General features: G+C 38.8%; 1 protein-coding gene across 1 annotated transcript; it reads left to right on the forward strand.

Annotated features, from left to right (window-relative positions):
- The first annotated feature begins 75,086 nt into the window (after positions 1-75,086).
- SYT10 (synaptotagmin 10) lies at positions 75,087-110,374 on the forward strand. The gene is made up of 7 exons (XM_074869463.1): positions 75,087-75,322; positions 88,757-89,114; positions 95,005-95,569; positions 107,474-107,594; positions 107,938-108,109; positions 109,598-109,727; positions 110,303-110,374. Exons 1-7 carry the CDS (start codon positions 75,172-75,174, stop codon positions 110,372-110,374), a joined length of 1,569 nt encoding a protein of 522 aa, XP_074725564.1. The 5' UTR covers positions 75,087-75,171.
- The last annotated feature ends 11,522 nt before the right edge of the window (positions 110,375-121,896 follow it).

A 121,896-nucleotide genomic window follows, 5' to 3' on the forward strand; every position in this document is an offset into this window, starting at 1 on the left:
TTTTTCCCATTACTCAACAGGTTCCTTTCTGTTCATTCTATCAATGACAAGTCTCTCTTCTCCTTTCTTGCAATTTTTCTTCCAGTTTGTCTTGGATAAAAAAGGGTTATGTAAGTGGAATAATGGAGAATAAGAAAGCAGAAAGGTACACCACAAAGCTCAGCAGAATCCAGTAAAATAGAGCTAGAGAGCATGAAGTTTGGATCTGATTGGAATTTATAAGTGAAATGATTGCATAGAAGGAAGTGAACTACAGCATTCATTTGTAGTTCTGGTGTAATTCTGAGCCAGAAAAGTAGAGAGTTTACAATCCTACTATGTTGCCAAAATACTTAAGGGCAACACCAGAATCTTGGGAGACTTTTGAGAAGAAAATTTGTGAATCATAAATGTTAGCTGTCATTTTTTTCTCAGCAGATGCCAAAGTGCCTATGATGTATTAGACAACAGAAACCCAGGAATCTTTTAGGAAAACTGTAAAATAAAAATGTATATATTAATATGAATGGACAGTGAATGTGAAAACCTGGGTACAAAATGCCAGCAGGACATAAAAAAGCCGTGTGCGGCTGACACCTGCAGCAGCAGATCATGAATATCCTAACACCCATCTACCTGCGATTTCTCAGGACAGCCAGATCTGAAACAGAGACAGTGGCTAAATCCTGATCACTCACAGACTCACAGAAGTGGGACAGGATAGAGACATTAATCATACCTGAAGAATATAATGAGATCCATCCAAAACCAGCACACTCCTCAGTGGATTCTTACTCCTAAGACCCCAGGTAGTGTGGAGAGAGGATCAAAAACTGATGTTGCTCAACCTCTGTGTCAGTGTGAGCAACTCTGGACAGGCTGCCTGGGTACAGGTGTCCTAGTGCCCGAGTGGAGGCTGCTTGCATGCATCCTGTCCCCGGGGCTACCAGCACCTGAGCGCAAGAGACCACAATCGCTTGTGTTTTTAACCAAATCTATCCTTCATCTCAGGTGTTGCATTGAGCTACATTGTTGCTACAACGTTCCAACAGTATTTCCTACAGGACAATTTGGCAGTCTTATTTTCAGGCGTTTCTAAAAGGTAAAACCAGCAATTCTAGGCCTGGGTTCATCCCGTCCTAACAGAGAATTCTCAAATAGTTCACACTGGTCATAGCCACTGGAGCGCTGGAAGACGATCAGGGCAGGGAATACTTAGCAAACAGGACATACCCTTTGCCCTGATGGGATGCAACCACGAGTACTGAGGGAGCTGTCTGATGTCGTTGTGAGACCACTCTCAGTCTTTGAAAACTCATGGTGACTGAGAGAGGTGCCTGAGGGCTGGAGAAAGGGAAACGCCACTCATCTTCAAAAGGAGCAAGAAGGAGGACCCAGAGAACAACACACAGGTCACCCTTACCTTGATCCCTGGAAAGGTGATGGAACAACGAATTCTGGACACCATTTCCAGGCACATTAAAGACAAGAAAGACATCAGGAAGTCAGCATGAATTCACCAAGGGGAAGCCATGCTTGACCAACTTGGTAAACATCTGTGAGGAAATTACTGGTTTGGTAGATGAGGGGAGAGCAGTGGATATTGTTTGCAAGGCTTTCAGCAGCATCTCTTGTAAGATATTCATAAAGAAAATCATGAATTATGGGCTGGATGAGCAGACAGTGGACTGAAAACTGGCTGAACAGCCAGGCCCTGAGGGTAGTTGATCAGTTGCACAGTCTAGTTGGAGGCCAGTAGGTAGTGATGAACACTGGGGGTCAGATCTGGTTCTGACCCTGTTTAACATCTTCATTAATGATCTGGATGATGGTGCAGAATGTAGCTTCTGCAAGTTTGCTGATACAAAACTGTGAGGAGTGGTTGATATGCAGAGGGTTGTGCTGCCATCCAGAGGAACCTCAACAGGCTGGAGAAATGGGCTGACATTTCCTCCTGCAAGGAAAGGTTGACTGAGCTGGGACTGTTTAGCCTGGAGAAGAGAAGGCTCAGGTGGGATTTCATTGAAAAGGGTATCTCAAGGAAGGGTGTAAAGAAGATGGAGCCAGGCTCTTTTCAGTGGTGCCCAGTGACAAGAAGCAATGGGCACAAACTCAAACACAGGAGGTTGCCGCTGAACATTAAGAAACATTATTTTTTTTACTGTAAGAGTGACTGAGTACTGGCCAGAGAGGTTGTGGAGTCTCCATGCTTGAAAATATTCAAAAGCTGTCAGGCTGTGGTCCTGGGCAACCTGCTCTAGATGGCCCTGCTTGAGCTGGGGGTTTGGACAAGATGATCTGCAGAGAGCTCTTCCAACCTCAACCATCCTGTGATTCTGTAATCTACTTGACACATGGTAGCTGAAACAAAAGGTGACTCTCTGTCTGAAATGGGAAGAGACTTCCTCTTTGATGTACTTTTGGGTAAATTGAATGGGACAACTGATGAGTCATAGAACAACCTGTAAACATGTGGGGGAAGATGTTTTGAAAAATGACTGAGGTGAAGTCAACAGAACACATGACTGTAGAAGGGGCAGGACTTCCAGGGGCAGTGGGGCGGCTGTTGGCAGGGAGGAGTGTGATTTTCCTGGAAGTTAGGGATTGGGCGTGTGACACTTCCGTTCTTGTATCACAGTTGTCTATAGAAGTATAGTACTCCTCCATTTGACTATAAAGTACATCCATCAGAGAAATATTAGCTATACTAATTATAAACATGGTGTAAATTTTATAGAATAAGAATTTCCCTGCTTTCAGTCACTCTGATCCTAGATTAAAAGATAAGCAGTGTGCTGTAAATTACCCACAGGGGATAAGAGAATGATGCAGATGAGGAAAATGAAGTGACCATGGAACAGTGAATTGGCATCAGGTTGTCAGACAAATTGCAACTCCCTGAAGCAGGCCTCCAAGAAAAAACTGCCTGAGGGAGATAAGGGATGGGGGGGAGCGGAGGCCCTCTGAGCTGAGGAATGTCTCAAACAGTCGCAAGTAGTGAAACTATAGTCACGCGGTGGGTAGTGGGAGTTTGGAGCTGTTAAGGCTGCCTGGACAGCACAGGATGCAGCTGGAGGAGGGAGTCCTGTGAAGGCAGGATGGTTCTGCTCTGGTGCATCTTGTAAAGGGCCATCTGTCCAGTGAATGACCTTTGCTTCATTATCCCCTAAATGCATATTAAAGTGGACACCCCTGAATATGCTAATAAAGATTAATAAGATCATGCTAATTACATCATCCCATGAAGCACCTTACCCCTCCCCGTACATGGGATACATAGGTATGTGGGTCAACCTAGGAGATGGACCCAAGGAAAATGAGGAGTGAAATGGAGAAAGAAAAAAGAAGACATGAAGAAGCGAAGAAGACGGATGCATCCCTGACGAATTTGGACAGGACCAACACAGGAACCCAGACTGGTGATCTCTATTTCTCTATTCTCTCTATCTCCCTCTTTTTATTTTTCCCCTTTTCCCTCACTACCATTAAGTAATGCAAGGCATACTATATTGCTTGCCATAACTCGTTATATACTTAGCCAATTATTGTGTATCCAACTAGTACATTGAGGGGAGTTAATAAATGTCTGGACTTTGAGACTTGTCTCACTGTTGTCCACTCTGTTGGGGATTTATGAATCTAAGTGACTTGTCTCCCTTGTCTGAGTGGGATGTGACACAGGATCAGACTGGCTTATTGCTCTTCTTGATTTCCTGGTACCATCCCTTCTTAGTTCCTCTTTTTATACAGACACAGCACCAGAAAGGCCCTGTAACAACTCCAATTTCTGGCTGATCTGAACATTGTCTTGGAAATCTGGCCCAATGCACATGGCATAGAAAGTACAGAAGAAAGAAACAGGGAAGATGGAAGAGACCCCGAGAGTAGGATGAGGAAAGAAAAGGGCTAAGGGTGAATGGAAAACCAGTGGTGCAAGTGAGCATGAAGCGGATGTAGGTCCCTGAAATAAGGAGGCAAAAATGGGATAAGAGAGAAAATAAACTGATGAAGAAATTAAACTCATAAAGGAATAACCATCATGTGAGAGATCACAAGAGGAAGTCTATTGCACAGCATGTTGAACAGCAAGGCGGGAAGGAAGCAGGTTGAAGAAGAGACAGGCATTGCATAGGCAGCAAGTCCTTTTTGTCAGGCATCATTTCAGTGCTATTTTATGTCTCCTCAGTGGGATGCAGAGAGAGAGGAAGAAGATGCTTCAATCCTGGCTGAGGCTCTTGGGTGCCGTCATCATAATAAAACTTAATAATAGTCAATATAGTTGTTTTTCCATCAAACACTAAGCTTGCTGGGCTTTGGGAGAGTTTGAAAATTCATAATGAAAATGCAAGCTCTGTGTGCTTTAGTTCAACTTTATTTGATTGAAAACTGACATCCTCTACAGGCTCTCAATGTTCTTAAATTATTATGGAAGAAATAAGAGGAAAAAGGCTAACCTCCCTGAATGAACAGGAATGAAAGTTTCACAGGACTCAGGTGGTTTTTCAAGTATTCACTGTGCTACTGGTGCAGCATGTGTCCCTGCAGAGTGATTACTGCTGACTGACCTGCGGCTGTTTTAACAGCCATTTTCCTTTTCCTAAAAGAAATCAGCACTCTATTCACACAGCTCAGCATGCTGCATATTCAGACTGTTTAAGTGTGTCTCACCATGAATAAACAGTGATTTGTACTTGGATAAGGGAATTTAGTAATTGCAACAGGCATGTCTGAGTGTCCTCTGTCTGATAAACAAATGGTGCATGTGACATAAGCTGTCTGTGATGGGTGCCACAGTAAGAAATAACATTTCTTTTATCTATTTCACCTTAAATATTGAAACAAATCCCAGTGCCTTTAAAATATTGAAGTTCAGCAAAGCCAGACTGAGTTCTATACAATGAAGAGGTACTACTTATGAACACTTTGGAGTAAGTCAATATTCTTTCCAAAACCTCCGTGTCAATGAAAGGCTCTTGTCACTAAAAGGTTACAAAAATCCCCTCAAGATCTTCAAGCCAGCAGTCCACAAATGCCAGGCATAAGAAGCACACTTTACAGCTTGCACAAAAGGGAAGAGGTAAAGGCTTTGCCAGACCCAGGAATCTCAAAACTGTCTTTCTTAGACCATGTAAAAAGACTGAGGCTTGTAGCTTCAGAAAAGACAGATTTTTTTCTCAAGGAGGACAACTTTCCTTCTGCCCCTGACACTGACCTGCTCTGTGACTTGGGGAAACTCACTGAACTTTTTGGTACCCCAGTCAGCCTCACTGCAAAATAAAGGCACTTAGAGCATTGCCTTCCTTAGGGTTGTGAGGCTTAATTTAAGGTCTGTAAATATGTCTTAGCTTGACAGAGAAAAGGGTTTTTTATTAATTATGATCTATGTTTGTTGACTAGTGATTTGTATATTTGGTTGGAGACAGTATCAGCTCTCTAATATGAACATGGAAAGGGTAGAGAAAATATGATCTCCCCATCAGATGGGATTCCAAGACACTTATTTTAAGGTCCAGAAGTACTTGACTGGGACTAGGAGAGTGAGACACTGTTGTCCAGTGTCATGTTACAATAAGGCTTCCAGAAAAAGGAGGCAGCCTTGTACTTCTTCTCCAGAGAGTTAAGATAAATATGGAGGGTCCTAAAGAACTCCACAAGCAGAATGGTGACTGAGGAAAGCACAATGACATGCAGAGAGTTACTGGAAGGAGAGATGTCCAGATACTTCACTGAGGGAAGGAAACATTAAAAAGCTTCAATAACCTAAAATGCACTCTAAGTAAATACATACCTATAATGCTCATTGTATACATATCTTGTTTTCCACTTAAATTACTCTTTCCACCTGAGTACCATAAGCACCATTCAACACTGCTTTGCAATTAAAATCATGGAATTTTGTGCCATCATTTACATCTGAGTGTAAATAAATTTTCTACACATCAAACAGATCCAGCACATACCTGCTTTGCACAGGTGGGTAGAAAAAACTGTTAGGTGTAAGCCAGAAGAGAACAGTTCTCTCTCAGAGAATATCTCTGTATGAAAAGGACAAAAGCTTGCACAGTCAGTAAGAGAAATATAAAATTGCATTTTCTATTATAAATATGTGGTTTGCTAACATATTATGCACAGCTGGAGCTGTGGTTGCATAGTCATCAGCAATCCATCAGTGGGCCTGTTTCCAGTGGTTAGTATTTTTCTCAAATCTCAGACCACAACAGTGGGAATTATTAGGAGGCATCTGCCATGCTCTCAGACCATTCAGTGATGCCTTCTGAAATGTTTAACCTCTGTCAGTCCTCCTACTCTACTTCTTAATCATCATCTGGGCCTGCTGAGAAATCATTTAGGGAATTGTTATGTTCTTGTAGGAATAAAAATATAATAAATGCAACCACCTGGAAAAAGGCCCTATGTAGAATGAAGACTGTCACAAAATAAGTGGTACATAATAGATCAGCTTTTAAATCCTAATTTCTAATATTCACTAGTACCATTAGCTGTAGTAGGTATTAAAATTGAAGAGTGCTTCTGCACACAGAACTTGCCTCCAACCTTTTCGATGTTGCATAGCTTCCTTTTATTTATGTTTTCCTCTACTACTCCTTTTACTCCTTTGCTTTTAGAATGGTGTGTCTATACCTCATTAAATGTTCCAGGCTTTCACAGTTCTCAGGATTGGTTTATACATTGTTCATAAATTAATGAAGTTTGTCCTCTCTTTCTGAGATTTTTTTTAACTGTGCAAATTTGAAACACATCTTGTGTTCCTGACTGCTGTATAAGAGTAGGCATAATTTCTTTAAAGAAAAACAAAATATTCATTAACCAGCTACTAAGGCTGTCAACAAAGGCACTATTTTGACCAGCATTGTCTTCTGTCCTTTCAGCAGCACTACCTTGTACACTGGAAACTGGCAAGTCTAGGATATAAGTACCAAAGCAGGTGAATTTTTTTTTTTTCCAGTGAATAGCAAATTCAATAAAGAAAATTTTGTCATCTTGAAACAATTTGTGGATTCTGCCCATATTCACCACGTGACATTTTCCAGCAGGTCAAAAAGAGGTAGAAAGAAATAGCTTTGTCATTTTCCATACCCTGCATGTGTGTACTGCATCTGATGCAACTAGCACTCCTGATGGGCAACTTCCTGGTATGAAGAGATAACCCCCTCCCAACAGAAAGTCTTGCAAGCCCTTTCTGTGGCTGTAAGGAAGATCTGCACTTTGCTGAGCCTTTAGGCTGTCAGCTGTCCGACAAGATGACACGTTCTGCTGAATCTTATACTTGCAAACAAGGAAGAAACTGTGGAGGATGTGAAGCTTTGGCTGCAGTGACCATGATATGGTGGAATTCAGGATCCTGAGAGAAGGGAACAAGGCAAACAGTAGGATCACAGCCCTGGACTTCAGGAGAGCAGACTCTGGCCAGTTCATGGATGTGCTTGGTGGGATTCCATGGGATACCCTCTTGGAGAGAAGAGGGGTCCAAGAGGATGGGTTGATTTTCAATAATACCTTCTTCCAAACTCAAGAATGGTCTATTCCCCACATGCAAGAAATCCTGCTAAGGTGATAGAAGAACCTGCAAAAAAGCATACAAGATGTGAAAGCAGAGACAGGTGACCCAGAAAGAAATATAGAGACACTGTCCAAGTGTGCTGAGATAGGGTTAGGAAAGCCAAAGCCCACCTGGAGCTATATCTGGTATGGGCTGTGAAAGAAGCTAGAAAGGTGTCCACAGGAGCAAAAGAAATATCAGGGGTAAAGTGAGCCTGCTGCTGAATGGGGCAGGGTACCTAGTGACAGGGGACATGGAAAAGAATGAGATATTCAATGCTTTCTTTGCCTCAGTCTTCACTGTTAAGAACTTCCTTCGGGAATCCCAAATTTCTGAGACCGCTGGGAAAATTTGCAGCAAGGAAGACTTACCCTTGGGGCAGGAGGATCTAGTTAGGGAACATTCAAATGGACTAGACATACACAAGGCCATGGGACCAGATGGGATGCACCCACAAGTGTTGAGGGAGTTGGCCAATGTCATTGTGAGGCAATTGTCTATTGTCTTTGAAAGTTTGTGGTGATCATAGGAGGTTTCTGAAGACTGGAAGAAAGTAAATGTCACTCCTGTCTTCAAGAATAGTAAGCAAGAGGATCTGGGGAACTGTAGGCCAGTCACTCATATCTCAGTCTGCGGGAAGGTGATGGAGCAAACAGTCATGGAAACCATTTCCAGGCACATGTAGGACAAGATTGATTCAGGGCAAGATGATGACCAGGAGCATGGATTTATGAAGCATAAAGCTGGACCAACCTGATAGCCTTTGTAATGCAATGACTAGTTTGGGGGATGAGGGGTGAGCAGTACATATTGCTTACCTAGACTTCAGTAAGGTTTTCAACACTTTCTCCAACAACATCCTCATAGACCAGAATATTCCCCCTCAGAATAGCTGAAGGGACAGTGAGGTGTATTAAAAAGTGGATGAAATTTCAGGCTCAAAGGCTTATGGTTACTAACACAAAGTCTGGCTAGAGGTCAGTCCCTAGTGGTGTACCCCACACACCCTCAGCAAGTTTGCAGAGGATCCAAAACTGGGGAGAGTGGTTGAAACATCAAATGATTGTGTTGCCATTCAGAGGGACCTCAGCAAACTGAAGAAATGTGCCATTAGGAGTCTCAGGAAGTTCAGTAAAGGGAAATGTAAAGTCTTGCACCTGGGGAGGAATAACCCCATGCACCAGTGCAGGCTGGAGTTGACCAGATGAAAAGCAGCTTTGGAAAAAGGGACTTTTCATTGTGGACAATGAGTTGACCACAAGGAGACAATGTGCCCTTGCAGAAATGGTAGTCAACAACATTGTCAGCAGTTTGAGGGAGGTGATCCTCCTCTGTTCAGTGCTGGTGTGACCACATCCGGAGTGCTGAGTGCAGTGCTGGGCTCACCAGTACAGGAGGGACACAGGCATGCTGGTGTGAGTCCTGCCAAGGGCCACAAAGGCAATTAAGGGACTGAAACATCTCTCATACAAGGAGAAGCTGAGAGAGCTGGGATATTCGGACTGGAGAAGAGAAACCTCAGGGGGATCTTATCCATGTGTAAAAATACCTGACAGAGGGGAGTAAAGAAGACAGAGCTGGACTTTTCTTATTGGTGCCTAGGAAAAGGACAGGGTTGAGTGGACACAAACTAAAATACAAACTAAAATATCTTTTTTAAACATTAACACTTCTCTTTTTTACTGTGAGGGTGGTTGAACACTGGGACAGGTTGCCCAGAGACTTTGTGAAGTCTCCATTGTTGGAGATTTTCAAAACTCAACTGCACAGTAGGGTAGATGGACTAGAGAACTCCTGGACTAGAGGTACCTTCACACATCAGCAGTTCAGTGGTTCTATGATTCTGTAATCAAGGAAAATCTTTTTTAGGTCTCATAGAGACAGAATAACAAGACTGATACATAAAGAAAACAGATGCTGCAGAAAATCAGCAACATTTTTAAAAAATCATATTCTGTCTGTACTTGATTTGCATTCAGGTGAACTAAGGCATTAAAGAGTTCTCAAAAGAAAATATTCATTAGTAGTTCATTGCAGGAAAACATCAAGAACAAACTTACATACATCTACCTAACAACCTGCTAATCTAAGTTAATTAAACATCAAAACAGCATTTAATGAGCTTGTCTTTTATCTGAATCTCTGGATTTCACCTTGAGAGAAAAAGATTGTTCTACTTGGTGTATTTGTTGACTGCCTGGAATGAGAAAATACAAGAAATCTCTCAAGACATCTTAGTCAAGAGATTGAACCCCTATGTAAGCACATATGAGAGTCTCAGATTCAAGTTTTAGGCTATATCACAAAAGAATTCTTCACTGAGTCAAACCAAGCTCTGTGCTGTGTGCTATGTGTTTTATACTCAATAACATCCTTATCCTAAAATTTGACCAGGCACGGTACACTCTGGTTCCTGCCTAGCACTCCTGTGATTTCAGTGCGACTCTGACCTAATGTAAGCAACCTGACTGAAGGGTACTCTCAGTAGCTATCCAGGTATCAGTAGTCATTCAAGTGTCCCCTGACCCAGAAGTACTCAGGACGTCCCAGTCTCCACAGAGTTTACAGCCATGAGAGTGGGTAGCCAGTTGCAATCTGGCTGTAAATAATTAGGGGCTACCTTTGCCTTGTTCAGTATTGCAGTGGACATGCTCACAGAGGAGGTCCAAATGTCAGCAGAAGCGAAAGAAATAGAAGCACTTGATCAACAAGATGAAGGGCATGGAAAGCCAGAGCCAGGCTGAATGAAGTATGCTTTACCTTCATTTTTGGCTCTGTTTTGTTTTGCATTTTTGAAGGTAGGCTAATCTCATTATTTCTTGAAAAGACAGCATTAATGAATACAGCATTGGCAAGCAGCCCATAGCTTGGAATGGAGACTTGACACTGGGAGGCAGATTAGGTTAGGGTCCCTTAATTTTGTTTAGTCTATTCTTACTGACAAATCTTCCTCCTACAAGGTTTCCACTTTTTTTCTCTGCACGCTTTAATGGATAAACAAGGAAATAGAGAATAGGTAACATTCTCTGCCTGGAGTCTGAGTAATCTTAGAGGGCTCTAGAGAGAATTTAAATATTTGGTGGCTTCCAATATGTCTATACATCTTAATAAATTGGCACTACATAACAAGCTCAAGTACTAAATGCATGGTCAGTGACATTGTGTAATTTTGAGGGCATTCTGAAATTCTTGGGTGGCATCCAATTAGCCTTCTCTAAAATGAAACTTGGAAATCATTTGGGAAGCAACCTGTTCTGGGCCCTGCTAGTAATCAGTTGTATGGATGAGATCACATGAAGTTTGACTTATTTAGCATTCTAGCAGTCCTAGAGCTCTCACATGCACCTTGTCTTCACACCATGTCTGAGAGTACCCTATACATTCTTTATGCATTATGTCATTAAAATTCTGGTTTCAGTGATTGCGGAGAAGTCTCTTCACTATCTGGGGCAAATTAACCTGATGATAATAGCTCAAAGTGGAAATAACTCAAAAATGGGTGCATTCCAGACCTAGGGGGATGGTGAGGGCAGATCTCCTATTTTAAATGTTTGTCAATATCCCAGGAGTCCTGGAAGCAATTTTTCCTGCTCTGTTGCGATGTTTCTGGCAAGTAGTAGTTTACCTGGCCCCATCCTTGAGAGGCTGATTCATGGGCTACAGAAGGTATTAAGGTTATCTGGCATGAATATGACCAACAGGCACAACTGTGGCGAGACCATCAAGACCATCAGTTGCATACAGCTATGGACAGCACAGTGTCATGCTGACTGCTAAAATCCTTCATGAATGCATAGGGTACTTTGTCCCTTCTGTAGTGACTGTGTGTGCAGCCACATACCATGCATGCAGTAAGTAAAAAGGAGGATGTCATGCATGATATGCTAGAGAGGCCCCCCTGCTGAGCAGGCACAAAGACCAGTAGGATGGGCATAAAACCAAGGATCATGTCACATAATGTACAATGGACGCATCCACTCTGAACTGGGGGAAGGGGAGGGGAACTTAGCAATGTGCTGATTAAATGCTCTGTGCTGTCTGTAATGCTAAGGAATATTCTCATATTAACATTAAGCAGTGTTGGCAGAGCCACTGAGGAAGATGGCCTCTGAGGTTCTGTTATTTCTAGGAAGTTGTTAGGAGTTTCCTTCTTTTCAATGGTTTATTTGCCTGTGGGGACAATGACAGCTTTTTTCTGCCTTTGACAAATATGACTCAAGTCAAAGAGTTGTGGTCAACAGCTTGATGTCCAAGTGGAGAGCAGTGACGAAGGGTGTTCCTCAGGGGTTGGTGTTGGGGGCAGTGCTGTTTAACATCTTTGTTGGAGACATGGGCAGTGGGACTGAGTGCACCCTCAGCAAGTTTGCCGATGAGACCAAGCTGTATAGTGCAGCCAGCACACTGGAGGGAAGGGATGCCATCCAGAGGGACCTTGACAGGCTTGAGAGGTGGGCCTGTGCAAACCTCATGAAGTTCAACAAGGCCAAGTGCAAGGTCCTGCACATGGGTCAGGGCAATCCCAAGCACAAATACAGGCTGGGCAATGAGTGGATTGAGAGCAGCCCTGCGGAGAAGGACTTCAGGGTAGTAGTGGATAGAAAACTGACTATGAGGCAGCAATATGAGCTCACAGCCCAGAAAGCAAACCATACCCTAGGCTGCATCAAGAGAAGTGTGGCCAGCATGTCAAGGGAGGTGATTTTCCCCCTCTACTCTGCTCTCATGAGACCCCACCTGTGTCCAGCTCTGGAGCCCCCAGTATAAGAAGGACATAGACCTGCTCAAGCAGTTTCAGAGGAGGGCCACAAAGATGATCAGGGGGCTGGAGCACCTCCCCTATGAGAACAGGCTGAGAGAGTTGGGGTTCTTCAGTCTGAAGAAGAGAAGGCTCCAGGGAGACCTTATAGCAGTCTCCCAGTACTTAAAGGGGGCTACAGGAAAGATGGGGAGGGATCAGGGAGTGTAGGGATAGGACAAGGGTTAACAGTTTTAAACTGAAAAAGGGTAGATTTAGATTAGATATAAGGAAGGAATTCTTTACTGTGAGAGTGGCGTGGCACTGAAACAGGTTGCCCAGAGTAGCTGTGGATGCCCCTTCCCTGGAAGTGTTCAAGGCCAGGTTGGATGGAGCTTTGAGCAACCTAGTCTAGTAGAAGGTGTCCCTGCCCATGGCAGGGGGTTGGAACTAGATGATCTTTAAGGTCCCTTCCAACCCAAACCATTCTATGATTTTATGATTCTATGACTCTTGTTGCTTGCATTACTGGGGTATTTTTATATTTTTCTATACTGTACCGGCTTTTGCTTTTCCTGGGTCTATGAACTCTTTTAGAAGAATGTCAGTCTTCAGGATGGTAAACCCAAATTATATTCCAGGAACATGATGGAAATTAGAAGGTGAAAGTAGTAGCGAACACCTTCAAGAAAGAGAGATGAGAAGACATTGGGAAGCCAGTATACTGACAGACCATCTATAGAGTAGCTAGTGTATGCTGGGCACCTAGGACAGCTTCAGGGAGAGGTTGACAGTGCTCTCTATCCATAAGCAAAAGTCCTGTCCGGAGTGCCTTGAGTCTTATGTAGGGCAAGAGGAAACTACTTAGAGTGAGAAGAAGGTGGGAAAATTACTGAAGAGAGGGTCTGCAAATGGCAAGCGGTTCTGGACATTCAGGTAACTGTTGTTGACAGTCATAGTACCTTAGCAATCAGAGCGTGGAAATTGCCACAGCCCTTTCTCCTTGGGGCCCTGGTGACATTCTTGTCACTGCACAGGAAGAGGATGCCAGCCTGGCCCAGGAGGAATATGCCAAGCAACATGGAGGGATCATGCACATGAATCATCAACAGTGACTCTTGAGCCCAAAAAGATGGAGCGGTGTCTCCTGTGATCCATGTTAACAGAGTCACATTCAGCAGACCCATTAGATGAAAATGTGTATCCAACAAATGTCCTAGTACAGTTGGGTGTGACTTTTTCCAGATGAAACAGCTTGAGAAGGACTTAATAAAGCAGAAGGTAATGGTTACTTTTGGACCATGGGGAGAGACCAGGGACAAGTGAACTCTTTCTCAAAGAATAGTGCCAGTTCATTGCATTAAGCATAGATGTGATCTTATGCATATTAAACATAGCATCTTGTTGGCAGCCCAAATATGGATTTATGTCCCTCTGAACTTTGTTTGCATTTGACTGACATTTAAAATGAGAAGTTCTCCAGGATGATATTTGTCTTTGTACCTCCAGTTTATAATGTACTTGCTTTAATGATGTGTTAATCATAAATGAAGCATCAGGACCCTGACATGCAGATGTTACAAAATAACTCTAATTACTATGATGAAATATTGTAGCTACATATTTGAGTTAAACTAAACACTTCATGCTTGTTTTAGTACACTTTGTGCAATTTGTAGGATTTCTCAAACCTCATTATGTAAACTCATTATTCAGATAATAAAGCAGCAGGGAATTACAGAATATAATGACCTTCTTCCAATTAGTGAGTATTGTTATTTGTTAAAAAAATAGTGTTGGTTTCAGTTATTCTGTGTCTCTGTCCTTTGGCCTTCCACATGAAATAAGAATGTTCAATACATTAAAAAGTATGGACAATTTTGAAACCAACCTACAAGGCTAATGAATGAGAGGACATACTTTAAATACAAATACCGGCTTTAATTACAACTAAGCCTAGACGCATGCATAAGTTCAAACACCAACATAGGCACTCAGCACACAAACGTGTCCTTCACTGGGTTAGCACTGTTGCAGTCTTTTTTTTTTTAGGATGTTGTGTATGTAAGATTTCTGTGTCCAATTATTTGAGACCTTCAGTTCATAAGCCAGTGCCTCCTATCCCTGAACCCATATAAGTTTGACAGATGAGATCAAATTAATAATTATAGTATGTTTTCTGCATTAGCCTGTACTAAGAACATTCTCAAATAGACATATACGTGACTTTTATTACTCTTGTATCATGAAGTAATTGCTGGGATTTGCAGTAAAAGGGAGCGTCTCTCCTCTTGAATAAGGTAAAAAACGTATTAGGTGAACAATACCAATTTACTGCACATTAAACTCCCTTTTTCCGATTGTGCAACACTTAGGAACCTTGACCAGTGTCTCAAATGAAGTGTCTGAAAGCTCTCCCTGTTAACAAAATGTTGAGTCACCACATTTTCCCTGTCTCAGTCTTACTAGCAGTTTCAATGGGGAAAGCTTCCCAGAGCTAGTTAGTTACAGAAATCAAACAAGGTGGGACTTCAGGAATGATCAATAGGTTCAAAAAAGCACTGTGGCTGGCAAAAGGTCACAGTTTTAGTTCAAAAGGGGCTGACAGAAAATTATTTGTGGTGTCAGAAGACAGGAAGCCAGAGTGGAGGGTAGAAAGATGTTGGAAAAGAATTCAAATTCTCAAGGACAGTTGGAAGCCAAGAGGATGGAAGATGAGTCCTTTACAAAGACAGCATACAAGATAATCTAAAGTCATTTTCATGTCGTTGAAGCATAATTTTTTTCACAGTTTCATCAAAATAAACAAATGTAATTGGGTGTGACTAATTGCATGTTATTGCAACTAATATGCCTTAATTCACTGTAGTTCTATCCATCGCAACATCTGCAAAGCCACTGAAGTTTAGGAACACTTGCTACTTAAAATTCTACACTGGCTGCTAAATTAAAGAAATGAAGATGTTTTATAAATTCTTGCTGCTATTATAGAAATTTAATTATTGAAGATTATTACCAAAACAGAGAGAATGTGCTGTATGAGGACTGGAGCACCAGGGGAATTTGCTGAGTATACATAACGTATCACTTTTCTGCTTCAGAATTGCCTCAGAGCAATCAGTGAAATGACTGATTTTTCAATGAACAATGGAATTGAGCAGACCTACTGGGTCCTCTAGTGATGTCCCTTGCTGGTACAGGTAAACATATCAAGTAATATTTTCTCATATATACCAAGTTCTCACTTAAAATCAGTTAGATTTCCACTGTAGGAAGGATATTTCAGAACACCTGTCCTCTGAGTCTTAGACACTGTAAACTGTCAATATAACTGTGTTTGTAGTTACTTAGCTTCTATTTTCTTCAGACTGCTATTTAATTAACATAAACTAGTCTTTTCCCTCTCTCATGTTTAGTCCATGCAGTTTTAGAAATTTACTCACTCAGCTTATTAAAGCTTTCTGTTCCTCAAAATTGTAAAGCAGTCTTTCTTTGAGCTCCATGCCATGAATTCATCTTTTTTATTTCTTTTATTTATTTATTTATTTTATTTGGAGAATAAGAAGACCAAAATCCAATTTGTCAGTGCCTAGTATGTATGGCACTGGTTGGACTAGATGATCTTCAAGGTTCCTTCCAACCTAGATGATTCTGTGATTCTGTGATTCTATGTCAATATTTACATCTTGAATGGATATCTACTGTCAGATTTACACAGAAATACATTATTTTCTCTGTCCCACATCACAGCAGGAGATACAGAGAGATGGCAATTTCAGAGTCATCTTCTGATATACATTCTGATCCACTGATGCCTTCAAGTCTTTCAGCACCTTTGTATTTTCAGACGGGTAACTCCTCAGTTTTCGTTATTAATTCCTCAATGGAGGTGTTTCCATGTTACAGTATGAAATTTCATCCTATTTCTCTAATGACTGTCTTTAAGGCATCTAATTCTTCCTGGCTGTGCTGTATCTTGAAAAAATGCCATCAGTATACTTCTATTCTTTAATAGTTACTCTAATGAAAGTATTAAAGGAAAAATTCTCCAGAACTGTACTAAAACTTCCTTCTAGCACAGCAGCTGCTATTTCAGTGCAATATAAACATCTTCCCTCTGGCCTGTTGCTTGCTTGCTTTGCTACTCATGTAACACTCCTCATGTTCTCTAGTTTCAGTAACAATTTCCTGTATCCTTCTATTAGATGTATACTGAATTAATAGTTTAGATCTGCTGTATTTCTCCTGTCTAGAAAATATATACTTTTCAAACAGGGAGATAGCAGACTAGCCAGGTATTATGGGCATTGCTGCTTTCTAGCTCACTTGTTTACACATCTTTTCTTATTTTTCCCTTGCAGTCTTCTGCTTTCTGCTCCCTGGTTTCAAAGCCTTAGCGCAGAATGCATCAAGAAAAAAACCAGTCCCTGGGTTCATGGAAGCGGGTACACAGTTGATGCAAACACCCTCTTGGGAGAGGAGCAACTGACAGAAGACATAAGAAGCTTCCCTGTGATAAGGCATCTCCAAACTTTTAACCTTTTACACAGATTGAATTTAGCCCATGAACACCATACATGAGAAAATAGATCCAAACTCTCAGTTTTGAACACACTTATGCTGGAGATATCGGAATTCCACACTGAATCCACATGTAGATGTGGATTTTCTGAATATCTTATTTTATATTGCAGTGAGACTGAACCCGTGATATAAACAGCAACACATCTATAGATGCTTAAAAACTGGATGCATTTTTTTTCCTGATGTCCATGTGCATGACCCATAGTCATTAAAAATTCCTGACTCATGAACAGTAGGCTAATATACATCATATAACTTGAGTTTTTAAGTATTTTACTTAACTGTTACTCATTCTTCATCATTAATCATGTGAGAAGAATTAATAAAAGCTGTGTAAACTACAAAGGTGGTTTAAGGTATATCATTTTATTATAGTATGTGATTTTTCAAAGGAATCAGGGAAGGTCCAATGAATCACAGTGAGATTTAAGTAGCTAGTCTAACCCATATTCTTTGAAAATCCCATCTTTAACATGATCACTGAAGTTAAGTCTTTGTGACAGATCAATGGGAAGAGCTATCCACATATCCTTGGGCCTCACTGCTCCACAGACAGAGTGTGTGACTTCATTATTTCCCTATTCTGAGGGCACAATCAGCCTCCGTGGATCAAAGATACAGACTATGGGGAACTGTAGTCAATCTCAGAAGAGATGATTACCATTTTCTTTAAAATTCTTGGTGCACTGATTCTGGGCTTTTAAGGACTTGACATAAAAAGATCTGGTTTAATTTGGAGCTGAAAAATATCTACTTTGCTTTCATAGTACCATTGCAGGATGTACTAATTAGCAGTAATGGACAATCATATTCTGAAATTCTTCAATACTTTGTTTTAGATAGTATATATCTGTAACTCTACTGTCTTACTCGCACATTTAAAGAGCCTGTTGTCTGTGAGTTTGCAATAATGAATTAACTTAATAAAAAAGGCAATAAGTAGCTGTCTTGTTTATGATGTGATTATCAGGAAGGACGTATTTTTTATAAATAGCATTGCTGGGAATATTTCTATACTAATAGAAGATGTCTCATAATTTAATTTTGATTTCATAATTTAATTCCTCCTCACCCATCATCCTTAAAACTACCATAGATAACTTTGTATTTTATACAATACTTTCGTACAGAAAAATATCAAAGAAACACATCACTTGTTTCTCTAAACTTTTTTGAGGAAAAAATAAGTTATGAAAATTTAACATTCTAACTAATTTTATTTTTTTTTTCAATGACAGGGTTTTATAAATGTGTTCTTCCCTATGATATTTTAGTATATTCAATCTATTTATAGATAAACTAAGTAGGTAATTTTTAAAACAGCAACAGTTGAACACTTTAACTATATGCCAAATTGTACAATAGAAAGTTCAAAACTACACTTCAGAAAAAAAGATAATCAAAATTTTGCCAAATGACATAAGACAATGTAGAAAATATTTTCTACGTTACATAAACAATTTATTATTTAAGTTTATTTTTGTATTAGCAGATTAAAAATGTATATATGTATTTGGTAATTATATAAATATATAATATAATATATAACTATATATAAATATATAATATATACTATATAAATATATTCAAATATATAAAAATAAATATATAAATATATTCAAAAATATATGAAATTTCATTATGCCTATTAAATAATTTCTCTTCCAGAAAGAACTGCATTTTAAATGCTGTACCACTATAAATTGTTCTTTATAAATGATATGATATTTTATTCCAGATTCAATATCTTCCCATAGAATTTTTCATAGATTATGTCATTACTGAAGCACATTTACTGAATCAGCATAAACATTATAAACTTGGTTTCTGTTTTATCTTTCTTTGGAAGGTGGCAGGTGTAAGGTAAATCCAAGGGGAGCCTACATTAGAATTTTAGTTCAGATGAACTGTGAATGCTTTTGAATTTCTTCTCCTGGTCATTCCCTTTTTCTGCACTTTGGTTCCCATCATAGAACTTTGGAAGACATGACCTGGTTTCTTTTCAGATGAACCCATGAACTCATGGGATTAGTGCATTCTTTTCAAATGGAACTGAACTGAAGATGCTCACTAACTGCTAATGGACCACAGGTTAAGAGTGCAACAAGTCAAGGCCATGGGACCAGACTGGAGCCCAGTTTATGAGACTCCCCCACAAAAATCATGTGTGGTGTGTTCACTGCATCCTCAGCACCAAGAGTTTTGCCTTTAATATCTGCTGGTTTTGAGTAACAGTACTTTCTATTGTTGATATAAACTCCTTTTTGAATGTAACCTTTATATTGAAGGTATTGTAATTCATGTATGGCCAGTTACGGACTGGCTTACAGCACAAAGGAGTACACTGCGATGACCAGCTATAATAGATTTTCCTATAGCAGTTCAGTGTATCGTAAATAAAAAGGACATTCTGAAGGATGTTACTCCTTTAATTTTAGGGTTTTTACATTATTATTGATTGTCTTCTCAGAATTTTGAGAAATACAGTTCTCTACCACTCTTTCTAAAAAGTCAGTTTCCTTTTTTCATCTGCTGGAATCTTCTGATAAACAAAGAATACACAATGCATTTCCTTTTATTTCCTTCTTACTGTACCAGTGTCAACAATTCATGGGTCTGTTAGTTGATCTTTACTTCCTTTTGTGTGTCTCGGATTGAAATTTACAAGATATTTTGAGATCTGCAAGACTGGTATCAATTCTAAGAGACTAGGCCCAGAATTCCCTCTTAGATATAATTTATTCTAGTCTAAGAATAACAGTCATTTGGAAAAATTACACATTGACCTACTTCAGATTTCTTTTTTTTTTTTTTTGTCATGGAACATAAATTAGTGTATTCCAATTGCCCTATTTTAGTATATTGGAGTGATGCTGAATATTTGAGATGGAAAATATATATTACACACACGATTAATGATAACTTGTCATGTAAGATTAGGGTTGGTATAGGCATATGTGGCTCTTCTGAGGCAAGAACTTTATTCAAAGGAAACAGGTCTCACTATAAAGCACTAAATAGCTAGAATGGGGCAGTCAAAACATATCACTGCCTGCAACCAAGGCACAAGACTGAAAGGTATAGTGCTTCGTCTCTTTAATCAAAAATGATCAGTGAACTCCAAACTAAAAATCTTATTCCAGACTCCCAGGCTGTCTTCTTTCCTATTGAGCTACCTAGATGAAGGTAACACTCAGTAAAGGAGAGGGAAATAAATGATAAAGAGTGGATATAGGTTTTAATTACTGTTTCTATTAGCCTGAATCCTTATAGCTTGTTTAGGATTGTGAAAGGTGAATGCAGTATTTGATTTAGTGTGATGTGATCTGCAGAAGCAGATCAATAATAAAAACAGATGTTATATAACAAGTGGAGATGGAGTAAAGAAGCAGGGAGCATGGCATCAAAAATCTCACATTGTCTTACTACAGCAGAAAAATTGTTTGTTCTCCACATCTACTATATAATCACTGAAAACTGAGAATACTAGTAAATATCTACATTCCTGTGGTTTGCAGAGGATCAATGTAGTCCTACTTTTGTGACAAGTGGATCTGTAGACAAAAGAACAGCCTGTCTTCAAAATACTTTATAAGGCTTTGAATTCTGGAGAAAGTTTTCTCCTAATAATTCAAAGCAAAGGAGCAAAACAATTATCATTCAGGAGGAAATAAGTGTTGACACAGACATCCTTTCAGCATAAAACCACACTACAGCCACTGCTCTGACTGATGTTCGCATAGATTTAAATGAGCAAGCATTGCACTGACATGGGTATTGCCTGTAGTATTTTCATAACAGCATTGTTCGGTGTAGTCATGAAAAACTAAGCAAGAGATGGAGCTTCTGTGTAATCTATACCGAGCTCTCTGCTACCACAGTTAGCTGCTACCAGCAAGAATCAAGGTTTAAAGGTGTAGATATAGGTGACAAAATATCAGAGCCTATTACCAAAACAGAAGTTTGCAAATCTTAACTGCACTCAGAAATTATGAGGATAAATGTCCTGAAAACTACAGATAGACAAAGCAAATATTCAGAGTTTTATTCTGTTTGTCTCACTGTCAAAGTATTATTAATGGCAAGAATTATTTAAAGTTTGTGAATATTTGCATTTATAAAGGCTTTGTTAAATAATTAGGGAAGTTAATATATGCTTGAGCAACTGCTTTTTGTGAATAACAGTCTCCTTTAGTCATTTTCACTATACATATGATCTCTGATTATATTTCTTTTACATTAATCTGAAGGAAAACATCTCTACAATGTAATTTTCATCAAGAATTTAGCATAATGTTAATGCAATAACAGTTTATTGTAATAACCCTTCATCAATCCTATTTCTCTATGCTGTCATTGCCATTATGCTCCCTAAAATTTTACATTCATCTAGCAATAAATACCTGAAAAACAGACATGCATGATCTATTCCAAATCTTTCTACTGAGCAGCTGAAATTTGCTCAGATACAGGGGAGAAGCAGAGAAGTTCTTCAAAGGATTAAGAGGTTTTTTGTGGATGATAATTTAAAGACAATATTCTCAAGTACAGCAAACAATGCTTCTCTCCCATTCTCTCTCACCCCTTCCACCCCCCCACTCCCCCCCAAAAAAAACCCCAAACACAAACCACAAAACCTCAAACAAAAAAGACAGAATCAACTCTATATACTAAGTCTTCTAAAGAAAAATGTTAGTGCCATGCTCCTGTGCATGTTTGAACACTCACAATATCTTCTCATCCTTTCAAACTGAAATAGCAGTGAATAGTACTATACTATCATACAGTTTCTTAGGAGTTCATAATTCAGCAGATACTTTTAGTACCACTCTAATTTTTGAGGTTTTATGTCCCTTTTCTCCTAGCAGATGCCATTTGGGGATGTAAGTTGCCAAACATGGCTTGAAGTGTTCTGTGTCTGTTGCTCCTCTCAGAATATTTGGTTGGTTTTTGCTGTTCTTGTTGGGTTTCGTTTGTCTGTTTATTATTAGTTAAAAAAAGGCAGGTGAAATGGTGATAGTGAAAACTATGTTCGACCTGCTGTGTTCCCTTAACACAATATCAATATCCACACCGATCACAGATTTTAAACTTGCCACAGCCTCTCATCTCAGAGACACACCTACAGACTTTCTACAAAGCACAAACCTCTGAAACATCACAATTCCCCATCTTGATCTGATGATAGAAAAGGGTTATGAAATCTAGGAGAGTACTTCAAGGCAGGGCATCCGCCTAGCAGCCTGCTGTCTGCTGACTTCAGACTTCAGGGGAAGAAGGTTCTCATCCTGACAGATGAGAAATGGTCCATAAACCAGAGATTGTTAAAGCATGGTCTGTAATCCAACACTCTTTCTTGAGTTGATATAGTTAATTAAGATACCTAGCTAGCTGGATTTACCAGATTTACTAAAGAGTTACTGGGCGTGCTCAGGCAGAGCAGCCTCCTGCCTGCTGGCTATGGTCAGTAATAGAGCCACAGAGTGGGACTTTTTTAAAGGGGTACAGGGGTATTTGGTTACATCTTTTTAACAGCTGGTGAATTACCTTCTTTTCCATATATCAGTATTGCCAGTCACACACAGTGGTCAACTTTTAGCTTCCTTTAAGCTGACATTGTGACAGCGCTGTGTGTTAATACAGGTTCTCATCTGAAGATAGCATTTTTCATCAGGATACAGTTTTCTATTTAACCATGTTTTCAGACTCTCAAATGCATTTCAAAACAGATTTCCTTAAAAAACTTTTAAATGTAAAGGGTTCCTCTAACAGATTGGTTTGTAAAATACAGAAATGTGTTAAATTCAAACCTTAACTGTATCACTTAATAATTATACATTGCTTCTTGTTAAATGCTAGCATTAGGTATTGCTATTTTTACTGGTGAAATGGATGGATAGTAAAATAACTGGAATATGATTTTACTAGTTTATTTTATTTTTAAAATCATGATGGGCAGTTGCTCTGTAGGTCTCTTTTCCCAAGTAACAAGTGATAGGATGGGAGGAAACAGCCTCAAGTTGAGCCAGGGGAGGTTTAGATTGGGTATTAGGAAATATTTCTTCACTGAAAGGGTTATCAAGAACTGGAAAAGGCTGCCCAGGGATGTGGTTGAGTCACCATCTCTGAAGGTATTTAAAAGTTGTGCAGATGTGGTTCTTAGGGACATGGTTTAGTGGTGGACTTGGCAGCGTTCAGTTTGTAGTCAATCTCTATGATCTTAAAGGTCTTTTCCAACCTACATGATTCTATGATTCTGTGATTTTTCCACTTGTATTTTAATGAAGCAGCTTGACACTAGCAAAATAGAGCACACATAAGGAGACACTTCACCATACACTGCATTACTGAAATACTAGAAAAGCACCTAAAATAATAAATGCAATCATTCTAAAATGAAAGATGATGTAACACTAAAATTTTTATAATCCCAAAGGACATATTGGGCACTCAGGTACAAATCTCTTCAGAAAGCCATTTTGCAGGGAGGACAAAAATATTTGATTCAGGTTCAGTTTAAAGCAGAAATAATTTTAAGAGCTCACTATTTCCTGCAGAACTGAAATTACGGGTTTTGACAGATTTAATCAAAACATGATCTCATAAAAATATAACCTCCTTTTTTTCTCTCTTTTTTTTTTTTTTTTTTAACTCAGTATTCTTAGTGACTATAGCCATCAGGATATACCTTAATTAGGTCTTGACTGAGTGGATATAGATAATCTGTCTACTGACTCAGTCTTGATTCACTTACGGGTGGGGAAGAAGGTGTCATTTCAGTTTAAAATAGAAACCTTTCCCCTGAGCTCAAACAAAACTGGACTCTTGGAGGGATGTAGCAGTGTTAGCTAATTAGATTTTTATTGGATTTAATTTTTAAATGTCTTTGCATGTCTGAATGCTGTTTGAAATACAACAGGGGGGGAAAAGGAAGTAAATGAGTAAAGAATCTCTTACTGTGGTGTTTCTAATTTGGATGCAGCCAGGGTGAACTGCACATCACATGAAATCTTTCATATACTGTAGTCTGATGGTAATGCTGAGGACCTCATTGTTGAATAGACATTTTGGGGAATTTAGCCTGAACAAAACCTCCAAAGTTTTTATCGGTTCCTCAAATATGTTTAAATCATATGAGTGTAAAAATAAAAAGCTGAACCAGCATGTTTTGGAGGGATATCAATAAATTAATACCGTCAAGAATTTATAGCTTTTCCTGTATGGCCACAATATTGTCATACAAAATTTATAGTTCCATTTGTAGTAGATGGTCCTTTATTAGATGACAAATTGACACTTCCAAGGGAGTTAAGTGTCCTTCACTGGTCCTGTAACCCAAACCTAAGCCTTGGAAATTGTATTTAGGCCAGCAGTGCATGATACAAACAGGGCCAGGGAGAGCCATGGAGAGATACAAGCTACTGGAGGTAAATGCAAGTGGAAAATTAAAATATTTTTGAGAATGTCTCTCTGAAAAGTATTTACATTCTCAGTAATAGTCAGAATTCCGTTATCCCTTGGCCAGCTTATTAAAAGTAGGATAATTTCTTCACTAAAATGTTCACATACCTGACCTTTTAAAAAAGTGGTAAGATATTTGGTCGTTCCTAATTGGAAGATAGAAGGCTTACAATTGTTTTTTTCAGCAGAATGTCTGGAAAAGTCCAAAAGATTAAGGAAACAACAAGAAAACTGAAGAAAGTAATTTGAGGAAGTTATGATGCCTTGAGCTAGAAAGCAACAGATTTGTCTGAAATCTGGAGAAAGTAGCAAAGGGCTTTAGATCAAACCTTGGTAAAGAAATCCTTGTGAGATCTGAGGCAAGTGGAGAGAACTTTTGAACTTCTGTTTCCCTGGGGAAGAAGGAATGATATGATTTATTTGAGGACTAAGATACTTCAGTCAAGGGAATAACAGTACCCAGATCCTGCCAAGTACACAAGATGAACATGGTATTGCCATTTCTCTTCTGCATAGATTGCAGAAATAAAACTTTACTAATATGAGGCTTTAGTATTTGGAAAGAAAAGAGATGGCTTTGAGCATAGTGTTTATATAGTGTAAGCTTATAATAAGATTTTAAAAGGTTAAATATTTCTATTTGAACCTATAAGTAGAGAACAGGGAGGAAAAAGAGTGATTTATGTAGCTGAATTCTATGCCTGGTATATTTGAAGGGGACTCCACAGACAAGGTATATATTATTTACTTTCAGTGGCATATGTCACTTTACAAAATGGAAAACTGCCAACAAAGTGGAAATATCAATGTCTCTGAATGTGGCTAGATTATAAAACAGTAAATGATGCTATTAAACTCTGAAGAAACCAGATCATAAGAGCTTTACAAACTAAGACAGTACTAACAGGATGTTACCCACTTTGGTGCAAGAAGCTTGAATCTAAAGTTAAACATGGAAAAACTCAGCCTCAAGCTCATGCTTCCTTGGATCCCTCAAGCTTGCAAGCAAGAGTAAGCGAATACATACATCTTAAAGAGCAGCATAGCTTGTTCCTCCTATGTATATTCCCCAGTTCAAACAATATCTTCCCTCAGGTAGTTCAGTGGGCAGTAATCAAGGCAGTCCAGTTTCATTGACTTTGTGACTCTTGCACAAACACTAATGTAGATTCAGGGCTAACTAAAAAACAGTGAGCTCAAATTGCAGTCTTTTCCACAGGACATATTAATATCATGTAGTATATGTGTTATATTCATAGCTGGCTGCCTGTTTTCACTCTGTCATAGGAATGCACCACATATGAAACTTGTATTCTCTTGGCAAATCTGATTTAAACTGGCAAACGAATTCAGAATTTATTATAGACAACAGATATGTGTGCTTGGAGACAGAGAAAATAGGAAACTAGACTGAAAATGAACAAATCAAAAACTGCAGTAAAAGTGTAGCTTTAATGTAAGGTGGAAAATTCTTTTTGTCTGGTGTTATTCATGGTGAAGTTGGTTTTTAGGTGGGTTTTTTTCTGATTATTTAATGCAACTATCAAAACAAGTCCCAGAAGTGCTTTGTTTTTTTCTTCTTGTTGATCATTTTCTGATACCACCTTTTCTTCCTCCTCAAGTGAACAAAAGCTGTAACCCCTCTTATCAGCCATAGAAGCCTCATTTTGTAACCTCTGCAAATCTCCATCTGATTGCAATTGATCAACACAACTCTTCATTATCTTCCCCTTTGATCTCTGCTAAATAGATTACAAGTAACACTATGTGCTTTAACAGCTATTTTCTCCACTTCATTCTTCCTTGTAATTGTATACCAGCACTGCCTGCCTCATGCAGGAATTCCTATTAAATGTATGTTACAATTGTTGCAGTATTTAGAGATTTTATTTCCTACTTTGTGCTCCAGCACTCCTGTTAACCCAGGTCTTAGTAATTAAATCTACTCTACAGCTGGCATTTTAAAAATGATACCACTGGCTCTGTCTGCAGAGAAATTTATGTGGAAACAGGATACTTTTATTACAATGTCTTTTCTCAGTTTTGACCAGAGCTCTGGTCAATGTTTTCCCAAAACACTCTCCCACCTCATACAACACTGGGTGATAGACAATTGATCTCCAGCGTTATACTGAGTTTTGCAACCTGTAAGTAGCAAGTATAGTTCACCAGGTTTTAGATGTTTTCATAGCAGAGGTTGCTGTTACACGCACCATTTCTGGCGATGGGGAATAAACCTCAGCCACAACTAAGTACCTTTGATTCTTTTCTTATTATTTTTTTTCTTTTTCTCTGCATAGGCAAATTGCTGCTGTTTCTAGGGCTCTGTAGCACGTTGGCATGGATGTCAGGTGTTGCCTCAGGCATAGCTCCTACATAAGTCATGCTCAACACTTCCATTTTTGCGGCCAGCTGCCCCAAGGAAATAACTTAGCTTTCCATGCTTTTATTACTGCACCTTGATGCTACACATAGCACCCTGTTCGTTGCCTTCCTATTAAACTTTTTGTTATTATTACTTGAATTCCTGCAGCAAACAATCATTCTCAGAGTTAACTTGAGTTTCCTGTGCTAGTAAAGCTTAATTTGATCTTTGTTTCTTCTGCCTCAAAAGTGCATAAAGTACCTTACCTGTAATTAAGCTTTTCCTTTTTTTTCCCAAGTCTTCCTTAGTTGTCACAGGAAGATCATCAGGAAAAGATTTGCAGGTACAGAACTGCACTGTCCTTACAGTTTTTTAGAGAGATGAGGGTAGAACAGCAAAAGTCCATTGGACTGTTTTTTTTCTGATGGCTGTCAGCAAGTGTGCCACTGCCAGTGCTAAAATCAAGACCAAAGTCTTAAGCCTGGCTGCTGCCAAAATCCCTATTTATGGTTTCAACATTTTAACTGTGATTTATGACCTCTACTGAAGTGAGTGTTCCTGAATGCATATTCATGACATGTAGTTATACTCTCTTCCCCCCAAGTTCCCCAAGCAATGCCTAAAGCTTGTGTTTCTGTATGAGTTTAGTATCCCTCAGCTTTTCACAATGTTCTGAAAACAAATGCTAGGGAGATTTCACTGCCATCTTAGCAAATAGCAGCTATCAGCATTTGCCCCCTCTTTTTCTTCATTATTCTCTGAAACTCAAAAAGTTTACCTGGTTTCTGCCTTTTAGAGATGGGTAGGCAGGTTGGGTGTGTTCACTGCCAGGAGCCTCTCTGGCTCCAATTCATGCTACAGGCACGGGACAAGTTCAATTCAGGAAACTCCATCTCCTTGCCTGTTTTCTGATGCAACTTTTCATTTGGGATCTAAATATAGATCAATTTCTGGCTAGAAATTTATCATGACTTAATGCTATTCTCAAGTCATAACACTTCTAATTGCTCTGGAAAATACACTCAAATGAATTGAACTTACTGAATCATTCCCTGATTTTGCAGTTCATTCAGCTGAAATTCAGAGACCTGGCTTCTTGCTGCACACATGACAGGGACTTACCTTGAAGTTCATCATTTCTCTGCCAAGTTTTGTTTTCTTCCTGAAATACCTACTTGACCTGTTCAATCTTCAGTTTAAACTAATAGAATTAGCTCATGCCCACCACAGAGTGGAGTGGGGACCACTGCTTTTCAGTTGTCAACTCAGAGGTGTTTATATGTTGCAGTTGTTAAGGAAACCACTCTGCACGTTATCTTGTTTGCTGTTTGAAAAAAAATAATTATTTTCTTTTTATCTTAATATAATTAATTTTTTTTTTTTTTTTTTTTTTTTTTTGCATACATCCTCAGAACTAGATGTAGGTGGTCTCATGTCTATTTCCATTATCAGTATTTGGTGTTTGGAATCCTTAAGGAAGAAGTCTATAAGCAGAATTTACAGTAGAAGAGTTTATTACAGCTATAAAAAAAATTGTGAGTAGAGTCTGTCAACTCAAATTTACTCCCCTGCTGGAAAATAAGTACTCAGTCTCTTCACTGTGCTCCTAATTTTATAACCCTTAAGGGAATATATATTCCTTGTCTTCCCTTTTTATGTATAGAAAATTGTCCCATAACAGTCTATTATATTATACTAATAAGAAACACATACATCTACATCATTAAATGGTGTCCAACAAGACTTTTTCTGAGTAAGCAGTGGGTTTGTTCATCTCCAAAGAAGCATTTCAGCCACTGCCTGTTCCTGCCAATATCTGATCTTTAGTGGGTCTGCACAGTTCTCACTTGTAGAGGCTATTTGTTCAGGCTACAATTCCTTATACCCTCACATTAATCTACATGCAGCATAATACAGCACCTTCATTTGCCATCCCACACAATTCTGTTTAGGGTTAAAAATCCTTCCTTCCCTCTTCCCACGACCACACCCTTAGACACTAGCACTTGCCTCTCCACTCGCTCCCCAGCATACCGCCTGCAATGTGCCAGCCAAATGGGACCCCCCCTTCTTCATGCTTTTCTTGCACTGACACTTCTAAATGCAACTGAACTCCTTCTGAAGACAGGTCTCCGACCGCTTGGCTGGAATCCTTATGTTGTTCAGACCTCAGTCAACTGTGCTCTTCACCCGGGGCCCTTTTGTCACATCTGGCCAGTTTCTTTCCAAGTGTTGGCACATTTTCTTTGTGAATTCAAATGACATGACTGTCACTTTGACTCAGCAAAGTAACAATTCCTTCTGATAGACAGTGTCTAACAGCTTCTCTCTAGCTGTATCGCACCCTCAAAAAGTGAACTTTAACATCAGAAATGTTTACAGAAAAGCAAGAAACAGAGATATTTTGAAAGCTACCAAAACACCAGACAGAAGTATTTCCTGGTTATTTTCTGACATGTTTTATTTTAATTGAATGAAATATTAATAGATGTTTATCTGTTTTAAAAAAATTTCATAGGTACATGTTTTTTCTTAGTGGTTAATTACATCTTTCTGCTTTACCCCATGGAGGAAGTCTTTAAGTCATTGGAAATGGCATATTTCAAACTACAAAGACAGAAATTTGCCCTTTATGTGTCTGTATCTTCTATAGAATTTATGCACAAGTATTGTTAGTCTCTAAATATAAACTAAAAAGCATCCTGTTCTTCATTAAACTGTCACTTTTCAAAATTATAGCTATTTAACTTGTGAGCTTTTTCTTTTAAAATTTCTTCCTCATGATAAATTTTATCTTTTTGCAGTTTTACCACACACAGCAAAAAAATAGCAACAATTCTTAAAGGACTGACAGAACAATCTTGTATTTGTACAGAGTCTTAAGCAATGACTGCCACCATCTCTAACTGAAATGCCGCACTGCAAAAATCCAGATTATAAGTGAAGCTAAAATGCCGGTCCTTGCAATATGCTTCCCCAGAACTCCTTAAATTGTAAGGAGGAAACAGACAACTTCTTAAAATGTTGTTATCTCTGTTTTTCTCAATCTAGCAGTGGACAGACACTGTCATTTATGAAGACTTTTTGATAAAGCTATTTCATGACTTCTGTCACACATATTTCAAGCTAGTCTGGCTCTGGAATTATTTTCATGGACTTCTTTTATCTGTTGTTCAAAATGGTAATAATAATAATAATAATAATAGCTGCTTCTACTTCTTTGGAGTGAAACAACTTTCATGTCCTGAAAATAGGTGAAACATCCAAGAGGAAGGGGAGGAAAACAACTAACATGTTGACCTGAGTGAAACTAAAACAACTGGAGTTTACACTAAATTATTGGTTATATTGAACTTGTGTTTATTTCATCTTCAGAAAAAAAAGAATCAAAGCCCTGCATATCTTTCCAAGGTACCTCTGGCATTGCATGTTTCATTATCATGCAATCATTCAGTTATTTTAGTTGCCTCCTTTTCCTTCCCTGAACTGCAGGGAGGATTTATGTTTGGGGAGCTGTGAAGCGTAATATAACCATATCAGTCCCTTACACATGGTGCACAAAGGAAGGGCTCACTAGCAGGGAGAAGGTTGTGCTCCACTTGCCTGCTCATCGCTGTGCCGCTGTGCTTTGGTTGATGGCTGTGTCCTGGTCTGGAGCACAGCTGTGTGCAGCAGTGCACCAGGGGCCCAGGGCGTCCCTGCACCCAAAAGTCCTGCTGTGTTTCCTTTCACCAGGCAGCAAAGGCACCTGCTACCCACAACTTTCTAATTGTTGATCCATTCTGCCTCAGAGATGAGTGAAGTTTAATATCTGCTCCTGAATGTTTGATGACCTATGGAAAATGAGCTGATGTTTTTCATTCTTTGGGTGGAGGTGCGTATCACTTAATTGGTATTAATCAGTCACCTTTGCAGAGATGTCAGGATGTCAGTAGGCATGCAGGTATCTGCTGCTATATCCTTAAGGGTTGTTCCCTTCACCTTAGATCTGAAATACACCAACATTGCTAGGAAAAACCCCTCTTTTCCCAAGGTCAACCACAATACTTGCCTCAAGGTTACAGAAGACTGAGTGTTGCTTCTGCCTTTAAAGGAATTGAATATTGGTCTAAGTGTACAAAAAGGCAGTGATACATTTAATAGGAGAGATTGTAGATCAGTTTTTATTTTACATTATAATTACCACACAGTAACCTAACTGAAGAGTCTCAATTAGCAAATAAAGATATTTTGAATTGCAGAGAATAATGCACAAAATAATGCTAATCAGGTGACTCCTCTTTCTGCCCTGGTGAGCTTCAGCGATTATTTTTAAGGGAAAACTTCTTGCCATAGTCAATGTGTACAGTTTTATGCACGGTTTAGGAGAGTTGTTCTCTCCCACGTGGAAGTCACGATAGATAAGCTGTGTCCACCTGCTCTGAACAAAGACAGCTGACACAATTCATCCCTAAACAGGACAGCAGGGCAACGGTTCGATCTAAGGGTTTGAATGGCTTAAAGCATGGTACAGAAGTGTGTAAAGAGACACATTTCTGCAGAAGTAAATATGTAGTTAGTATTATAGCTGACAATCAGCTACCACCTCTTTGCAAGGTTGATTATAAGTGATGGTCCACTGATTTATAACATGTAATTTAAATGAATTCCAGCAAAACAACTTTTAATTCAGTAACAGGCAGGAAGAAATCATAGTTTCATTAATACAACCATCTTCCTCTTTCAAGCCAGATAATAAAATATTAAGCGAACATGACCTCCATATACTTTGAACCATCCATGCATGCACTTTCTTGATGATTACTCCTGGCAGTACTCTCTACTTTCTCATTTTTCATTTGTATTTTTAGTTTATATACTTTGTGCAAGCACTTTGTCATTGTATTTTTTTACTGTGCTGTGTATGACTGGTCACTCTTGCAGGTACTGTTAGAACTTACTCATGTCCCTGTAAAGGAGAATACATGGCAGATATAAGAGAATTGCCATATTCACTTCAATCTTAGAAAATTAAATTATTTAAGGAGAGCAAATGCTGAAAAACCTGAAATCACGACAGTTAAGAGTACCTTCAGTTGGAAGATTAATTCTACTTTAAGTACTGCACAGTTGTTGAGCCAAAAGTCTAAAAACCCAGTCTGTTTCTGTATTGTCCCCCTTAAAAGTCTTCCTTTTTCCAACAAATCTATACTCCTCCTCAGTGTTTGAAGATACCATAGTTGAAAGTGCTTTGTCATAGGTATGTGAGTGGGGACAGGCATTATCAAACCAATTTTACAAATGAATAACCTCAAACATGACATGTCTAAAATTCATTGCAATCAAAGCTGAGAAAATTACCTGGTTCTCATAATAACCAATTTAATGTCATACCCATTGAACCATACTGCTTCTTTGAGACACTAGTGAATCAGAGTGCTTAAGGTGCTCCTGTAATTATACATTCACATGTTTTCATATGAAATGTTTTGTTTGATAATTATACAAAGGATGATAAGCCTGTTGAGAAATCCATTTGGATGTTTCTGTCAACTTTGTGGCATTGAAACTTCATATAGTATTATGGGCATTTTAAGCAACCGTGAAGTTACATATTTTTCTTTTAGAGAATACAGCACAGGTTGATATTTTTCCCATTTTAATACATATATATCAAAGTAATTTTCTTTTCTCATCAACAATAATTATTTTTAAAGGTATACTTTGAGAAACTAACAAGTATTTATCATAGCCAGTTTCAAGCCAAAAAACATTTATGAATTATGTTTGCAAGAATGGAAAAAAAACATCTTTTGCAAAGATAAAGATAACTTGCAGAAATGCAGGGCACTTCTATCTGTTTATTATTACTCTTCAGTAATTTCCTGTGCAAGTACTTAAAGACTGAGAGTGGTAATAGAAGGAAAACAAAGAGAGCAAGAGGAGTAATGGAAGAGACAGAGAAAGAAAGAAGCAGCTGAATTAATAAGAAGACTCAAGCTACAGGATTCCCATGATTAGTGATTTGATATAACGTAGAAAGTCAAGTATCACAGTGTTCATACAGGTTAGTTCTTCTCAAGAGAGAGAACTCATCTTCTAATCTTCTTCATGACAAGAGTTCCCAACTCCAGGTTAACTCACAGAGAGGAGGTTGTCTCAAGATAGAGGAGGTTGTCTTCCCCATCATATGTGAAGGTAAGAGGCACCTAGAACATCAGTATTATTATCATTAATAACATTATCATAATTTAATCAGGACTGGGCAAAAGCAGGTAATACATCAGATGTTGATAAAATCTCCTCTGGTAAAACAAGACAGTATGGCAATGCATGCTTGAAAAATACATAAAAAAATTTTCCCATTATTTAAAGTGACAGGCATGTATTTTATCTTAATCTGAGTTTTGCTGGAAGATGAAAGTTGCGCAGAACAGACTCACTGAAGTTGGAGCTCTCTAGGAAGTTTGCTTTGGTTTTCTTGACAGCTGATGGATACCTACAGAGTTAACCACATTTTAATGCAATTTATAGGGTCATGCATGTCACAGAAAGCTCAAAAAATAATTAAGAAAACACCTAAAATACAAATTAGATAAATAATGAATTTATTAACTGGCGTGTTGTTGCTTGAAATTATAAAAAAAAATTAATTTGTGTCATGAGACCCTGCATGTTCCTGGTTTCAAAGACAAACTGACATTCTTTCTCTCCTCCACTTCTTTCTTTTTTAAATGAAGTAAGTTACTTGTGAAAGTGTTCTGGTTGATGGAACGCTGCCAGTCTATTTTATTATAACACTTTTTTATTCACAAAGAAAGAAAAGGTTATTGCACATCATATCTTTATTATACTTGACAAGCTGTAAAACATGTATCCTGAAAGGAAACAGAAAGTGATACATCAGATTATCTTTCCATTATCCGCAAGAGCTGAGATGCTGTATGGCATAACAGTGCTGAGTGGGCACTGACATTTGGTGATTAGTTTTTTGCATTTACTGCCCAGGAGAAAGAATGTTAAATACATAGTTCCACAGAAAACTTGGAGACTGATGTAAGTTGTGTCCTCATCAGTAGGAAAAACTATCCCATTTTTGCTGGTCTCACTTACCCAACTTGAACTGGAGAGGAACTCTACAAAAATAAGCAAATCCTCGTTACTTTGACCAAAGTCTTTGTCTATAAGTAATGTGGCTGCACACAATTTTGACAAAAATTATGGAAAAAAAATGTCTTTGAAGTCCCTTCCCCAAAATAAGTAAATGGAAAAATGTTTTCAATTGTAAAAGAATTTCCTATTAGTAATGTGCAGGTGTTTATGCAACAGTATAATAAAGACATAATTTGATTAGGATCTCTGAATACTACAATAATATTAGTAATTTCTGTATACTAAACTCAGGAAAATTACTTTTATTTACCTGTGAAATTTGCTCACTTACAGAGCAGAGTAAGTCTATTTTTTTCACTTTGATGGTAATTGGCAGGAAAGAGTTTAATTCAGACACAGAATGGTAAATGTAATCTCCATGAATATTCACCCTACGCCATACAAAGATAGTCATGCAGGTACCAAGTAAACTCATAAATTAAAAATTACCAATGTGTAAATTGTTCATTATACTGAGGCCTGATATCTAATTGGGTTTTCTTCATCATCAGAAGGATTTTTATTTGGTCTCAAAATTTTGCTTTTATGAACAGCCACAAAATGCAATGAAAAATTTTATATTACAATATTTTAATACTGAATCAGGAGAAATTAGTAAAAACTAGGAGGTGAAAAAAAGAAATTTGATCTGAATTTGGGGAAAACAAATTATTTTTAAAAAGAAAACATTAGCAGCAAAGGTAAACAGCATGATGTGTAGTTTTAGGATTGACAGACACACAGTAAAAAAGGAAAGAAAGACTGGACTTTCACAATATTTTGTCTGTGCAGTAGAACATTTTATTAGCTGAGTTTTATGGCCCTGTTTGCAATAATGAGTAGAAACAGCACAGTGTCCAGATTAGCAGGCATCGGTGCTGCCATAAATCATTTTAAAACAAGAGAATTCTTCAAAGAAACACTAAACTTGTCAGTGGTCCACCTTTTAAATAACATTTTGTATTAATTTTAATGCCATAGGAAGAGCTCTTAGAAGCAGGTATTTCTGCATGAAGAATTATATTTAAAATAATACATTCAGAATAGCGTTTGGAGGCAAAATCTATAGCCCTGTTTTGTGAACAAGCCAGGCTGTAATGATCTCTTTTGTACTAGAAGGAAATAAAAAAGAATTAGATAATTTTGTAATTTGTTTTGTTTGTCTTGGCAACATATCACCAGGAAAAGAGATTCATAAATCTGCAAGATTTTAAATAAAAAATGGGAACATATATGTTGTGTATAGATTGAAAGCACTGCAGAAAGTTTCAGGAAACATTTGCATCAATAACTTTATCATTATGTGAACCTGCTATTGCAGGATCCTAAAAAAGCAGGACACTTATTTTAATCATGGTTTAATCATTTGTAGAGTTCCATTGATTTCATTGTAAATTTTATTAACAGACAATAAAAAGTGGTACAATGAAGTTCAAAAATCCAGGGTCCACAAACCTAGTGCAAATCACACACTAAGGAATGATACATGATGACAAAAGACAGGCCCTAGAACCATAAAAATGCTGAAGAAAATAGTATACAGAGTTTTCTTCCTGCCCTTTTGGATTTGCTGAAAGACCATTCAAAGAAATTCTGTGTGAAACATAAAATAGAATTAGTTACTTAATAATTCCTTCTCCCCACAAAACACAAAGGGCAAAATTTATAAATGTATTTAAAATGTCTTTCTTTGTGAGAACTGGTTCATTTTGGAAGCTAGGATTATTCCTTAGGATCTTTTAACCTGGAATCAGATTCAAGAAATCAAAGAGAAAGAGAAATTTGTGCCTGAGTCATTAATTTGGTCAGCGTTAATCTTCTGGGTTTTTCAATGTGCTATGAAGTCTTCAAACAGTTTTGAATGCTGCATCTATAGCATCTGAGGGACTGGACCTGTCAAATCTACTCAATCACATAGCTGTTGAATGGACCTCAGGCACTGTTGTTCTTGGCTCTTGGATATGTATTTGCATGTGAAAGGACAAACTTGGCCTCTGTACGCACAAGATTCTGCACACTATAATTTATAGATAGACTTAATAAAATTTACATTTGCAAACTAGATACCAGTATTGAGCAAATATATGACCTTAAGTACCAGTAGCTTCATCATCTACCTGCTGGTTTCCACCACTTTTTTTTTTTTTAACCTGAAGAATGTAACTATATATAGTTATGTTCACATTTTCAAAGGTCTCTTACTCCTGTTTCTATTTATGGACTAAGAGGAGGTTTGATGGACTATAAGACCTTTTCGTCTGAGGAACCAAGCTGTGCTCCTGTAGAATGTCAACTCCTTCAACCAGCAGAGAAGCAAAGGAAGGCTGATTACATGGAAACTGCCTCTTTTCAGGTAGTGGGAACTCATTTTGAAACTTCTTACCTGACTGGCCTATTTTGGCTGATGCTCATGTCCTCCAGCAGGAATGTACCCATGGACTGTGATTTGTTTCTCCACCTACTTTGTTTTTTGCTACTTTAATCCACTGGGCATATATGAGTATATCCTACAACAAGTTCTCAGCAGATGTCAACTGACTTGCAATGAGTTAAACCTGTTGATCCTTCACTTTTACTTACCCACTTAGCAGCATGGACTCCAAAAAATCTGACAGCCACAAATCCAGAAGCTTAGCAAAGTACACAGATTTTATTCTAATGGCTGTGAAAAGGAAGACCTTTCAGTAATGCCACTGTAAGGTAGGGTAATTTTATACCAGCTTTGTGCTGACAAAAATGGCTACCTGTAGTGCTTGATGGGAGAGAATCTGGGAGAGAATTTGGTTGGATCTGGCAAGTGTCTCCTCTCTCCCTTTATTCTAGTTGGGGATGGAAGCTGTGAATGTTTTTCCAATTTCATATAGAGTGCACTAAACCTGCCATAATAAAATATTTAGATTACTGATACACTGAGAGTTGGGATGCCTCCCCTCAGCGATATAATTAACCTTCACATACAAGCATCACTCATTTGTGGCAATATTTTGGAAAATATGCATGGTAACCACAGTGCTAATGCATCATAATTGTCTTTAATCCTTTGTTGATTTTTAAAATCTTTGTTACTGCATTGCTTCACCTAGATCTCTGGTATTTTCTGCTGACACATCTTGGTTCAGGTGTTTGAAGGGTTAGTGGCTGAAGAAGTTTGTGTTCTGCCAAAGCTGCATGGGATGGTTGCCTGGTAACGATACTTGTGGCATAAAAAGTATTGCATCAGGCATATGCCTGTTCCTACCTTTTTCTAGGGGACAGTGAAGAATCATATAGAAGATATATTTTATTTAAGGAGCCTATAAGATCTAGAAGAACTGTTACCTGTGAGACAAAGCTGAAAAGGAAATGCTGTGAAACCAATATATCATTGGAGTCTGCCTTCAGTAAACTACTGCAGAATTAAATTTTCATTTTAACACTCTAGATAGCTGGCATGGGAAAATAACCTGCTTCCAGCTGCTTGCTGGGAGTCCCACCCCAGCAAGGCAGCCAAGTGCTTTGGAGAGCAGTTAGGCATAATGTCCTCTGCATTTTGGCCTCAGGGGGCCTTCCAATGTGCTTAAACATCAGCCAGCTAGACCATATGTTGCTGACTGCAGCTGTAACACTCACTGGGCACTGCACCAGTCTCCTCTCTCAAGGGGAGACACAACACCACACAGCAGCGTGAAGTTCTGCACAGGTTCTGCACAACTCCCATTGCTCCCATGACCCATACAGACACCTGTGGCAAGACAAAATTACTGCCTCTTATTAACAGTACCTAAACCCACAAGCTGACCAAAGCAGTATCAGTTGACCAGATAAGACCTTTATTAAGTCTCTGTCAGGACTTGATGGGATCTCTATTATTGACTCATCATCTTCTCAGCTGTTCCACCATTTTACTAGCAGGTTTATTCCTGTGTCTATCCACTTGTTCAGGGTGGAGTGTGAAGGGAAAGGTGCATTCTTTAGTAACTAATAAAGGCTAAACAATGAATTACAGAAATACTCAGACAGAAGATGTATTTTGCCTGCCCACTTGATGGCATTATAGATTATTACCATGACTGTTAAACTGCAGTCTGGAAAGCAGTGAGCATCTATGAAGGCTCTGAGGGTCCTTGTTAAAGAAAGGCCTTTACAGTATCCCAAGTTCCACTTAGTCTGATGATAGGCAGAGGTCTGCTGGTCCCAAGGGTTAAAGATTACTTGAGCTTGGAAAAAAAATATGCTGTACTACAGAACCACAGAATAGCTGAGGTGGGAAGGGACCTCTGGAAATTGTCTAGTCCAATCCCATCACTCAGAGCAGGGTCAGCTAGAGCATGTTGCCCAGCATTTTGTCTAGTCCTTATCTCAGAGGACCTCTAGTCCATAGCTTTAACTCTTTTCAAGTACCTCTTGAGTCCTTAGAAGCTCTCTTTGACTGATACCATAAAGCCAGATGTGGCAAAGTTGAAGGGAAGAGACAGGGTCTTCTAGGTAAATTTCCTGTTTATTACAGTCAGAGATGTTTCCCTATTCATTGTGGCATCAAGTCCAATAACCTCTGGTTGATTACAGCAAATCTTTTAGGCTGACATTTTAATCTTGACTTTAAAACTCCAAGTGACAGAGAAGCCAGAACATCCCCTGGACAAATTATTCTAATGATTAATTACTCCTTCTATTAAAAAAACCCAGACAAACCTAAAACCAACAAAACCCTGCAGTATCTGAATTTTTCCAGGAATGGATCTTGATATGCATGTCTGCTAGATTAAAGACTTCTATTATCAGGATTTTTCCCCCAGATAAATATTTATGGACTATGATATTCATAATTTTATATGATTTTGGGTAAGATATATCCAGTAGCAGTCATAGCTTAGTATATAATTATTGAATCACTGTTTTGCTGTGCTACTACTTCAGTAGATGTGATATGATCCATCATGGTGTATTCTATAAAGAACCGAAAGGAAGTTAAGCAGTGTTGGTTAGCTACTGTGAAGTTGGGAAAAAAAATCTAGCTCTTGCAGTGAAGTTTATCCTCAAATCTCCTCTGGTCAGAGTTCACATTTTTGACATTTTGTTGTCATTAAATGGAATCTTAACCTTGGGCATAAAATCATTTCAAATAAACAGCTGCTAAACACTAGAGAGGCAGAAGGTTGTGTAATGTTTGTGTGCGCAACTCTAGCAAATTTTTTTTGCTTTTTTATTGCTAATCCAGTTTAATCCATCCTTGCACAACCTAAGGGTAAAATGTGTGCATGTCTGGGGATAACTATATTCCATCCAGTGAAATGACCCATGCAAGCAGAGCCCAGAATCCATCATACCCTAGCACATGCCACTCCCCTCTTTCTTGACTCCCTCCCCATGCCAAAATACTTCAATCACATCAACCAAATCCTGAAAAAGAAAGAGTCTGGAAATAAGCTAAATTTACAACAGCAGACTTCCTGACAGAGTCTGCTCTTTCTTTCTCAATTAGCTAACCATGGTTCTACCAGTCCCAACTGCAGACTGCAGATTTATGGCACTAGCATTATGTTTGCTTTTAGAGAGCTGGAAGCTTTGTACATCAACAGTAGTAATTTATTCCTTCTAGAAACAACAGCAGGTGTAGAACACCTAGATGAATTCTTTAGAAATCTGTAACTTCTGAAAAATGCTGAAATTATGATAATCTCTCAAATTGCTTTCTTATTTGAATACAAGACCTATATCCTTCTAGTTAAGAACAGATGTGGAAAGTCTTCACAGACTTTCTCCCTAAACATCCACAAGCGAATAAGGATCTCACAGTAATCCAAAACTGAGAAAGTCAGTACCAGACAGTGAGCGTATCTGACAGTGGTCATCCTGTCATCCTCTTTCCATGCCTGAATACTAAACAGTGATAGCTGTGCTGCATGCCTCTGGACCACACTGCCGCAGCCAGTTCTTGCGACAGAAAACTCTTCAGCACCTACCACTGCTTGCTGCTGGAGACAGGTTACTGGGCGGGGTGGGATGCTCTGAGTCACCAGGCTAGTGTCCACCTTCTCATGAAGGCCCCTTAAAACAGTTTTCTGAATAAATAAGGTTAGTAACATTCCAAAACTCACTGAAGGCTCTGAAATTTCACCTGTTGGCCTCAGTGTTTATAATTTTTAAGAAAATTAATTAAGCTTTCTCTGGGACAGTCTTCAATAAGCACCATCTGATGAGCTGCATTGGTAGGCTGCCTGCAGCCATAGCCCGACTCGCTCTCCGCCAGCTGCATCAGCCACATGCAGTATCACTGGTAGGCAAACACTTACCTTTGGGAAATCAACACCAGCTAATTACTATTTACATTTTCAATTACAGGTGAGTAGGAGTAAATTTCTCTAACCCTCTCTGCAAATCCTTACATTGTAATTAAAATATCAGCACTGTTTTTAAGAGCTTCTCTCTTCAGTCTCTATAGTGAGCCTAGTAGTTTACCATTAACATTTCTCAGGTGATCACATGTTCCCCTCACAGCTGTTCTCTCTGTGTATGTGGTGGAGGTGGTTTGAACAAAAACCACATGAGAGGAACACTGTAACTAGCCTGGAGTAACACACAGTTGTCTGGAAGACCTGAGGCACTTGGCACTGCCTGAGCGCAAAAGCAGACATAAATGCTAACATAGCTAAAATCTTCTTTGAGGTAGAATAGAGGAACATACCAGGAAAATGTTTATGAAAGATGGCCTCCTAAGAGGCCCACTTGCAGATGCTCATTCAAGCCAGAGATGGAGGTTGCGTGAACTGTTTATTCTCTCCCTGTTTTTTCACGCACACACATTGACTAAGCAGTTTTCCTGGCCTCAAATCCATTTCCAAGTATTGATATTTGGGCTCATCCCTAAGAACTTTTTTCCTTTTTCACTGACTGTGGTTCTTAGTAGCCTGGTGACACAATATCTGACAGAAGAGGGAGACCTGATTCCTCCATCAGGAGATCCCACAGAGAAGACAGAGTTGGCCATTTCAGATAAAAAAGCATTGCTGTGGTTAACCTTGCCACTGACCCTCTGCTTTTCCCTCCAGTCTTCCTGATTATCCACACACAACTTCTAGGCATGTTCTTCCCTGACACTGGGGAACTGTCACTCATCTGCTTTACATATACAGGTATACCCTACATTGCTGACCAGTAGCAGGAATGTGTGGGAATAGACAGAGGTGACTGTCCCTGTTTAGATCTTCTTCAGCAAGGAAAGCAGAGGGTTTCCTTGGAGCAGTTAGAAGAAAAGAAGAGGAAAACTGATGTGAAAAATAATTTACTAGTAATAAGGAGAAGGATCCAGAAGTGTTCAATCTCCATGTGTGCATAAAAAATAAGACTTAAGGAAGATGTTCCAATTTCTGAATTCTCATGAGAAATTAAACTGAAAAGTTTATCAATTTATTATTTGTTTGCTTTATATGAATACAAAAATCCTGCCTTTGCTTTATTTTTGCAGAACATAAACAACAGAAATGATGTCATGACTCTTCTGGAACCATCCTCAGAATTAACTGTGTAGAGAACAGTACCATGTGTTGTACTAAAATACGCAGGTTTTTTCCTACTTCAGAATTTTTTGTCAAATATCTGTGGATAAGATTTAAAGTCAGCTCCTAATCCATAATGCTGTCATTGTTCACGGGGAGTTCATGAGAGTTTTATTTAAGAATTTCCAAGCTCTATCAGAACTACAGTGTCAGAAACTTTATATTAAATGTAGTCAGTTATCAGCACCATAAGTTTATATCTTTGGTGATGCTGTATTAGTAATGCATAAGGAGAAACTTCTAATGTTGATTGCTGATGCTGAAAGTTATGTCAATTTTTCATCACTTCTTGACAGCTGAATGTATATCTTATTTGATTTTTGAATTCTGTTTAAAAAACTCAGAAATTAAAGCTGTTTCTTGTTTAGAAGTTTACTTTTACTCAGACAAATAGATAGGTAGATGTGTTTGTATATGAAGTTTATTTAAATGAATGTATGCATATATAAAATCTGCTTTTTTTAATCTGCATATATAAACATTTTAATCAACTTTTTGGATATGTATGAACTATAACTCACTTTTATTTGTGTTTCTTCAGTATTTTGTCTTACAATATTTATAAAAGAATCCAACCTTGTTTCACTGATAGAGGTCTTGGTTGAGCAGAGTTAGTGTTAGTCTTGGCACTGCTGACAACCAAAAGCAGATGTGTCCATACTGTTCACTGAGGCAGTGGCCCTGGGCTACCACAGATCAAGGCTGTTACAGAATCTTACCAGCCCAGGCAGTGTTTCATAGCTGTATCTGCATCAGCTGGCTGGCGAGGAGTAGTTTCTGGCGTAAATCTTCTTGGTGTGTGCTATAGGAAAACAAGTTGCCAACAAAACTAGACTCGACTCATATAATTACTTTCCCTTTCTATCAGAAACAGTAGAAAAAGATGTAAGTATTAACTAAGACTGTGTTTCTTCTTGTTTCAGTTTTAGCTGGATAAACAAGCAAAGATGATAAACTGCATTGTCAATAGGAGGAATTTTCCATCCAGCAAACCAGTGCATCAAAATCCAGCAAAGTTCTCCCAAAAGAGGCCTTACCCTAGACAAACCCTGAGAGCTACATGAAATACTGTGAAAACTGGCTCGTGTTTTCACAGGCTGTTTACAGGATAATAAAGATGAGATTCCCTTTTTCTCCTTTCATCCTCCCATTTGTGTTATTTCTTTTTAAGGCCAGGCTGACAGGAAAATGACTTTCTCTTCCCCCCCCCCCCCCCCCCTTTTTTTTTTTAATATATTTAGGGTTTAATTATTTCCAGGTATAAAACAGAAGCACTGAGAAATCCCAGTGGCTGCTTTGCTAGGTACTGTGCAGACACCTGAAAGAGACAGACCCTAACTCAAGCTACCAATGAAAGATGGATAAAAGAGTAGGTAGAAAAGAAATAATTTCCTCCCCCGCGCCTTTTGTGTGTGTGCGCATGTGTCTTGAGGTGTAGACAGCTCAGAAACTGTAATGGTTTTCCTAAGCTTATGCAGGAAACGTATTACAGAACCACAGACTGATGCAAGTTCCACCGTCCCACTCTTAGATTTTAATCACAAACCAATCCTTCCGTTCTTAATATCTTTCTTTTGAAAAAGATCTTTAGTGATCAGGACACGGGCACAGCCACCCAGGCACAATTCTCCTCCTCATGACAGATAAATGTTGTTAAAATATATACATATAGAATTTAAGTTTGCTTTTGTTCAAAGACTAATATCACAAGATATTGGGTTAGGCTTCTTTCCTCCAAAAGAGCCTCAGGCTAAACCCCAGGACTGAGATATCACAGAGAGCTGTGAGACAACAACAAAGAATAAATTCTGGAAAGCAAGTTATTAAAGCCAGAAGATTGTTCTGTTTTCCTGTTGGTCTTTATCTGCATTTATTAGTGGCTTTTTTAGAGATTAACTTCAAGGGTCAGATTGCCCAGCAAGTTCAGATTCCTTTAGGGCTTTGCAACCTGTATATAAAGTTAGTTACCACTCTCCCAGGCTGACATAAAAAGATTTCAGTGAAAAGCAAGGTAACTTTTCCTACATCTGATTTCTTTGCCCAGTTTGTTTTGTTGGTTTTGTTTCGGTTTTGTTTTGTTTTTTTCCATCCTATGCTGTTTATTTCAAGAACATTCTTAAGGATGTCAGACTTGTCCTCAGGGGTCTAACCCAATAGCCTGTCTTTTCAACAACAGATGCCTCACCAGAAGGGATAAGAAACCCACTAATCTATTCTTCCTAATTTATGCTATAATTTGATTAAATCCTATAATATTAAAGTTTACATCCTTGTTAAAACTTTCTTTCCCCCTGTAGCTTGCAAGTGTTTTGAATCCCCCTTTAACTTTTGATTCCTGGTTACAAAAATCCGCATCAGAAGTAAGAATTTCCTGTTAGTTTTCACTTTCTCCTGCTGTTTCCATTTTTCATATTTATAGCTTTTTGTTTATATATAAACCAGTCTAGACCTATTTGTCCTGGTCAAAAATGTATTTTCTACCTGAACACTATTTATTTGAACAAGTTTTTCACAGTCACATTACAAATTTTCTTTCATCTCTGAGGAAATTCATTTGTTATCATAATACCAGAGTTCAAAGCAGGCAGGAACCACCCTCTCTTCCCCATAAGACAGCAAAAAGGATACACCATAAAAAATTACTCCTTTCTGATGTTCAGCATATCAAGATTGCTACCCTTCAGAACACATTCAGTGAAACTGAAGAAAACAGAGTTTTGAAGAATACAAAGTAATGAATCCTAAACATTACTTTAAATGTGCCACAATGCAGACTTACATTTTAAATACTTAGTGGAGAGAAAAGAAAAGAAAAGAAAAGAAAAGAAAAGAAAAGAAAAGAAAAGAAAAGAAAAGAAAAGAAAAGAAAAGAAAAGAAAAGAAAAGAAAAGAAAAGAAAAGAAAAGAAAAGAAAAGAAAAGAAAAGAAAAGGAAAGGAAAGGAAAGGAAAGGAAAGGAAAGGAAAGGAAAGGAAAGGAAAGGAAAGGAAAGGAAAGGAAAGGAAAGGAAAGAAAAGAAAAGAAAAGAAAAGAAAAGAAAAGAAAAGAAAAGAAAAGAAAAGAAAAGAAAAGAAAAGAAAAAGAAAAGGGAAAAGCAGAAAAAGCAGACAGAAACAAAGCAGCAGCATTCTGCAGTCCAGCTGGGGAAATCATGCAGCATACATGCTTGCTTTAGTACATGTTTTAGGGTATCGATTCCCTTGCCCAACCTCTGTAAACAGCAGTCAGTGGTATGTCAGAAGGAGGTTGGTAGGCAATCATGCATGAACATGGACCATCTTAGTTGCCATTAGCCAGAGTCACCCTCTAACAGTTTTTAAGTTGCTTAGGCAATGAGGAAAAGAAGGATAGCATTAAATTATTTATTGATTTCCCTTCCCAGCAACCAAAACCAGCATCCCACTGTAGTTGTAGCTGAAAACCACAGAACACAAAGATTGAAATAGTCAGCTTAACAACTATAGTTAGAAAACACATTTTCTTCCTCTGATAAAGGGAGATGAAACTAATGATAATACAAATATTTTTACCCAGAGAAAAACAAAGTAAGTTAGACACAGCAGTTCTCTGGGTGAATATTCTGAAATCATAAAATTGCTCCTTAGCTTTCTAAACAATAAATTGCCAAAGAGCAATTTTTAAGAAGCTCTTCAGGAAGAAATAGGCATAATTATTCCTTCTTAAACAAATAGCACAGGTACACCAGTCTTCATTTAGTTATTGAGGCTTTAAGTAATGTATTTTTCTACATTCATTAAACAGAACCTGAAGATCATGCATCCTCTGCCCAGAAGCAATCAGAATCCTAACAACTGCATTTTACCTCTGAAAGCTAATCACCCAAATACCCATCAATTAAACAGAAAATCAGTAGTTAGAGATTTCAGTTATCCTTCCTTAAGATGCAGGTCCAATTTCTTTTTAGGTAACTGCATTCATTCAAAGTGATTTTTAAAGATTTTTGCCTAAAACAAAAAAGTCCATTCATAAACATCGTCAAAATTGATAGATATAAATTCCCCAGTGACATAGATCCTAACAACCAAAGTTTTATATTCATTTAGAAAACTGGTTTCTTCATAAAACCATGGAGCTGACTAGATGAAATAAATAGAAATCAGCACACAGGACTTGTTATTACTGAATTAATTCTTGATTATTACACTTGTTTTAAAAGGTGTTTACTCTTTTCATATTACTTACATGAAGTAATTAATATTTCATATTACTTATATTGAGCTACAGGTGTCATCTATCTGGCCTTTGACACAGTCCCCCACAACATCCTTCTCTCTGAATTGGAGATACGGATTTGATGGATGGACTAGTGGATGGGGAATTGGTTAGATGGTCACATCCAGAGTGTAGTGGTCAATGGCTCAATGTTCAGATGCAGATCAGTCACAAGTGGTGTCCCTCAGGGGTCTGTATTGGGACCAGTACTGTTTAATATCTTCATCAATGACAATAGTGGGATCAAGTGCACCCTCAGCAAGTTTGCAGATGACACCAAGCCGAGTGGTTCAGTTGGCATGTCTGAGGCACGGAATGGCATCCAGAGGGACCTGGACAAGCTCAAGAAGTGGGCCCATGTGAACCTCATGACAGTCAAAGCCAAGTATAAGGTCCTGCACCTGAGTTATGGCAACCCCTGGTATCAATACAGGCTGGGGGATGAAGGGATTGAGAACAGCCCTAGAGAGAAGGATTTAGGAATACTGGTGGATGAAAAGCTGGACATAAACCAACAATGGGCGCTCACAGCACAGAAAGCCAACTGTAACCTAGGCTACATCAAAAGAAGCATGGTCAGCAGGTCAAGGGAGGTGATTCTGCCTCTCTACTCCGCTCTCGTGAGACCCCACCTGGAATATTGTGTCCAGCTCTGGGGACATCAGCACAGGAAAGACATGGACCTGTTGGAGTGGGTCCAGAGGAGAACCATAAAAATGATCAGAGAGATGGAACACCTATCCTATGAAGAAAGGCTGAGAAAGTTGGGGTTGTTCAGCTTCAAGAAGAGAAGGCTCCAGGGAAACCTTACTGCAGCATTTCAGTACTTAAAGGGGGCTTATAAGAAAGATGGCGACAAACTTTTTAGCAGGGTCTATTGGAACAGGACAAGGGGTAACAGTTTTAAACTAAAAGATGGTAGATTTAGAGTAGATATAAGGAAGAAATTTTTTACAATAAGGTGGTGAAACACTAGAACGGGTTGTTCAGAGAGGTGGTAGATGCCCTGTCCCTGGAAGTGTTCAAGGTCAGGTTGGGCTGGGCTCTCAGCAACCTGATCTAATTGAAGATGTTCCTGCTCATTGCGGGGGGTTGGACTAGATAAACTTTAAAGGTCCCTTCAAACCCAAACTATTCTATGATTCTATATTTCTATATGTATGTGAATGAAATAAAATGCATACCCTTCTGTTAGCATAAATAGCATATTATAAGAGCTTCAGTACGTAACTGCTTCCTTAATACATATCTATGTGCTCCAGACATTTAAGTTTACTATTCTGTAGGCCACCACATCCCTTCTTTGTCTGTAACACAGCTCAGGTGGAAATTCAATTAATTTAACCTCATTTCCAAAATCTTGAATGAATTAATGGTAAATCACATCAGGGATTATCTTTAATCCCTCCACCAGCAGATGCCTGATAGCATCTGTGTGTCATTTACAAGGGTTGAAGTAACAAAGCTTTCGTCAAGCATATAAGTAATGGGAGAATAACACATGAGGACTCTCACATAACACACCCTTAACACACCTGGCTTAAACTAGTGTTTTCCCAAGCACTTCATTGCAAAGGAATAAATTACTTCTTTTTCTTTCCCACTCTCATTTCTCTCTCTTGAGAACATATAATGCTCAAATGGCATTATTTCCCCTAGAAATGTAAGATCCTACAAATGGGTGGACATACCTCCATCAACATATATAAGAGGCTGAGGATCTGAATGGATGGGTCCTTAATACTAATTTCATTCTCTAATTACTTTAGGTAGGAGTGTCATAGCAATTTTTCGAAAAAAAAAATTCAATTATGGGTTAAAAAGAAGTGTATTTGAAGTTATTAAAAATCATCATGAACATCTGTCAATCATAAAAATTGATCTATGATGCTCCAGTTCTATCTTTAAAAATGCTGTTTACAACACTATTCTGCATACCAACAACTAGTAATTTGTATGTATCTTTAGCTTGTCTCACCTTTTGATTGAAGAGACCATTAATTAGAGCAATTCTTTCTACTACCATTCCAGATGGGTTTGTACAAGAAAAGGGACAATTGAATTTTTTTTAACGCAGCCAGGGCTCAAAATTCTTTATGGCTTTATGAGATAAATACAGTGATATTAATTGTACCCAGAAATTAAATGTACATCAATACAGCCTGTAAGATCTTCCTTCAGTACAGCTTTCTGGTCTTTGAACACTTTGAATGATTCTAGCCTCATGTCCTTCTCAACTGATTTGTATACACTTTGCAGGTTTTTAAAAAGTTCTAGCTTCAGTTCTTTCTCGGCAAAACTTTGCTCTTAAGGATGCACAGTTAATTTGGAGTAGATCTGTTCTTTATCTAAATCAGCAAAGCTCCAATAGCTCAGTAGGCAGTGTATTGATTTATGAGAGTAGACCCTGTAGTCCTGTAGTCCCTGAAATTGTCCTCTTTGTATGATCTAAAGACAAATCAGATTTAATGTGCAGCAGATATGTCTGAAAGCTAAATTTGTCCCATTATCCTGACATTCATCACCACTTATATGCCCTGTCTACTTTAGCATAGTTTCCAGATTCCATTAAGTCTAGCAAAATTTGTAATTAATGATTGATTCCATTTGTTTGCTGGCACTGTATCTGTAGGGTTGCTGTCAAAGGAGTGTGCTGGATTACACTTTTATTTATTTATTTACTTGTTTCAGTCTCAGTGGTTTAATGAGCCTGCATCACCTCCAGAAAACTGGTGACAGGACAGTAGGAAAAATGTCTGCATTCAGGGACACTGCTTCTGGTATTTTGTAACCTTGCCTGCTTGTAATGTTCTGGAACCTGTGCATGTGCATACTCATGGAAGGAGCAGAACATCTGAGCATAAAATTATGTCAAATTTAGGAACATTTTTTTTAAACGTAATTCAATTTTTACATTTTTTAAAAGCAGGGTGGTATTTAAACAAGTTTAGAAATTAAGGGTGACTGCTTTCCCTACCCATACACAGCATACATTTAATAAGAGAACATTCCAGTTCCCCACAGATGTTAGGGGAGGTGATATATGCCTTTAGATAACATGTGAGACTAGAAGCAGTAATTTATATTCTGCTTTTTCTCAGATTGTTATCCAGAGAGGCAAGTCAGCATTTCCAGTGAATGTGCTAGATGCCCAAAGCCAGATCTTCAACAGCTCTAAAGGGGTGTTTCTTTGCCTCAATTTCTGATATATCTGTCCCTAAAATCTTCTTAAACCTTGGCTTCCCACAATTATGTAGCTGGAATTTTTCTTTCCCAGGATGTCTAAAGTGTAACTATAAACTGAGATCATTCATACCTTTTGCAAAACATGTCCTCCTCAACAGCATTTGTAGGAAAGGTCTTAAGAAGAGTTTTAGCATACTCCTTAAGTGATTGCTTCATTTATTTAACATGTCCATTGATAAATTACATATTCACTCTGAATATTTGTATAAAATTACATATTTTAAGGAATTTAAATATTGGTTAATTTTATATAGAAGCTGAGAGTAACACATTATTTCTATTGCAAACACAACCAGTTGACAAAGAACAGTCTAAATAGCAGTATTATAGAATATATATGGTTTCTATTTCATAAAATCCTACACATATCTATAGTATCATTCATACGTGAGTTTGATATGTTCACAACTAAAGAACAAGCTATCAAAAAATGAGTAAGTTAAAAACCACAAATTATAATTGAGATGTATCTGCAACCCATATATTGATCACAAGTGTTCTTTTTCCTTTTCTCAAAGAACATCCATAAAACAATGGTAGCTTATATTTATTAAATATTTTGTTTAATTTAAGAGAAGTCAATAAATACACACAGGATCACTGTGAGAATACGTAGGTTGATGCAAGGTCCCAAGCCACTGATGATGCTATGGAAAGAACAGTCAGTTTAGCCTGGTATAAAACCCTGAGGCACCCGCATCCTCAGGAAGGAGCTGCAGCTAGTGAGCAAGAAAGGGACTTGCCTCAGCAGATGGAAAGTATTTTCAAAGTGTGTTAGGGAGTTGAGTGTGCTAGATTCCCTCATCTTTCCTCTGTAGTAGAAAGAAGTATCACTCCCATTTTTCCCTCTCCATCTTTGTAGTGGCTTTTAGGAATAGTACTAGGGCAGCCACTACAAACAATATCAAATAAGTGAAGAAGTGGAGGTGGGTAGCAGTTGAACTATAAGGGACCTTATTTTATGCTCATGAGCTTGACCTCTCCAGATCACGACAATTTATGTATATAAAATGCTGAATTCTTAGCCTATTTTATGGGAGGGAAATTCTCCAATGGAGAAATGAGAGAAAACATCATTAGTTCAAACTCATAATTTCCATTCCTCTGCATGAAAATTACCTGTCAAGGGAATAATAAGGCCCTTCATTGTGCCTCTAGCAGCATAAAGTGTTGGCAGGAATTTAAGGGGGAAAGCTGAACAAACTGACCTTATTTAAACTTCAGTCTGCCTAAATTCTGCAAGCACTTAGATCTACAAAATGGCATCCAGTGGATAAAAGGGGAGAAGGTTGTTGGAATGAGATTTTCCTGTCTTTCACTCTAAAATGCCAATTATTTCTCATATTGGACATTATTTGCCAAGCCTGGTGAGTCATAACCTCAAATACCCAAATGCTCACTACATGGTTGCAAAGAATTGCTTTGTAACACACTACATAAAGGCATCTAGCCAAAACCCAGACTTAATTTATATTCTACCATTGATTTGATTTAAAACTTTCCTCCACTGGTCCTAGCGAAACTGCACACAAGCAAATCCCCAAATAATGTGTCAGGACTGAACACAAAACACGAAAGTTCCAACTGAAGAATTTTCAGAGCACTCCCCCTCCAAAAAGGTATCACTCTTTGGTTATGCCAAGCAAATCTGCCACCAAATTCCTGAATGGTGTGCTTTGATCCTTTTGTTTAGAAATTCAGTGTGATGTTTCTGTGCTTGTCATGGAGAAATCGGGAGTGAAAAGGAAAATGCTGACAGCTCTAACTTCACTTGCAACTGTTGTGTGGTCTGTGAAGTCACGCTATTCAGCATGTTAGTGCAGGTGTGTATACACTCTTCCATATTGATAACAGAAGGGGAGAAACTAGTGATCTCTTAAGAGACAGGAGCAAAAACTTTAAGACTTACATGATCTTAATACAATATTGTGCACTGAACCAAATTGACTGAGCCTTAGGTAATTTATGGCTTTAAATATTCAATGGGGAATCTACACAGGAAAAAAAAAAATCCACTTTCTTACTAATAACCAGTCATAGTGGAAAGAGATACTCGGACTGCCATTCATACCTAATCAGGACATGCTTTAAGCTTTTATAATTCCTTTGGCTACTATATGATTCTCATTTCTACAGAGTTAGTTAATGGAATAGTCCTTACTCTATTTATTATTAATTACGTGATTGTTTCTTTTGTTCTCTCCCTTGTTCAAATGGCTTTAAATCCTGATCATGGAAGACACAGTTGGTCACATTCTGATCTCAGTAAGACGGTCATAAGCTGAAATATTTGACTACATTGAGTCAAAGGAATCATTCCAAATTTATAAAGGCACAAAATAAAAATCTGGCCGGGTATATCAAAGGTAACAAAACATAAAATTCATTGCTACATCCTTGTGAAAACACAGCAAACTATAAAGATCAGTGGACCTTCTTGAAGAAAAGATAAATGAATGGGTAACTGATCCAGAAACAAAAGAAAACGAAACCAACCTTTACCAACAAACATTTAAAAAGTGCTGAACTACCCAGAACATAAAAAACATTGCACACAGACAACATCTTCACTTCAAATGAAAAACCTATGAAATCAAAGACCATGTGAGCAAAAGGAGCTAAAAAGTAAACAAATCCCAGTCCTGCCAAAATAGGGCAAGATATTGAACAGACCTAGGGAAGCAGGTAGACTCTGGAGGTCAGGAAAAACATTAGTAAAATTAAACATAATTTTGAAAAGAACTGCAAGCAGTTAATTGCTTGGGGTTTTTTTCCCAATGCAAAAACAGTAAAAAAAAAAAAGGTTCTGCTTCTGAAGAGTGGCTGCTCCTCCTCTCTCCCCATTTCTCTCACCCTCAAAGTAAACTAAATACAGCCATTTTGTTTTATTTGAAATTATTTAAATAATGGTTATTTTTGTAATCTTTTGTAGCCTATACTTCCACCCAAATTTTAACCCACTGTGGACTATCTGAACTTTGGGACATCATCTATGTACTACTGTACCCAAAAAGCAGTAGCAGATTGATGGCACTTAGCAGATAAAATACGACTTAGCTGTCTGTGCTCCTCAGGAAAAAATCACACAAGAACAAATGGGACTCCTTTCTTCAGCTTGGAACTGTCAGGTGAGGAGTTTTATGTATAGACATATAAAAAAAAGTCTACAAAATGCTGCTTATCCTGTACTAGTTAGATTGGTAACCAGCTTTCTGAAATGATGTTCCTGACCTTCTGTGTCACTTACCATAGTCTAAAATGACATCAAAAAAGTCACTGACCTACCAGTGAATTTATTTGGATTCCTGTAGCTGAAGATGTGCAGATGGAGGCTCTCAAAGCCAATCAGGACTCTGAAGTAGCAGTGGACTGCACTCCAAAGGCTAATATGGTTAACATGTTTTCCTAATTATCTAGAAATAGTTGACTGCTCTTGCTTGCAGACAGTGCAGAAGATAAGGACTCTCCTTTGGATACTGCTGTTGTCTCAGTGTGAGCAATTTTTCTGCCACCAAGATCACCTTGCTGTGATGAATTTTTAAATCTCCAACACTTAGACATCTTCAGATGGTTAGTTATCTTGACTTTCCAGGTTCTTTGTTTCACCACAATCACCCAAAGAGAAGCCAAAGATCAGGTCCCTGACCACTTAATAGTGCTCACTGTGGTTTTTGCATTCAAGTATTGCTTCTTCACTTTTTTTCTGAAGTGTTTTTAAGTACTTTATTTAATTCAATTCAAATTATTTGCTTCTTTCTCAAATCTATTTATATTTAATATTTATATTTTCCAGCTTTGAAGAAATGAAATAGTATAGTAAAAGTATCACTTCTTTAACAAAAGTCAGTCTATGTTATACATGTTTTGAACTGTTAAGGAGGCATAATGCTATAGAAAATTCATTCAATTATTGTGTTTAATGCTCTACACAAGCTTTTAGGTCTGGCTTTTTCTAACTCTGATACTACAGTATATTCTATTCTTTCCTATACAGCAAAATGCAGATTATACTGCAATTCTTTTGTTCCAAATCTAACAGGAACACTTTTTAAAGCTGTCATTTTGTTAATCGTTTTGTAGAAGCTATAGCAACAAAGATAATATTTTTTTTTGTGACATTATGAATTACCATTTATGCATAACCTTTTCATCAGCAATATTACAGCAACTTAAAATCAAGCGATAATATATAATATATTATATAATGCCTGCACCTCGGCTTTCAAGCAAAGCTGTCCTGACCATTCTTCACTTGTAGAAAGCCCCAAATGCAGTGGTTGTGCTTTCACACCATCATCCAGTTGTAGTGGAGGTGAAAGCCAGGCCTACACAAAAGGATCCAGGAGATGCTTTATGAACTCTAGCTGAGCATGGTGTGATTTCTCTGTGATGTTATATAAAGGGAGACTATATGGACAGGTTATCAGCCTTATCTCTTTGCATGGCTTGTGCTACATGTACAAGACAGGTAGCAGGCAGAGCATAAACTGAGTACTGCTTCTTATGTTTTCCCTTGGAAATGGTCTTCCCCAAAATCTCTAGACTGGTGCTCAGAGCACAACTGAGGGAGAAAAGTTCCCCAACTCACCTTTTTTCTGTCATGATGCATAGACTGAGCAGAATTATTTGTTATTTGCAGTTAAAAAGATTTGGCCCACATATGCAACTGGATCCTGCAGTTGCTAAAATGTCTGAAGAGGAATGGACCCTCACTGGGTCTTCATACAGAAATTACATAAAGTGCATCTTTGTCTATTCTTCCTGTGTTTCCAAATACTTTCTACTGAAGATCTCATTCTGACACCATGTCCTATCTGTTACAATCCCTTTTCCCACTGCTGGTCCCAGAAGAGCTGGTCACAAGGAAAGTAACATGTAACATAGTGTGATGGGCTGACCTTTGCTGGACACCAGATGCCCACCAAGCCTATCTGTCACTCCCCTTCCTCAGAAGGACAGGGGAGAGAAAAATATAACAAAAGTTTCGTGGGTTGAGATAAGGACAGGGAGAGATCATTCACCAATTACCGTCACAGGCAAAACAGACTCAACTTGGGGAAAAATTAATTTAATTTATTGTCAATCAAAATCAGAGTAAGATAATGAAAAATAAAAACCAAATCTTAAAACATCTTCCCTGCACACCTCCCTTCTTCTCAGGCTCAACTTCACTCCTGATTTCTCTACCTCCTCCTCCTGCACGTTGCAGGGGGATGGGGAATGGGGGTTGGAGTCAGTTCACCACACACTGTCTCTGCCGCTCCTTCCTCTTCACACTCTTCCCCTGCTCCAGTGTGGGGTCCCTCCCTCAGGAGACAGTCCTTCATGAACTTCTCCAAAATGAGTCCTTTCCACGAGCGGCAGTTCTTCATGAGCTACTCCAGTGTGAGTCCTTTCCATGTGTCCTTTCCACAGGCTGCAGTACTTCAGGAACAGACTGCTCCAGCGTGGGTCCCCCATGGGGCCACAGTCTCCTTCAGGCATCCACCTGCTCTGGCATGAGGTCCTCCATGGGCTGCAGGTTGATATTTACCCTACTGTTAACCTCCATGGGCTGTGGGGGGACACCATTAACCTCCATGGGCTGCCTCACCATGGTCTTCACCATGGGCTGCAGGGGAATCTCTGCTCCAGTGCCTGGAGCACCTCCTCCCCCTTCTTCATTGACCTTGGTGTCTGCAGATTTGTTCCTCTCACATGTTCTCACTCCTCTCTTCGGCTGCTGTTGCGCAGGTTTTTTTCCCCTTCTTAAATACGTAATCCCAGAGCTGCTACCACTGTCACTGATGGGCTCAGCCTTGGCCACTGGCAGGTCCATCTTGGAGCCAGCTGGCATTGGCTCTGTTGGACGTAGGGGAACCTTCTAGCATCACAGAAGCCACTCCTGTAGCTCCCCCGCTACCAAAACCTTGCCACGCAAACCCAATACACATGATAATATGTGGCTCTGTTAAGCATTTAATATCAAAGTTTACCCTACATTTTCTACCATTTGTTCAGTATATGTTGTCCTGTAATTTACTGCCAAATGCTGCAAGTGCTGGCCAGATTCTGGTAATCTCATTCTCCCTAGAACAGGACATTTCTCTGAAAATGGCCTCATTGTTTTCCTCATTGCTAAATCTGTACATATTTAAGGAGCAGCAGAATCTGCTGCTTCATATGTGTAACCATAAATACCTTTTGCAGAAGTCCTGCAGAATGGAGCAATCCTATTCCTTCAGTCTGTGGCAAAACATTGGTGCTAAAGATCAGTAGTGGAAAGTTGTTGCTAATGAATAGATCACGATAGACTGATTTCATGTTATTTAGCAGACGTTACATCTGGATGGACTTAAGTTTGGGGCAAAAATTGTACAGCTCTAGGATTAAAATCACTAACCTGGAATAGGCAGTCCTAGTCCCAAATCAGAGGTGTAAGTAACAGGGCATCAGGGTCTCTGCTGGGATCCCCGAAGCTGGTCTCAAAGCTCATTGCAGTCACTGTTCCTGGCATTAGAGCACCCTACTGTCTTTCAAAAATGAGAAGACAGGCTTAGATTTTTACTCCCTCACTTGATTGGTATTATATATTTATAACTGGATTATTCACTGCAGTATACTCTGTTCTGTAGCTTGAGTATTATAACAATGCTCTATTTTCTAGCCACTGACAATTAGCAGTTTAATTGTTTTGCTAAACTAGTACTAAGCTAGATAGCCAGAAAGCTCATGTAATGACTGTGTTGCTAGTCCCCTTCAGTGTTTATTTCTGCTGCAAAGTCCCTTACATGATTTGTTCTTTGTTCCAAAAAATGGTCAAGGAAATAATTTGCTACATCACCAAAATGAAGAAATTGGCTTAACAATTGGAGGGTACAAAGCCCTTGAAAGTAATTTATTTGCTTGCACTCATTGTCCTCTCCTTGTTAATAACACTTTGCATACAGAGTCAGATCTACAAAGAGTCCTGATCATTGCAAGGCTCAGTATGTCAATACTGTCATCATGCTGGGACTTGACCTACGGTGAAGGATCAACAGTCCTGGCTTAGTCCCCTGAGTTCCATTTTTAGCAGAAAAAGAGGCTCAACTGCAACATCTGTAATCCAAATGATGACATATATGTACAATGATTATAAGGAAAATCTTAATTTTCCCTTTTTGGGATGTATTTAGATTATGGGCCAGTTTCACAGGAACAGTATCTTCTCTGAAAGTGCAGGAGCTAAAAGAAATTTTAATTTTAAAGTGCTACATTTCTAGGAGGGCTTTACTTTCTTTGAATTTCTGAAGAAATGCACTAGACTCCTGTATATGTCCACACTTCAGAAAGTGTTGGAGGAAGGCACAATTAATACAGCTGGAAGTCTTCATATAAAATAAGAAGCAATTTTCAAAAGCAGAAGCTCTGAAAACATTCTTGTCTTAACTTTGGGAAAATTTAAGCTCCTTACTAGCACTGCCTAGTTCAGAATATACTCTCACATCTATAGCATGGTTTTAACCATGCAGCTGCACACTATTCTCCCCTTTCTTTTCTGTAGCCAGATCAGGATGGCATCCACCTGACATTATGAATAACAAGTACCTCATGTGGAAACATTTTTCATTCAAAGTATAATACTTTGTTCCTGTGTCAAAAAGAATAACAAATTCTGGAACCCATGTAGAAAATCCTGCTATTTTCTGTAAAAAGAAAAACTCATGTTATCTCACCTGTGTGCATAAGAATCTTGTTACCCCATCAAACCAGAGCTTATAGCAGCTGTTTTGACTACATTTCTCAGCAGTAGAAAGGATAGGTGAACCTTGGCAGATCTTGCTGCGGTAGTTTAAGGAATGACACTGCCTAGCTACTTAATCCAGTCTCTTCTCTTAAAGTTATTGCTTTCTTCCCTCCAGCAAAGATGGCACAGGGGCGGCCATGATTCATATTCTTCCAGTCACTGTTTAGCATCAGCACTGAAGGTGAATTTGCATCGTGCCACCAGACTGCAATCCAAAGTGGCCGGACTATGAGCACACAAGACTAGTGTGACCTTTCTCTGCATAGTAATCTGCACCAGTAAAAGGCTGGATCAGATTGCTTTGGTGCTGTGATTTAAAGTTTTATTTAGGAAATATATAAAAACATGTATATACTATAGATTCTGATTATGAGCCTAAAATATATCTTCTGGAGAAAAAGATCTTAATATCTTTTTTTTTTTTTTTTTTTCTCATCAGAGGCATGGAGCTACTGGCCTGAAGAGTCCTGACACTAGATCTGGATTAGAAAAATTCAGAAGGAAGAGGTCCTTTGGTGGCCATTAACACAGTTGGAACCAAACTTTACATCAGGAAGGTGGTTAGAAACTGGTGGAGGGAGAATAATCATTCTGCTCTTGCCACGTTTCTTGCACAATTTCCCAGAGTATCAAATACTGGCTACTGCCAGAAAGTAGATACAGAGCTAGATGGACACTGGTATTATGTCATTTGACAGCACTGTGACTGAATTCTTTTGTTATCCTTATCATGCCTGTACTGGCATCATTAGGCTAATATGAATATGCACAAAAGAATGTGCTTTTTTTTTTTCCTGCTGAAATGGTTTCAGTGATTTGTGATAATAAAGGCATGTACCATGTTACAGCATAGTCAAATATAATTCAAACACAGGAAGGATTACAAATGTCTAACATCTACTCTGGAGGTGTAAAATTTAACTCTAGCCATTCTCCTCCAAAGCCTGGAAAAAGCATAATCCATTCTAGGACCAACGTTATTTTAATTCTGTTCTAGAAACTAGGAATCAGGACAACTAGTTTCCCATTTAACTGTCAGGTAGAATTGAAACTAAAAGTATTTATTGGGATATATCTGATTTGAAATCTAACGTTTATGACCTGTGGAAATGTCCTAAAAAAGCTTTCTTCCAGAAAGTATTATTTCAAGACAAGCTCTAAAATTATACAAGACAAGATTAAAAAAATATATGTATGAGTAACAGACATAATCAGTCATTGCACAAGAACTTAAGGCATGCATTTTCTTGAGGTACATGTCAGCAAAAAGTTGGTGTTACAAAAATTCTATCTGAGCACTGGGAAATAAAAGGTGCCAAACTTAACACATGACTGACTTGATACAGTTTAGTAATTATTCTGCTTTATGCTTACCATTGATAAACATAGCCACTCAACCTCTAAATCTCTTGAATACAGACTGGGTAAAAAGGCCACTCTTTTTAAAGCAGTGAAAGACCACAGTTCTGCATCTGGCGCTATGCTGGTGAGTTATTGTACCTACACAGAGACCCAGCAACAAAGCATCGTGTAGAAGAATTTGCAGGATAAAGTCTTTGTTCTTTTGCCAATATATTTTGTTTAGGAATTAAGATTAAATTAAAATTTATCCATATAATGAATGTTGTTTGCAATTTCTATAATTCCTTTTGAGGCCTAAAAAACCCATGCTGTTGTAGCATCCATCAAAGCTTGTGGACATTTGGAAACTTTTTAGGGGAGCAGGCAGCTACAGTTTCTTCTGAATTCCCACTTTTATTAATTTATCTAAACAGGTATGGCATCTTAATAGAAAAATGCACTTAAGACAGTTCAGAGCTGTGGCTGGATGAGGACAATGACATACAAAGTTAAATAGGAACAGACATTTTGAAAAATAATATTTTCAACAATGTAAAATGTGTTGTGTTAGAAAAAATAGATAAAAGTCTTCCCTTTTGGTATTTTATTGTGTGGCTACAGTGCATGCCATTATGCAAAAGGACAATGATTCCTCCAGCTATCATTAATGTTTTATTTTTCAAGTAAAAATAATCACTTTTCCTGTGGTTATTAATATTTTAACATTATAAATGTTTATTAAAACAGTCAAAAACTATGTTTTCTGTTGTTGAAAAAGCATGTAGACCAAATTAGTCCTGGGAAAAGAGTGTAAAACCATTTCTAAGAAGATTAATTTTCTCTCACAGTGCTTATAATCATGAACCTTTTTGTGTTTGACTTTTACAGCAAACTTGCTTTTTGGCAGAAATATATAAAACATTGAACTTTAAGTGACCACTGGAGAATATTTGTGGAAAACAAACTGTGAATTTATAAACATAAATATTTAATTCCCATCCTCAGTTAATCAAAGATATGAAGCTTACCCTCTGATCTGGATACACATTTTAAATCAACTAACACAGCACAAATTTCAGCTTTCAAACACTTGTGATAAACTGTTTCTGCATAGTTTATGGACCAAGAAATACTAATGAGAGCTTTTAAGATGTCTGAAGTATATAGATTTGGGGTTGTTTTGGCACTGCCTGTATTACAAGTAGTGCAGCACAACAGGAGAGGCCCACAGGGTGAAACCATTGGTGCTGAGAACCCTATACCCACATCACATTTTTCAGGAGGTTTAAGCTGGCCCCCTGATGAATGCATGACTAATAAGTACTCATTAACGGCTGGAGCACACTCCTAGATGTCTTCTTCCAGGTTAATTTCTTTGGAAAGGAATCCAGTTCATAGCTCTGAGACCACACCAAGATGCAAACAAAAGCACAAAGAAAGGGGACAAATGGAGTTGCAATCCTGATCTGAAATAAAAACAGGGCTGTAGGTGTACCTTATGTGGGCATTGCTTGTTGTCAGAATTTATAATGTAAGGTAATTCTATGCAAAACAGAACCACAAATACTCAGTGTTTCTATTTAGTCTTTAAATTTCTGAAGTAGTCCTGAGTCATTGTGGGAGTCTAAAATACTAGCACATATACATAAAATACTATACACATATACATATTTCGAAGAGCATAACCATGTATATGTATTTCTTTTCAGGTCACAGTCTTCCTCAAACATAACATGTACATTAATAAAACTCATTTAAATGACTGTGATAAAGATTCCCCCCCCCCCCCCCCCCATAAATCTAGAGCACAGACTAGCTTCCTTTTCTGAGAAATGGTGTGTTACTTTAATTTCACAGTATGTACTTTTCTGACATGGAGGAGAGATAATATAATAAACTTTCTTCTAGGAAGATCTTTAAAGTCAATATCTAAATCACCAGGGTTATACATTTAAAAAAATAAAAGCCTTGAATTATGTCACACAGTGATAGAGGACTGGCTAAACCTTTAGAGTTACCAGTATGGTAAATTAGCTTTCTAGCTTTTCACCTCTCTAGAAGGAGCTTCAGATTCTGGTGTCAGTTTAGCTCAGAAATATGAGTTTGCAATTTTCCTCCTAATACCTAGTGGTTAGTCTCAAAAACTGGTGCCTGGTTCCAGATGATTACCAGCACTAGTTTAATAGAAACTTATCACTAGCATAGTGGGGTAGTGCAGTATTAGTGAGGTACATTACATGGCAAAATAAATTCACAGCATCTATAGCTAAAGTCAGTACTTCTAGACACTGAGTCTCAAAAACAGTGTGCTAATGATTCACCTTACATGGCCATTTTTCAAGAAGTCATGTCCAGTAAAGAACTAGCATGCAGATGGAATTTCCTTCTCCTCCAGCAGATCAAATTTGAATCACACTTTGGGAAAAGTATAAGAAAGTTTACTGTCTTGATGTACCTCTTCTGTAGATAAAAAGTAGTAGTTTCAGCATTCCACAAGGACATAAAATGTATAAAAAGGTATAAAATTATAATTTGAAGAAATAATTAGAAGTCTGTGAGTGACTCCTCCTTCTATGTAGATACAGACAGACACAAACACCTAATTTTCTAGATTTAATCCAGGCATAATAGATGATAGACGTTAATCTCCATGTAAGCATGGAAGCCCTTCCTGAACAAAAACTAAGTAAACCATATGTTCATGGAACACTTTTGTGTGTACAAAGGTTGTAGGCTCAGGTGAGTAAATATTAATTCACAAAGCATTAATATTATCAACTACAGATACATATTCTAAGTTCAGCTATTTGTACAATAAAATAAAAAAACCCAAAGAAACATAGCTTCTCTTTTCTATTTATAGAACAAGATGACACTCTTACATAACAACTGTATGAAAGGCATCAAAAGTTTTCATTCCTTAAATTTATTATGTTTCACATTCCGTTGGAAATGTCTTCTAAGTGACAAAGGTTGATTATTTTCTTGAATGTTATTTAAAATATTAGCATTTTTATAAAAGCTCATTTGAATCTGCAGTATTTCTTTATGAAATGTAATATAATCAAATTGCTTATCTAGATCCACACTGCATTACTCTTTTTATAATGGTGCAATAGCTGCATTCATTAGAATTATACTGGTATAAAAGCTAGATGAAAACAGTGAGGAATCAGGACCCTATTCTCTTTATTAACAGATCAGTTTTTGCTGGAAACAAAGCCTGAATGTTTTCTACTTTGCATATTTTAAATTATCTGTACCAAAAAAGGGAATAATGTCTATTGCCAAGACTTATACACACTATTCATTATGTCTGGAAAGAGAGGACAGGCTTAGTTCATTAAAAAGTTGTTAAATTTTTTATTAGACCCTGGCTAGTTAATCCATAAAAATGAACAAACCACTTTTTCTCAAAGTTTAATAGCTTGCTTACATCACGCTGTGAAATACTTAAAAATGTGCACAAGAGACAGCTCAAGTTTTGAAAAGTTTTATCTTTTCATGCAGTTGCTTATCATATGAAACAGATGTAAATATATAGTAGCATTGTTTAAGACATGGGAGTATTTTTAATGAGTATCTTGCATTATGTTTAGTGTCTTTTCTACATTATTTTGATCTATGATTTGTTCCGAGTGCCCTCTACTGAAAAGTAAGATGAAGTGATTAATTATTTAGTACCCAAAGATATAATGCCTACAAAATACATTAGACAGTTGTACATTATTAAAAGATGAATGTATTGATATATGAAAGATTTAGAGTAAATTTACTATTTCAAAGATAAGTGCATTATGCCTATGCGTACATATATATTTTTAAATGGTTTTTGTTCTTTCTGCTTCCAGTTTTCTGAATTTATTTTTTTTAATGATCTAGGATTATACAACAGCAGAAATCCAGTGCATTTGTTGAGTAACAGACATGTCTTGAGAGCTTGCTCCAAAACCCCTCGAAGTCAATAAGAAACTTCTCATTAGTTCAAGTGGCTTTGGATTGGTCCTAAGTAGGTATTGTATAATATTAATCACTTACACAGACAACTTCAGGACTGTTCTGCCACTATAGGACAATAATAAATTAGAGAAAGTAAAAACAGCAGGTGGTTGAAATTTGGACACTGAGAAACTATTTATAGATACATATATGTATGTTATATGTATATATATTAAAAATACGCATCTCTCTACAACAGTTAAAATGAGATGTTCATTTTGAATGCTAATTGAATTCTTACTGTTCAACAAGCTTTCCATCAACTATGGACCACCATGGTTATACTCAATTGAGATTAAACAAAATTCATACTTTAAGGTGCTGTACTGTATTTTTTAAAGTGTTGAATTCATCATTGTGTATAGTATTTTAATCAGTATTTTTAAAAAATTGCTCCAAAACTGTAGGCATACACACTGTTTTATTGGGATAGCATATTCCCAGTCTTTGTTTTAAAGGAACCAAGTCATCTCTGATTTGGTCTAACATTGGTCCCAGTCAAAGGAGATACAGATTTTTGGTTGAAAAGATCGTTAAAGCCGGCAAATTATGATGCTCTCTCAGCATACTGGTTACTAAGTGTAGGTAAGAGTGAAAGCTATCTGGTATGAAAGCTATCTGGTACTGCCAACCAAAATGAACAAGCTAGAGATCTCCTGTCAACAGACTGTAACCCCAAACTCTCTCCATCATACTGTAATAAATATGATGTGTCACCAGCTCTTGAATCAAAACTAGGTGCCTCTGAACTTTATCAGCCAACTTCACTAATTCTCTTTCTGCTCAATACACTGTTCACTAATACATTGGTGTCAATCTCAGCCTCCTGTTATAGCCTGCTTTTCTACTTTAGTTCCTGTCTTATAACTACCTTCTAAGCAAAACTTGCTGCTTATTTTGGTGGTTTGGATTTTTTACTAGTCAGAGGAGGTATAAATTTATGCATTCATTTATCTTTCATTTCCCCAGTTTACCTATCTTTTCTTTGATTCTCTTTTCAAATGTTTTACCTTAGTTCCCCTGAAGAACCTCTTCTGGTTGGTAATTCTCAGCACCCAAGTAGATGATTGACTAATATTCATGCCAGTCTTTCTTCTATTTTACACTTTCTTTTCATTAGATTTGTCCACCAAATATCATGTAAATATTGTGTACTGCAAGTTTTTCTAAACGTTTTATAATAGATTCCTTAGATGTCAGTCTCTATTGTCTGCATGCAGATTTTTCCATGCAAACCACTTTCAGTTCATGAGTTTCACCGTCACTTCCACAAAAAATACCAATATAAAATGATTAGTTCACTAGCTCCCAGTCTTACTGTCCTCTCTAATGAGCTCGGATTACCTTACTATTTAGAAATTATATAATGTTATCATCTTATTTATGATGTGGAAAAATTGCTACAAAGATAATTACTATTTAGGTTTATTCCTCATACACAACATGTGTAACGTATATAAATGCATTTGCAAGTGTGCAGACACACGTTTATTTTATTTTTTTATTGAGGCTGTTCCAGTCCAGCCTATTCCAGTTCACTCTTTGAACATATTTACCACTTCATAGAGGGCATGTCAATACCCATTATAACTCCACATAACCACACAGCAATACCAGCTTGATCCATGGATATGCTTTGTGGGTCAGATTCTCAGCTTCAGTCCAAACTCCGCTGTCATTCAGGCAGCTTAACAGACTAAGGAATTTCTGGTTCTTCCTAATTGCTCTAACACACTGCCATGCAACACCTAGAATATGTGGGTTCAGGGAGAACAGACTCTCAAAGGAGGTAGTTCCCCTTAGTGAGCAAGGGCTGTAATTGCAAAGCCATTATATAAACAGCGGGCTCTGCGTATCTCAGAGGTGCCAATTTCAACACGTGCTGCCCACATGGGCCTTTGCATACGCAGGAAATCTATTACTTTTTGACTGTTAGGCTCATGAGACCTGCATGAATCAGCTGTTCATTGCACGGACAACTAGTCATTGCCAGGGAGCTTTAGAAAGTATGTGGCCTCAATCATATTTTGTAAGAGACCAAACCCTGCTCCTGTATGATAGCTCTATCAGAGCATGCTTTCTCTTACATTAGATCACTCAAGCAACTTAGAAAGGAGAGCGTCTGCTTCTTGGTGAGGACGGGCAGTATGCAAATACAGTATCAGTACTTAATCTAGTTGCTATAACATTCTGATCCACAATGGAGCCTCTGCATATTCTTTCAAGTCCTAGTCACACCCTCCCGAACTGAGGCATGGTTGCTCCAGAGGAAGGGAAGTTAGGCAGGGAAAACATAAATTGTTTTAGTCCTCCCTCCCATATCAGTCCCATTCCCACCCCATTTCCAGCCTTACCACCAAGCAGCTATTCTGCCTTTCTGTGGCAGTCTGCCAAAGCAGACACTGTGCAGGAGGTCAGTGGAATGGTTCTGGCTTCCCAGAAGATGAGTAGCTGAAGGAGCAGGTTGTGCAAGGGGACTTCAGGACTATCTTGGCCTGTGGCTTCCATCATGGATGATGTTCATCAGGGAACAAATCTAAGCACTCCCACGATATCAGACTGTGTGAGGAACTGGGAGGCTAGTGAAAATGGAGTCTCTTTCCCAAAAACCTCTTGGTTCTATAGTTTCATGGTATACTGCAACATCTTGATGCTTTCTGTGGGTGCCATTATCTTAAAAGACAAAATTCTAAATCATAGTATTGGATTTATTGTCCTGCACTGGGATTCATGTGCCTGTCTGAGCTGGTCACCCCTTCACAGTCAGCAGAGAATCACAGTCAGCAGAGAAACACAGGTATGCTAAGGGACCAATTTATCTCAAGTTAAACAAGTAAGAGGGCTCCGATAAATCATGGTACAGTACCCACTTCTGTCCATAAGCTATAAACGGATGTCAGTTGAGATACATGCATCTACACTGTAGATACCTAACTGTAGACAAGATGAATCCTACACATATATTCTTCTACAGTCTTCTTTTATAGGCCTAGGTCTTAAGCACTCATGAGCTGTGATTTCTAGCTGATCTTTAGCTGATGACTGGCACAATGAAGTCACAATCTGTTAATGTATTTTAAAAAAGCTTTTAGGCTGCTCTGAAACAGAGCAAAGCCTCATCAAAACCTGGGTATAGATCCAGTCTCATGACCAGACCCTACATGTGGATTCTTTGCAGGCTTCTTTCCATTAAATCAAATGGTGACTAGATATGAGGAAGAGTTTGTCCATACTTTATTTTTACTGGGAGGAGAAATTGATGTCTACAGTGCCAGACTCAGAATTTGTGTAGAAGTTTTTAAGTTTATGAAAAATCTTGCTTTTAATTTCTTCTCCTCTCGTTTTAAAATCTGCATTTTTAAAGTTCATCTTCTCAAGGGTTTTCTCCCTAAGGGCATCATTCACTGTTAAGAAAGGAACACTAAACACTCAATGTTCACAGTTATTTGGCAGTTATTCTACCCTAAAACTGTGTCTTGATTTCTGAATTTTACAATGAATGGATGCTGTAATTAGAGTACTCCAGAGGTTCATTCTCAGTCGGTTAATATATGACTGATTCATCACTATATTATTTTATTATGATATTTACTGCCTTTGAGTGTGTATTGTAAACCATTTAGGAAAAGCTCACGTTTTTAAGAGAAAAAGTACTTGTGACAACTAATCCTGAAAAAATGTAGAAGTGCCATTTGCAGGTATAGATTTTCTTAAGGGACTTTGAAATGGTAAAGCATCCTCTACAACTCTGTCATGTTCCTTCTCTGATAGGTATTTTGTGAATGCAATATGTATTATGACACCTTCCTGTAAATACACAGAGACCAGATACCAGGAGAAGCTGCCTGTGAAAGTTAGTGAACCACGTGTTTTAGAAACAGATGTACTAGCAAGAATGGTTGTCTCTGCTCCCATCCCTTTAATTTTTTGCCTCACCAGAATTTATTTATTTAAATACTGTTCATATATATGCACAGTGATTGAATGACAAGTTAGAAATCCTGATACGAAATCTTGATAAGAATATTCATGGTTCAGCCACATTTGAAATATGTTGGCTTACATGCTTGAGTTGTTACTATTGGTATACTGTGCTATATCCTCATCCATTCTGGCATCTGTGTATACGTCACAGAACTCCTATCGGTGTGGCGGGGAAATGTATTCAAACATATTCAAACACGCTGAAAAAAAAATCTATTTTTTCCATAAACATGAAAAAAATATAATGCACTTAAAATAAAATAGCCCTGATATAGCCTTCACAATTATTCATAGATGTGACCTCTAGGCAGGTTCTGTTGCTATCAGTTTCCTCAGTGCTCACACACTAGATCAAGAAATTTGTAAATATTGTATTTTGTAATGGAATAATTAATTCAAGATGGGTAACCAGATTTTTGGGGGTGGTGGAGGGAATCAGCATTCCTGGCATTTATTTATCCCATTTCCAAAACCACAATTACTGTATAAGGAAGATTCCAACAGGAAATCCGACTTCCCTCATGCCAAGTCAAAGGGAAAAAATAACCCTCCACAGAGGTGCAGCCCGCTTCTTCCAGCGCACCAGACTTGTTCATTTTGTCAGGCAGTGCTGGAGGAAAAACTGATGTCATGGCCCTAGGTGCTCCCTTCCCATCCCTTCTGGGAAGCCATGCAGGCTACCAGCCCACATTCCTACCAAATTCTTCAATCAGTAGCAACTGCACTCTGCTTGCTAATTGAAGAACCCACAAACAGGTCTCTGCATGGTGCTAACACATTGTCTTTAAGCATTGTTTCTGGCTTATTCCCCTGACTGTAAACTAAAGGGAGAGCAGTGATTAAGGGCTAGGAAGAAATCCCTGAAATGACTGATTACGCAAAATTGAAGTTGTGTCAATTAGAATTACCAGAGATTAGTTCCTTTCTCTCTCTGAAAAAAATTAAATTACAAATTATTAGAGAATAGAAAACATCCTTCTAAGCCTAACAGAATTTATTTACCATGACCTAGGTAGGAAACAGGTTCTCTCAGAATCAGCACATGATATATCACTTTATGGTTGGGCACATTACTATGGTCCCACAGTCTAGCCAAAGTATTATGCAGTTGTTAAAGTACAGAAGACTTCAGCAAAGCAGGGAGAATCTGATTAATTTTCAACTACCTAAGGGGACCACTTTGGTAGAGGATGGCCAAGGAGTAATACATTCCTGCTGCCACCATCAGATCTTCAAAGAACATACCTCACTGTGCAAGCAAATCTGGCTTGTAGGACCTGTCAGACCCCTGTCAGGGCAGCTCTCCTTTTTCCCCAGCAGAATAAGGGCAGGTGACAAGGAGAGGAGGAAGATAGCAGGGTGCGACTGATCCACAGATGTGTATTGAATGGCATCTTCTCATTGTAAAAATTAGTTTCTTGAGTTCATTTTCCAGCATCTGCTGTGAACAAGAAAACTGAATCGTGAGCCACTGGTTAAGAGCTGAAAATTAAGCTCAGTTCTGACACAAATGGACATAACTTCTGTTGTGAGTAAATGGCATTGTACCCACTTAAGTCAAAGCTCAATTTGGCCAGTAACATATACCAAGCACCAAACTAGTGAGGACAGAGATAATTAAGAAATAATGACAGTGGAATAGTACAATGTCAGAGGATAAAGGTCTCCTGCCACTCAACAAATGCTGAAATGAGGCTCATTTATCATGAATGAATGTCGAGGCAGAGCTCGTGCCTTTTAAAAGCAGGAAGCTTTACTCTTTTGACAATGTTGAGTAGTAATTATTTGTTTCTATTATGTGGAACTAAATGATTGATACAGATGTAATAATTTTGTTCAGTGGCTATTGATAGCATAGATGAACAGGTGTTCATTTCATAAATAGTTGACCTATTTTATTCTAATTAGCTCAGGCAGGAGACATCTTAGTGTATTGTAGCAAAAAAGTGTAGTATTTCAAAACAAATGTTTTTGCTGTATTTGCACTACCACAAATTATTTCAGAGAGTTTTGTACTGTTACATTAGGACCTAATCATACATTCACCAAATAGTGTTGCTGTGAGAAGGGGATACAACATAATGGGGCACAAAATCCTTAATTCATTAGACTTTTTAATGAAATATTTTGGGAGCAAAATTTGGAGCTGTTATAGGAAGCACTCTACCATGAAATGATCAAGTACAAAGGAACAAAACCAGAACAAAAATTAAAATCACCGAACATACTTGTGGCTGGGTTCAGACTAATAATAGCTTTTGGAAATCAATAAGGAGCATGCTCATCTCACTACAAGGCACAGAGAGACATAAATTCACTAGTTGCAGATGAATAGCCCAAATTCATCAGTAAAATCTGGCTGCATTAAACTATTCTAGTAGCAAAACATACCTTAATTTCACCGAGGCTTATGGTTGGCTTGTATTACCAGAGACAGTATTTTGAGGAAAAACTTTGAAAAGTCTGCTGCGAAGGAAAAAAAATTATTATCATTCTGAGTTCTTCAAACACACCTACTTCGCAAATCACAAGATTATTTCAGAATGACTTCTTATGCACAGCTGAAAAAACCTCTCTAATGCCAGTCACAACCTCATTTCTCAATAAGTGAAACTAAGAGAAAGAAGGGAAGGAAATAGGAAGAAAAAAAGCAACAGAAATTGTTAACATGCTACCATTCAATAGAACACGTCCTTTTAAGGCATCACATGCTGAAACACATTGCCTCTCTGTGACCTTGCCTTTCTTCTAATTCAAAAAATAGGTGAAAAATGATAAAAATGAGAGGCTGTGTGAGGCAGGTGATACAGCCAGCTGTCACAGAGCGGAGGCAAGGAAGCCCTTCAACATAGAAATGGCAGATATAAAAGGCTTATTAGCCTCAAAAATACTTTATCTGGTAAAAAAAAAAAAAAAAAAACTAAAAACTATCAGAGGGAGAAACTGACTCCAGGCTGCTCTTCTCACCTCTTCCAACATGTAATTAGCCATCACAGAACAGGAGTCACTTCTACTTTGCTCCACTGTCTATCACCAGCCTGTAGCCATCTCCTTGCAGAGCACCATGTCTTCAACCACTGTCTCACCCCACTTAGGACCCAAGATTAGCCAGATGAGGTTTTCTAAGCACGCTTTACTTTCATCTAACAATAATTAGGACCTTTTATGTATCAAGTGTCAGGGCCCTGAGGGCACTGCCAGGCCAGATCATCCCTGGACATGCTCTGGAGTTCTCCTCACCCTGCCCACAACCCAGGACTCCATTTCACTCCCTGAGGCCATCAGTCCCTGCCCCAGGGACACTGCAACAGGGCCAGTCTCCAGCTTCTCACAGCCCTGCCCTGCCCAGCCATGGGCCCCTCCAAGCTGGGCCCACATCGTGGCCCAGACTCAGCCCATCCCTGTCCCCAGGGAGGTGCCATATGCTCGGGGCTGGGGCTGCCCCCAGTGCCCCGCAGCTGTCCTGATCCTGAGGACCAGGGGATGGGACAGGCCCTGGCTGCCAGACCCTTCCCTGCTGCCCCCCACATGGGGAGCCACCATTGCTCCCAGCTCCATGGCCCTCAGCGAGCTGCCAGCCCTTCCCGCACACTGGCAGCAACATCCTTGTTCATTTTGTGGTCATTAATCAATGAACGTTCACAGCTCCTTTGCACATAACTGGTTAGGTAGGCCTTAAAATCTTCATAAGGGGCAAATGGCGTGCCAGACCACGCAGCCATTCCCCCAGACTGCCAGGATGAGCTCTCAGGATCTGCTAGCTTCCCGATCGATAGCTTCACTATTCCTTCTGCTCAAATAGCCACATAAAAGACCATACCACATGCTTATGACTTTGCAGTGAATAAATAATTTAATTACCAGCTAGTAGCTGAAAAGCAAACAACAATTCACAGTGGATTCAGGACTCTGAGACATCAAAAACTTCCCCATCCCATGTATCACTTACAAAGCACGATTTGAAATAAAATAGAATAGTAATCACTTTGCCTTCTGTCCCTAACCAATTATTCTCGAAGAACTGTAACATATGAGATCTCCATATATTATTCTATGCCATACATCATTTCTACAAAATTTCAAATGTTATTTGCTGCTAATTCTCAGAAGTTGCTTCAGCTGTCTGTGTAGCTCCTGTAGGACTCTCTTTGTTCAGACTTTTAGTCTTAAGTATCAACTACACCAAATAAAGTGGGAAAAAATAACGTTATGGTTGCTCAGTATTTCTGAAAATTGAGGAAGCATCTGTTTGGACCAAATGTAGGAAGGTCTCTTTATGATTATGGTTTTCATTCATAGTTAATTAGAAATTGGAAGAAGCAATCCCAGTAAGGGCTCCACTGTACAGGTACTATGAAAGTATGGAATTGAGAAGAATGGCAGAAAAAAAGGAATTTTAAGCTTTTTTGTATTACTTCTAAAACTAAGATAGGGTTCGCAGTCATAAGTGTTCAAACCTTACATAGGCAAGAAAAATAAAGGATACCAGAAAAAGTTACTGTCCTCAGTGTTACAGTTTGTAACTCAGAGAAATTAAAGGTCTCTCTCAAAGTCACAGGGACAGCCTGAAGACTGTCAGAAAACAGGAATGCACACCATGGCCCTTCAGTGCTGTAGTCACACCGCCTCAGTCCTCTTACAAGGAGGCAGTTCTGATTATTCAAAAAGCTGGAAGCTCTCTTCCAACCTATTCAAAATTTGCTCTGATGACAAAATGATGCCAAGCAGTTACCTTTTCATGTCACGAGATGGAAGAGTGTGATTTCATGCTCTGGATTCCTGTGCTAGCCTTTCACCTCATGAACAGAGGCCCAACTCTAACCAAAATGATCTCATCTTCATGCAATTAGGATGCAAAGAACAGCAGCATTCTCATATCCAGCTGACATAATGTTTCAGTCTGTTATTACAGGCACCTTTACATAGCTCATGGCACCCTTCCTCTCTAATTTGCAGGTTAGGAACGTTCCACTTTGACTGTCTCCTGGACTGCTGTATAACTGCAATAATGCATGTCAGACAGCTCTTTTTTTTTTTTAATACATTAGAAGTGAAAGGCATTTCTTTACTCAAAATTAGAGGGTTAAAATATGCAGCTAGAATAAAGCAATCTTTAATGTTTCAGGTTTTATTTTGCTGTTTAAAAGGGATTTAAAAGTTAAGGAGATGCTATCAAGAAAAAATTGTATTTGTAACTTTGTTACAAACAAAAACTGTATTTGTAACCTGTGTTTTCACTTTCTTCTTCCACTCATAGCTTCTTAAAAGCCGAATGCTGAAATGTTTCTTTTCCCCCCAACTCTGTTGCTTTTTTGGTATCCTTATTTAATTCTAAATCAAGACACCAAGGTCAAACTCTCAGCTGAGGTAAAAGATACAGAAATGCTTGAAGGTTCCAACCAAGACCCAGGTGCCATCTTGTTAAAAATACAGTGAGTCCTTATGCAAAAACTGAACAGGCATGATATACAAGAAGCACAGTGAGGGAGGTGTTGAAGACTGCACAATTCAAGAGCAAATCATGGTTCTCCCTGAGTATATCTACAAAGCCTCCATTTGACCATGCCCAGCAGTACCCTCAGAGCCAGCCTCTACTTGCAAGCATGACTACAAATGCAGTCAAAGACTACTTTCTATTGCAGATGTCTTTGGCAATATACACTGCCACTCTAGGTGAATTTCAGACAGAAATTCACTTCAGAAAGTGCTCAAAAGCTATGAACTGTGGAGTATACCATTACTATGACTATTCCTACACCTGTTTATCATCACCTGCAGCACAGAGAGTACTAGACCAGTCCAATCTTCCTTGGCAAAGTACTAGGCCTTCACTCATTTACAACAGATAATTTGTGGCCTTACACTTGGTTCAGCTTAACTCTGAAAGACGTAGGAACCTTATCTGCCTTTAGGCTGCCCATATTGACTAAACTTCAAAAATCCTAACACAGTGTTTGTTAAAGGATACATCTTACTAAACTGGGTATTTATTCCACGTTTTTGCAGTCCAAAACGTAGTACCTAACCACTGGTTGGGTATCACATAGATAATATGAGGATGTGAATACATGCAATTAATGTGAAAAAAGTCATCATCAATCAACAGAAAGCAGTCAAGCCAGTATGACCAGCAGTCAGCATAGCAAGAGTGGATAAGGTCTGGTGTGATTCCAGCAGCTGAACGCATGAAGCTTGAGTCCACTGTGTCCTAACAAACTACATGTGGTGAGACAGCATAAGAGCACTTCCAAATGGTAAATAAAATAACCGGTCTTTGTGGATACAAGGGCACACCATGCAACTGCATATTCATTTAAAAACTGACAGGCTATTGAAAATCCAAGCAGTGGGAGCTGAAGCTAGAAAACAAGCTTTTATATCTTTTCATATGCAGAAAAAGTAGTTTTCCACTGAAAGAATACATTGGAGAAAAATGCCATGATTCCTAATCTGAATTCACATTTCAGACTAAACTCCTCAACACAAAAGTGAAGACTTTTCTTCACCAATAACTTGATCCAAACAACAAAAGATATGTCTGGATCTGGTTTAGGACAAGATTGTCAACATATCTCACCAGCAGAATCACTCATCTCCTAGTGCCATTCATCTCATAGTACTTAGGCTGAGAAAAACCATTCTGTTGACGAAATAAAGTTTATATCCATGCTACTTACTGAAGAACAGGATTTAGATGGTGATGCATTTCATAAAGATATTGTGATACTACTTAATGTGGCTGGTATTTTCTGTATACCTAAAAGCATTTTTTAAAGCACTTAGGACAGCCAAGAGAGGTGCCAGTTGGGTACCTGTTTCCAGACATCTACCTGAAAATCTCCATCTTCAAATTATTTTTTTTTTTAATTATTAATGTAGAATATACCTGTTTGTGGTCTTCTCTATGTGCTTATCAATACTACCAACAGTAATAATAGTAAGATGGTATGATCTTCACTGAAATTAAGCTCTTGTGTGCAAAAGCAAACAATATAAGAATGTACCAACATCTCACTACGTAAGTAAAGAAGCAGTGTGGCAAACTGATCTATGTGTGAAACTTTGACTCTCTTATAACCAATGGCAAAACTGCCAGTAACTTCAGAGACAAAAATACTCATAGACTGCATGATACATCCATGGGCACAAAGACAGTCTGTAGACAGGTTCAGCATGGGCACAAAGACAGTCTGTAGACAGGTTCAGCAACAGAACAGCTCAGGTCTCAGCCTTTAAATACAGTCCTTACTCTCATTAAAAACAATTTCTGTTTAAGACCCTTCCTTCATCAGTCTGTGTTTGCATCTCTTGTTAGCTTCTGCTAGAGTTCGGAATATGTCTCAAAGATAAACAGACTGCTTAATTATTAGTTGGTGGTGCATGACAGAATTTTGGGAACAGGACTGTAAATGTCACATGAACAGTAAATATGTTCATATTTTGAAGTTTGGAAGTAGGCATCAGTTGTCTTCACTGTAATGAAAATATGTACATACCTTTTTTTTGCTGGCAAGCCTATTTTTCAGGAGATAATTATACAGATTTAGGTCCCTATGAGGGTTAAATGAATCTTCAAACAGTTCTACACAGTTCTGTGCCCTGACTAGTTATAGTCTAAACATTCTAGGATTTGTCAGAACATTTTTTCAGAAATAATACAGAGTTTTGACAATGCTAGTCTCAGGAAATGTATTGAACAGGGAATGATTTCTTTAGTAGCGCTTGATGGTTCTGAAATGCTTGCTTTATCTGTGAAAAAGCTTTATGGATCAGAATTTCTGTTGATGTTACAGTTTGTAAACAGCAGAGTCTATTACTTTCCTAAGATTTTGAAAAATATATGTGTGTGAATTCATACGCATAAATGCATGAGCCTTCAAAATGCCAAGTGGCTGATTTATAGAAGTATCATCTTGTGATTTTTACATCTATACTACGTATAGAATTTCAGAATTAAAACTGGAACACACATTTCTGTATTATTTAATAATTTACAGTTATTGATTGATGGTTATAAAGTTTTGAAATGTTAAACTTTGCAGTTTGTTAGAAAGAGTTATTAATTTTCAGGTAACAGATAAGAAATTTGAAATCTGGAGGAAAAAAAAAGCACAGCAGTACACAAGTTAAGTTCTCATGCTTATGAAACCAAGACACCCTAGCAGCAGACTAAGGCAGTGCTGTTAAGCAAACTGCTAACTATGCCTAATTAGAATTAGGTCTTGAAAGACCTAATATGCCATCGAAGTAGAAGCATTTTTCTTCACAAATATAAGAATGTATCAGAAATTCAGTAATATGAACAAATTAACAGCTTAAGTCTTGTTCGCCTATGCAGCCAATAAGTGAAACCATCACTGTACTGATAACTTAGAAGTATGTTCAAACACACGCAGTACCTGGAACTTTTTTACCTATAAAGAACCCCAGCTTTATAGAACTTGTTGAGGAAATAGACCGGAGAGTCTTAAGGTTACTCTAACTCCTTTACAAGTTAAAGAAACAGCCAAAGTCAACTATTCCGTAACTCTGCTGCTGAAAAGTGTAGTGGAGACGGCGATGTGCTTAGTGAAGTTAGCGGGCGTTGCTCGGCAGACCGTACTGAAGATGACACTGCTCGGGTCACCTAAGAAATAACGTTCCGGGAAAAAAGACCCCGCTTGGCCCTGTCGCCGCCACGAGCGACCGAGGGCTCGAGAGTCGTGCCGCGGGGAGGGGGCCAGGACTCCTCCCGCCGGCATCACCGCAACCCCCGCACCGCACCGCTCCGCTTGTCCCCGCTCCGCAGCCCCTGAACGAGGCGGCCGCCCGCCCCGCCGCGTCCCCACCGGGGCCGTCACCCCGGGCGTCGTCCCGAGCGTCGACGCCCCTCGCCCGGCCGCGGGGCGGGGGGAGGAAAAGTTTCCCCAGGGGACGCGAGGAGCCCCCCCCCCCCCCCCCGCCACCTGCGCCCCCCCGCGCCGGGCTGCCATTGGCCGAGCCGCCTACCGAAGCCCACTAGGCACAAAAGGCGTTGCTAAGTGGATGCTTGTTCCCCCCCCTTTTTATTTTTTTCCCTCCCCCCCCCCCCTTTTTTTTTTGTCTCTCCCTCCCCCCCCCCCCCCCCCCCCCTTCACTACTTCTTCGGTTCACTCGCGCCGCGCCCGCCGCTCCGCTCCCGCCGCCGCTCCGCTCCCCGCGGGAGGCTGCGCGGGTCGGGCGCGGAGCCGTCCCGCTCCGGCCATGGCCTAGCGAGGGGCCGGAGCCGAAGATGAGCTTCCCCGCCGAGGACGGCGTGGGCAGCCTCTGCCACAAGGCGCTGCAGATCATCTCGGAACTGTGCCTGGGCGGGCAGGTGGAGCGGGAGAAGTGCGCCGGCATCTTCCCCCTGGAGACCGCCCGTCAGGGCATCGGCGGCACAGGTACAGGCACCGGTACCGGCCCCGGTACCGGCCCCGGCCCCGGCCCCGCCGCCCCCGGGCTCGTCCTGCCGCCGCCGCCGCCGCGGGGCGGGCAGCGCCGGCGTGGGCGGCCGGAGAGCGCAACTTTTTCCTTTGCCTTCTCTGCGTGCGGAGGGGGCGGAGGGGGGGGGGGCAGTCACACAGCCCGCTTTAAAATCGTCTCCCTCTGGCAGCTCGCGGAGGCTCCCGAGAGGCGGCGAGGGAAGCGCCGGCACCGCCGAGCCGCCGCCTGGGGGGATGGCGGGGGACGGGACACAGCGCCCCGGGGGCGACGGGGGGAACCGTGGGGCAGCGGGCGGGGGAGCCGGCGTGGGGACGGGGAGCGCTGAGAGGCGCCGAGGGGAGAGGAATCGCCGCCGCCGTGCGAGCCCCGCCGCCGGCTGGAGCCGCGCCGCCGGAGACGGCCCCGTTCCCCCGAGCGGCTCGTTCGCCCCCCGCAGCTCCGCTTCAGCAAGGTTTTGCCCGCCGTGGGAGTTTCTCCTTCACGCAAAGCTTGGCCGCGGGCTGTTGCATGTGTTTGTGGGGCCGTGCGTGCGGGGAGCGCGGGGAGAGGGCTGTGCTCGATGTTCTTATGACGGGTGAGCAGCATTCCCGTGCGACGGGCGCGCCACGCGTGGTTTGCGCCCGGTCACCCTCCCTCTTGTCGCCAGCCGTCCGTCTGCCACCGGCGCGTCGGGCTGGCGGCGCCGCAGCAACAGGTTGCGCGGGGGGGCGGGGGGTGGGGACCGAGGCGGCCGGGCGGCTCCGCGGGGGGCGGCGGGACCGGCGGAGGGGAGGGGAGCGGAGCGGAGGGGAGGGCGGGCAGCCGCCACAGCTCCGGTCCGGGCGCACCCCGGGCTCGGGGCACAGCTCGCCGAGCCGCGGCTCGGAGTATCCCCGCGATGAAACTTGACAGAGCCGCCGGCGCTTTCTGAGGGGGGGTTGGAGAGATTTTGCATCCTCTGCGTTAATCGCTGAGGACCGCGGGAGGACTTTCTGACAGCCCTAGGGTCAGGGCTGCCCGCCGGACCTGTCCGGTGCAGGACTCGACCAGGAAAATTTGGAGGAGTGGAGGGTGGAGAAGGAAACTCGGGTTAGTTTAGATATTCCGAAGCCAGAAAAATTGTCGGGGTCGAAACCGAGATTTTGACTCCTAACGGTGGTATCTTTGGTCACGGATTTCTAGATTGTCAAAATCTTTCGGAAGCGGCTCTGCCTTTGGCGTTATTCTGTACAGGACCCTCTGGCCCCTTGCCTTCCATGGTACTTTGTTTTTAGGACGGGGCTTGAAAATTAGTCCAAGTTCCGTGCTCAATTTCTGCCAGAAGGGATTGGCAGCCAATTCTGTTTGTCCGTAAATGCAGATGGACAGCTTGCATTATGGCCAACAAACACGAAGCGTACAGTGCAAATTAAATAAATTAACACCAAGTCATGAAAAGCAGCAGGTCCTCAGCATGTGCCCCAGCTGCGCTGTAGCTACCGCCGCAGTTGTTAGGTTGTTGTTTTTTTCTTTTCTTTTCTTCTAATGCTCACAGATTTTACTGTAAATTCCGGGGTTTTTGTAGTACCTCAGAACAAAACCCCGTTGTCTGAAATAGAAGAGATTCTCCTTTCAGACCCCAGTACCGGGTCGCTTCTCCCGGAGCTTTGCGCTTGAGGCGGGCGCTGAGTTCCCCGCCGGTGAAAGCGGACGCGTCCCGGGGCGGCGGGGCGGGGGGATGGCCCGGCCCGGCCCTGCCCGCCGCGGCGGGGCTCGGTCCGCCCGGGCGCCCCTTCCCCGCCCGCCCCGCCGCCGGGACAGGGGGACGCGGGGGTCGTAGCGTGTTTCCACCCGCACGGATCGTGGATTTGTTGTGCTTCGTAAATGCCAACCGCCGAGGATATTCCGATCGCGCACTTGGTTACTTGTCTTGGTCCGAGTCGTAGAAGGTTGCATGAAAATAAAATTACCCTGTGGAGCCTGGACAACTAGGCTCTAAAAAGATTAGTTTATCTGATTTTTAGAGAGTACTGCACAGGGAGTCAGTATTAGGTGTCATTATATAAACAAAGTGGATATATAAACAGGTGGGATGTGAAGGTTACAAAAATGTCCCACGAGGTGAACCGTTATTTACTCTTTAGAAAATCTGAATCTTGAACACTTGCCTTGACACTGCATTGTCTACAGTAACGGGAGCTTCTTTTTAGGCATTTCTTCGAAGTCAACGATCTTGGTTTTTCGTTTATAAACCCTAACTAACTTGTAATTGTTGGATTAGAAAAAAACTGATAATTAACAGATCAGAGACTTGAACCATTGGGTCTCAGATCTCAGCTGAGTTCCTAAATCTCACTTTTTCCTCGTTAAAATGAAACCATTATTAGATGATGGGTGCCAACTTTATTGGCACACACATTATATTAAACATTGTCTCATTAATAATACTGCTAAAGAGCATATATTAGTACTTTCTGTCCCCAGAGGAGGAACAGACACATGGTCATTGTTGATAATTGACAATATTTTAATATATAAACACTTGGATAGACAAGATATAAATATCACTTATATTTACTGTACAAACTAAAAGATTGTAAATACAGTTTAGGCTGGGAGAAATCTGGTCACCAAAAGGTGAACCATGCCATATCTCTTTTGCTCTTCAAATGCATGTGGAGTTCCTTATCATCTCTATGGATAGTTATTGTGGTCCACAGTGTTAAACATCCATAGTTTCTGTTCATTAAAGGTAGAAATGTTAAGTGCTCTCCATCATCATTCTGAAAATGAAGCCATGAATGTTTGTGTTTTTCTGAAATACCTGTGTCTCATACGTAGGGTGGTAGCATTTGGCATGACAGTCCATATCATGTAGCCACATCCTTCTGTGGTTGAGTAAATTCCACGCAATTCTGCTGTCATGCAGCTGTAGCTGTATGGTAGAGATGAAGAATGGCTAATTTAGCCCTGTCAGTTTTGCTGTATGTCCCAAACAATGATGCAAGAAGCACTTTCCCAGCATATGCCCACGCAGGGTGATACATGTCATGGAACCAGTTCAGTTATTTGCTTCCTGGGGCTCCAGCTCTATCAATGGGTTGGGAATTAGCTCCTGCAACAAATGCTGAAGTATGTGGAGAAGAAACTATTGTAGTAAGACTAAGAAGATACTTGAGTTGTGAAGAGGACTTCTGGAAGATCTGGAGAAGGCAAAAGACTGTAAGAGGGTTATTACAGAATAATGGTTTATTATTGTATGTTGTTATGTTATAGGATCACAGCTAAACTTTCAGTGAAAATCCAAAAAACAAATAGTCCAGGAGACAGTGTAAAGAGGAGAGAAAAGAAAAAATGATAGTTGGCTATATAGGGATAACATATTCTCTCTAAATGGTGGGTTCATTCAGTTTTCCTCATCTCAGAAAGAAGATACTGAAAAGTATCACAAAGGTAGCATAGGTAAAAATCACTGATGAGATTTCATTGGAGGAAAGAAGTCTAAAAGATGAGGAGACCCATATTTGGGAAGGAAAGAATAGTGCAAGAAACGTATGAGAAAGTAAGAGAGTAGATGGTAAAAAGGAAAGCAGACCATTTCTATTTAATACAAGAATGAAAACATGCTCTGGAAGTCAAAAACATTTTAAAAGACAACTAGAACTGCTGTGATATGGTTATGTTGGTGGGTGTGATGATTGCTTTCTGTTCAGCTAGACCGTGAAAAGCAGCCAAGCTTCTCGGGAATCAGCTACTTGAGACAAAAGATGCATGACCCAATCACAGGCTCAGAACAAAATATGAGACAATATTGACCTTGTGACCAGTATGGCTTTGAGAAGGCAGAGTACAACAAAATGAATCAACAAAGCAGAAAGGAGAGCTATTCAGGTTTGCTGCTAACCAAAACAATAGCCTCCATGTGTTTGATTCCTCTTATTCTCAGAGAAATAAGAGTTTGGACATTCTTTGTGGACAAACAGGATTACATCAAAGAAATGGCTGATTATTCAATAGTTTTTTCCTCTCAGTGACACCACCACCACCTTAGGACCCTCAATTACTGCTCACTGCTTCTGTCAAGAAAGGGTAATCATATTTAGTGTAGTGGATAATTAATCTATGGAACTCATAGCAAAGAATCTTAGTGAGATAAATAATTTTGTAAATTTCTAAGAGCTTTAGACAATTAGTGAAGATAGACATCTGCTGTTACATTTTCTGCCCTGGTAATTACAAGGACTATTAATTCTCTCATCTCGGGAATGCTCAAGTGAAAAGATTAGGAAGCTGTTTACATTTATGGTACCTTTATGTAGTTGGATGACTGTGTGAAGGGTATAACATTTCTGGCAAAATGCTGAATTAGATGTGCAACTGTTTTGTTTTTATTTTACAGCTCCTTTATTTGCAGTAGATTTGGGCAAAATGATTAAGATGTTTGTCAACTAATAGGAAGAGTTCAGGTGGGAAAGAAATGGGAGCTGGATGTGTGGGATTGCACCTAACAAAATTTATCTCTAATCCAAATAAATTATTTTCTAGACGTGTCCAAAATTCATCTTTGGAGCTTGATTATGCCTGCATTTTGACTCAGGTTATCTGATTAGTAAAGAACTCTAATTAATTTTTGCCAGTTAAGCATCCCTCCTCATTTTCAAAGGAACCAAGCACATCAAAGTCCCAGTTAGGAGCATTTCGGAAGGTTAAGCCAGTTGCATAGAGTGTAATGAGAGGAGTTTTGGTTTCCTGCTCTAGGGACACATGTTTAAAATTCATTGCATGTCCTCTGCAAATGGTGAGCACTTTCTGCTGCCTTTGCCTTTTTTTAGGCCTGCTGGTCCTGCAGAACTTCACTATCTCATTATCAGTTCTCATGGGGAACTGATGTTTATAACAGAGCTGGGAACTCAGTCGCTTCCCTGCCAGGAGGGCATATTTTAGCCGTCTAGAGTGGGTAGAGACTTTTAGAGAGTGATGTTCACTCTTGCTCTTTTGCTTGTCAGTGAATACTTTGAAGTTGACCATGCAAAAATCATCAGCTTCTACAAGATCGTTTGTTATTCATCTAAATATTCTACTCACAATTATTCTGTTAACATAAAAGTTTAACCTACCAAGTTTCTAACCCTACCCCTGATTGACAGAGGTATAGAGGGAGTAAGAAAACACGGGAGCATCCTGCACATGGTCGTTCTGTAATACAGTCTCACTCTTCCCTGACAAGCAATGTCTTGGGTCCTCCTGCTGTAGCTGGCATGAGTGTCCCGTTGGCTGCCAGCTGCTTCCCTGACACCTCTCAACCTGCTGATAGCAGCTGATGGTTTACATTTAGTCCTGGTTGCTTTAAACATGCATGTGTGCATGCATGCATTGCATGGACACACACAGACTATAAGTGGTAGGTGTACTTACATTGCCTGGATACATTTAGGGAGGAGAAAGAACAGACTTACCCAGTAGTGTGCTTGCAAGTTCTTCTCAACTGTGCCAAAGCAAGCATGAAGGAGACCAGAAATGGCTTGAACGAATGTGAAGACTACTGTGATCAGTGTAGGACTGTCATACAAGAAAGGAACATTTTTCTTCATGAGCAAGTAACTGTTGTGTGAAACAATTGAGCATTCTGTTACAGAGAAATGTGATAAAATTAAATAATAAACATTTGAACAGTTAACGGACTGGCTGAATTATTTATGGTACAGCTCCTCACCTGGTCAGAACAAAGTTATTTCTAGAGAGAAATATGGTTTAGGGGAAAAAACTGGAGGGTAAAATATGCTTTACAAAATCAGTGTTAACAAGCTGTGAAAACCAGAACTGTATCTAATTCAGCAGTGTAAAGGCAGAACAGAGGGGTAAACATACCACAGAGACCAGATTTATTTACAGTAAACGTGAAGTTAGTCACAACAATGCAGAAGTGCTCAACATGCAGGCAGCAGTGATACACAGTAAAAACAAGAGTTTTAGGAAACTATCTTCCTCCATGTGCATTTTCCAAAGAAATGCAGGTGAAAAATACAGAAATGTTTATAAAATTGGCGGACAAATCTGTAATGATGAAGATAAAGAGGCACAGTGTTTTTTGCTGGGTCTTGTCATATGTGTGTTATATAATGCTGGGTAAGAACAAACATAACTGTGACGATTCAAAAATTACACTTGAGCTGCATGAGGCTTGTTACAGCTATGGTATACTTATGATTAATGGCAGTCCAGTGGCCTTATGATGTGATTTCATTTAGCTTTCTTGTCTGAAAGAGGATAATGAGGGTTTCTTGCAGATGCTCACAGCGACATCCTTGCAAGTGTGAGAGCAGCATGGGACCAAGCCCAAAGTTGTTTTTTTGTTTAATGGAAGGCAAGTCAGGCTGACATGGGTTGAGCAGAGATGGGAGTTACCTCCTATCCAGATTAAGAGAGAGTTAACAAGTAGAAAAGTAGGTAGGCCAGAAAAAGCCTTGGAAGTGGAGACAAATAACTTATATTTGGTGTGTTAGAGAGGAAAGGCCAATGTTCAGTGCAAAACACAATGACCTAGTCAGGCAACAGTGAGAGCCATCTTCTCTAGTTACATACTGCATGCGAATCATGTACTGAGGTTCATGAATACACAGCTGTTGTGGCAAATTCCATCTGATTTCTGGAAAACAGAAGGTAATGTGGGCTAGGAGAAGGCTAATAAGCTTTTGGGAAATACCCTGTATGTGCTATATGTCACTTACCTTAAAGTCCCATACACGGAGTTTGAAATGGCAAAAGAGGGCGTTCTGTTTATGCTTGGACAGATACAGATTATCAGATGCATTAATAAATAATATAACTTAGATAAAATTATTTTGACAGCAGATTAATCATTTTATGTGCTATAATTGTGTAGTAAATCACAGTGATACAGGACTTCATTTGATTCCCTTACAGTCACAAAACATGCTACCACAGAGCTCTGTTAGCATTAAGAAGTGATATGCCAGCCGGAGATATACCAGCCAGTGATAGTGATGGCTATTTTGAACAAATCCAGACATCAGACTGAATTAACAGCCTAGGAGGGAACACATTCACAGTACGGCTAGAGTAAAATGATTTGCTGAAGATCTTCAAAGTATGTTTCTCCATGCGAACAGGGGAGGAGATCACACATAGACTTTTAAGTGAAAGGCTATTTTTGCCATTTGAAATTTAAGTCGGGTGTTTTGACAGGTTCAGGTTATGAGATAAAATACAAGACTGTGCACCTGCCACTTTCTGAGGCACGCTAAAGTATTATATCCCTATCTGCAGGGATTTGGATGAGACAGAGATAATTGTGGAAGATCTGCTAATGCTGAGTAAAACTGAACACCAGCAACCTTTTATGTTCTTCAGATTTCCCCAAGGAAAACTGAACAGCAGAAATGATAGGTTGGACCAACTAGTTCATATACATGGAGATAAGGGAGATTTATTGGACCCAGACCTTTTATAACTGATAAAGCTCCTGCTTCCCTCCAAATCCTAGAAAATCAGAGATATATTAAATTATCTCATTGAGCTGACTCCGGATATTCCAGACACAATAGTTCTCTTTAGAGTGGTCAGTATGGAAAGGGTGAAGTTGCTTATGGCTGATGAACAAGAGAACAAATTAAAAGTTAAAGAAAAATATGTTTGAAAAAAGCTACAGAGACATTGTATTTTAAATATTTAAGAGAACCAAGACCAGATATAGACCAAGGGATGGGCCAAAAGAGACTATAACCCCATTTTTTTCCAGGCGTTCCTTTCGCCCTGTTACTTTGCTGGCAAGGGTATGTTCTCTTTGGTATGATCCACACCAGACACGTACCTGCCCCTTATACCCATGGGCAGCTACGTCACAGAACTATCTGGTCTCTCTCTCTCCATTCAAGATCATGGGTTTGAGGAGTATGTTTTTCCAAAGTTAAGCATCAAAGGGCACATGCTGTCAGGACACTGACTAAAATGTAAATGAATTTAATTTGTTTTGGAAATGGAAGTCTGCCAATGTGCATGTTTGCAGATGGATTCATGGGCAGAACTTTTCTGAGGCAAGTTTCAAACAACAAATTGTTGGAAGCCATAGTACAGAAAATGTTGCTTAAAATATTGAAGTACTTGCCTAATATGAAAGACTGGCTATCAAGGAGCCTCTTAGGGTGGAAACATGTTTCTGAGGATATTTATAAAAAAAATGCAGAGAGCTTTTGAGGTAAATAGAATTCACTCACTTCCCAAATAGACATGCCAGTTTCAAATGAGAAATACAAAATTGTCCAAAACTCCGTATCTTGAAAGAGTAGTTTTAAATAGAAAACTATGAGGAAACAGGATACTTTCTTTCGGTTATGAAATTTTATCAAGACTATGAAGATGGTGTTAAGGACAGAGGTCAGTAAAGAAAGATCAGAAGTGAAATGGTAACTCCATTGAAGTCACTGGAAGATTTCCCACTGACCGGAAGGGGGTGTGTGAGAAAGAGGATTTTATTCACATTCCTGAGTTTACCCGGCATGAGAACACGAATAGCAAAAGCATAATGTTGCACATCCAGATGAATATTCAGAAAGATGTCTTGTTCTGTGCAGATGTGGAGCATTGAAGATGTGCTGCAATTACCAGTTCAGAAAAAGAGTTGTCAAACAACTGCTTGTAGTTTGAGATGATTTTTCTCTTCCTTCATACCAGAGAGCAGTGAGAACATTGTTTACAGTATTGGCAATTAATGTTGTCCCAGCGGAGTGAATATATCTCCTTCTGCCTCTAAAAACTTATGCAGTCTTTGAATTTGTCACCAGATCTACATCTTTAAATAATACTTACATATGTGAAGTGCAACCCTGGTCTGATGACACATCCATCCTTCAGTACCCATTTTCTTTCCCAACCAGGTTTACTTGACAGGGATGTGAAAAAACTCCCAGTCTGTAGAACTGTCTTTCAGTGTTTTGTATTCTTAAACCAAACTTCCTATAAAAAGATAATTTAAGAGACATATCCAGTGTAACACACAAAGGGTCCAGGAAGCTCCATTTGACTGAGCTTCTGCAGACAATTTCAGTCTTCATATAAGAGCAAATCTCTTGTAATTGCTTAATTGAGTAACTGTCACAAGTGAGGAAATGAAGCAATATGCTTTTTTATGTCAATTTATATGGCATATTGATTGATTTTTAACAATTAGGGCAGTAGATGTAATTAAATTTTTTTTTTTTTGTAATGAACTATTTTTTTGTCAAATTCCTGGTAATGAAAATATTTCATGTTTCTGTTTAAGTATTTGTTGTATTATGAAGTGCAATATGTGAGGTTGATTTATTAGTAAAATAGCAAAAATAGAGACTACCATTTGTACAGCTGCTCAGTAGAATTAGCTCCTTTGCTTTTGAGACCAGGTGTTTTGTGTGATTATTTTAGGGCTATAAAACGTACATTTTCTGTAAAGATTTTGGGAATGACTTAGAATTTGAAATAGTTTAATGGAAATACAGAAAAAAAGCTTAGAGAAAGTACAAGAGTAGGTGTTGAAAGGAGACACCAAGTTATTTGAAGGCTTGAAAAATGTCTTGCAGTGAAAAACTTAGAATTGTCTAGAAATGCTTTGATGGAATGTTTTTCCGCTGATACTATCTATTCATCAAATTGAAACTCTGCTGGAAGGGATCAATTTTCATATTTCTGGTTTTGAAATGTTTCCAGCAGTTTCATAGTTGTTAAAACATCCTGTTTCAACATTTTCTAAATGAAAAAAAATACAATTTTCAGTTCTAAAAGCCTTCCTCTCAAAATATAACCTAATTATGCCAACCATCTCTAAACTGAGCTGGAAATATTGCAAATGACCCCAAATTTAATTGAATTTTGTTTTGTTTTGGGTTTTTTTGTTATTTCTGATAGATCATCAACAGTTCCGAGAGTTCTACTTTTTGTCAGGCTTTGAGAATGGAAAAATATTTTGTCCACCTTGATTGAAAATTCATCTGGTTCAATTTCTCAAAAAAATGAGGCGTACCTCTGTATTAATATATTAAATGCACTTATGACCATGTGTATTGGGTTTGTGTGGCAAGATTTTGGTAGCAGGGGAGCTACAGGAGTGGCTTCTGTGAGAAGCTGCTAGAAGGTTCCCCTGTGTCCAACAGAGCCAATGCCAGCTGGCTACAAGATGGACCCGCCAGTGGCCAAGGCTGAGCCCATCAGTGACAGTGGGACCGCCTCTGGGATAACGTATTTAAGAAGGGGAAAAAACCTGTGCAAACTGCAGCCAAAGAGAGGAGTGAGAACATGTGAGAGAAACAACTCTGCAAACACCAAGGTCAGGGCAGAAGGAGGGAAAGGAAGTGCTCCAGGCACCAGAGCAGAGATCCCCCTGCAGCCCGTGGGCAGCCCATGGTGAGGCAGCTGTGCCCTGCACCCCCGGAGGTTAACGGTGGGGCAGATTTCCACCTGCAGCTCATGGAGAATCCCATACCAGAGCAGGTGGGTGCCTGAAGGAGGCTGTGACACTGTGAAAAGCCCATGCTGGAGCAGTCTCCTGGCAGGATCTGTGGACCCATGGAGGGAGGAGCCCACACTGGAGCAGGTTTGCTGGCAGGACTTGTGACCCTGCAGGGGACCCACACTAGAGCAGTTCATGAAGAGCTGCAGCCTGTGGGAAGGACCCATATTGGAGTTCATGGAGAACTGTCTCCTGTGGGAGGGTCCCCACACTGGAGCAGGTGAAGAGTGTGAGGAGTCTTCCCCTAGAGGAGCAAGAGACAACAGAAACAACAGGTGATGAACTGACTGCAACCTCCCACAGTCCCCCTGTGGTCCTGGCAGGGAAGAGGTAGAGAATTTGAGAGTAAACTTGAGCCTGGGAAGAAGGGAGGGTGGGGGGGGGAAAGGTGTTTTAAGATTTGGTTTTATTTCTCATTATCCTACTCTGATTTGATTGGTAATAAATGAAATTTGTTGTTCCCCAAGTAAGTTTGTTTTGCCCATGACAGTAATTGGTGAATGATCTCTCCCTGTCCTTATCTTGACCCATGAGCCTTTCATTATATTTTCTCTCCCCTGTTCTGTTGAGGAGGGGGAGTGATAGAGCAGCTTTGGTGGGCACCTGGCGTCCAGCCAGGGTCAACCCCTCCACAGACCATTCTCTGGCACTGAGGCCAACTCACATGTAAGAACCTCTCTCCATTCTATTAAAGTCTGTCATCTGTCGAAACAGAAGAGCCACATCCAAATCACCTATTAAGAATGATAATCAGCCTGCTCTAATTCCTGATCCATGCCCAGGAATTGGCTGGGAGCGTATGAACTGGCCCAGTTTAAAACCATTCCAGGGACTGGTATAGGCAATTGAGTTTCAAGTCCTGGTTTTGTTTCCTGGCACAGTTTATTTGTATTTTGCATAGGCTTGTCTTATGAAGCATATTATATCTTTCAATCTCTCATACAAAGGCATGAAAGAAGCAATGACTGTAAATTAGAACTACAAAAATACAAATCAGAAATACAAATTTGCAACGAAGTGATTAACCATTGAAACAAGCTGTAAACTCAGCATCTCCTAATGCCTTCTCTTGTTGTCATGATAGGACAGTCTGCTGCAGAACATTCACAAGCCAAGTAAAAATCACTGGGCGTAGGAAGGATATTAGTGTAAACAGAGATTAAACCAAATAGCCTAATAATCCCTATTAGGGATAAATTATCTAGAAAAAATCATACGCAAAAGTATAATTTGCTTCTTGTGTTGCATTATTATTAGATATAATTATGTGTCCATTCATTTTATGGAAGCATCTTAAATCAGAATTTGCCATGTGAATTTCTTATTAAGCTGACACGCATATTCCAAGGGCTACATTTAGACATTTAACTACAGGCAGAAAAGGAGGATACCTTTCTCAGAACTGGCAGGAAATGGTCAAGGAGGCACACTTCTGTTCAAGACAGGGCAGCAGCTTGTGCCAAACTCTTTAAAGCAAGAAGTAATTCCTTCATGACATGGGCCAGGATGTATGTGAAGTAAGGTTGAGCTGAACTGAAACTTTCAAATCTCCAGACTACAAGCATTTTCTGTTTGCTTTTGCTATTCTCACACATTTTCATGTCAAATGGGCCTTAAGTTCGGTGTTTGTCACTGAAAGATGTATCTGGATATTATATATTAATAAAGAAAACATTCCCAAATTTTCTACTGGAATCTTCATCTCTCAAAGGGACCTGTGAGGTACATACTGTTCCATGGAGCTAATACATACCTAGAGGACTACTTTTCTTCCTGTGATCCTGTCAAAATAATGTGCTCGAATTCTTGGTGCACTTTCCCACTGGTTCAGTTTAGTAGCCTGTGGGCTGTAGCTACGGATACAAAATATTAGCTGTTAAACTGTCAGAACTTGTTGTAACAAGCAGAAGCAGCCATTACTTCTGGGACATTTAAGCAGGGTTTATTGAATACTTTTAATGCATACAAAAGGCTCCTTTCAAAAGGAAATGGATTTTTTTGGTTGTATTTTATAATGTTACATGATACTGAAAAAATCAAAATGAAACATGTCACTTAGACTAAAACTCCTAATTAGGGCTCAAGTGGCATTTCTGGTGATCCACCGTCTCCTAAAATACAAGTCTATTCACAGAATTTTGTTGGTATGAAGTCTGCTCTCCTATCTTTGGCCGTGCTATTGGATATGCTAACTACTTGTGGCAGAAAAAGTCAAGTATAGGGCAGCAGGGGTAGCTAAGTGTATAGTATGATCTCTGTACAACTTGGGGCATTGTATCGTGTACTCTGAAGCCAGCTGCATTTTCAGAGCAGAATTTTAGATACTGATGTATATGTGCTTTCTTGGTCTAACACAGTCTTGGTCCAGAGCTTATGATTTAACCCTAGAAATTTCTTTCTGACAGACTATATCCTGTCCCTATTTATGCCACTTAAACGTTAGGTTTTAATATGTTTCTGAAGCAGTGAGCACACAGAGTCAAAAGTTTGGCAAGTCCTGAAGAAATTGATGTGTCATCCAGGTGGTTTAGAACTGGCCTATCTTCATGTGCACTTATAGAAAATGTTGACTGTGGTTTAACTTTTTCAGCAAGATGTGTACCTGAGCAGACACCCTTTGACAACAACGGCTAGGAGTATATGGGACCATCTGGGTAGTCTCTTACTTCCTGAGAAGTCTGACTGAATGCATGGCTAGTGGTACAGATGTTCAGGCCCCTGGCCTGAACAGCAGTTAATGGAGTATTTGGAAACAAATATTAGAGTCTGATAATGTTTTAAAGGTAGATATCAAAAAGGAAAAAAGCATTAAATAGGACTTTAAAGCTCTATGCAAGATAATGATCAAAATGCTTCTATCTCCTTACCTGTGACATTTTTTTTCTCTCTGTGTTTGTCTGTCATGATGATCTTTGTTTCTAATTCCTTGCAGACATCTCAGTCAGTCTGTTAGCAGTAGTCGTCAGCTTCTGCGGGCTTGCCTTGCTGGTAGTCTCTCTTTTTGTCTTTTGGAAGTTGTGTTGGCCCTGCTGGAGAAGTAAACCTCTCACTTCCAATGCAAGTAATGTCCCTCAGAGCAACTCCAGTGCTCCTACAGAGGTTTTTGAGACCAGTGAGAAAAAGGAAGTTAAAGAAAATGGGAAACCCACAACAAAGGTACTTGAAGCTGCGTTGAAAATTAGCCACACTTCACCTGATATACCAGCAGAGGTCCAGAATGCACTGAAAGAGCATCTGATCAGACATGCACGCATGCAGAGGCAGATCACTGAGCCCACATCATCATCAAGGTAAGTAGGGGGCACTTGCGTTCGTGGCACGTTTCCTGGGAACAGGTAGAGCCAGAACGCTCTGCTGAAAATTTCCAGGATCCTGGAATATTCACTGACTTCTTAGCAGTTATGGATGAATCAGCAGTCACATGAAGGCAAAGCGTCAGTGTCCTCTGAACAGAATATTCTGAAACATACAGTATACCTTCAGTTATATCATTATTTTAACATATGAAGATCAAATCTGTCTTCTGTTATGTTGGAAATGCATATGTTGCTACTCTAAGCATTTCCATTTTAGATTTTGTGTATTGGAAAATCTTTCATTGTTACTTTTTAAAGTACTGCAAGTCTGGCTTTTCACAGAGATATTTTTATAGATACAGCCATTGCTTTTGCAGATGAAAGTTTCCCTCTCCGCTAAATAAATGACAGACTCATTGTTGACAGCACATTTCTTTAAGGTATGGTTTCCCAGTCTAAGAATGTAGATTCTTATAGACTGATGTTAAAACAGTACAGATTCTATATAGATCTTTAAATAAAGGACAGGCATGTAGTATTTCTGAAGTGATCTCTTTTGCATTAAAGTGGAGGACACAAACTTTTATTTTGTCTTAGGTACTGCTTTATATTGAAAAGTAGTGAAGACATGTGCAGTGACATAGTTTCAAATGGAATTTTCTTCAAATACTATCAGCAAATTTAATGCATGGAAAACAAACAATGAACTGCAAAGATCACTTTCTACATAAAAGAGAATGTTTTATAAACAAAGAATGGGAAAATGAAGGCTAAAGGAGTCAACTGAAGTATTGCATAATGCCATAAGTTAGAATACAATTACTGTGTACAGAGTAGCTTTCCCTCAGTAAACCATTTGCTAAATGAACGCACGCTACCAAAGGAAAAAAAAAAAAAAAAAAAGCTCACATTCACAATGTTCGTTGGAGGCACAAGATTGGAGAAGACACATGCTTTGCATTTAGTGGGCACATACTTTCTGGCCTTCTGTGAGTCCCTAAGACAATGTTTTGCCAGCTGAGTGTGCTCATTGAGGTGGTGAGTGCTGAAGTGCTTTTTCCCAGCTATTCCAACAGCGTGGAACAGCCAACAGGCAACTACAGGAGGCTCCCAAAAATGAGAGCACTCCAGCCAGGGGAGGTCTAACTGACTTTAGCAGCTGAACCATCTCCTGAATTATGAGACTGTACAGCTGGCTTTAAGCCACATTGCCCTGGCTGTGCCCGACTCCAGCTACTGTATCCATCTGCAGAGAGGGGGAGCACAGCATTCAAGCCACTCTGACCAGTATTTCCAAAGTACTGGGACCACAACTTTGAAATTGTAACTGTTATACTAAACACAGAGGGGCCAAAATTGATACAGTTTAGCATGGCAAGATATTAAGCAACTCGCTATTGCCTAACAGGATATTAATAAGAAGAGTTGTATCCATCATGTACCAACAGGTAAATCTGTAAGTAATCAGACTGTCTGACTGCCTGAACAGAAGAAATAGCTGGCTGGCAAATGAACTTGAATAGTCTCTGTGGTACTATAGGGAAAGAAAGAAGTTCCAGGGACATGATCCAGATCTACTTCAGGCTGTGAAAATATTCCAACAGACCCCTAGAGTGATTTGAACTGGGATCTAAATGCATGTAAAATATCTGTGAAGCCAAGGACAGTTTTACAAAATTAAAAGCTGCCATCAATCCTACTCTTTCTGCATATGTTGGTAACTGTAAGGGAACTTTTTTCTTTTTATCCTCTCTAGATTATCAGGGTTAAATCTCCTGAGAGGGACAGTTCCTTTGCTTTGAGTAACCCTGATTGTCCCACATTAGCCAATTAATAGCAGGGTGTTTGGAGATATCACCTTCCTTTACAGTTTGCTGAAAAACTCCACCCTTGCTATAGAACATGTTGAGAATGAGATGTGTCTTAAAAATTACCCATAAATAGTCCTTTCTGTGATTGTAAGTGCATTTTTTCTATACCCCTGCCTGCCTTAAGGTAGTCGTAACCTTCTGGCAGACCATATAAATTATTGCTGCCAAGAATATCATGTATGAGATTAAGGCTGGACATTTAGACCAGTTTTCCAGATTACTCATCCATTGTGTGACAGAATGCTGGATCACAAACTACTAAAACCTGACTCTGGTGTCCTTCATTGGGGACCTCTGAATAAAAGGGAATCATTAGCAGACACACAGGTAGCATAACTTTCTCTTGCACCATCTTCAACCAGCACTACTTTGTTGCACTTAAGACTCCTGAGTCACCCGAATGCACCATCTCCTAAATGTATTCCATTGACAGAGGATCAAAGAGAAATGTTTGCTGTCTGTATTGTCTCCTCTACAATGATCTCACCTGAGCTGGGGCAAATAAAAAGGTTGTAACCAGTTCTGTGATAGGTTCACGCAGCCATCAGCTCTTAATAAAAGAAATGGAATCATGTTAAGTCATTGTAAATGAAGCTTAAGGATTTTAAGAAGTCATTCAGAGAATAATGTGCCTGATCACTTTTTATAGACTGTACATTTAACATGGAGACATGTTAGTGTAGGGAAATGATGCATTTCTGCTTAATTAGAACTATAGTTTTATAGTTCCCGATAATACCTGCTTGTCAAAAAAAAAAAAAAAAAGCTCTTTAGTCCTTGATCCCAATTAACCAGTAAACTACATGAGAATAAGTCCTGCATCAGTGGTGTTCATTTACAAACATCTTTGCTCTGTGTTATTGAGAACCACTCTTCCCAGTACTTTGTGAAAGTATTCTGTAATATAGTTTATTGCTTCTATGATAATATCCTTTCTCCAGATGTTCACCTGTATTTTCAAAGGACATGCTTTTTGCTCTTTAGCATTAGGTGGGAGAGGAGCTTATCATTCAGCTCTGCAAAGAGTAAGTCGGTTCCCAGGAGGCACAAAGGCAAAAGTGAGGTGCGTAGGAATGTTAAGATAAAAAAAACCCAAGCAGGTCTGTTGACTGATGATTGCAAGGAGGAGACAGCAGTCTCTGTTCTGTCTAATTACCACAAGTGCTGGTGTCCATTCCTGGATTTGGTCCAAAACATCAGTCTAATGTCATCTAGGAAAGCTAGACCAGAGACACACCTCATAAATCTCAAGTCGTATCATAAATCAGCATCCTATCCTTTTCTTTTGTCATACATGTCAGTCTTCCTGAGTTAGAAATAAGCTTCACACTATCATTATTTTATAATAGAGATTTACATACAGATTTACAGTCACTCAAACTGTATTTGTTCTAAGTTATGGAAGGCATGTGTATTATAGCAGTTCTACATGTAAGAGCCAGTAGAGGTTGAAGTACCTGGATTTGCACATGTTAGTAGCTTCACAGCATTTTCACAACCTGGTTGCCTGACATCCTAGTACCTCATTATCAGAGTCATTAATTCCTTTGTTATTGCAGAACAAAGGAAGATAAATATGTTGCCATGACAACAATGAAGCATCTTAATAATTAACAGACCAATTAGCTATCTTGGTGAAATGCTGTGACTCAGAACAGATAGTAGGCCCTATGTAATTAGCACTTTGGCTTTCTAGAGCAAAAGTGCTGCTGGTTCCCACAGGGAGCAGCGATACAGCTGCACTGTTTTACTTAGTGACATATCACAACAAGGATTACATCCACTAGAGGATCTTATGTGCATAAAGTTTGAAAATTTGAAAGAAGGTTGGTACCTTAGAAATCATAGATTTGGGGTTTTATACATTATTTTTACAAGTATTAACCAGATCTTCATAAATGCAAGAGAAGTCGAGGAAAAGAGAATTTGCCATGTATCCATTTTTACTCAAACTGGAAATGCCACACAGTCAGCTTCACTGTTTCCCCTTCACAGGCAGTTTTTGACACTGCATGTCTATGGCAGAGTTTGAACATGATTATCTGGGCATCCCAGTACTACAGCTGCAGGTGTGAGGAAGGCCTACCTGCACAGGTTTCCTTAGCACCGGTAGAAGTAGCAGTAACACAGGTCTTGCTGGACTTCATGATGACTCAGAGATACTAGAGAGCTACTGCCTAAATTGCTGAGTGCCCAAATATTTATTGTCACTACATTTTGGGTGGAGTTCAGTTCCTTCCCTGTGTTTAGCACACTACAAGTCTGGACTTCTCAAAGGACAAAGGCACAAGGACAGCCCTGAAACTCCCTGAGGACAGTATTGTACTTTTCTGACTAGTTAGGGCCTTTCTACTCCTCACTCCATTCCAATGTGGGCATCGCATACTATGAATTCAGGGAGTTTTAACATTTAAGAAAAAGAAGATCTTTCAACTTGTCTGTTTGTAAAAAAAGGTAGAATGTGTTACGAGAGAGGTGTATTTTTCATCTAAATTTGAGATCAAAACACCTGGACTTTTTGGAGCTACTTCAAATCTAGACTATGGAGTTCTCCCTCCACTATTCTTGTGTTATGCTAGGACTGCTCCCTGCACCTAGCAGTACTGAAACAGCCAAAAGGGGAAACGTTCTTGTCTATTATTTAATGGCTGCAGATTACCCTCTTGTATCTCTGCTCAGCTGAACTGTGGTAGTTCTGTGCTTCATGCCTTCTGCAACCACTTCACTTACAGCAAAAATACAAATAATATCTATGAAATGAGTCCTGGTTGCTTTCAAATGGACAATTTGCATTTCTGATTTAAAGAAAGAAACACACAGCTGTGAAACCTCTTGTTTTCAGAACACAACACCATAGGGAAACCAAGCAATAAGGCAAGGCTGCATTTGGCATTAATAAGCAATTGATTGCAAAAAGCAGAGGAAATTCTGACAATTAAATTGTTTTTTAATGGCAACTAAGTATGCTCACAGGAGGAGGCAGTGAGCTTTTCCAGTACAGTTTGCTGGAGTAGTGAAGTATCAAGGAAATGTGAAAATGCCCAAAAAATAAACTGGACAGTGTGGTCATAATGGCATCGGCTGATGATTAATTCTATGAAGGTTTTTGACCAGTGTTTTTATACTACTGTAAGGCTGTATGACATGCCAGGGGTTTGATTTCACTCTTCATAGGAAAGGCACAAATTTCCATTGATGTTCATGAGTCAACATAAGCCCATAAATACATATGCTTATGCAACACTGCATTCAGAATTACAAGGATTTAAACATATTGTTTCTTGGTAGGAGTACAAGAATCAGCTTTCTAATACACTACACAACAGTGTGAGAACAGAAGGAAAAAAACCCCATCACAGAAAAATGTTTACCAAAACTTTGACATGTATTGCATCCAGAACAAAATGTTCCCAGTCTGACTGGAGAAGGTAGTCTGTACCTCAGTGTAGCAACTACCAAGCAGGTGAATGTAAGATGTTGTAGGACGACAAGGCACTATGCTGAAAATGTCCATAGTTCTGCATGGCCTTTTCAGCTGCCTTTCACAGTGATCGGTATGAAGTTTGGTAAATATTTAGTTGGAAAACCACCAAGGAATGCCTCCAAAATCCAGGAAGTACTGATGACAGTTCTGCAAGTGATTTCTTTTCTGCCTGACTATACTTTACTCAGGCCCTAGCACAGTGGGATCAAGCAGTGTTGTAACTGTCAACTTGTTCTGTGAAATTACCTGAATTCAGTTTCAGCTGCATAGCCTGCAAACAAGGTTATAAATATATGTAGTGCCAGGACACTGGGTGTCTCTCAGGCCAAGAAGTTCATTCTGAATGATCATTTCCTCTCAAGGGTGTTTTAACACTTGCAAAACATTTGTGGGGATTATTTTAAAATTATTTTAAAGAGAGGAACCCTTACTAATTTGGTCGTCTTGTATTTTCTACTTAGTAACAGCCAGATCTTTTCCTGCAGATAACCATGGCTTATTTTGTGTGTGTGTATGTGTATGTGTGCAGGCACAATTCTTTCAGGAGGCACTTGCCAAGGCAGATGCAAGTGTCCAGTGTTGATTTTAACATGGGGACAGATCCAGTTTTGCAAAGGGGAGAGACAACAACCAGCATTGGGAGAATAAAACCGGAACTCTACAAACAGAAGTCTGTGGATTCTGATGGGCAACAAGAAGATGTGAAAACATGCGGAAAACTTAACTTCACTCTCCGGTATGATTATGAGAATGAACTTCTGGCTGTGACAATTGTCAAAGCCTTAGATCTGCCTGCTAAAGACTTCACAGGAACATCTGACCCCTACGTTAAGATTTATCTGCTTCCAGATAGGAAAAAGAAGTTTCAGACACGAGTTCACAGAAAGACATTAAATCCTGTTTTTGATGAAACCTTTCAGTTTCCTGTAGCCTATGATCAGCTCAGCAACAGGAAATTGCATTTCAGTGTTTATGATTTTGACAGATTTTCTAGACATGACATGATTGGGGAAGTTATTCTTGATAACCTTTTTGAAGTCTCAGATCTCTCCAGGGAAGCCAATGTATGGAAAGACATCCACTGTGCCACCACAGTAAGTAATGTGTTCCAAAAGCGTTAATGTGATATTTTCATTTCTCTTTTGTAATTTGTGGCAGAGCATCCTGTTTATCAGCAAGAGTCTGAAAGAAAAAAAAAAAAAAAAAGTTGTCAATATTTTCTTTTGAGCATAGAGAATAAGATGCTTAGGAAGCTATACAATTTAATTACTAAAAAATCTTATGGGAACATACAGTCATCCTATGGCTCATTGTGCAAATATAAATTAGGTTTATTAATTAAATAGTACATCATGAAAGTCACTGCTTAACAAGAACAACTAGCATTGTCCTGTTAGCAAAATACCCTGTTCTTCAAAATGACCATCCTGCTCTTGTTAGCAGATTTTCATGGGTTGGGAATCTTGTGAAGGAAGAGAGAGAGTCTAAAAATGCTTGAAATCTAAAATGTTCTTTGCTGGCTGCTTAGGGTCCCCAGCAGATGTATCTGTGTTGCTGCTGGTTACTAGCAAAACTCAAGAGACACAACACAAGCAAGTACAGTTAGAAAATAGAAATTATTGTTTATCATTGCAAGCAAGAAAAGAAGGTCTGTGCATGGATGACAGGATGGATGATAGGCTACCAACAGAAAAACCACCAGTCTCCAAACATTGTCTTTATTAACCTTGAAATCCAAACTCACCTTCCCTGTCTGGAATTTGAGGAGTGAAAAAAAAAAAATTAAATGGTAGGACGTGGGGTTTTTTTATATAGAAGTTTTCCCATTCCTAGTTCTGTGGAGATATCCAAAACAGTCTGGGTCATCCCTGGGTTTGAGCATGGCTGGACTTCCACAGTGGGGATGAACAGAGGGCAGAGCAGTAGTAGACACTGCTTCAGTGACAGAAGCAGTACCATCCCTTCAATAGAGCCGGAGACTTCCCATGCCTCTTTTCCCAAATGCTTTCATGCTGTTCATACCTGCTAGACAGGGAGGTCTAGGTCTGCATGACTAGAAAGACAAAGAGGTCTGGTATTTTCTCACCGGTTTGAGCATGAGCACTGTGTTTCCTAAGTAAGGAGAAGTATTAGGGAGCAGAGCATAGTGGAGACAGTTTTTGAATGTGAATTCACAAGAACAGTTATTATTTTAGCTTCTGGGTCTACCAAACTGAACAGCCTTTGGCACACCTCCAGAAAACTGCATCTGTGTATGATTAGTTTGATCAAGCTCAGATTTCAGGTAAATTTAAGAACTGTGTTCTCAAGCTTAAAATTGAATCTGTGTTTAAGGTCTTGGAATAATAGACCAGTAATTTTTTAAAATTTCTTCTAGCTTCGATATTATCTTTAATACTTTAGTACTGATTTAGATGGTCGCTGATCCTTTGCAACAGGCGTGTGTGTGAGATTTTTAGCTGATAACTAGAATGGTTTCAGCAAATTAGAATCCTTGGACTGTTCATCACTGGTTTTAAGCAGATTGAAATGCCATACCAAATTATGCAGTTAGGAGAGGTACTGATATACATCTGAATGAAAATGGTTGCTAATCTTAGTGCTGAACTCTAATTCAAGTTTCTTCCTCACTAAGGGTTAGTACATGCATTTATAGGGTTTAATTCACTGTGCTGGTGTTTTACTATGTATGAAGTTTAAGAGAAAGATGAAGTTTTTAGAGTTGAGCCTTTCAGCCACTATAGTTTATAGTATTCCATGCTTATGAATAAGTTGTCTCCACTTAAACCATTAACAATAAACACATAAAATTGAGATAACTTCTAGTATTAGGTGACTGCATCAGATTTCATAAGCCTTACACTGTTCTCAGAAAATTATATAAGAAACTGGTTTAATTGATTTTTCCTGGCAAAATCCTGTAAGATATCTTGTTACTACATGTGCAATATGCTGCCTTGTGTTTTACTTCAGCTTTTTCATGTAGATTAAAATTGGTTAGTAATAAAGATTTCTAGTCCTGCCATTTCAGAAACTGCAAGATGAGGAAGCCAATCCTGCACATGAATAAACAGTGCATTAGATGTTAATCAATGGGGAATTATAGTCTTAAGCACCAGATCTGAAGTTTACCAAAGTCACTAACTAGCAATTAAATAACTAATGCTTGCCAGTCAATTGGACTTGGATTAAGCCTTGAAAAAAAAGATCCAGCTGGTTCTGCAATTAGTGAAAAAATAACTGTACTCCAGGCAAGTGTGCTTTGGTGTTCAGAAAAAATCTTTGAAAAGCAAACTGGCTGTCTCAGTGGGAAGGTCCTTACTTACACAGTAGAGCATAGGAATCAAGATGCCATTCTGCAAATGTATTTCTCTCATGCTTTTTCCTTCTTCATCTCTGCTCTGTTTTATTGTATGTTCTGTGAAGTTTTTCAGCCTTTTGTTCAGACGTGCTCCTTACAGCCATGTTATGCTCATGCTGTTGCTAAAGGATAGATGGTAGAAAATGGTAGAAGTAGTAGATCAAAGGATAGGTCCAAAACTTAAAAAACACAGTAGTAGCCTCTCCTCACCTTTGAGTCTTTTACATCTCTTCCATAGTCAAGAATTTTCTATTCAGAAAGTAGACTGAGGGTAAAAATCATTCCTATTACCTGCTTGGAAAGAATCTATTTTTATGACACCGGCTCTGCAGTTTCAGAGTTGAACACCTACTAGACAGATTTACCAAGCAAATGAACTGCAAGATTTTACCATTGAAGGAAGTTACCACAGATCAGGAGATTCTCTGCTATGCGAAGGCTCTCTGTCAGTAGTTAACATAATTTTAAAAAGATTTGCTTGCACATCCATAAAGAGTTTCTGTTTGGTACAGGAAATACACAGTGTGGGGAAAATCAGACTGGATGTTTGCACTGACTCCTTTTGGCCATAAAACTAGTGACTCTCTGGGAATCTACAGTTCGAATACTTTTTTTTTTTTTTGCTCATAACACTAATTTGAAACTATTTTATAGAAGTGCAGGATTGGCCCCTCCCCACATGCTCATTTTTATTCTTATGGTTTTCAACTGTTGATATTTATTCATCTTCTGTAGTTTGTATTTTGTTCCTTTTATTTTTCATTCATACCATTGTTTCTCTGTTACATGTTATGTTGAAAACCTACAGCTATTGTATAGTACGTAGCATGTACCTGTTGTAAGTGCTAAAGCATTTTCATTTCTTAATGTTAAATTATCAAGATAAATTTGGTGTAAAATTGGTTGTGAAAAAGAAGTATCCTAGATATCTGATGATATTAATATCCCCCATTTTTGCTTATACATAGGTGATTGAATTTTCAATAAATAATCCATCATTTACTACTGTTTGTTTGATTAATTTAAAAAAAGAAAAACTCAAGAGTCAGCTTTGGACCACCTATGAAGGTTATTCAGTGTTTTGGAATACTGTAATTTTTAATACACTTCAGGAAATTAATTCATAACATCAGAGACAAACGAATAATATCAAATGGATTGTTTAGTCAACATATCTAGCTTCTGTTTTTATGAAGTGCTTTTGATTCTTGCATACATTTCTGAGGTTTTGTTACTATCAAAATACACCGCATACTTTAAAAAAAGAAAACTCATTTATTGGAATTGCTAACAAGCACTTAAGTGCAAAGAGTCACTGTTGTAAAATTGTTTAGGCAAAAAGACCACCTCTTGTGAAAGTCTATTAACTTCCTATTATACTTTTTTAAGTGATTGATTGCTTTGGAAATCTCTGCCTCTAACATCGTTGCCTAAAAATATTGGCAAGTGACTGTCAGAAACATTTTTTTTCCGAAGGTATTCTGGGAACTCTGTTAGTGTAACCAATTATAGAAAACTATGCAGTTGGGGGAAAAAAAATAGGGCTCAATTTAGATGAAAGCCATTTCCAGCACAGTGGTAGTCTCTTGAGGATGTTAGTCATGGAGCTGTCATATATTTGTAGCCTCTTAAATTATCTCATGTGGACAGATGGAACTTGATTATTATCACATTTTCTGACGCCAGCCATTTCAGTGCTGCAGTTTTCTCATTTGTGAAGTGGGATATAAAAGAAGGTTTTGTAAAGACACAGACTTCATGTGATGTCCATGATTTGCGATTGCTGTTTCTAAAGCATTTGGAATATAAGTGAATAGCATTGTTCAGAAAGACAGAAGTGCTTAAATACCTTTTTTTTAATAAGCGGGACAGTAACATTTGTCTCAGTTCATTTATCTCAAACACTTGCCAGAGCAGGATGTCACATAGGTAATCCTTCTAGCTGTTGGCCTCTGTTATGGAAAGAGATTCTTCTGACATCCTGATCGAGCAAGAATGAAGCCCACCTCTGCAGTTCATCCAGAGCAATGGCAGGCATTATCTTTGCTTAGTTTTCTCCATAGTTCACTATTTCATAAGTGGACAAAAAATGGCACACTAGACCTTACTCTGAGTAAGGCAATAGTGGTATAGAGCTGACAAAGATATGTCTTATGGTAGTCAAATTCTGAGGCCACATTATAAGGATTGTCCTATTTCTTGGTGTTCCGAGCAGCACTATCAGGAAATGTTTTATCACCAGCAGTGTAGTGGACTATGCCCTACAGTTAGCCATCCTCATCAGAATGGACTTAGACTGTTAGTGTTTCTGGAAATGTACATAAAATCTTTAACACAATGTTAAACAGGCATGAAAGAGTAAAGGCTTGTCAGTATAGAAACATTTATCATCTCTATAATGGGAACAGCCCCTTTAAAGCCAAGAATAGCTGGCACTTGTCATTTCTACTCAGGGACAGTGATATAAAGGATTTATGTGATCACCTGCTGCTGAGTAGATGAGAGAATACTCTGGGTCAGTCTTTACAGGAAATGTATTGAGGTTTTTCATTTAGGTTTGGGACTGCTTTTGGTCTGGGTGATAACTAGAAAAGACAGTGGAGGAAGAGTGAATTTTTGTTTAGTTGTTGAAAGCAGGAAAAGTTTCTATTACTATTTGTTTCTTTTCATTTGAAATGACAAATTATTTGAATATTCTGCTTTCCTAGAGGCAAACTGCTACTTTCAGTCTACCTTAACAGTAAGAAATATGAGATGAATGAAGAATATGGTTTCCTCAAGGGAAGTTAATATCTCTGCATCCAGGTGGTACCATGGTAGCTATGCTAAGGTGCATGGCTTAACTGACCTGCTGTGCCCTAAGTGCTCTCTGAGTTTCTCACTGCCAATAGTCTCTTTGCAGTCAATGCATTGCTGCTTCAGAAGAGCATCTTTATATGGGAAGCCACATACATTTTGTCTCGTTCACATGCTGGTAGATGCCACAGTTATTTCACAGAAGTACCTCTGTTCTCAGCTGTTCCAAAGCAAGAATGGGCTTCCTTGCTGACTGGCAAGATAAAACTACCCCCCTGGTGCATAAGACAGATGGTTATGTACAGAGGGAATGACAAAAGAAGCACCCAGGAGACTTCCTGGGGCGCTATTGAGAGCATTCAGCCTGCTGGACCCAGCGTGCTATCTCAGAGTCCTGTCTATGCAATCAGAACTGCAATCAGCAGCTGCGCTTACCCAGAGCAATCAGGATGTCAGGCAAAAACAAGTATTAGGCCTCCACAAGCAGAAGATGCAGTCATTATAGAGCAACAGGTCCCACTGCTTCCATACTGTCTTCCAAAGACACAAGAACAAACACAAACTTCATTGATGCATTTCCCAGGACAACAGCTCAATCAGTAAGTGGTGCTGGGAGGAAGAAAAAGAGCTGGATTTTATATGCAAAGAATAACAGGAGAGGAAAATAAATATTAGCTGTGGGGACCAGGTTTCCAAAGTAAAATGATACCTACTTCAGATACGGTAGAATTAGTTCTCCAGTTCAAGCTTCATGAAACGTTTGACAATTTCTATCATAGCATAAATACCATCAAATTCTAAATGCATAGATGAGAAAACAGACAGACAAGTAGATTTCTGTACTGCTCTTTCCTATCATTCTTTTAACTCTTGATCAATACCTCAAAACCAGAAATGTCTTAATACATTCTTAGTTAACTGTCTGAGAGGACAGGTTTCCCTTTTCTTTGCTTTCCATTCAACCCCCAACATTTACCATTATGTTTTATTTTATCCCTGATTCTTGGAAAACAGGAATATACATAATACGTTTCTAAACAGAACAAGAAAAAGAGATGGAGAGAAAAATCTGTCCTTTGGGGGAATTATCTTCCTGAAATATTCAAGTAATCCAAAAGTCTAGTTCTGCCAATGCATTTTTCTTAAAGAAATTTGCATACTATACAGAAAAGCAATTTTCAGTGTGACTGAAGAAAGCAGCTAAAAGTCTAGGAATGTAAATGCCTGAATAACTTCTTTAATATCTAGAAAATTATTATTAGTTAGTACAGATGCTTACTCAAAATACAGCAGGAAAATAAAGAGAAAAAAATTTGCAAATCACTTAAGAATCTGGTACGAAATAAATTAATGCCATCCTTAGTATTTTGGCTATGCTACTCTCACATGCAATCTTTAAAACATCATTTAAATTACAATTAATAGGAAAGTGGTTCTGGATATTAAAATTGAAATTAAGAATTAAAATGATTACTGTGGGTTATGATAATCTGAATTATAATGAAAATAACAACAAGGAAGTTTTTGAGGGATTTTTCATTTTTAATGCAGTATTAATTATGCAAATATTTGTTATTTTAACAATGGAAATTCATGACACACTAGTAACAATAAGTGTGTACATTTTTTAGTTCCAGTAACATTTACATAGCTCATTGTAAGAATCCATAGTGAGTTGCTCTTTTAAGACTGTTTGAATTGCAAAACTTGAAAAACTAAGGAAAAAGAAGAATAAAGAAGCATCAGTATACAAATGGCCTAAAGTTCACTTGTGATCAAAAAGTGATGCAAAAATGACACCTTATTTCACGTATCAGTTCCCTATAAGCTTTTCACTCCTGCTAGCATAGGAAACCTGTTAAGATCTTGGAGAACCATGGAAGTTCTTACACTGTCAGTATAGCCAGTAAATAATTCTTCCTGTTCAGTTCAGGATTATGGGTGGTGATGTGTGAGAAGAAACTACCCTGAACATGGAAGGATCTCTGATTTTACAGAGGTTCCTAGCTAAAAGTTGTCTCTTCTATCGAATTTAATGGAAACAACAGGGAAATTTATTGGAGTAAGAGACAGCAAAGCTTTCTCCATCAACAACAGTTCTAAAAACTCAGATCAGGCTAATTGATGCTCCTCTACAAGAGCTTCAAACTTCCCCTCACACCTCTCCCCTGTTTATCCATATTGTGAGCAGGGAGCACAGCCTCTGTAGAAATGCTGCTGCTTCTACAGGCATGTGTGAAAATGAGAGCACTGGTGTCCGTTGGATACGATAACAAAAATCATAGAATAAGGACCTTTCCTCTGACTTTGCCAACTCCTGGACAGATTTCCCAAGAGCCCGTAAAGCAGAGAATGTGGACAGAACCCGGGAAACCTAATGGAAATAATGACTAGGACATCTATTCAGGTGTGGTTTCTTTTGTGGGATGAGAATTACGCTGTCTGAAGAATCTGTATTCTGAACATAAAAAAACCCCAAGTTCATCTGAATAGCTGACATATGCATTTGAAATTGGTGTTTTCTTTGTTTCTAGAATTGCTGTACCAGAAAATGGATTGGATAGTGAGGTAAACTGGGAGCCATAAAAATAACTGAAGCTGTATAGTGCTTGCCACCATTCCAGCTCCTTAGTTCTGTATGATGGCTTGTGTACACAAAAGGGAAATAAATGAAGAGATATGCAGTACCAACAAATGCTTCCTTTTGCATTAGTGCAGCTGTGCTCGATGAGGTTTTTTTCTGTACCCGTTATTGGAAGTTGGAGGGGGAGGAATCATTACAAGCATCTGTAAAGCTAGCTGTTAATTGAAATCTAAGTTTAATTTAAAAAGAAAAAGAAAAACTCAGAATAGATCTAGGAAAGAAATAAAATTTCATGAGTGTTACCCAAGTAATGTGGAATTCTAAGTGACTTTATGATACATGTAAGACAATCTGAAGCATAGTTAAAAATTTGCATGAATGGCAACCACTGGGTCCAGGCTTGTGTCTTCTGAGTTGTGTTTTGTTTGAGGTGGACTGAAATGTAGACCTGATTGTTGAGGGCAGTCTGTGCCTTGGCTTCCTCAGATTTGATTGGATTGAAGGGTTCCTGTCAGATGACGTGTGAACTTATTTATCTAGTGTATTATAAAGTGAGAAAAATACACATTTTCCAGAGCCCTGGGATTCTGAAGTAATTTATAAATCCTATTTTTAAATCTCAATTAAAATCAATAATACTTAAGGATCTGGGGCATTTAAAAATGTTACTCATGATAATCAATGTGGTAGACAAAGATTGCCATGAGAAGTTTCAATGCTGAGCCTTACTTTGTTCATTATCTGTGTCTGAACCTATGTACTCAGCTCCAAATTAATGAACCTCTAGTGCTCAAGTTAACAAAAAAAGTAGGGGCAAAATGGTGATGTCCCAGACATTTTACTCAATACCCAGCTTCTGATGCTATCATATATATATATATATGCATAATTTTAATCTTAGTCCTTCAAAAGTTGGGGCTTCACACTGTGTGATTGATTTCCAAATAATAGTTATTTTAATGATGCATTTTAATATCTTAATCCCCAGTTGCACTATGACTTTTAAAGGTCCTAACAAGGTATTGTCAGTTCACTCAAGTATGAAGACAGACCACTGATTTCAGCAGATACTCAGAGTAGAAACTTAGTAAAAGTACTAGGACTTTCTATTCCTTACTAACCAAAAGGCACTGACTACAAAATTGTCAGTAAACATCAGATGCCACAACTAGTACCAAATTAATTTAAAAAGGTGAAATCATCAGAGTTGTTTAAAGGATTCTGAAAGAAGTTGTGTTTTAACTCAATTTGAGGGCCATGGAAACTCTGAGTCTGTGGTGGCAGTCTATGACAGTCAGTTCTCTCCACCAGGAGGAGAGTTAAATGGTGCCTAGTGCAGGGTAACTACTAATTTTATTTCTAGTCCTTTGATCTTACAATGAGTGACTCATAAATGTCTTTGATATAGACAAGAGTCTACTAGTCTACTGCAGAATTTATCTATTGAAATAGTGCATAGACCAACATGACTGTTGTTGCACAATAAGAAAATCAGACATTTCAGGGCAGCACAAGCCACATTTTTTCCATGTATAGGTCATAGGTGTCTGAAAATGCCTGCATAAGCAGTGGAGAGGTAGAGAGCCTTTTCCCAATCTTAAAACCATCCCTTACCACTTCAAACTGAGTACTCAATACACAGGTTACAGAGCTCTGGTAACTTCAGTACATCTGCCCTTTGGTCAGTCTGCTGTGTGGAGAGAAAAGTTTCCTGTGATTTGTTGATCAAGCATTTCTTTTTGCATTAAGGCATTTGCTTATTCATTGCGTGGTCTAAAACACTGGGTTTGACTGCAGGGGATTTTCCAAGCTCCTTTTCAATATAACTTCAGTACATGGTGTTCAGAACAGAAGGAAAAAGGACTGAGCATAAGCCTTAAATGGTTGCCATTTTGTTAAGCACAGATGCTTTGCTCTGCTCTTCAAAAAAGTGTGGTAGAGTAACCACCATATGGAGTTTTGCAAGTATTTTGAGCAATGCTTATTTTAAAGTCTTTAAGTCATGCTAAATAGGCCTGTCTGTAGTCTTGTTTATCATTTGAGCTCACCAAATCTGTGTCTATCCAAATTGTCTTCAAAACTAAATAATAGAATACTCAAGTTCATACTCCCATCTTGCAAAAATTATTTTTTCTCTATTCACCTACACAAGTCATCTCTCTGAAGAAGGAAGAATTAGTCCTTTTTATGAGCTGCCCACTATGTTTTATGATCCCACCCATCTTCATCACCTGTCTCAACATAGACCTTAAACTTTGAAGCACTGTATGTGGGGGATCTATGTTTCCTTTTCAAATAAGAGAGTGAGATCTCTTTGACATATGGATATGAGGAACAACAATCAGACTCTGAATTCAGAAAGTAATGCTAGTAACAGAAGCTGTGCTTAAAACAGATTTCAAATATGACAAAAACTGTAAAATATAACAAAGAGCACTTGGAACTTTAACAAATGAGTGAAAATTATTACACTTCATTTGTTCAAGTTTTATTTATATTTCCTGAGATAGAAAAGTGAGTTTGTTAAAGGACTCAGTGGCACAAAATTCTGCACTCTGGTTGGGCTAAGATGTCAAATAGCTTTATTTATCTTATGTGGACTGAATGAGCTAAATCATTTTGAAATCCTGAGGAATCTGAAATCTTGAAATTCTGACAAGCATGAAATTTGCCCACAGTGCATGTTCACATGCTTATCAGTCTGTTAATTCTCAGAACAGAATCCCAGCAAAATGACTGAACATGTGAATTGAACAACCTATACAAAAGTCAGTATCTTATTAACAGTGTAACAAAGAATTTAAAGCTATTCTAAAACCGCGTTCTTCAATTTAAAGTCTGCAATGCAGGGAATAAAAAAAACCACAAAAAACCAAAAACCCTGAAGCATGTAAGTCCATCTTTACTCAAGAAAGTTCTGAATTACCTACTTCAATTTAGATAGAGTATTAACCCAAATGAAGTCAATAAAACTGTTCATAGAAGCAGCTGAAAAATGTGAAAAAGAAGCCCCAGTCTGTCTCATGACTATAAGCAATGTATTTGTCATCTACACAGCAGTCATTATTTTAGTATGTATCATTTAAAAATATATCATGCTTGCCTTCCAGTTCTGGAACAGCTGTACAGTAAATCCAGCAGTTCTCAAACAAATTTGTACTCTGTAGGTTTGACAGATAAAATATTGAAGCTGAGAAATTAAAAATAAGCTTTTTAGTAGTAGTCCAAAAAGTCCTTTGAGATCACCTGATCATGCTTGAGAGTAGTACCTTATAGAAGTGACTTCCTTACAAGCTCATATTTAAAAATCCCGAGTTGTTCTTAATATGCAATTTTCTTTGGACTTTTTTTGGGGTATATTTAAAATCTTTGAAGAATGGGAACAATTTAGAACATAACTAACATCTCAACAACTAAACTTCTATGGTATTGGAATAATTATATAACTGTGAGAAAAGAGAAAATAAGAACTGATGGAATCTTTTCCTTAGATTACGTTTCTCAAGTCTTGTGGCATCTGAACTGTATAGCAACATCATATTGCCTGAATTCACAGCATATTGTCTCAACATAGAAACTATCTTTTTGTGAGATTATTAAGATCCATATGGATGTTATCCATCTTTCTATTATCCTCCAAAAATTTGCTGTTGAGACAGGGAAGTTGTAGGTGTTACTCCTTTTCTTTGCGTTTCTTCTAGAACAGAACCCCTCAAAGCACAGTGAGAGCAATAAAGCTAGCAACTTTTACAAGCACATTTATCTTTTCAAAGCACTTAGACAGGATAAACTTTGTATATGCATACATGTGTGCAGAAATAAATCTCCTACATAAATTCCAGTGGGTAAAAGGCATGTAAATGTGTATGATCTAAATATCTCACCAGATTTTTTTCGATTGGGGGTGATGGAGTTTGAGTCTTCACAAGAGCAGAACTTGACATTCTATATTCAGCACCTTTTCATTTGTGTGAATTCAACACAAACATATCAGGAATCCAGAAATTTTGGCTCTGCTTTTGTTTTAATTTCTCAGTTTAATAATTCTACATCCTGTCACTAAAATAATATCCTGTTGGTACTCTTTCCATCTTTTATAGAAATAATTTCTGAAAATTGTTTGTGATGTCTTCAAAAGCATCCGAGGCTGCAAATGAAGTCTCTCAATGTTAAAAAAGAATTTCTAAATTTTTGCATGATCTGAACTGAATTGTTGGCAGTTTGGTCAGATTTCTAATCATTGCTTTTCTTTTTCAGGAAAGCATAGATTTGGGTGAGATCATGTTTTCCCTTTGTTATTTGCCTACTGCTGGGAGAATGACATTAACAGTCATCAAATGTAGGAATCTCAAAGCAATGGATATAACTGGCGCATCAGGTGAATCTACTTCTTTTTTAAATAACAAGGCAGAGTCTATTCAGGAAGGTGACAAATAGGAACTCCTTGGGTTTTGTGTGTTTAACATGGTTGTGAAATGGAAATAGCAGGACAGTGGAGATAGGCCCTGTTCAGATCTACCGGCTGTCTTTGGCCTGGCAGTGAGTATGTCTGTTCAGAATGCCTATACCTTTCCTTTGCATTGACAGCATATTGAAAGCACTAAAATCTTTGTAATTTTTTGTCCTATCAATATGACATCCTTACTAAAAATATTGCTCTTACACTACACATTTGAATGACTTTGAGTCGAAATGCACACAACTGATTATCTGTTACTCAGATCCATATGTCAAAGTGTCACTGATGTGTGAGGGTCGAAGACTGAAAAAGCGGAAAACGACTACGAAGAAGAACACACTCAATCCCGTTTATAACGAGGCCATCATCTTTGATATCCCTCCAGAGAATGTGGACCAGGTCAGCCTCTCCATTGCAGTGATGGATTACGATCGGTAAGCACAATTTGCTTTCTGACCATTAATCTTCAGTGAGAAGTTACCTGATCATTGCAAGCAACTCCTTTCCACCTCCTTGAACTTTCAACTAGGATCAGTGTCACAAAAGATAAAGCCTTTGGGTCTTTTCCTGAAGAGGTTTAAAGCTTCCACACCTTTTAGAGTTCAGGCCATTTTATCTGCCTAGTAAATAACTGTGATGAGGAAGAAACATGGATCAATCTTCTTATGAGCCACTAGCCTTGGCATACATTTCTGTCCGCATCTGGTGGCTGGACTGTGTAAAAGCTTTAAAAATCAGGTATGTCTCCCAGTTTAAAAAAGGCCCTCAAACCTCTAATTTCTATTTAAATGGCAGGTATTTGAAATCAAAGAAAATTTGGATGACTAAAAAAGAATTAGATGCTAATTACCTTATTGAATTAAGTCATAATTAATTCTTCAGTTGACTCAGTAAAGAAGCTTTGTAACCTTTGGCTTCAGCCGTCACTGATAAGACATCTGAGCCTCAATGATCTATGTCCTTACCAAGAACTGACAGGAAGAGACTCCTGCTTAGAGTGGCTCAAGGACTGCAGGTTAACCTAGACAGTGATTGACAGAACCATGCCCAAGCCAAGTCTGCTTCATTCCAGTGCTATTAGTAAGAGCTCTTGAGATTTCAGGGCAAATAAACAGTGAAAGTCCAATTTAGTAACATGAACCTTCAGATTGTTTTTCCTTGCCATCAGATTTCTGATCATCCTCCAACTTCTGTCAGGAAGACCTTCTCAGTCAGATGTGAAAGGGACACTGTGGTGCTGTTAGGGGGAGAAGAGCACAGAAACTTGTACACTTTAAGTCCTCTTCAGCTGTTCCTTTCAAAGCGTTTGCTAAGAGGAAGTTAGGAAACTTTATGCTAAGGTACATACAGACAAGGTACAGAAAATTACTTTCTGGAGTCCCTCAACAAGTCTGTTGCACTGCCAGGAGTATGAAGTATTAACGTATAGCCCATTATGGCTATGCCTCTTGCCTTTCACAGTTTTGACTGAAGTTCCAATGACCACAGCAGTCAGAGCTGGGAAATACAGTGTGAAATGATGTCTGAAGGATTTGCAGCAGGAAGTGTATTCCCCACCATTTTCCTTCACTTTCCTCTCCCACAAACTTTAAGCATGCTTTCCTTCTAGATCATTTGGTATATTCTGGTCCTTTTCTGTCCTTGTGTCTTTTGGGTTGTAACCTTTTAATGGCAAGAGTTAAGACTTCATTGCTATTTTTATAGCTGCTGGAAGCATTCTGGCAGTGGCTGGAGGTTTTTGATGCTACCATTACAGAACTTAATATTACTGTACTACCACTAAAACTAATATCTGTAATAAATAATGTGAAAACTTTGTGCATGTATTCTGTGCTGCACTAAACCAGTAAACAGAATTATACATCAGATGTTATTAAAACTATTTTTATTAAAAAAATATTCTGCCTCTTTACAATTCTCAGAGTAGGGCACAATGAGGTCATTGGGGTATGTCGAACAGGAATTGATGCTGAAGGGCTTGGAAGAGATCATTGGAATGAAATGTTGGCTTACCCACGTAAACCAATAACTCACTGGCATCCACTAGTAGAGGTAAGAAGCAGCGAAATTTTCTCCTTCTCTGTATATTGAATGTTTTTCTCTCTCTCACACTTATGTGCTTCTGAGAATCATGAAAATAAATGTAGTATCTGGATATGCATTTCTCTGTAGAAAAATGAGTTGCTGTCTAAGGCATCACAGACCATTTGATTTCCTCACTGTGTAGCACATGGCTGCACAGCATGACCAGTGACAGGCAGAAAAAGCCCAACAGCAAGACTTCAGTAAAACACCTAAAGAAGAGTGTGAGGGCAAGGAAACTGAGTCAATGCAGCAGAGAAGCCTCTTTTTAGACATTTGTGGCTCTCTGGATTATGTAAATTTGGAGAGAGAGGCACCACCCCTGACAGGTGAAATAAACCCATGCCTGTGAAACGAGTCAGAGGCATTTTTAGGAGGTCACTTTAGGAATTTTCTTTCCATTATTAGTTCTGCTGGAGACTTTGATCCAGAAAGTGTCTAGATGTGATTTGGGTTCTTCTTTGAGGAAGTGTCTCATCCTCTGAAATGAGTATGATGCACAGCCAGATATGATGACATTTGTAAAACTAACACTTTTCTTGCAGTTACCTGGCCGAGCAACCAGTTTTGATAGCCAGGGATCTTGTTCATCGCCAAAACCACCGCTTACGCCCTAGGGAACGAGTGGATTCATCGTGTTCAGTGTCCAATGCTCCCTTGTAGCTCACATCTACATAAACAGAAGGTTCAGCTTCCGCAGATGAACTGTATCCATATTTTTTTATTAAAATACATTTTTCCTATTCTAAGTCTTATATTACAGTTTATAATAATTTCTTAATATATGAATGAAGTTGACTTGAGCCAAATATAATCCTTCCTCATACAAATTCATTTACCTGTTTTCTCACTGGCATATATCCAGTATCATATCCAAGCACTGTTTTGATATGACCTATATCTTTGCATAGACAAAGAAATCAGAAAAAAAATCCCTTAAGCAATTCAAAACCATTGCAGCTTGTAATGCCTACTTCTTTTGAGGGAGAGCAAATAGTCATATATAGCTGATATAGTAAATTTCCTCTAAATTGCACTAAATCCTGTATGACTTCTCAAGATAACACTTCAAACTGAATATTGCATGAAAAAACAACTGTTGTCATGTTTTGAGTGTTTGGGAAATCAGTTCATTCCTTGGGCAGGGAGGAAGGGCTGATCAAGAGCCCACTGAAGCTGATGAGAAGGACCCCACTGGCTTCTCTGGGGTTTAGTTCAGCCTTTATGGAACAGGTCTCACTACTGGATCTATGCAGTTATATTTTTCCAGCAATCAAGATGCCAGCTGCCCCTGCAGGAACTTGTTAGCCTGTCCAGCAAAGCAACCAGGCAGGTGCGTCCAGGCAGGTGGCTGTGCTCAGTGGGTGGTTTGCTTCAGCTACCCACTGGCAGACAAAGAGCTAGCTTGGATGTCTCTGGATGGCAGTGAACAGCGCATGTACGGGTATCGTTATGGAAAGCTAATGTGTCTGCAATGAGTTGTGTGGAAGTTGATGCAGCTCCACAGAGATGTAGATGTGTCCTGATGGGGTGTATCCAGCCCCTTCGAAGCAGCCCATTTGCTGCTGGCATCATGCAGTCCTTACTTGGTCTTTACACAGGTCAAACTGTAGATGAGAGAATGCTCTGAAGTAAAGGAATTGATTTAATGTATTTTAGCTGTTCAAAAAACTGCAGTTACACACATTTTTCTGAATCTTGATTTAATGTGACAGTATTAGATTTCTTTGAAGTTATTTTGACTAAGTGCAGAGCTCACATGGAATAGTTTCTAGTCCCTGGCTGGATGCTTCTAGAATTGTATGGTAAATATGAATTTGAGATATGTTTTCTGTCAATATATGGAGAGAGAAATTGAAATGTAACAATCTTATAAACCAGTAAACTCATTTATTAGAATACACAGTGACATCAAATGCAAAAAAAAGTATTGGTTGGAATGAGCTGCTTTAAAACCTGGAAGAGAACTACATATTATTTTGCGGATTCTTTTTAACACTGCAGTTTACCTCAATCAGATAGTTACTTTCTTTTTTTTTTTTTTTTTTTTCCTGGTTTTCTTTTTCTTTCTGTGAAGAGCATGGCAAAGACTGCATGATTGGGCCTGAGATTTTGAAAGCTGAACTGCAACTAGAAAAAAGTTGAGGTGGTGGCTCTTTTTGTATCTTTGTAATGTATAAAGAAAAGTGACAAGATAGTATTTTCCAAAACTGTTTTTACACAAGTGTCATACACAAGAAAAATGCTGATGGAAGATTGGTTTGCGATAATGGATGAATTTGTGAGAATTAATCTAGTTATGAAGGGAAAAGGCAGTTGAGACAGACTTCTGAAGAATCGTTTTGCCTTGGTTAGTTAGGTCTGGTTGACACAGAATATATTTATGAAGATCCAGTCCCTCCATTCCACTAATCTCTAAGACAGTCAAGCAATGCCTTGAAGTGTCTTAACTGCTTCAGGAAAGTTAGGAAGTCTGATCCTAACATTACAGGTGTTCTAAGGCAAAAAAGGATGCAGGTTTCATACCTTGCCTTCTGTGCCTACAAACACAGCAAGCAAGCAAGCATATCAATAAATAAGTCTTTCAGACATTCTTTACAAACTAAAAAAAAAAAAAAAAGGCTCCAGCCTAAGTTTTTGAATGTCTGTTCCAGGTTGATATTCATGGCCTCTAGACAGAAATAGTTTTTCCCAGAGAGGGTTGGTATATGCTGAATACTGATCCTCCCTGCTCAGGATTGTATTTTCATCACCATAAATACAGAGCAGCCTTGCAGAATTTCATTCTTCTATTTGCTCTGGTTGAGTAATTTTTTTAATAGAACAAGTTCTCCTCTGTGGGTTTTTTTCTTCCCGTCATTGTTATCATCATGAGATTCTGTGGCCTAGATCATTTTCATCATGATTTTGCAAAGCTGATATAGAAACAGATATATATATATATGTGGAGACTGAAAAACTATTTTGTGTATACATTTATCTTAATATAAATTATATCAGCAGTGGCCTTTGTGGCCTAGAAAATACTTTTTGTAATGTGGTACTGTAACAGTTAACTAAATATTCTTTGCACTTTTTTGCACCTAATATCCAAAAAGCTAACAATTTCACGATCAAATGTAGCATTAGTGTTCAGCAATGAGCAACATCTTTTTAACTATTTCATTGTTCTCTATGAGTATCCTGTATGTTTCATCATAAGTAGTAAGGTATTTTAAGACTTGTTTTCTTAAATTTAAACTGTTGTCAAACACCAAAGGAACAATAGCTCAATTTGTGCGCTCTTCTTGTGTTATTTTTGGTATTGTTAATAACAATAGTGAATGACTTCTGTGTCTAAACTTGACTTATGGGTGCTCTGCATCTAGGAAAAATCAGGCTGTGAAATTTTCAGGACATCTAACTTCAAAAATTATTCCCTAATTATTTATTTTTAGTCCCCTATCAGTGATTAATAGAATTAATGCAAAAAGATCATTTTTTTCCCCCACTGCTTTCTTAGCTATCTCACAAGGCAGGGTGTATACTTAGTATAACCAACCCATTGGCTTTAGAGCCTGGCTCACAAATTACTCTCTGAGCATACTCACAGAACCACCAAGTAAAAGCTTAGCACAGTTTTAGTCAATAAATACGTTGCTTTATGTATCTATTAAGAAATTTAAAATATTTTAATTTGGAGAAGTTGTAAACTCCATGCTCCCATTCTGAATGTTTTTTTGTTGCTTATCCACATTTCTGCCATATCACAAACATTAGCCTAATTTGAGCAAAATCAAATCTGGCAAATGGTTGGTGTAAAATATATTGTAGTAATTTTACAACAGTTTAAAAAACTCACATTCCTAAAAGTCTGAGTTATTTTTATTGAAGTGATTTACTGGAAACAGTAGCAGTACTTAATAAGAATTGTATTTTGCACTGCAGAGATTTTTATACTTTCGCAACAGTAAACCACAGAACTGTACAGAGAAAGTACATGATGGATTAAGTGGTTCCAGGGGAGCTGTTATATTTTTGTATTTATTTTCAATAATACACTGTAAAGTGAAAAAGCCCACATACAAGTGTATCTAATGAGCCATTCTAGTCTTTTGGGTAAATATTGTTTTCAAGCAATTGTTTCCCTTCCCCACATTAAATAAGTTTTCAGGGACCATTAGATTTGCTCTAAGCAAGCATAAAATTGTTATTAGGTCTATGCAAAATGTTAAGTAGGACCCTAAACCACAGGTAGATTTAGGATGCTAGTGGCACTGCAGACAGGAGCATAGGTGAGCGTGTGCTCAATCAGATGTAAGTCACATACTGTATTCCATGATCTCAACTTTAGATCACTGCATTGTATACTTGTGCCAGTATGGCCCTTCCCCTTACTCTCCCAGCAAGTAACCATCTCTTTCCACACCATCTTTTGTCTATTCAAGCAATTTGCTTCTCTTCAAGCAGTAGACACCTGATGCATACTTTTGTCTGCAGTGCTGAAAGCTGACTCCTGGCCTTACAAACGTAGTAATATGAAATCTGTGGAGCCTTGACCAAAAGGTGTCAGATAGCTACATCACTCATTTTCATTCTATGAAGAGCTGTCAAGGAAGTAACTTCCCTTCTCTCCAGCCCCTTATGATCAACAAACATTCAGAAATCAGTAATCCTGTCTGTTTTTTTGCTTCTAGCAAGCATTAAAAGAGCAATATACATATCTCAGGGGTATGTATATGTCAGGGACAGAGAAAGTGGCCAGAGCCAGTAAGATAAAACAAAATTTAGTGTATCAGGACAAAAGTTCCCCTGCAAAATTTCTTCTTCAATATATGGAACTGTTTTGACTTCTTATGTTTAAGTAACAAAGCTATACATTTTTCTTAAAGAAACCACATTCAATATTTTTGAAGAAGTTTTGAGCAAACATGAAATGTTTTCATTGGGTTGATTTTTTTCCAAGGGAAAAAGGAGTTACTTCCTAATTTCTTTCTATAGATGCATTTTTGGAGCAATATTAAGAAAACTTTAAGTTTCAAAAAAAGACTTATTTGATCCATCCATTTCTCCTATTTCTCAGTTTTTTTAATTGGCTTCAATGTAATCCTTTTGAAAGTTTTTAACCTGATGATGCACAACAAATACATGATAGTCTAGTTCCAAGATTATTTTGCTATATCTTTTGATTCAATTAACTGCTTGTATCTTATAAACTTTTATATGTACTAACTTTTTATTACACTCCATTAATTTAGCAAGCTTTATACATCTGAAATCATTTGACTATATTTTTGAAGTGTGTAAACATTTAAAAGAAGGGTAATTATTTCAGAACTCAGTAAAAGAGTTCTGCTGATAATGCAAATTTTTTCAGAGATCTATAAATGTGCCTGCAAAATTTGAAAACCACCTTATTAGAGCATGCAGAAACACAGATTTGCACATACAAATATTTGCACTTGTAAAATGTATAATCATTATTATTTAGCACTTCTATTTCAACAGAACACCCATGCCTAATCAGAAATATGTTTCAGTTGATGATAAATACTGGTCAAATCTGTACTGAGTGACAGTTCCTTGACCTGAAAGGTTCATATAACTTTATTTATACAAATGACTATATTTGAAAATTCTGTAGGTGTTAAAATATTACTTATATGTTAATTAGACAGTGAGGTGACTTTTGGACAAAGCTCACATAGTATCCGTTAGACCATCCAAAATATGGATAAAATGCGGTATATATGGCAGGAATATTAATGCATGTTTTGACTAAAATTTTTCACACCACAGCCGATACTCAGTTTAACTCTTTGCTCAAGATTCACTTTCACTTAGCTTCTGAGGCTTGTCAGTCTAAACTGAGCTCTCTGGTGTCAGGAAATAGCTAAATCATGGCACAGAGCAGACCACAGAGCTAAGACAAAGGAAATGTGGCAGTAGACACAAAGCTACTCAATGCAATTGCAAACACTGAAATGAAAAGCCTTCTTTCAAAACTGATAATCATTACAATATTCATATCACTTGTCCTTCCTTTCTGTACTGTAAAGCAGGAAGAGAGACTTCCTGAAGAGTCAGCATTAGGCATAGGAGTTAATTGAGGTGCTGATCACAGCCATTTGCCATTTCCAAGACAAATAATATCTTAACTTCAGAAAGTGTCTTTTGTTTACTTGTCCAAATGAACAAATATATCCTGCACAATTTCCCTTTTCCTTAGCCCCAGCTGGAAATTGGCAGGTTTTTTTAACAGCATGCAGGAAAACAAGAGCTGGAACTCTAAGAGAAAGTGAAGATGCAGGTGGGATTTAAATATCACAGAGGAATCTGCCCAGGAAAATGGAACTAACACCTTCAGTCTTGTGCTGAATGCTAGGGGATGCTTGATAAAAGGAAATGCTCAGGGCTGTGATTTTACGTTTTATCTGATAGTACCTCTACAATATTGCTGTTGCTGGGAAACCTCTTCCTTACTGGCTCAGAGAGGAGAATGACTCTGGTATTACTATGTAAAATTTTTCCACTCAAGTACAGACTGCAACTCTTAAGTTACATGGGACTCAGTCCTCTGGAAGGTCACAAAGCATGTTAAGTTTGCAGAATAGGAAAAATCAATTAAAGCTTTGCACTGTACCATCATGAGGACTATTCACTTTGTTGATACTAAGAACAAGTGTTTGTGCCTAGCTGATCCGAGGGAGGATATATCATACAGTGCTCTGTATTGCTAAGCCCATGCTGGTGAACCATGTTAGTGCTATTGAAGACTCTCAGTATCAATATTGTCAAAATATAACTAATAAATATAAATACAGGTCATATTGGTTATCAGAGTACCAAAGCTTTGTCCAGTGGGAAAGACATACCGACTCCCTGATACATAATTCAAGACAGTGGGCTCTGAAAGTTGGATCTTCAGGAAGTCACACAGCAGCTGTGATGAAAGTGGAACTGCTCTGTAATAATTTATGAATACAATATGTTGACTTGGCTGTTGGTCTTGAATTAGGGGAATTCAATAAGCAGGCTTTAGGGAAAGAAGTACAACAGGCAGAAAACATTTGACAAGGAAGTGCCTCTTAGAAGAAAGTGAGATTTACAAAACATTAATGTCCATACTTGTGACCTGGGAGATTCTACTGATGCTATAGCTGGTCTGAAAAATGCATCTCATCTAAAACGGTGAACACCCAGGCAGGCATAGGAAAAAAACATAGGAAAGATCACAAGATCTGTTTCAGAACAGAAAAGATTTATGTCTGAGCAGGCTGGGATGCAAGCTGTTACTATAGTTTACAGAGAATTGGGCAGGGTTACTCTCCCATTAATGGATGGGAAAGCTTGAGGCAGGAGAGATTGCATATAGACTGTTATTTTCAAATCCATTTATTTGAAATATTGAGGTTTACATATTTAATCTTAAATATTTAAATAGAATTCTGTTTTTAATGAAGTGGAGTATTCGCAGACTCCTTGAAAGAAGAGTTGCAAATCCATTCGGACTGTCTGGATTAGCACAGTTACTACAAACACAGTGTTCCGGGACCCCGCATAATCATAGGAGAATTGTGAAATCCTGCCTCTCCCCTGGATAGGTGAAGTCAAGAAGCCTGACATGAAAAGAGAACTGAAGACAGACCAAGGAAAGGATGAGGGTACAGCTATTTCATGGCAACTTCAGAGCTCACAGAGAGCTTTGCCACTCATTTATTACACAAGGTATAGCAAGAGTGCCAGCAACATGTTTTCATGACAGCAACCTACTCTGTATACAGTTTTCCTCTCCCTCAAAATACAAGCATAGAAATGTTTTTGAGAGATTGCTTTTTTAAATATGTTTGGGATCTTCATACCTTAGAAATTCAAATCCCTGAAGTAAAGCAAATCTATCCATGCATCTACCCATGAGGAAAAAAAGGGAGAAAAATCAAAAGTTTCAGTAAAAATCAATAAAGCTCTAGAACGTGACTTAAGTTGCTTTCCTGTGTAGAATAATGGTATATATTTAAGACCTGATATCTTGAGACCTCTTAGGGTTAAAAGAAAAGACTGTGTTTCCTATTATAAACCATATTTTTTCTGCAGGTACAGAATTCCTACATGCCTAGTCCTTGTGTGATTCCTAATATCAGAGATGTTACAAATGCTTGTCAACATAACAGACAAGCATTTTAGGCACTTAAGATTAATATCATCAGAAATGAATCTAGGTTTTGGGATGGCTTCTAGGTTAATTTCAGGGGAGGAGAGGTTGTGGGCTGTAGGCTAGTTTTGTGAAGCAGATACATTTCTATAAATACAGTGTGCAAGAGGAAAGAGATGAAGGGTGGGGTTGGTTTTTTTCAATATACTATGAGTTGAGGCTGACTATTACATTAGACGTGAAGAGGACTGAACAAGAACATATTTAAAATATTTTGTGGCATCTGAGCCATGAACATGAGAGAAGAGAGAAGGGGAAAATCTTACCGAGCATGTAAAGAGCTCTCTAGAAAAAAAACTGTTGGAAAATATAAAAAAGGGGTGAAGAGTATTTTCAGTAGTCAAAAATGTATGTGTAGCAAACATTTAAAAAAAAAAAAAATTTGATGTAATTCCCCTACCTCATATCTTGTGCAGCCATTTGCAAGCTCACAAGGGTAGTGGGAAGCATGTTGCAGAACTTGGGTCTGTTCTTAAAATAAAAACCGCTCTTCACTCCGCAGATCCTGATCCCAGAGGATTTACAGTGCAAAGAGCAGTGGTAGCTGCTCATGGCATATCCTCCTGCTCCGGTCTTTCTCTTGCAGCATAATTGAGGCAAAAAAGGAACATTGTTGGCATCTGTTCAGACACATTCCTCTTTAGATGCTGTAATGGCCTCCCATTTTTTCGCACCTGGCATAGGTTGGAAAATCTCCAATAGGTGAAAAATCATTTTATGTAATGTCACCTCCTTGCATTTTCAAAGCTTCTGACAATCAGTACTTGAATTACCAATAGGAAACACCTCTGAAAATGCTGCTGTGGTACACAAGGTACTGGTTTTGTTTTTAAGTCAAGCCTAAACTAATGTCACACAATAGTGGATGACTTGTTGGGCTGTTGCAGGTGCTAATTATCCAATGACTCACAAAACTAAAGTCATAATTATGGTGTATTTCTCACTTAATATCCCACAGGTCTTTGTGTATGGATGGGGTCCTGGAACTGATGTTCCAGACAAATCCCATCTCCTCCTTTTCTTCCTATCCGTGGAGGCTCAGCTAAATAGTGAATTCTTATTCCTTTGTCCTAAATTGTCAGATAGTATCGGGTGTACTGTGATTGTTTCACCCTGGGAGTGGCTGCCTCTTACTGAAAATCGGAGCAATCAATAGAGGACCATTACTTCCCTCAATACAGTTTTCTGAGGCTTAATTGCGTAATAATAGTTATGAGGAGAATGACTGCATAGCTAAACAAGACATAGAATTTCTAGCTGTAATTATCTTTGGCAAATGGGTATGTGGATGGGCGTGTCTTTCTTCTTTATGTAAATGGTGATTTGGCTATCATAGAAAATGAAAAGGGAGATTTTGTAGGCTCTCCAAAGAGCACTTTACACTCTTACATTTATTCCTTTCAAGCTTTATGTAGTATAAGTGTTTAATGATCTTAATTATCCTTATAGCACAAAAACTTGATTCATTTATTTAAACCTACAACCTTTTCAGTTCTTAGTCCACCAAGGTAAATTTGGGCCAGAGAATCAAAATCACTAACGAAAAAATATAGCTTTACCTTAGTGAGCAACTGAATCTGCCCAGCTAGACCTTTTCCATACTATTCTGAAAGGGAGCCTGGCACTATTGCACTTTAGCTACTTGCCAGTAGCAGACAGACAATTGTAGGTCATAGCCAGGTTTCAGAGAAGCACTGAGGATTAACCTCTAAATTCTTGCGTCTGATTCTGCATGCCCTCCAGAAACAGGGCAGCCTATGAAGTCAAGAAGCAGTCCTACCTAAGGGGGGCTTGATAATGAGCAATCCATGCTGAGAAAAGAGATTTCATTCAAATTATTCCAAGGCATCTTTTAGTGTTTTTTGCCTTGTTTTCTGTACTGTTGTTAAAAATGAACTTTTTCTTAAGACAAGACTATAGTTTAATCTTTAGCAGAGCAAAAAGTGGTACTAAAGTACCAATCTACTCATGCACTGAAAATAATATTGAAGCAAAAACAAATTAAAGAGACTTTTAGCAAAAATATCTGTGGCAGCAAAATATAAAGATGCTGATGAAAAGACATTTTGCTTTTTCTGTGATTGGGGGTGGGGGTTTAAAAGGAATTAGAATATTTCACCTCCCTTTTTTGCGCTATCTCAAGAAAAAAAACCAAAATGGTAAATTTATCTAATATAGCTTTAATATTTATTGAAGTAATATAGCACAAAAAAATGTGATTCAATTCAGCCTGTTAAGGTGTAGTTTTAACAATATTTATATATTGTGCATTACTGAAAAAGCTTAGTGAAATCTATTCATTACATTATTTCCAATATATGTAAATTATAACATGCTTTCAAAAGGAGCTTTCTTTTATGTCTATCACTTGCCACTTTATATGGCAATTGTTCTTGTGTTAATTAAAATGAAAATATTTTTTCAATGTCATGGCAATAGACCATTATATATACAGAAAAATTACTCTGTAGGTCTTTTTAATATCTCATTTCATTTCAAAGCACAGCAGTATGTACTTGACAAGCCCACCACTGATACTGAGCAGAAGCACTGCTATTGATTTCAGTTGGCTTTGCATCAGGTTGCATGTGATGACGTATTGTAGCATCTTATGAAATGAACCCAGTAAGGAGTCTCAAGGCAAGCAGAATGAATTCTTTTCTATCCACCATGGATGTTTGTGGCTTGCTGACAATTTGGACTATATTAAAAGTCTTCAGTGCCTCTCTAGGGTATGAACTATTATTGCAAATGCTGATTTTACTAATACCGTTAAGAAATATGAGCCTCAGCTGCCTGATTTGGTAAATAAAAATGTCTGGTCTCTGTAGTCAGGCATGGAGGCCAGATGTATTTTTACTGGATTTTTCATTTTTAATAGTGGCCTACAGTTTTCCACATGATGCCATCTTGCTATTGAAGCTCAGAGGGTGTCTGTATAGACTAAACCTTTAATATGTAACATTTAGATAGTCCTGTTGCACATCAGATATAAAGCACTTCTTTTCACTCTATATTTGTATGGAAAAATATTGAACAAAATTTACTTTTGTTAAATAAATAAAAAACTATTTCTCAAGAGAATGAAAAAGTATAGATATATATTTCATATTGTTTCTTGTTTCTTTTTCTTCCAAGTGTGAGTCTAAATTCTTTCTATTCTTCTCTATTTAGGTGAGTAGTCTCGGTAGGATACATTGGACTTAAATGCACATGTTTAAGGATGGGATATGGCTAGTTCTCTACCCTACAAGTAGGCACTGTTGGCGTCCTGATTTGGAGACGCACTTCTGACTTGTGCTTTCTCCTCTTTCCAGTGGAGATCACAAGAGCCTTTGTTCAGCAAACCATGTGAAATATTTTTTAAATATGACCTGCTAATCGAGTCCCTGTGAATTCACAATGGCTTGGGCACGCACCCTGAGTACAGCAGCCACTCAGGTGCTTTTCTGGCTAGGAATGAAGTGATGTGGGGAGTCTCATGGCTAGTCTATGCTAAAAGCACATCTCAGCACCCTCCACACTAGCATAGCCATGCTAGCTGGGGTGAGAGCAGGCAAAGCCAAACTGCATTTCTTCATTGTCCTGCTCTGCCCAGTCCTCACCACCTTAGGCAGCAGGACTGCAGTGCTGGCTCCTCTGCACACCAGCCAGATGCTTCTCTAGCCACTGCGAAGGGAGTCCTAAAAAGCCTCTCTTTTCTTCTCATGAGTTTGTAGTCTGCGCTGCACTCAAGCCAACAGGCTTCAGTGCACTTCTCATGAGAACTGAAGCAGGGGGAGTAGAATACAGAAATTAGCCACATCTTTTCTTCAGCACAGAACATTACATTTTTCTAATATATGCTTGTTTGTGGGGAAGGCATTCTCTGGAGTGTATGCTTCAAAAGGTAGGAAGTTATATTGGAGTTCCTGGCCATAGAAAACATTGACAGCTAAAAAAAAACCC

This window comes from Strix uralensis, chromosome 5, assembly GCF_047716275.1.
Source record: "Strix uralensis isolate ZFMK-TIS-50842 chromosome 5, bStrUra1, whole genome shotgun sequence".
Taxonomy (NCBI): Eukaryota; Metazoa; Chordata; class Aves; order Strigiformes; family Strigidae; genus Strix; species Strix uralensis.

What these genes read in the sequence shown, in the direction of transcription:
- SYT10 (XM_074869463.1), top strand. Translation starts at nt 75,172, where the DNA reads ATGAGCTTCCCCGCCGAGGACGGCGTGGGCAGCCTCTGCCACAAGGCG. An exon ending in GGATATAACTGGCGCATCAG is followed by an intron (nt 107,595 to 107,937) that starts GTGAATCTACTT and finishes TCTGTTACTCAG; the next exon opens with ATCCATATGTCAAAGTGTCA. An exon ending in GCAGTGATGGATTACGATCG is followed by an intron (nt 108,110 to 109,597) that starts GTAAGCACAATT and finishes TACAATTCTCAG; the next exon opens with AGTAGGGCACAATGAGGTCA.